Source organism: Magnolia sinica, chromosome 13, assembly GCF_029962835.1.
Source record: "Magnolia sinica isolate HGM2019 chromosome 13, MsV1, whole genome shotgun sequence".
NCBI lineage: Eukaryota > Viridiplantae > Streptophyta > Magnoliopsida > Magnoliales > Magnoliaceae > Magnolia > Magnolia sinica.
In genome coordinates this window covers 46,893,980-47,038,158 of record NC_080585.1, presented here as the reverse complement: position 1 = coordinate 47,038,158, position 144,179 = coordinate 46,893,980, and the positions used below count along the sequence as shown (strand labels likewise).

At 40.2% G+C, this 144,179-nt stretch overlaps 2 protein-coding genes and 4 long non-coding RNA genes across 6 annotated transcripts; 5 read left to right on the top strand and 1 right to left on the bottom strand.

Moving 5' to 3' along the window:
• The first annotated feature begins 10,385 nt into the window (after positions 1-10,385).
• On the top strand, positions 10,386-10,756 carry LOC131222298 (uncharacterized). Its single transcript, XR_009159989.1, has 3 exons — positions 10,386-10,451; positions 10,525-10,596; positions 10,685-10,756. It is a non-coding gene; the product is annotated as an uncharacterized LOC131222298 (long non-coding RNA).
• A 1,222-nt stretch (positions 10,757-11,978) lies between these two features.
• LOC131223725 (uncharacterized) lies at positions 11,979-14,802 on the top strand. The gene is made up of 2 exons (XR_009160652.1): positions 11,979-12,152; positions 14,426-14,802. It is a non-coding gene; the product is annotated as an uncharacterized LOC131223725 (long non-coding RNA).
• Positions 14,803-15,909: 1,107 nt separating this feature from the next.
• On the top strand, positions 15,910-17,046 carry LOC131223726 (uncharacterized). Its single transcript, XR_009160654.1, has 2 exons — positions 15,910-16,084; positions 16,976-17,046. It is a non-coding gene; the product is annotated as an uncharacterized LOC131223726 (long non-coding RNA).
• Positions 17,047-18,225: 1,179 nt separating this feature from the next.
• On the top strand, positions 18,226-19,854 carry LOC131223724 (uncharacterized). Its single transcript, XR_009160651.1, has 2 exons — positions 18,226-19,017; positions 19,541-19,854. It is a non-coding gene; the product is annotated as an uncharacterized LOC131223724 (long non-coding RNA).
• A 45,909-nt stretch (positions 19,855-65,763) lies between these two features.
• On the top strand, positions 65,764-84,028 carry LOC131223723 (probable dolichyl pyrophosphate Man9GlcNAc2 alpha-1,3-glucosyltransferase). Its single transcript, XM_058219207.1, has 6 exons — positions 65,764-66,184; positions 82,101-82,275; positions 82,397-82,504; positions 82,665-82,826; positions 83,132-83,384; positions 83,484-84,028. Exons 1-6 carry the CDS (start codon positions 65,799-65,801, stop codon positions 83,927-83,929), a joined length of 1,530 nt encoding a protein of 509 aa, XP_058075190.1. The 5' UTR covers positions 65,764-65,798; the 3' UTR covers positions 83,930-84,028.
• Positions 84,029-88,225: 4,197 nt separating this feature from the next.
• LOC131223721 (leucine-rich repeat receptor protein kinase HPCA1-like) lies at positions 88,226-99,289 on the bottom strand. The gene is made up of 19 exons (XM_058219206.1): positions 98,826-99,289; positions 94,421-94,544; positions 94,247-94,318; positions 93,150-93,224; positions 92,971-93,042; positions 92,723-92,884; positions 92,506-92,580; positions 92,350-92,421; positions 92,169-92,240; positions 91,956-92,024; positions 91,773-91,847; positions 91,590-91,661; positions 91,367-91,501; positions 90,782-91,257; positions 90,549-90,701; positions 90,309-90,448; positions 89,995-90,214; positions 89,668-89,903; positions 88,226-89,152 (listed from the first exon to the last, which is right to left on the bottom strand). The coding sequence occupies exons 1-19, from the start codon at positions 98,914-98,916 to the stop codon at positions 88,649-88,651; spliced, it is 2,895 nt and encodes a 964-aa protein (XP_058075189.1). The 5' UTR covers positions 98,917-99,289; the 3' UTR covers positions 88,226-88,648.
• Between the last annotated feature and the right edge of the window lie 44,890 nt (positions 99,290-144,179).

Sequence of the window (144,179 nt, the reverse complement as noted above, 5' to 3'; positions counted from 1 at the left end):
AATCACGGATGTGTACGAACCCGATCTCAGTGATCGTTTTGGGTAAATTTCACCAATTAGCGAAACTGGGAAACCTAAGCTTATCTCTACATTTTTCTCGCGCCTACCTTGGTCTAAATATGTCAGTGCGCATCATGTGACCATAACCCAGGTCTGGTTTAATCCAAATCATGCTCTGACACCAACTTGTAACACCGTGAAAATCGGGGGTCGAGTAGAAGTCCAACTCCCGAGTTCCAACGCATCACTTATGCAACATATTTGATGATGATCTGTATTAGTGCATAAAAAATGAATACGATTAAGCCAAATCAGCAAAACATAATCAAGGGACAGCTGTAATACGCAAGCGGAAGACTGACTTAAATATGTATAGCTTTATACATCAGTATAGGTCCCCAAAGTATGTATGCAATGCCAGGTCAATAATTACATGTATTGTTTCAAAATACAAAATGACAAAAATGTAATAGTCCACTACAAGTATAACCCTGAAGCCCCCCCCGATCAGAACGGTCTATGTAAACTCACCTGAATACTGCATATATGAGAAAGCATCATCATCGTCTGCGAAGTCTATCTCTGCCTCATCAGTCGTGTCTCCATCTGCAACTAAGACAGAGTCAGGTTGGTTAACATGGGAGTGAGTGATCAACTCAGTGGAACAATAAAGCAAAGGTTAACATGTTCTCAATTCAGTCAAGCAGTAATGATGAAACAATACAGTCAAACATCTCTAAATACTCTGATTAATGCAAGAATGGTATGTATAAATGATGCATGCCCTCGCCTGCACTCCCTCTGCGATCTTCATCTAATAGTTACGCATGTCAGTCACTTCCTCAATGCTCTGCCCAATGCTAAACGGCACATGCAGTGCGGTGCATAATCGTGATTACCAAGTTCTTATTAGTCCTTTTCATACAGCAGAATTGGGAAGCTAAAGTACCTCCCTTATATTAATTCCCAAATGATGATCCATTTTAGGGTCGTCAATCCTAGTAAATCTCATACGATGTTACGGTTCTAGGTCACTACAAAGGGCCCATCACCTTATCATTGTAGGCCTAGTTTGTACTCTTGTTGCTACGGAAAGGCTCGTCGCTTCTACATAGTCTTAGCGTACGCTCGAGGTCACTACAAAGGGCTCGTCACCTTATCAGTGTAGGCCGACAACTCGAATATAGTGTCCCATACCACCGTATTCGGCTCACAAGGTTGTGTTGCTCACTGGACACTACGGGGAGGCTCGTCACCCCAGCGTAGGCCGACAGCTCGACCACGGTATCCCATACCACCATGCCCGGTGTATGAATCTTAGCGGATCGAGGTACTAAGGTTAAAGGAGTTTTCACTGGTAAGTTTGATACCCTAGATTTAAGCAGTAGCGTCCATAAATGGTGAACATACATTGGGTTAATCGGGTTACTTGACGAGCTCGACTAGTACGAACGCACGTTGAGTTGATCAATATGAAGTGCATAAGCACTCTGTGTGGCCTAACCACTACCGACATTCCAAGTACGGCTCAAATTCATCAATCATGTCCTATGTGGCGAAACAACCTAAGCCACCTATTCAGTGCCTGTTACCGATTGCCTGGACTATTCCGTAGTCCCAAACACATTCAATCATAACAGATAATCATATAAAATAATCAGGGAAGTAATAGATCAACAATTCCAATCATACAAGCATGTGAGCATTTGATGGATTTCAACTTAAACATGAATTCACACAAATGCAATCCCTAAGTAAAACAGACAAAGAATATAAGTTACATGGAGGAAATCATACACATCGTTAAGGTAGCTGAGAATCTCATCTTAATGCCCATATAAAGTACAATTTACTACACACTTGTTCATTCAGACATTTCTACAAACACTTAGACTACATATTCTAACATACATGACGTATGTTGGTGATAACACATATTAGGGCAAATCCTTTCACTAAGGAATTGTCATGTATACCTCAACCATATGTCTACAATAGTTAATCATGGTAAACCTATCTCTAGATTCCATACTCATACAAAAATTTTAACAAACGCATGAATTGCACTACTTCGACATAGTTCATATGTACATGTAAGGCGAAACAAACAACACATTAGGCATGTAAAATGGCACCCATGTCAATAGTAAATCATTAGTCGACATTGAAAGCCTTGAAAATCATAACCTATACATTTATAGTCCGCACCTTACGCCGGTAAATGCGTAACAGATTCGTTTTAGACACTTGGCCTTTGTCAACGGCGGATTGGCAGCCTATAGCATGAATTAGGTTAGCTATTTCATAACTTACACTATCTGAAACCCTAAAATAGATTAGGTTTAGGTTTTCTTACCTAAGAACGGAATTGGAATCGCCTGTATAGCGATACAGGAAAGATGGTTCAGTGCGTGGAATAGCGGGATCGAATCCCAGGAAGAATTTCCAACTCTCACTCTCACTTTCTCTCTTTTTCCTTCCTTTTTCCTCTACTCTCTTTCTTAGGGTTTTAGAATTTGTATGGAATATGAGAGAGAGAGAGAGAGAGAGAGTTTAAGGCCCTTATATAGCCTAGAACTGATGGGAATGGCCCCGGGGCCAAGGTATACTTAGGTTATATCCAAAGGGCATCTGTTTCAGCCCATCGGAGCACTTCTGGTGGCCCCTTTTCCACGTGCGGTCGGACTTAAGCTCCCTGACATTGGATCTAGGTCAGGCTGAGTTTTCGTTCTGATTGGGTTTACAGATCAGCCGTGGCGAACCAGTTTCAGTTCAACAGTCACGGTTGCTCGATCAGGGCCACAAGTTCATGGCCATGCATGGGACATTTCCCCTAATTTGAGGGTGTATTTGGGTCTGAATCTGATGGTCTAAATTCTTATATTTGGTGCAAAAGCGACACGACTCAGATTACTTAAATTCAGATTTTATTTCTAAAGATATTCACGTTTCTCACACACTTTACTCCGGGCTCAAGTTGTGCATTTCTAGACACAATTAAGACTTGATTTTCGTAGTGGTTTTTAAGTCCAGTAATGTGGTCATAACTGTTTAGCTTTGCGGTTATCGGACTTTCGACGTGCGGCCCAGGTCCGATACGGAGTTTCGGTGTGCTCCCGAGAGCAACCAGGTTTAAGGATGGATTCTAGATTTCAGGGTAATGTAGCGTCAATGATACTGCACGGTTTGGGTCTTGCAGATCATATTTAAAGTGGTTAGTGCCAATTTTGCAGATAAACTAGTTTAGCACTCATTAATTCCCACTTAATTTCTAGAGGATTTGGTCCTGGGCGATTTCTGCCTAAGGTGGTACTCGGGTCTTTGTACAGATTTTTTCGAGACATTACACTTTCACCCCTAGGTAGCAAGACCCGTCATGATGTATCTATTGTATCTATATCGTCCATATGTTTTCCATATTAGCTTAGGTCATGAGCCCATAGATGAGGCCAATCAGACCCTCAAGTGGGTCACACCAAAGAAACAATGGTAACTTGATGTCTCCATTGGAACCTTCCTATGAACCACTATAAGGTTTAACTGCTATCCACACCCTTAGTGGGACGCACCGTGGACCCCAACCTGGTGCATGTATTGCATAATCAAGCTATCCCTCAACTTGACAGCCCATGATAGGCTGGCCCCACCCTAGTCCCCACCTTGATTCATGTATGTTACATCAACCACGTTCTTTCAGGCTAGCCCATCTATAGGGCATGTTTGAGATCCTAGTGGGCTGCCTTGTGGGCCTTGCTTTAGGGCATTATATTCTCCACCTTAGTGTCATTTAAGGGGGCCCACCACGATTGTTGGTGAACCCCACATATCGCGCCTTTCTAGGCTATTACGGGCATGTTTAGGTTGTAGTTAGAGGTTATAACTGACAACCATCTTGGACCCTTGATGTGCCCATATGGCTAGCTACGAGTGGACCTTTCAACTATAGGCTTACCTATGTAGGAGCATGTGTGGCCCATTAGGGATAGATTCGAGTGGATCCCATCTAGTCATATCCGTATTAGATTTGTGGGGCCCATAGTATTTTAATTGCAATCCAAATCGGTCGTGGGTCCTCTTCAACGAATGAATGATGTCCACACCATTGGTTGGCTTATTGTTCATGTTGTGGCTACCCATTAGGCCTGTCTGGATTTGTATGTACTGGTCTTGTCATGGGCTAACCTTGTGGTTTGTGTTGTATTGGCACCATTGTACCACCATTTGGGTTCCATATATAGCATGTATTGAGCCCATTATGGGCCCATGTTTGGTTGGTTGTGGGTTGCGCTCTTGGGCCTAACTTAGGGATATTGTAGGGGCCCCCTTTGATGTCTATCCTGGGCCTACCATGATTGTTTGTGGACCCTATGAAGGATGCCCTGACTGGATGCTGAGAGTAGTATTTTTTGGCCGCTTGTGTGCCAGCTTGTTAAGTGGGCACATTGGCTTGAAAGACCATTCAGCAGAGCCTTGTGGGCCTTGATGGACTTGTTTTCCAAGTGAGATCCACCCATTATGAATGATGAATTTCCCTTATCATGTGGGGGCGATATTTTACATCTGTGTTGCTACAATACTTCTTTGATAATTTATGTAGCATTAACTTAGTGATTTGTGCGATGTTTACACTTATGATTGCTATAATACTTCCTTTATATTGATATGGTGTTTTCTTTATATTGATGCGGCGTTATTTTATGTTAAATGTAGCATTGCTTTTATATTCGAGTTAACATTGCTTTATATTAATTTAGCCTTTATTTATGCTTGATATGGTATTACACACCTCATGCATAGTAGTTATGATCGTATGTTATCATATCTTATTCGCATCATGTGTGCATGGTTTGGATGATGGCTAATTTATGATTTTTGGCTTACCTATGCGTGGTAAGGCCGCATTGATGACTTTACAACTTAGGGCATTTTCAGGGGACCCATATGAGATGGGGCCACCTTGCATGTATGTATGGCTTGCATGACTCGAATGATGGACTTATGCATTCACAGAATTGCATGATGTATTTGCATCCACACCCTAGCGACATCAGGGTTGTGGCACCATATGATTATTGCAGTTGGTAGCTTGAGTATGGACATCGAAAATTTGGTTACATCTGCTAGAATGTAGGATGTCCCTGGATGAAAGTTCTTAAACCATGTGGGTCAACAAGATGCTCCAACGTTGAGACCTTGTGGATAACATGAGCTCCCGAGTGCCAAATACCAGTAGGCTACTTCTCCCACTATGTCGTGGTTGGTTAGAAGGGGGTGTGACCTTATCCACCCGGGTGAAGGGAGTTATAAGAAAGGTTGAGTTTGACTAGCTCATGAAATGGGTCCGCTATCAGTGAGTCGAGTGGGGATTGACATACTACTGATGAGACGAATAGTGAGGCCTCTTCCACTCATTGGGTCATATGTGCTATGAGGCGGTAGGCTAGTGTCAGATGTACTAGACCTTGATGATTCTAGATAGGAACCGTACCGAGATGTGGATTAGATATCATGATTGGAATGTTGCATTGCGTCATTAGAATATGACATTTTGGCCATATAAGTCTCTGCATTGCATAGCCTGGTTATGGCTGCTAGTATTTATGGACTTACCAGTTTGGCCCTCCATCATTCCGCTTACTTTAACAATTGTATGCTTGGCACATGCATTGTGCACATACGCACGCACTCTCTAAGCTTCGTAATAAGTTTACGCACGTTCGTTACGTGCATGTTATGCTAGACCGCAGCAGTATTATGACAGGAGCTTGTGCCTGACCTTTTGGAGTTTTATTTTATCATGTATTTCCCTTTCAGTAATGTACTCAAAGATTATATTAGTTGCTATGTGGTGATGATGTTTTGTGACTTGTGTACATTTGTGGTTATGCTCCTCTACAAAAAAAAAAAATTTATGCTAAAAATCCTCCTCGTAGGATCCCAAGATTGAAACTTGGCGCATGGGAGGTGGGAGCCGAAAATGGAGTACCGCGGAGGCTGTCGGTACCAGATTCGATGGCTGAAAATTTCGTAAGCCCAATTCCCAAGTTTGGGGCGTGACAAGCTTGGCATGCTTTATATAGGGAGGCAAATCCCTCTTGTATTAATACACATGCATGGTAAACATATGATAAATACATGGTAAACAAATATAACTCTCATCTTAAGGGTGTGAAGTAATAAGAAGAGGTTTTAGGGTTGGTGAGGGTACAAATAATATATGTATATGTGTCAAGGAGAGTGGATCCTACAAGTATAGTCTCCTTAATCTAAGTGCATGATTATATTATTTATTGCTTATGCCCACTTGTAAAAATGATTTCTTGATCAAAATGACCATGGCTAATTATATGAAAATCACAAGTATTCGTATAGGTGATGGTGCAACAATTATTGTACGCATGCGTTCATGTGAAATAGGGTATATTAATCGAGTGTGTACATGACATGATTGTGTAGGGCATACTAAAAGATTCTATATCCAATCATTATATCAAAATGAAACTTTTATTAATTTCAAGGTAAAAAATATAAGTGTATAACACTATGGGCCATGCTCAAATGTATGGTTATAATACATATGGATAATTTTATGATTTTACAGATGCTAAAATAATTTAAAAATCATGGTTTTGAAGATCTATTAGAATTATGAAATAAGAAGCTAGTATACTCTGATAGGGTCCACAAAACATACTAAAATTGATGGTTCAATAATTCTTAGCCCTAGATCCCAGCTTTTTATCCTTGTTTGAGTCAAGATTTTTATATGTTATTGTTGATAATGTGTCAAAGAATATAATAAACGATAGTCTATAGAAAGATCAAGTGGTTCAATGGAAAATTCTCAAGATCTTGATAATACGTCTGTTAAGATGATAATTTTAATGGTAGATTTGAAAATGAATCAATTACTAATCAATTTAGATTGTTTGGATCGATGATCCATGACTTGGATAAGTGATCCAATGGACGGATTGTCACAAATCCTGATTTAAATGGTCCAAATGACCCACCTGATGATTAGTTATAATTAAATAATTAAAAAAATATTTAACCCTCAAAATTGCTAGTATATTACTCCCGCCAACCTTGCATTAACATCATCCTCCTCTTTTAACAGCTACATTCCTCTCTCTCTCTTAGTACTGACTTGGGATTACTAGCTTTATTAGAGGTACCCAAGATCGGGCATTTTCAGTTAACATATCAAAGTAATCCCAAGTCTCTTCAGGATTCTTGCTCATAAATTCATTGTTACACACTCTATGAATTAGTGCATGTTTAATCTTAAGCCGTTATAGAAAAAGCTAATCACCCGCCAAAACTTGTAGCCATGATGTGGGCAAGTGAGAAGTAGGTCCTTGAACCATTCCCAACATTGAAAGAATGGTTCATTTTCCTTTTGAGAGAAATTCATTATATCGTGCCTCAATGTGTTGGTTTCATAAACCGGAAAGAACTTTTAAGGAACTCTCGGATCATCTCGCCCCATGTCCCGATCGATCTAGGCAAAAGTAATGGAGCATGATTCAGCTCTCCTTTAAAGAAAATGGGAATAATTTGAGTCTAATAACATCTTGGGGGATATTGTTGTAATGCAGGGTTGTGGCAATCTCGTCGAACTCTTTCAAGCGCAAATATGAACTCTCAGAGTCAAATCCATAAAACTTAGGGAGTAATTAGATAACTCTCAATTTAACATTCACATTTCACTCAAAAAGGCACGTTTGTTCTCATTGGTTGTAGATAATCATGTAAAGTTCTAACCGGTGGAACATGGTGTACTTCATTCTCATCACGTATTGTCCTAGACGGCGGTGTGTTTCGCATAGAATTCTCATTAAAATTTCTCTCAATTTTAGTTATATTTCTGGATGATGTTTCAGGAGAACTTAGATGTTTTCTCACACAGTGATGGATTGATGGACAATCCGTTAACTATCCTCCTTCGCTTAGAAGTATCGAAGTATGGTCCCGGACCCACTTGGGCATGACCCACACATAAAATCCTAATTCTAAACCTAAATACTACAACAAAATAAAAAAAATCTACAACAATTTAGAAACAAGTAAAAAGAGAGTAGAACAATGTTACTAGAAGAGAAGAACTTTGATTAAAGTGAAATCCTAAAAAATAGAAACATCCCGATGTTAGTAATGTTAAGAAATTAAAACAAACCCTAAAAATTATGAAAACCCTAAAATAAACAAAACCCTAGGTTAGAAATTTCAAGAAAATGAGACCCTAACATAAAAATAGAAATTAAACCTAGAGGAAAAAAAAAAAACTAAACCTAAAACCTATTGTATTCGCACCACTCCCCGGCAGCGACACCAAAAACATGTTCACCAACCTTAAGTGTAGGGTCATGTGTAGCAATAACTCAGTGAGACCGAGGTCGATCCACAAGGAATGTGAGAACACAACTACAGCTAGTCCACAAAAAAGGTCTAAGAAGTAAGAATTCCGGTGAATAACTAAGGGTAAAAACAATAATTAAAACCAACTAAGGATCCAGGGATCCACTTTTAGCAATCACAACGGTTAGACCATTGATTCATCTTTTATAACTTAATTACAATCGAATTCCAATTCATTCTAATCTTTCCAATTAAACTGTTAAAACATAAACAAACATGCAACAAGATATGATATTAATTGAACAATTCTCTCATGAACCACATGGATATCGATTGTGGGGAATTCAAAGTATCTACTGTGCCCGGAGTGTACGATAAATCAAATAACCGTACAGATTGATTCATTTTCTAAATAAGCTAAGTAATTGCACTTCAAAGCATCCAATGTATTTGGAGATTCACAACAGATCCATAAATAAACAATTTAAAAGCTTTAAAATAAAATTCAACCCAAATTCAATTAAATAATCATTATTCAAATCTCAAGTATGAATCAAATGAACTAAAACATTGCAATAAACTAGAAGTTTCACCTTCTTAGCCTTAGCTAAGAGATTAGCTATACATAGCCACCTCTAAAAATAGAAAACAGAAAATGAAACTAAGAAAAGAATAAGAATTCAGAGAAGGATCACTCCGACAAAGCTCCGCCCTTGCCCTAGCTCTCCTCCAACCTACGAAGGTGATTTTATATCTAAAGAACCCTTCTTTATATAGAAAATTCACCCATCAAACTTGGAATTATGCAATTGCATAATAAACTTACACAATTTCTCGGTCGACTGTGAGAAGGCTCGGTCGACCGAACACTGTCTTGCACAAGGCCGTTTCATGAAGCAAGTCACGGTTGATCGTGAAATTCCACGATTGACAGTGAAGGTCTCTTCGGCAATTTATCGAAAGTCAGGGTTGACCATGGAATTTTATGGTTGACCCTAGAAATCTAGGACTTGTTTTTTTTAGCCTTGTAGTTTTAGGATTTCATTTTCTTGGCCCTGAAATTTTAAGATTTGTTATTCTTAATTTCTTCACTTATTTTCAAGCATCATTCGAATTCCTCTTAATCGCCTTTGGTTCACATGTTTGAATATTCTTGATTATCACCATTTGAGCTTTCAAATCTTCCATTACTCCACTCTTGATCATCTTTGGGCTTTAAATCCCCACCTTTAACTTGAATTCTCATGTACCTTTTAATCTTTCATGGATATGGAAAACACATTTAATTAGCTCAATTTATCATGAATTTGCATGGGAAAGCATTACAAAATAGGAGTTACATATGTAATATTTATCACTCAACAATACCTTCACATGTATTGTGGAACACACGATCAACAACCTAACCTCTGAGATAATGCCATTAAGATATACTAGAACATCTAACCGATTGATCCTGCTTAACCTTCTCATCGCAAGTAATTAAATATATGTAGACTCTAGAAATGAATCAAATCCTCCATCAGTGCGGCCCACAGGAATGTTGGATTCACTTCATTCTTAGACCCACGACTTTAAAAGACCTAAGCTGCATAATGGACGGTTCAGATCCTCTATGAACATCCTAAATGGGGCCCATCAAGCCATATATTTTTAAAAAAGAAAAGAAAAGAGAGAAATATATAAATAGAGTAGCCAACTGCTAATCTGCAGCTTTGACCACACTTGACCCGAGCCCCCCGTCCTCTTCTTCCTTTCAGTTCGAACCCACGGACGACTGCACCTATGGCATTGCACCCGATTATCATGATGGGACCCATAGCCCGATCCAATCCAAACCGTTCATCAGATTCGGACCTTTAAAGAACCCGCACCTGTAGATGTCTGCTAATCAGAACACTTTGGTGTGACCCACTCGAACGTTAGATCTGCCCCATTTCCTTTTTCTATTCTTCTTCTTGTCCATTATTTTTTCTTCATGTTTTATGTTCACAATGGGGGTGTGATTTGTTGAATTCATACAGCGACATGAGCAATAACAATCTCGGAAACTCAATACCTTATCAACTTCCTCCAAACCTCCAACGACTGTAAGTTACACGAATGAAAATTTCTCACAACAATGTAAGATTTGGTGGTGACAGTTAAATATCTCATCTGCAGAAATCTGGCTGGGAATAGCTTCAATGGAGGCCTCCCTAATTCGATTTCCCAGATGACTTCTCTCAAATACCTGTAAGTTTGGCACCTTTTTTGTTTAATTCTGTTATGAATTTATATCGGAAACCTGAGAATTAAGCGGTGGTATTGGTGGTGAGTGTAGAAACGTGAGTCGCAATCAACTTCAGGTCGAATTGGGTGGCCAATTTGGTGGACAACTAACTGATCTCTCAACATTGTGAGTTAGTTCTCTCTTCTCATTAAAATAGCAACAATTCTTAGCTGCTTTAGCATCATGGGAAAATGTTTTCTCATTATTCTACTGTTGACAATGAGCGAAATTGCTTTCACCTTGCATGATGGGTTGATGGTTTTCATCATGGTTTTTAGACTCGGAGTCTCAGATTGACTCTTTTCATTTCGAGTTGGGTTGTGATGTGCCTGAATCGGGGTTATTATTATTATTTGTTGGAGCGAGAAACTTCTATGATAAAAGAATTAAAGATCTGAGGGTGAGTTGAATTGTAGACTGTAGCCACAAACGATAAAAGGTGCAAGAGAGGGAATGAAGCCTGCTAGAAATATTGACTAATGTCACTATTCTTTAGGGTTCCTTTGTTTTATTGAAATTGGTTTCAGGTTACTGAAATAAGTATTTCTGATTTTCCATCTTTGCTATTCAACCCTCTGAGGTATGTATCGCATGCTCCCAAGAATTCTATATGATCATGACTAGATGTCATACAACACTCCCCATTTATATACATTTCTTTACCTACCATGTAGAGAATTATTCCTGGTTGTATATGTACAGTTGTTTCAGTTGTATCTTAGTCCAATTCTTCCCAAAATGCCCCCTCTTATATATCTTTTTTTTTTTTCTTTTTTTTTTTGTGTCACAGTGCTCCAATGTGGGCCATGTTACATGGTCAGATTCCAATATATGCTGTTGCGGGGCCCGGTGGCATGATCAACATGTGATAATCCTTTGTTAGTTTTTCTAAACCGTGGTTCAAGTTCACCACCTGAAATCCCCTTCCATATTTGTAGAAGTCTATAATTCAGCAACCTGGAATAATGCAAATTGGTTAATTTTCTTTCCATTTTATTACTTTCTATGCCTATGTTGAAAGATATACTTCAATGTGACCCTGTTTGACCCTGTTTTGTAGGTACTTGAAGCTGAAAAACAGTGTCAGCATGCTACCCTCTCTCAAGAAGAAAAATGCTGTTGCGATTTAGGTACCATTCACTACAACAAAAATGGGTAAAACCGGCACTTTGGGTGCACCATGCAGCGGCGCTATTTAAGAGCGGGCTCACGGATGTTTCTATATAAGAATAAAAACAACAGGCGATTTCCATTTCGCTCCCGACTCTCTCTCTCTCTCTCACGACGACTCTCTCTCTCCCTCTCCCGACTCTCTCTCTCTCTCTCTACCTCTTCCGATGACTCTCTCTCTCTCTCTCTCTCTCTCTCTCTCTCTCTCTCTCTCCCAACTCTCAGCTTCTTCCTACCCCCGACTCTCTCTCTCTCGCGCGACTCTCAGCTTCTGCCTACCCCCGACTCTCTCTCTCTCTCACGCGCGAGCTGCCATTAATTTCAGGGCTTAGATGAAGATCTGAAACAGGTAAGAGTCTAGATTTCATCAATTTCAACCTTAGTGATTTCTTAATTAGGGATTTACAATGTTGAAACCCTAATTAGGGATTTACTATGTTGAAACCCTAATTAGGGATTTTCTATGTGGAAACCCTAATTCAATGTTAAAACCCTAATTAGGGATTTTTCTATGTTGTTTGATGCGAATACATAGAAACGATTTGTTGTGTGATACAGTTCTGATTTGTTCGATACTTCGATTTGCAATTTTTCGATCTGAATTCTGTTGGATTTCGTGACGGGTGGAGTGTTTTCTGCACTCGATTATGTAGTCAGAATTTTAAGGTGTCTATTTATTTATTTTATTTTTATAAATACTCGGTTTAGATTTCCGTTATTTCTGCTGTGTTTGATTCCGATCCGATTAGGTTCTTATCTGATGCTTCAAGGATTTCAGGGAAGAGTTATCAGTTTGAATTCTACTGGTTTTTTCATTTGGGACTTTATGCTTTGGATTTTGCCATGGAAGGTGGCAGTGATCCGGAAGGGAGTCAGTTTCTGAGGTTTCTCTTTTCTCCATTTTCAATTTTTTTTTCATTTGAGAATGCTGAATTGTGTCAATCTCTATGGAAAGAACCGCAGTTTTAGATTTTGAAGTTGTCAGTTATTTGAAAGATCCTTAACCACTCAACAGGGCTATGTCTGTGAAGAATTATGTATATATCTGTCTGGTGTTTCAGCTGAACATCTATTGTCCCATTGATGTGAGTGGCTCTAGTCTGCCATCTGTTTCTTGGGTCGATTGACATATTGGTTGAAAAGAGGTTCCTTTCATCTTTGGTGGTTAGAGCTGATTGGCTTGTGTTAAACAGGATACCCACTGTATTTTTGGATTCCTGTTTTTTGTTTACTATTTTGAGTTTCTGTTATATTCTCTTAGCTTTCGGGCATAATATTCTCCTGTTCTGATTTCTTTCTCATGAAATCTAGGCGAATTCTTCCTTCAAATTATCTCTGCAGATGATCACTTCTTGCTTAATTGCATCTCTCCATAAAATTCATTATATGTAAAAATAAAAAGTAAAGTAAAGAAGAAGAAGAGATTTTGGTGTTCTGACATGTATTACATCCTGATTCATCCAGTCTGTATGCGGGACCCATGGTTCAGTGATCCAGACCGTTGATCTAATGTGCCCCACCCTTCAAGAGTATTCCTGATCGGGGCAAACCCCTACCCTTCAATCATTGGCCTTTTTTTTAGACTGTTGCTGCATTTTTTCCCTTAACCATCTATTTGTGGGCTGCTGATTGGAAGAGTATAGTCTTCCAGTTGGATACTTTTGGAGCATCCCCTTCATTGGTGGACCCATCAGATCGGTGCTCCAAATCAGTGAAGCAGGGCCTGCTTGCATATATTGGGTTATATATTGCATAATAGGTGCCTTAGATTATATGAATTGTTCGCCTCATTTTATGCCCTTATGGTTAACATTCGTTATTATTAGTCGTAACAACTGTCTCTGCAGGCTCAAAAGATCCTATTACTTATGATTGCTAAATGAGCAACAATTGCTGTCTCTGCAGACCTAAAAGATCCTATTCTTTGTTTTGGTTTTTCTCTTTTCTTATCAAAGGGAAGGTTTAGCTGTAGAAGAGGACAGTGGAAATTGCTGATTTTTTTTTTTTTTTTTTTTAATTTTTTTAAAATCTGATTTTGTTATGCGTTAGGCTTGTGACTGTTCCTGAGAAATGGGGTCCTTTGTTTGTTTGGATCTTTGTTGTCGATTAGGTTTATGAGTACAGCAGAGTTTCTATATATATGAGTTCGAAAAGCCTCTAATCAGTTGAATTTCAGTGAGTTATTCCTAATGTAAGTGTGAAATTTGAATAATTTCCTTTAATTCATGAATCGGGATTGGATTGGAATTGTATGGCAGTGATGTATGTCTCTGGTTTCTTTTTATTTAAGTTTAGGTCGTGGTGATTATTAATTTCCATTTTGGCATGAGAAGGGTGACTGAGCTAAATTTATACAAGTTTATGTGAGAGAACAGTGATATCAAAAGCTGAGTATTCTTATATGGATGTGATTTGCTAAAGACTATCTATCAACAAATAAATATCAATTTTCTGTATTATGAACGGTTTCGTACAAATAATGTTATGGTTTCAGTTCAATAGGCTTGCTATTGTTTTTACTGCAACTACATCATTTGGTTGGTAAGAAAATTATAGTCCAGTAATTGTGATTAGTGCATCATAGAGGACTCAAATCTGCTTTTTTATTTTATTTTTCCTTAGGTGCTTGACAAACAGGATTGTGAAACTGTGCATATCCTAGCCAAGTGGCACAAGGCTTAGCAACTGCAACAGTTCTTGCCACTGCAGCAGTGAATGGATTGGCATTAATCATGTATTTTATTTTATGTGAGAGCAAAGATTTTCTTAGGTTCTTGCACCGGATAGGTGCAGCTGCAGGAAAGAGTTGGAATGTTATAACATAGCATTGGCCATTGTTTGTCTGGGTTGTGTGAAACTGAGATTGTGAATTAGTCAGCATGGCTCCTGGGACTGGGAGTAGCATTTGCAAGGAAGTCCTTGAATCTCAAGCTGCAGATCATGAGTTATCCATTGCAAGTGATGAATTGGAAAAATTCCAGCTAACTAAGCCTACTATTGCTCCTAGCATTAAAGGAGGTGTGTCTTCCACTAATGGTGTGAATGAGCTTCTTAAGTGATTCACTCGTATAATCGCCTTTTAGAACATTACTATTAATACATTTGTGAGTATTTTCTCTACTAGCACAAATTCAGTTTAGTTATCATCTAGTGCATGCACATATTTTTTTTATAATCATTTTAGTGTATACAACCTGGCTTCTTGTATACAAAACAGATTTTTTTTTTTTTATAATCAACAGTTTACTGCGCCAGTTGCATTGTTCAGTTTGCTGATTCAGTTTCTAACAGTTTACTGTGCCATTTGCACACGAGCCATGTCCACTAGTGCTGGGTGACAGTTGCATTGCCTTAGCATGTAAGCATTGGCTTTCTTTTGTGTTGCTTATTGTTTTTGTAACTTAATATCCAATTGTAATTTTGGAATGATAACAATCTATAATTTGTAGCTGAATTGGGCTTTCTTTGGAATTCTGATTTCATTTGGAATTTTAATTTCATTGTTGTATTTTTCATTCAGATGAGTTTGTAGGTCCCACATGTAAAGTATTATACATATCCATGGATGTGCTATATTTTTCATTATTGAATAATTCAGATGGGGATCTGCCAAGCTTCAGCATGGATCTGCCATATATTTTTCAGTATAAATTTGTATAGCTTTTGTAAATGTTGTACTCTTGTCATTATTCAATAATTCAGATGAGGATCTCCCTTCCAGTACAACTTAAGTTGTTTTTCTCCTTTGCAGGTCTTTGCATCCGTTCAGGCAGAACAAACCAGTTAATCTCCTCATATTGCAGATTGCAAATGATGATCCATGGAAACAACAATAAGTCAGGCCTCCATGAACTAAATACTTATTCTCCCATTTTCCAAGTTACTTTAAATTAAAAGAAAGAAAGAAAAGAAGATGCTTTTCCATTGCTTGAATGCTTAAATTATCATCCAATCACTGTCTTACTTGGCTTCCTCTTCAATGAAGGTTCTGACATGAGTCTTGGACTTCTGTTTATCTGAATGCAGTAAACAGAAAATACATGAGTCTTGGACTTCTGTTTATCTGAATGAGTCTTGGACTAATGAAAATTTATTCTTTCAATGTGTTTCATTCTTTAATTTTCATTTTATAGTCCATTTGGTTGGTTATTTGTTCCAATGCAAACCAGTAATATGCAGAATTCCACTTGTCATTTTGTTTTTTGCAGATGCCAAAGTGCTTCATTGTTGTATGAATCATCAAGTATCCAGTGCTAGATACTAATATCTTAGTTATGTCAGGTATGTAAGGCACATATGTATGAGATCCAAACCATTCATCTTTTATACCTGTGGATACTCCATATGTCCAAAATCATAAAATCCAAATGATCCAGAGCCAAGCCACTATTTTATAGGCTTTTCTTTTTTTGCTTTTTTTGTTGAATGTGAGTTCTTTATGAATTGTTCCTATTCTAAGCCCATGGATGACCTGTTTCCTAAAAGTTTTTCCAACCACATGATTTAGGGACAGCTTGGATAGAAATTTCAGTAAAAAGAAATGTGAAAATGTGCTGGGCTTTGCAATGCTAACTTGGCTCCTCCTTTTTTAAATGCAGATTTTGTAGATTTCTAAAATCACGCCCTACTTTATCTGATTGGTAACCTTCAAACAGATAGTGAAAAGGAATATTTTGCACCTAATTCAATGAGAGAATATTACTAGAACCTACCATTTTCTATAGTGAAATTCCAACAAATATACATTCTAGGATCTTTTTTCTATCATGTTTTATATTACATTCTTCAACTCAAGTTATGTGCCATGCAATTTTGATTGGATTAAAACATGGAATCCAGTTGATCAGCCAAGCATAAGGAAAAGAATCCTAAAATGGGTTTTTGGAAAAATTGAAATCAGAGATTCACTAGCTAAAAATAAGTAAAATTAACTGAATTTCTAGAGTTTAAAAAGGTATACAAAAAATTAAACAATATTTTTGTGAATTCAAATTCCTCCTATTTGAAGTAACCTTGGATTCAAGTATGGCTTAAACTGAAATTCCTTCAATGCAAAAGAAAAGAAGAAGAAAGAAGAAGAAGAAGAAACTTTCTCTACATTCTACATTTCATTTTTTTGATATTCAGTTGTAGTAAACTGAAATTCCTGCAGATTTGTATACTTGATGCAAGGATCAGGCAGAACCTTGCTGCCATGCAGCAGTTGGAACATGAGCTTGGGGCCATGTCTTCCTTTGATTATAGGCAAGTTTTTATCAACTCAATTTTTCACTTTTTCATTGGTTTGTCTGGAGATTCAGTTTTTGAACCTTGTTTCTTTATCTATGCGAAGAAAGGCGTGGGTTTTCATTTACCCCAACAATATATGAGGTAATGCTTTGATATTTTGGAATGGTTTTCTTTGATTTTTTTTTTTTTTAAATATTAGAGTGTAATTAAATTGAGAGTTGTTGTAGATGCCAATAGATTCTCAACTTTCTATATCTGTTCCTTTACTTCTATTATTGTGATCATTATGTAGAAGATTCTTGCTTAGATTCTCAACACATCTTAGATACCATCCACTTTCATCCATGTCACCTAAAGCAGATCATAGAATTGTAATTAATGAACCAGATTCACCACTGATATTGGTCACGTGTACACTTGAATGTCACCAGTGAAGGGTGCATATGGATGGACGGGTGTGGATAAAACACATGCGTCAATGTAGGGCCAATAGATGTAATGGAATTCAAGTTGCAACATTTGTTGCCTTGATAGTTTTTGACTTTTTAAGGATAGGATCGAATGATTGATTATTTTCCATGCTTCAATTTGTTGAATACTACTTTTTGACTCTTTTTTTTTTTTTTTAAATTTCTTCTTGTGTAGGATTTTAATCAATTGTGCCTGAATTTAGGCATACAAGCACTTCAGCCTTTTGATGCCACTCGTGCTATGGGTAGACCATATAGAGGATTTGTTTTTATTTATTTATTCGAGACCATTTTTAATTTATTGTAATATAAATGTTATATTTTTTTTATTATAAAGTAATATAAATTTTATTTAATATTCAGTTTTAATTGTATTGTATCATTTTTTATGTTTCAAATATTAAAAAAATGCAGGGTTTTCAATTGAATTATATATATTAAAAAATATTATTGGCTTACTGGAGCATTTCAAATCTATTCAAAGACTTAACCGGCGCTTTCTAAATCTATGCCGGCGCTTCTCTGAAAGATACAGCACTACCAAAAGCGTCGCAAAGATGGCGCCGAAAACGGGTACACAATTAGCGGCGCTCAGACAAGCGCCGCAAAAGTGTACTGGCGCCGCAACACCTTGTAGCGACACCCCCATTTATCGGCGCTTTGTGGGTTTTTAGCAGCGCTTAAAAGCGCCGCTAAAGGTTCTTCTTCTTGTAATGTTTGGTTAAAATCAGTAGTTGGTTCCCTTGTAGCCTAAAAAAAAAACATGACTAAGTACAGTTTAGCACTGAAAATTTAAATTGAGAACATGTTATTTTGTTGATATTCTCGTTTCTTTTTCATAGAGGAGCTTCAGAGAAATTTGTTATTACCAACTTAGAAATAGATAGCAGAGATAAATTATCCTTCTCATCTCCAGGTCAATTTGTTTCTTAAATCAAAAGCTTCTTCAGCATTTGATAAGGATCCTTATGTGGTGGTTTTATTAAGAAAACATAATTCATTTGCAGCTAAAACATTTATATGCTGAGTGTAAATTAGAATCCCTCATCAGGTACCTGTAGTATTCAAGCATTTAAACTTGACCTTTTTCAATGATGGATGGTGTAGTTATTTGCAAAATTATATCTGTATATTTGATTGTTTGTTTTTCATTTCCAATCAATTACTTTCACAATGAAGAATTTTAGGTAAATCTTTAGCTATACAAGATGTTTTATCTATGACTTCTTTTCAAATGCAGACGGATTATATAGCTGAAGAAGTTGAACGTCAGAAATCTACTAGTGATATGGCATGATTAGCTTGGCAGGAATTTGTGAAGGCAGTGATAGTGTATCAACAGAAAGTCAATAGCTCAGCATGTGCAGCAAATAGACTAAAGCTGGATCAAGAAATGGAGAAGAAGAGGAAGATATTATCCAAAGTTTCTCAATTGCGAGAGACGTGTATGCATATGGGCTTGAAATGCTCCAATCTAAGGAGTCAGATCTCGAGGCAGAAGCTGAATTCCGGGAGGTATTACCATTAGACATTCATTTGCGGAATTATACTTTGGGACACCCAAAAACATGCTGTGGATTTAGCTTATCACCATCCAGTGAGGATTGGATTTGAATCAAAGTAGGCCCCACTTTCTTTGACTTTGTTAGGATCAAGTGCCACTTCACATCGTGGTCAGATCCTTGATTGGAGGCATTAGTATTAAATGGATACACATACATGAACTATCTGTTGTGAAACACACTCATTGGGAGTTTTCTGAACGTGAGTCTTCTTATCACCATCCCACCAACATATGGTGGCAATGGAAGTGGGCCCCACTTGCTTGCTTTGGACTCTTAAGGTATGGGTATGTAAAGTGGAATCCACTTCAAATCATGGTCATGTTTGAGATTGTGGTCTGGCGTTTTATCGATGAGCGTAAGATGTTTCACCATTCGCGTTTCTTAGCAGATGGTTTCACATATAAAAAAACATATAGTGCATAGGCATAACTACCATGGATCTCATTTCTGAATTATTTCCTTTTTTGTTTTAGGTTGCAGTCGAACACGACATTGAGCGTGCAACAAGAAAATAGACTGAAGCAGATGGATGCGATGGTGAGAAACGTTTGTTCGTATTTAGAGGGAAATGTTAGCAAAGACTGAGGTGGGAGAAATCAGAAAATGCCTATAGGATAGTTATCTGATCTGCTCTCAAGATCTGCAGCACAAGGCAGCTCTCAAACTTGCGTAGAAAGCAACAGGAAGCAGAACTTGATGCTTAGTGTTATTTGTGTCTTTTTTGTTAGCTTAAATAGACGGTTAATTATCTTGTTAGTATTGTATTTTTATGCTTAGTGTTATTTGTCCCTGTAGTATTTTGAAAACCTTAAATAGATTGTTAACTGCTCCATTGGTATTGTGTTTTTATGATTGTTTTTAAAAAAATATTTACAAAAATAAACATTTTTAACCACAGTTTATAACTGAACTAAATAAAAAATTTAGCCTCGGTTTTGCTTCAGTTATCCAAATTGAGGCCACAACCCTTGTGGCTAAAGGCTTTAGCCTCGGTTGTTAAGAACCGAGGTTAAAAATAGATTTAGCTTCGGTTGAAGGCAACTGAGGTTAAAATTTTGATTTAGCCTCATTTCGAGAAAATTGAAGCTAAAAAGGTTCTTTTAGCCTCACTCGAAGAACCGAGGCTATAAAAGTCATTTTAGCCTCGGTTGCTAAAACTGAGGCTAAAGCCTTTAGCCGAGGCGGTTCGCAAAACTGAGGCTAAAGCTAAAGCCCCCTTTTCTTGTAGTGAGAGCTGATGGATGACATGGATTCCTTATCAACCATCTTAGTGGACCCCACCTATCAACTAACATCGTGTACAACATCCGCATTTGGTAGTTTTGTGCCCTATCTTCTGTTTATGTTTGTTACAGCAACATGAAAAGTTGGTGTGAATCTCAACCATTAAAACTACCGCTAGTGTTATACATCCTATGTCTCTCAGTCTTTTAGCACTCTTGTGAAGCTAATGACCAATCAGAAAGGAGCCCCAGCATGTTGTTCTTTCATGTTTTCGAGTACAACAACCACAACACCATCCTTTTGAACCCATTAGGAAAAACAATATGAACCATTGATCTAATGTTTCCTTAAGCTCCCTTACACCCATCCACACTATATATCCATATAGATCATAATCGAGAAATAATCACTGGAGTAAGATCTGCCATTAACACTCGACCCTCTACTCTGACAGAACCCACCACCATCCGATTGTTGTAAAACTTCATTTTTAATATTAAAATCATCATGAGAGGCCTGTTGGGATTTGTGCTGCGGAATCACATAGATTTGGATCTAGGATAGCAATCCAAGAGCACCAAGTAAACACAAGAGAACATAAAGATTTAACATGGAAAACCCTTTCGGGAAAAAACCACGGCACAAAGCAACAGATTTTCACTATGAAAATAGAAATTACAAAGAGAGAGAACTTACCCGACCTCGAATCTCACCTTTGCTACACCCTTTGAAAACCTTATAACCTTTTTGGAAACCCTTGTAATACATTTAGGAAGTCTTAAAATAGCCCTAAGGACCCTTATTTATAGTTTATAAAACTCTTCTTTCACATTGACTTTTTAATAGTCTAGAAACCGCCTCAAATTTACGCAGTCCGTGCGCAGTCTGCGTAACCTTCAACTAGTCGAAGTAGAGTTTCGACCAGTCGAAGGGACCTTCGACTAGTCGAGCCAGTCCCTCGACTGGTCAAGGATCTCAGACTCCAAGATTGGAGACATCTATTTAACAACAATCTCCACCATGTCTTCAATCTTTAACCGTGTAGTTTCTACTTCTTCTCTTATCTCTATATCACATCATAGCTTCAATCAACGCTCCTCATGCACACTCCGTCCTTCTTTTATGCCATCACTAAGCCCAGAGAAGTTACATAGAATTTGAACTTCTCTGTAGAAATGACCTTGATGAGCATATCTGCTAGATTCACGCTTGTGTGAATCTTCTCTGGTATTACGCATCTTTCCTCAAGTACCTGTCAGATAAATTGGTGACGAACATCAATGTGTTTAGTGTGAGAATGATAAACGGAATTTTTAGCCAAATTTATAGCTCTTTCATTGTCATAATTAACCGACACGGCTTCAAGTCCCAACTAACTTATCATGCCTCTCAACCAAACACCTTCCTTAAACGCTTCTATCACTGTCATATACTATGCTTCGGTCTTGAAAAGAGCCACCATGGACTGAAGCTTCAACATCTAATTAATTACTCCACTTGCTAGTATAAACGAGTATCCTGAAGTAGACTTTCTAGAATCTATACTGCCTGCATAGTCTGAATCCACATACCCTACCAATTTTGTTCCTATCTTCTCAAAAGCTAAGACATAGTCTTTTGTACCTCGAATGTATCGAAATAGCCATTTCATCGCTTTCCAATGTTACTTGTCGGGTTTTAACATATATCTGCTCATAACACCGATTGCCTGTGAAATATCTGGTCACGTACAAACCATGACATGCATTAAACTGTCAACCGCATTCAAATAAGGCACGTGAGACATAATCTGCTTTTCCTCATTTGATTTAGGACATTATTATAAGGAAAGCTTGAAGTAAGCCGCGTGGGAAACAGTCACTGGCTTTGCCTAATCCATCCCATATTTGATCAATACCTTTTCAAGGTATTCTGCCTGTGATAATCAAAGCTTGCTCTTCTTCCTATCTCTATGAATATCTATACCGAGAACCCTCTTTGCAGCCCCTAGATCTTTCATGTCGAATGTGTCTGATAACTGAGTCTTCAGTATGTTGATTTCAGACATATAATGACTGGAGATAAACGTATCATCAACATATGGTAGTAAGATGATAAATTTGCCATCACTCAGTGTCTTGTAATAGACATAGTGATCGTATTCACTCCGAGTACATTTTTGACTCAACATGAAAGAATTAAATTTTTTATACCATTGTCTAAGCGATTGTTTCAGGCCGTACAACGACCTCATTAACCTGCAAACTTTTTTCTCTGCCCCTTTAACTTCGTAACCCTCTGGTTGCTTCATATGGATCTACTCTTCTAACTCCCTATGCAGGAATGCAATCTTAATATCCATTTGTTCTAGCTCGAGATCGTATTGGGCAACCAATGCCAACGCGAATTTGATAGACACTTGCTTAACCACGGCACAAATATCTCTGTGAAGTCGATTCCTTCTCTCTGAGCATAACCCTTTACTACCAATCTCGTTTTGTATTTATCTTGTTTCCTTTTGAATAACCACTTACATCCGATCGCTTTTCGGCCCACTGCAAGCTCCACCAGTTCCCATGTGTAGTTTTTGTGCAACGAGTCCATCTCATCATCCGTAGCCACTTTTCACTTTTCTGTATCAAGCTCATCAAGAGCCTCCTAAATAGTTGACGGGTCCCCCTCATCTGTAATGAGGGCATATACAATATTAGAGTCGTCCCTGTATTTTGCCGGTAACCTGCGATTACGCGATGGGTTCCTTCTCACAGATGGCTACTCCACCTGATCTTATACCTCTGTCTGTATATCTATCTCTGCCTGAGTATCATCTATGCCAATTTGGATGTCTATGATTAACCTTTCTGGTTCCTCTTATTCCTCTTGATCATTCTTGTGGAATAAAGAACTTTCATCGAATCTGACGTCACGGCTAGTGATGACCTTACGTGTGACCTAGTTGAATAACCTATAACCTTTCACACCAATACCATAGCTAATAAAAATATACTTTTTAGCTCTATAGTTTAGCTTGTCTCTCTCAACTGACGTCAACTGACATTACATGAGAGTAGCTTTACAACTAAATATACACAAATCTTAGTAGTCAACCTTATAATCACTCCATACTTCCTTTAGAATTTTACATTCAATTATCATAGAAGGAGACCGGTTCACCAAATAATAAACTGTGTTAACGGCCTTAGTCCATAGGTCCTTACCCAATACAGCATTACTTAACATGCATCTGGCCCTCTCCAAGAGAGTTTAATTCATTTGCTCAGCCACACTATTTTATTCGAGCGTGAGGTGCACTGTGTTATGCCTAATGATCCCTTCATCCTTGCAATATTCATTAACTCAATGGAAGTGAATTCTCCACCATCGTTAATCCCTAAAACCTTTATTTTCCACCCTAACTATTTTTCCACCATTGTCTTCCATTATTTGAATATGGTGAAAATTTTAGATTTACGTTTCATGAAGTAAACCCAAACTTTCTTGGAGTAGTCATCAAATAATGAAACAAACCATGACAACCCCCTAATAGAAACGTCTGGCGATGGCCCCCATACTTCAGAATGCACATAATCAAGCACTCCCTTACATATATGCTTTTCAGTTTTAAAAGATAATCTAAATTATTTACCACATATATAATGCTCGCATATATCTAAATCAGAATTTTTAAAAGCTGGAATCAAACAATGATTAGATAGTACCTTCATGTCTCACTCTCTCATGTGGCCCAAACAAGCATACCACATACGTAGAGACGTGGAATCTACAATAGTTGCTGCCGCTCTACCTGCTGAAGTGCTCCCGATCAACCTATAAAGATTTTCATACCTTTGCGCTCTCATAATCACGAGTGCTCTTTTTGAAACTTTAAGAACACCATCAATACCAGTGAATTTGCACCCTTCAGCCTTGAGTGCACCAAGAGTAATCAGACTTTTCTTCATATCAGGAATGTGCCTGACATTAGTCAGGGTACGCTCCATCCCATCAAACATTTTGATGCTAGCTCACCGTACCAATAGCCACAACATTACAAGTGTTGTCATTGCCCATAAAAACCTGTCTACCATCGCATTCTCTGTAACTGGCGAACCAATTCCGATGAGGAGTCATGTGATATGACGCTCTTGTGTCGAAGATCCACTCATCTCCATGATTATCGTGCAAATGTTCGATTATGGACACAGACAGTACATCACCACTACCTTACCTTTTCATCAGATGTGATAACATTGGCCTCCCTGGAAGAAGTCGCTGAATTTTCTTTCTTTGCTTTAGGATTGGTACAATCCTTCTTCATGTGTCAGGACATCCCACAGTTCCATTACTTTAGTTTTCCTTTGCCCTTGCCCTTGGATTTGGATCTAGTTCTTAAAAATTTTGTACATCGCTCAGAATTCCTGCCTCTCGTAATCAGTGTATCGGAAGATGTCTTCATGTCGCCGTTTAGCTTTCTCATGGCTTCCCTTGAAGGGCTGAGACAACTACGTAAACACTCAAGGTTTTGTTTATGGTGCACATTGTGTCCTTTAATGACTTATATGATGCCCAAAGAGAATTTAGTAACATACATTCTTGTTCCTCATCTTTGATCACTTCCTCCATATTGAGCAATTTGTAAACTAATTTATTAAAGTTACTGATGTGGACCTCCAGATCTCCACCATCTGCCATCTTGAAGTTATACCACTGTCGCTTCAAGTGTAGGTGATTTTCAAAGGATTTTTTCACATAAATATCCTCTAACTTCGCCCATAAACTAGCTACAGTTTTCTCCCTCAAAACATTATAGAGAACCTCATTCGTGAGACATAAATAAATTGAGGATAAGGCCTTCTTTTCAAGGGTACTCCATTCACCATCAGTCATACTAGACTTTCTCGCCTCAAGAGCACCTCCTCGCCATGGTTGGTTAAGGAGTTGATCATCTTGACCTTCCATAACTCAAAGTTATTTTTCCCCGAGTACTTCTCAATATCATACCTAGTACTTCCCATTATTGCTAATCCTACAGACTCAGATCTGTGCCCCAACGATTTTTCTGATACCACTTATTGGGATTTGTGCTGCAGAATTACACAGATATGGATCTAAGATATCAATCCAAGAGCACCAAGCAAACATAAGAGAATACAAAGATTTAACGTGAAAAATCCTTTCAAGAAAAAACCACGGCACAAAGCGACAAATCTTCATTATGAAAATAGAAATTACAAAAAGAGAGAAGACTTATCCAATTCGAACAACCTCAAATCTCACCCTCACTACATTCTTTGAAAACCCTGTAACCCTTTCAAAAAACCTTGAAATACCTTTAGGAAGCCATATAATCGCCCTAAGGACCCTATTTATAGTTTAGGAAACTCTTCTTTTACACTAACTTTGGAATAGTCCAGAAACCGCCTTAAATTTACACAGTCCGCGCGCAGTCTGCATAACCTTCAACTAGTCGAGCCAGTCCCTCGACTGGTCGAGGATCTCAAACCCAAAGATTGGAGACATCTGTTTAACAACAAGGCCCACTTGGATTCTATGTGGTCAATGGTTTATAAGACTATATGCGGAATTGCAAGGACCGTGTAAGGCTCGTATCCTAGTTCGTACCGTTCCGTAGGCTTCCGCGGTCCTCCCGACCGAATTCCGACAACCCTCAACCTGAAATCGGTACTTGCGCACAATCCTAAATTGCAGCCCGTAGATCTAAGTCGGCTCGACTCAAAACTTGTACCCTAGAAACTGCGCCATCACCATAGTTCCAACGCCGCGTCTCGCACGCTGATCCGATATATAGGCCAGAAGATATGGGCCCGCATTCATTTCAAGGAAAACGCCATGCGTTGTGAATTTTGAGAGAATCTCTACAACCCATCACATCAATCAATCAAGTACGCACCAATCACAAGTCAAGTATACCACCCATACCCCATGCTACCTCACCCTATCACAAGTACAAGCACCCATTCCTTCTTTTCCCCAAGTCAACTCTCTCTCTCCCCACCCATTCCTCTTTTACATAAGTTTTTACCAAACCCATACCTTTCCATCCACATTCCTTACAGCACCCATTCCACAATTCCTTATCAATTCATCATCTCTCTCTCTCTCTCTCTCTCTCTCTCTCTCATTCTCTAACAATTCTCCAACTCCCAAGAGAAAGCACCCAACATCCAAGCTTTCCCAAAGCCAAGTATGGCCCACTTTCCTACCCTCTCATCTCCCATCTCAACCCTCCATTCTCCATCAACCTCCAACAAGATCAAAAACAAGGAGTATTGGAGTCCAAGGAGCTAAAGAAGAAGGCCGATAGGTGGGTGATCCACCGTTGATTCCCATTTTAGGGCCCACGTATGTTGGGACCCATTTTGATGTATGTGTGTGATCAAAGAGGGGCCCATAGTGGCGGGGTCCCTCCACTACCCTCTCTCTCTCTCTCTCTCTCTCTCTCTCTCTTCTTTTAGGTGGTGATGATGATGTGAGTGGCCCACATATGGCATATGTATTATATCCATACCGTCTACTTTAGGATGTATGGACCCCATCGTGATGAATGGATTAGATCCACACCGTCCATTAGTGGGCCATGTGTATATGGGGCCACCTCGGTGTATGTGGCTAGTGGGCCACATGTACTTGGACCCCACGTTGATGAATGTAGTACAACTATTCATGGGACGTGCTGGAGTGTAAAGCACAGTAGTCCTTAAAAAAAAGAATATATAACATACATATACTATAATATATATAGTTATATATGTGATATATATATATATATATATATATATATATATATATATATATTATATGTGATGGTGGGCCCCACGTGGGAACTCACCTTTGCATCCCTTGAATAAGGGTCGTCCGTTACTGGACGGCCAGCAGCGCTGGCTACTGTGACGTTGGTAAATAAATAAATAAATTAATTAAATAATATTTCTATATATTTCATGGTGGGCCACACCACGTGGCCCCACCCTGATGGATATGTTGAATATCCACCGTTCATCTGGGTGGCCCACCGTGATATATGTGTTTCATCGTCCATTGATTTCAATCTGGACAAGATTGGAGAATCCCACCGTGATGCATGTTTTGCAATCCACGCCGTCCATTTAATTGGTGGGTCACACGTATGTGGTCCCCATCATGAGATAAGTGTTATATCCCTACCGTCCATCTAATTGGCACGATGGCCAGTTAACCCAACCAGTAGCTATTGATGTTGTATTTGGTCAGCAATTCCGTGGGGCCCACTGATGCATGTGTTGCTTCCAAACCGTCCACCCCATTTAATGAGCTTGTCTCAAGGCTTGAGATTAAAAAAAATGAAGCAGATTCAATTCTATGGTGGGCCACGTATGTGGACCCCACCTTGATATATATGATTCATCCAAACCATCCATCCAATTGGTGAGCTCGTCCTAGGGGCTTGAGAAGAAAAATAAGACAGATCTAGTATCAAGTGGACCACACTGCAGAAACAGTGGGATTGAATGTCTACCATTGAAACCCTTTGGGTTACAATAGCTTTGGACCAACATGATATTTGTTTACCCTCTTTGTGACCTTATGAACAAACTGGATGGAAAATAAATGCTATGGTGGGCCCACTGGAATTTCATCAGTAGAAACCATTATCACCACTGTTATTTGTGGTTTGGTCCAGATGATCTTTTAATATGATTCATTTTTTTTTGATAATACTCTAAAATGATCTCTAAAAATAGATGAATGGTGTATTTGATACGACCCATTGATTTGGCCCATTCGATACGGCCCATTTCATACAACCCATCTGATTTGGCCCATTTGATATGGCCCAGTTGATATAATTGGGGCCCATTTGGTGAGGTCCGATGTAATATACTTGGGGCTCATTTGATAAGGCCCAATGTAATATATGAGGCCCTTATAAGAGGCCCAACTCGTTGTATTTGTAGAGGCCCAACATGATGTATTGCGACCCATTTGAGTAAGGCCCAATACGATGCATATGTAGCCCATGAGCGAGGCCCATCATGATGTATAAAAGGCCTTTGTGTAAGGCCGTGGGCCCACTATACGTTTGGCCCTATGTGGGCCACTCCTTGGGAGCAATGTTGGTTAAATGTCCACATTGATGGGCAGTGATGGTTAAATATCCACATTGTGACCTTCCCCTAGGCCTGGATAGGCCCATTCTGATCATTCTTTAGTGGGTTAACCCAAATGATTAGGCCCCATTGATATTGTTTAATCCATCATCGGCCATCCATCTATGGATCCCGCCTTGTGTCGAGGCCGATTATCACTGCCAATTATCGATACCGGCTATTGCTGCCGATTATGAGTTTGTGATAACATAACATCATAATATATGCCCATATGCATCATCTACATGTTTGTTATGAGATGTGATTGGCCATTGCATACGCCATAATGCAGGCGGTTTATGAGACTCCCTAATAGGCTAACTTATCCCACATAAGCGCACAGTATGCACAAGATTGATGCATGATTGGATGCGTGACTCATGTACCTTGCATTTGTGTGATTGATATTACTGTATGTCCTAGCGACATCAGGGCCATAACCTCCATAGGCACATCGTGGATGACCAAATTGGATACCAGAAATACTGTTTCTAGCATCAGGACACTATAGATGTCACTGGGTAAAAATTTCTAAACCCGATGGTACCAGAGGATGACTCCAACATTGAGATCGAGTGGATACATGAGCGCGCGAGGGCCGTATACCAGTAGGCCATGTCTCTCACTATATCGTAGTCGATTGGAAATGGGTATGACCTTACCCGCCTGAGTGAGGGGGCAATAACTAGGTTGAGTTTGACCAGCTTGAGGAATGGGTTCGCTATCAATAAGCTGAGTTCGATATTGGCAGGTGAATAGTAAGGTCTCTTCCACTTACCTAGTTGTGTGCTCGGATAGGGGCGGCAAGCTGGCTGGAGTGTACTAAACTCCGATGATTATCCAGCGTGGGAACTATAATGATATTTGATGCTCTAGCGATGAGTTGCATTAACATGTGGATTCAGATAAAGACTGGTGTGTTTGAGTTACATCTCGTATCACATGGCCTTGGTATGGCCAACATCATTCACTCCTTACATCGTATGGCCTTGATATGGTCAATAGGTTCATGCCTTGCATCGCATAGCCTTGGTATGGCTGATTGCATTCATGGACTCATTAGTCTGATTCCGCTTTACTCTGATATTGCATTCTGAGCACGCTCGTATTGCGCACACACTTACACCACCCTCTAAGCTTCTTATAAGCTTATGCACAATTGATACGTACAGGTGACGACAAGACGCAGCCGTAGCTTAGTCACAGCAGGAGCGTACAGTTAAGCTTCAGGAGTTTTCATTATTATCATTATCTTGTATTTCCCTTCATACACATTGTACCTCAAAGTTTTTTATCATAGTGGATTTTGTGATGGTGTTCTTGTGGTTATTGTTCATGAGTTATGTTTACAGTTATGCTCATTACGAATCAAAATCATGTTAAAAATCCTTCTTTTAGAATCCCAGGATTGAAACCTGGTGTATGGGTGCCGGGAGCCTATAATGGGGTACTATGGAGGCTGTCGGCACCGGATTCAGCGATTAAAAATTTTGTGAGCCCGGTTTCCGAGTTTGGGGCGTGACAGACCGTGCTATGCATTGGATATGATGAGATAAAGAAAAAATGAATCTATCAAGCCTTAAACTCGGAAACCGGGCTCACAAAATTCCCGATCGCCAAATCCGGCGCTGACAGCTTCTATAGTACCCCATTCTCAGCTCCTAGCACCCATATACCAGGTTCCAATCCTGGGATCCTATAAGGAGGATTTAGATCATAAAAATTTTCTTTTATAAGAAGCATAACCACAAGCATAACCCACAATAACAATAAGAAACATCACCACATATTTACTATAATAAAAAAAACTTTGAGTATAATGCATAAAGGAAAATACAATGTCAACATCAAAGGCTCCAAAAGACAGCAGCACGCTCTAATCTCAATACTATTGCGGCATCCTAACGTCATCTGCACGCAACGATCGTGCATAAGCTTATAGAAAGCTTAGAGGGTGGTGTAAGTGTGGGCGTAAGGTAAGTGCTAAGTATGTAATATTAGAGTAATGCGGAAACATGCTGGTAAGTCCATGAATGCTATCAGTCGTACCAAAGCTATACGATGTAAGGCCTACATGGCCAAATGTCATATGCGAGATGCAACTTAAGCATACCATTCCTCATCTGAATCCACATAATAGTACAACTCATCTCTGGAAAATCACTAGGTCTAGTTCACTCTACGTCAGCTTGCCGCCTCATCTAAGCGCACAACTGGGTAAGTGAAAAAGACATCACTATTTGCCTACCAATATCTACCCGGCTCGTCGATAGCAGACCCATTCCTCAAGCTGGTCATACTCAGTTTAACATTGCCCCCTCACTCGGGCTGGTAAGGTCACACCTCCTTCCAACCAACCATGACCCACTGGAAGATGCGGCCTATTGGTATACGGCCCTCGTGTGCTCATGCATCTACTCGGTCTCGACGTTGGAGCATTCTCTTGGTACTATAAGGGTTTAAGAACTTTCACTCAGGGACATCTATGGCGCCCCATACCTCGAACCAAAACATTTTCGATGTCCAATCCTGCCATCCACAATATGCCTGTGGAGGCTACGGCCCTGATGTCGCTAGGGCGAATAGTGATCATATCATACATTGCAAGATGCATGAGTCATACTATCTAGTCATGCATCAATCTTGTGCGTACTGCGCACTCATGTGGGGTAACTCCGTCTATCAGGGAGTCCCATAAATAACCTGCCCACTGGCATATGTTATGATCAATCACTCCTCATAACAAGCAAACAAATGATGCGTATGGGCATGTATCATAATGCTATGCTAACACATACTCAGTGCGTATACTAACATATTCATAATCGATAATTGGCCTATATATAAGGCGGGGTCCATAAGGACAACATATCTAATCCATAACAAGAAGATCGATCCTCAATAGTGGATATTCCAAATCTGATACCACAGATCCTTCCATCTACGGTGATGATGTACTCTCCACATATCAAGGATGGGCCTAGATAGCCTACTCATAGCAAGAATGGGCCTAGATGGCCTACTCATATTAAGAATGAGCTTAAGAACAAGGAGTGGGCTTCCTCGCTCGTTCCATCACGTAACAATTTGGGCTTCCTAAGGGCCCAATAAGCACAAGGTGGGCTTAATGGCTTAGACAAATCTACAAGACATGGTGGGAGTACCATCAATAATGGGGGCCCAACAGTTTTGGGTTTAGCTCAATATGGATAGATGGTTCATACTAATTCCAATGGGGCCCAAATATTTGAGTTAGCCCACTAAAGGAAGATGAGAATGAGCTTAACAATGGGCCTTAGGGAGTTTACAATGTGGACATTTAACCATCATTGCTCTCAAGATAATGGGCTTAACAACGGGCTCTAGGGAAGTTTACAATATAGACATTTAACCACCATTGTTCGCAAGGTGTGGCCTGCTTAGAACCCATCCTACAATGGGGTCCATGGTCTTTATACTAACTAGGAAAATGGATGGGCATCATAAGCATCATCACAATGGGCCTCACACAAGGGCCTCACATACACCACATTGGGCCTCACACAAGGGCCTCACATACATCACATTGGGCCTCACACAAGGGCCTCACATACATCACATTGGGCCTCACACACATCACATTGGGCCACACACAAGGGCCTCACATACATCATATTGGGCCTCATCACATGGGCCTCATACACAACACAATGGGCCTCACACAAGGGCCTCACATACATCACATTGGGCCTCACACAAGGGCCTCATATACATCACATTGGGCCTTACATGAGGGCCTCACATACATCATATTGGGCCTCATCACATGGGCCTCATACACATCACAATGGGCCTCACACAAGGGCCTCATATACATCACATTGGGCCTCATCACATGGGCCTCATACACATCACAATTGGGCCTCATGAAATAGCCGATGATCTAGGCACAATTGGAGGATGGTGTGTGTAACACATACATCAGAGTGGGCCTTATGGGGTAGCCCATGATCCAGTAAATTAAACGTACAGCATGAATAACATATACATCAAGGTGGGCCTCACAGGTCAGCCTTATGGTCTAGAAAAATAGATGGACAGTGTGCTTACAACACACACATCAAGGTAGGCCTTATGCATCACAAAATGGGCTCCACCAACTGGACAGGGAGGACAGCAACATGGACCGTCTTGCTGAATGGTCATCCCATTGCTGCTGGCCCTATTGGGCGTTAAACAGATGGACGGTCTGGATTAAACACTTTCATCAAGGTGGTCCCATGTCCAGAGATGGACGGCGTGGAGATAAAACACTTACATCATGTGGGTCCCACGTCCACGTAGCTGGACAGCGTGCATAGAACACATACACCATGGTGTGTCCAGCACCATCCCACACTGGATGGTGTGGACAACACATACATCACGTTAGGTCCCACCATCCAGGGTCTGGACGGTGCGGATGCAATACATAAATCATGGTGGGGTCCACGTCCTAGTAATGGACGGCATGGATAAAACACTTCAATCTTTTAGGTCCCACCGTCCGACAAGGCATATACATCACAACAGGCCCCATGTCCTGGGACTGGATGGCCTGGATAAAACACTTACATCTCGTGGGTCCACGTGGTGGCCTACCAGCTCTAATATAAGCTGATATTTTGTGTTCTCTTCCATCCAGGTTTGTCCAGACGGACAGGCATGTAGGGTCCGCCGGACGCTGGGCCAGTGAACGGCCTAGATGAAACACATAATACATGGTGGGGTCCATGGTTGCTAGACGTGGCAATGATGAACGGCAAGGATATAAAATGCACACATCATGGTGGTGTCCATACGGTGGGCCACACGTCCGTAGACCAAGCTGATATTTGGGTTTTTCCCATCCAAACAGGCCCGTGAGGCCGCTGGACATCCAACAACATGGACAGCAAGGACGTCTAGCAAATCAGGATGGCTGGACATAGTACACACATCAGAGAGAGAGAGAGAGAGAGAGAGAGAGAGAGAGAGAGTGAGAAGATCGACTAAAAGGGAGGGGACTCCGCCACTATGAGCCCCTCCAAACAAATCCAAACCTTACATCATGGGCTCCATGCATGCATGGGCCTTACATCTAAAAATCTGAGGTGGGGATACCATCCCCACCATGAAATTAGGGTCTAGATTACCCATCAAAGCCATGGATTTAAATAAATCATCATGATGGAGTCCATGGAGAATGGCCCTATCATGGCTCATGCATGCAACAAGGTTGGGTTATTGGCCACACCCAAGGGGGTTAAGTAGGATCTCCACCATTGATTGGTGGGTCTTACATGCCCCTACGCAAGAATATCAAAGATCTAAGGAAGAAAAATGGAAGACCTAGTCCTAGAAATGGCACCCACCTCAAATATCTTCCTCCTTCTTCCACCTCTAAGTTCTAGAGCTCTAAGAGAAAGGTTTTAATGGTTGAGATAGGCTTGGGATGGTTAGATTGGGAGAGATCAAGCTAGAAAGTGGCTGGAAATGGAGATGGGTTTTGGCTCTCCAAGGTGGGACGTCCAAGCTCTTGCAATGGAGGAAGTGAGAGAGAATGGGAGGGAGAGAGGGATGTAGCAGGTAATCATGAGGGTGTAAGAAGGCATGGCTTAAGTCATGATGACTTGTAAGAGATGTGAAAGAGGCATGAGGCTAGCAATCATAGCTTGTAAGAAGCATGGGTGGCTAGAGCTAGGGTGATGTCATCCTAGCTTAGGTAGGCTAGGGTGATGTCACCATTATGATTGGTTGCTAGGGAATCTACTTGGACACCTAGGGTCCTGCAACATGAGATCAGCCGGGATAATGCACGGGCCGGATCTCTCGATCTAAGCGTCGCATTGTCGCACAAGCCATAGCGTTGGAACTACAGCGACGGCGCTATCATAATGGCATAGGTCTCGGGTTGAGTCGGCTCGGGTTCACAAGGTGCGAGTTAAGGTCGTGCGCAAATACTATCTACAGGTCACGGGTCGTCAGAATTCGACCAGGAGGATCGCGTGGTCCTAAGGAATGGAATGGTACTAGGACACAGGCCTAATAGTATACATAGCATACCTGATTAAGATGCCATTGTTAGAGAAGCTGTGATGGGGTTGAAACTTCTGTCGGTGGTGTTAAATTGGGGACCCGGCCCTGATTTATAATGCAGAGGGCAAGGGGGTTTGAAACCCATCAAAACTCCTCTCCCTAAAGGCTCCACACAAATTTGTAATCCTAGTTCTATCAAGATACTATGTGTGTAACAAAGTAGTAGCACACTAACTCTTACACGAATTCTGGATGTATCACAACTTAGTGAGGCCCAGTGGTATACCCGATTAGATTATCCAATCCCTGGGATAATCCAGACCGTTGATCAATAAGGCCCACCTTATAGAATTCTTACATTCTCCCACTTGGGCCACATTAATCAATGTCAATGAATTAATCTTTTGAAAATCTATTTTTTGATTTTGAGAAAACATTCAAATGGTTTACCAATTACATTGTTAGATAATACAGGTAGCGCTATGATAATCTGGTCCATTAAGACTGTCAGTATCGGATCGCGGTAGTTATCACAACATTTATCTAAGTGAAGTGAAACTAAGCGCGGTCAAAAATATTAATAGTCTTGACGATATATATTTAGAACTAGGAAGTGTTGTATAAGGATTACACACGTAATGTGATGATATGTGCCTATCCTTAAGATGTCCTGAAGCTTTTCAAATGTCTCCAACGAGACATGATTATAGTCCTACTTACTCAAGAATTTGCGCATACTTAAAAAGAAGCAAAAATTAATTTTATATCAGAATCATCAAATAACTTTATAAAATAAAATCTCTTAAATGTTTGTGAAAATAAAATATTCTCAACTCCCACTAACTGAAAACATCTTTAAGATCAATGACTCTCAGGGATGTTACATTTTCCCGAAATGGCTTGATAGGGAGTCATTTACTGAGCGGATCTACAATCATCTGCTTAGTACCGATGAACTCCACAGACACTTGACGATTCTAAACTCTTTCCTTTATAACAAGGTACTTGATGTCGATGTACCTCGACCTTGATGAATGCTTGTTGTTACTAGAGAAGGAAATTGCAGCTGAATTATCGTAAAATATTCTCAATGGTTTTGGGATATGCTCCAATACACGCAAACCAGAGAAGAAGTGTTGTAACCATAATACCTAATTACATGTTTCATGACACACAATGAATTCAGCTTCCATGGTGGATGAGGCTGTAGCAGACTGTTTTACGTTTTTCTAAGACATAGCTCCTCTAACCATCATGAATATATAGCCTGAGGTGGACTTTTTAATGTCAATGCTGTCTGTAAAATCTGCGTCTGAGTATCTAATTAACTCCAGATGATCAGATCTTCTGTATGTGAGTCTAAAGTCTTTTGTTTTCTGTAGATACCGCGACACTTTCTTTGCAACTATCCAATGTTGCATTCCTGGATTGGACAGGTATTGCTCAACATTCCAACAATAAACGCAATGTCCGGTCACGTACAGACTTGATCATACATAATGCTCCCTACTACTGATGCATATGGAAGTTCCTTTATTCGATTCTTTTCCAAATCATTTTTGGGACACCGGAATTGGCCAAATTTATCACCCTTTACAATGGGTGACTGTCCAGGAGCACAATTTTGTATGCCATACCTTTCAAGTATCCTAATAATTTAGACGCTTTATGACAAGTTAAACAGTCCACAAGATCTGTCATCACAAATCTCAAAGCCAATGACATAAGAGGATTCACCAAGGCCTTCATTTCAAATCTTTGAGATAAGAATTTCTTGGTATCGCTCAATATCCTCATGTCACTGCTAGCTAACAGAATGTCATCAACATACAAAATCATCATAATGAACTTACTCCCACTAATTTTAATGTAGATACATTCATCTGTAATGTTTTCTAAAAAGTCATATGAGGAAATTACTTCATGAAACTTTAGGTACCACTGTCGTGAAGCATGTTTCAACCCATAGATGAATTTCTTTAGTTTACAAACCAAACGTTCTGAGCCATGGGCTACAAAACCTTCAGGTTGTAACATATATACATTCTCATTTAAATTTTCATTGAGAAATACTGTCTTTACATCTATCTGATGTAACTCTAAATCCATATGAGCTATAAGAGTCATTATGATCCTGAATGAGTCTTTCTTAGATACTGGTGAAAAAGTCTCTTTAAAGTTAATGCCCTCACGCTGGTTATAACCCTTGGCAACAAGTCTGACTTTATATATTTCGACATTACCCTTGGAGTCCCGCTTGGTTTTAAATATCCATTTACAACCAATCAGCCTTATTCCAGAGGATAATTCAATAAGATCCATGGATTTGAGCTCATCTTTCATGGCATCAAACTAATGAGAAGGAACAACACTTTGTTTGACTTGTGCAAAGGATTTATGATAATTTTCTATCCCAATGTCAAATTTGTGCTCCTGTAAGTATACGATGTAGTCATCTTGATTTACAGGCCTTCTCTTTCTTTCAGATCTTCTCAATGGTTCAGCTTGTTGGGTGTGATTTTGATTATCCTCATTAGTGGGTTGTACATGAGGTTCAACGTAGTGTTCCGCAGTGATTGTAGGGTCGACTGCAACATTTATATCCATGTCATTTTAAGTGACTATGACCGAAGTCACGGTCTTTTCTTCCTTAAATACAAAGTTTTTGATGTTTGTGCTCCCACTATTTTCAGTGTCCTAAATAAATCTGTTATTCACAGTCTCAACAATCTTGATAGAGTGAGAAAGACAGTAGAATCAATAGCCTTTTGACCTTTTTGGATATCCAATAAAAAACAGCTTATGGTTCTAAGATCGAGCTTCCTTTCATACAGGTTATAAATTTTTGGCCTCATCAGGACATCCCCAAACATTTAGATATCAAAGACTTAGTTTTCTCCCATTCCTCAGTTAAAAAGGGGTTTTGCTTATTGCTTTGTTGAAGACCCTATTAAGGATGTGAACTGCGGTTTTGATCGCATCACCCCATAGAATTCTGGCAATGTCGAATTACTCACCATGCTTTGCACCATATCCATAAGGGTGTGATTACGCCTTTTAGCCACCCCATTCTGCTTTGAAGTACCAAGCATAGTGTACTGGGCGAAAATGCTACAATCTTATAGGTATCTAACGAATGACCCTGGATTGCGACCTGATTTGTCATATCTACCATAGTATTCACTACCACAGTCAGATCTGATAACTTTAATCCTTTTATCGAGTTGATTTTCAACTTCGGCCTCATAGATTTTAAAAGCATCCAAGGCATCTGAGTTTTCACTAATAAGATAAAAGTGCCCAAAATGAGAATAGTCATTTATGAAAGTAATAAAATATTTATATCCAGTTCAGGATGCCATAGGTAATGGTCCACAAATGTCCGTATGTATTACCTCTAAGAGTCTTACACTCCTTGTTGTACCTTTCTTTCTGATTCTAGTTTGTTTTCCTTTTATGCAATCAATACACACTTTATAGTCAGAGAAGTCTAGAGAATGAAGAATCCTTTCTAGCATAAGCCTGTCCAATCTCTCACGAGATACATGACACAATTGTCTGTGCCACAACATGGAGGAACTCTTACAGTCTAGTCTACGTTTAGATCCTGTTTTATTTCCATACAAGTCATTAACATTATAGACGTGTGAGGCAATCAAGTCCAACTGGTATTGGTTTTTCACCATAAAGCCTGTGCCAATTTTAATCGAATTAAAGTAAATATTGAATCCTTTATTCTCAAATTGGAATAAATATCCCAATTTATCCAAATGAGAAATAGAGACTAGATTGCGCCTTATAGAAGGCACACAAAATGTATTTACCAATTCCAATAAATAACTAGACTCTAACTTAAGCCTATAAACTCCAATTACCTCTACGTCGACTTTACCACCATTACCTATGTATACTGAGTGCTCTGCATCAATTGGTAGCCTGGTCTGTAGTAAGTCCGGCATAAAAGTAGATATATTAGTAGTTCCCGAATCTATCTACCAAGAATTCACTGATACATCAGTTAGATTAGATTTAAAACAGACTAGAACAGAATTATTACCCTTCTTTACAAGCTATCGCTTATACTTTACGCAGTCTTTTTTTTATGGACCGACTTCTTGCAAAAGAAGCAATTATTACCTATAGCTCGCTTGCAGCTCAATCCATTCCCAGGTCGGTTTTCAACTGGAGGACCGTGAGGTCCTGAGGATCTTTCATTAGAACCATGTTTGTCACGCCCCAAACTCAAAAACTGAGCTCACAAAATTCTCGATTGCCGAATCTGATGCCAACAGCCTCAATAGTACTCCATTCTTAGCTCTCAGCATGCACACGTCAGGTTCTGATCTTGAGATCTTACAAGGAGGATTTTCCAACGTACATTTGTCTCATAAGAAGCATAACCATAAGTTTACCCAAATCACAAAGGCAACATCATCATCACATATCTACTAATACAAACATTTGAATACAATGCTGAAAGGAAAATACATATATTGAAAATCAAAGCTCCAAAAGTTAGTTGCACGCTCCAAACTCGACACTGCTGCAACCTAATGCCACCTGCACGCATCTATCGTACATAAGCTTATAGAAAGCTTAAAGGGTGGTATAAGTATGTGCACAAGATAAGTGCCAAGTATTCAATACAATGCCTTAATCATACAATATCGGAATTACTAGCAAGATCATGAATCATACGATATCAGAGTAATCGGAAATACTGCAAGTCTATAAATCATATAATATCAGAGTACGCAATATAGATCAGTTATGCAAATGAGGAGTCATAGAGAGTCAAACGTCAGATGTTAAGGATACAATGTAATATGTAAATCTTGCTCAGTCTGTGTAGGCCATATAAGTGTAAAAATATACTAACCCAAAATGTCACATGCCTGCAGATGTAATGTAATATGTGATGCGAATGAAATGACCAAGCTGGAGTGTGAAGTCAGGGTGATAGTACAAAGTATCGCAGGCTATGGAGTCCACCACAAGGGACTTCTATCCAAACCAGTCCCATATCTAAATTCAGATATATAGTTAGACTTAACGTGGTAAACTCCTAATCTCAGGTTAGTCGTGCGCCCCAACCGAAATCCTAGCCATTGCGAAGGTACACAGACCAAATAGTTGCACACCACCAGCCCGAGTGGATAGTGAATGAATGAGTATGCAACTTCTGCTCAATAAGTACACATATCAGTACTGTACATCTCTGGGATCATCATCGGGGTCTAGTACACTCCAAACTGGCTACCGCCCCTACATACCGTGTAGCCCAGCGAGTGAAAAAGACCTTACTACCCGCCTGCCAGCAGTATACCAATGCCTACCTAGCTCGTCGATAGCGGACCCATTAAGAGCTGGTCAGACTCAGCTTAGCTATGCCTACTCCCTTAGGCGAGTAAGGCCACACCCCCTCCCAACCGACCACGACACAGTGGGAGACGAGGCCTCGTGATATTCGGCACTCGGGTGTTCATATATCCACTCGGTCTCGACGTTGGGCGTCCTCTGGTACCAAGAGGGTTTAGAGATTTTCACCCAGGGCCATCTATGGTAGCTCGATGCTAATAACAGATTTTCAGTGTCCCATATGGCCATCCATGATATGCCTGTGGAGGCTACGGCCCTGATGTCGCTAGGGCATACAGTAATCACAATACACAATGCAAGGTGCATGAGTCATACATTCCAGTCATGCATCAATCCTGCGCATACCATGCGCTCATGTGAGATAATCTCCGTCTATCTGAGAGTCTCATAACAACCTGCCCAATGTCATATGCAATGGTCAACCACATCTCATAACAAACATGTAGATGATGCGTATGGGCATGTATCATAATGTTATACTGTCACATACTCATAATCGATATTAGTAACCGGCATCAATAATCGACCACGACAACGTGAACATTTAACCAACATTGCCCCCAAGGAATGACCCACATAGAGCCTAACATATAGTGGACCCATGGCCTCACACGAGGGCCAAAAATACAACACCATGGGCCTTACTTAAGAGCTTAATACACATCACGATGGGCCTTTCATATAGGGCCTAACATACATCACAATGGGCTCCATAGCCTGGCCCGCAAATGCACCACAATGGGCCTCATACAATCATAATGGGCCGCGTTTGATGGGCCTAATACACATCACATGGGCTGCATCACATGGGCCAATATACATCGGATGGGCCATGTCCAATGTGCCCCGGATACATCACAATGGGCCACAACCCATAGACCCCAAGCACATCGCAATGGGCCTCTCACACGAGTCCATTATGCATCACATCAAGGTGGGCCTCAATGATGGCCATAAATACGTCACATTGGGCCTCATATACATCAAGTGGGCCGCATCACATGGGCCACGTATACATCACAATGGGCCTCTAACACGGGCCTAATATGCATCACAAAGGGCCACATCCCATGAGCCTTATATATATTACATTAGGCCTCGACAATCGGAAATGACCTCGATAATCAGAATTGACCTCAACAAATGGAATTGGCCTCATCAAACGGAATCGGCCTCGACAAACGAAATCGGCCTCAACAATGGAATCAGCCTCGACAAATGGAATCAGCCTCGACCAAACAGAATCAGCCTCAACAATGGAATCGGCCTCGACAAATGGAATCAACCTCGACCAAATGGAATTAGCCTTAACAAACAGAATCGGCCTTGTCAAATGGAATTGGCCTTAACAATGGAATCGGTCTCGACAAACGGAATCGGCCTCATCAAATGGAATCTACCTCAATAATCGGCACCAATGATTGATAATTGGTACCGATAATTGGCACCGACAATCAGCATCGATAATTGGCATCGACAATCAGCATCGATAATCGGCACCGATAATCAACATGTAAACAAGGCAGGGTCCATAGAGAAACAACGGATCAATCATAATATAAGAATCGGCCCTCGGCCGGGGTTATATCAAATCCGATAACACGAAACCATCCGTTTGTGGCGAATAGGGCCCACTTATCTGGGTTAACCCATAAGAGAATTATGAGAATGGGCCTAACAAGGCCTAAGGGAAGGTCACAATGTGAACATCCAACCATCATTACCCATCAATGTGGACATTTAACCAACATTGCTCCCAAGGAGTGGCCTTCATAGGGCCAAACATATAGTGGGTAACAATTCAAATAGGTGGGCCTCAAATATCCAACAAGTGGGCCTCAAATATACATCATAAGTGGGCCTTGCACCTGCAGCAAGTGGGCCGACTCATCATAGCTAGGCCTACCAGCGGTCCAGCCAAAGAACGGCTTAGATAACATACACATCACGGTGAGTCGCTTCAATGGGCTACACCAACGGGCCTCATATACAACAAGTGGGCTGCATCAATGGGCCGCACCAACGGGCCTCATATACAACATGTCGGGCCACACTATTGCTAAAAATGAATCCTATCGCAAGATCATCTGGACTATACTACAAATAGTAGTGGAGATAATGATTTCTACTGTTGAAATTCCATAGGGCCTACCATCACGTTTCTTTCCCATCCAGTCTGTTTATAAGGTCACAAAGCCCTAAATTAAGTGGGAAAAATAAATTTCATACTTATCCAGAACTTTTATACTCCCAAAAGGGGTTCAATGGTGGGCGTTCAATCCCCACTAGTCTTTGCAGTGTGGTCCACCTGATCAATGGCTAGACTTCATGCACCCATCACGGTGTGGCCCACCGTGATGTATTTTGAGATCCAACCTATTCAAAAGTTAACATAGTGATAGATGAAGTGAAAACAAATATCAGTTTAATTGGAAACTACTGTGGCCCTTAGAAATTTGAACTGTGGATGTCATTGTCCTCACTACTGCAATGATGGGGTCCACTTGAACTTTGAATCTGACTCATCCTACCTCTCAAACCATAAAATGATATCTCAAAATGGTTGGATGGTATGGATACAACACATGCATCATAGTGGGTCCCATAGATGGACGGCGTGGATGAAACAAGTGGGACCCACAGATATACATAATATATGTATATAATATATAAATATATAATATTAAATTAACGTCCAGGCACTGGACGGCCTGGATGAATGCACACATCAAGGCGTAGCCTACATGTGGGGTAGGTCCCACCGTCCAAGTAATGGACGGTGAGGGTAAGACCCGTACATCACGGTGGTCCACAGCTGGACGGTGTGCGTCCAAAACATACATCATGGTGGAGTACATAGCACCGTCCAACACTGTCCAGCTGGACGGCATAGGTGAGGTACATACAACAGGGTGGGTTTCCACCGATGGACGAACGGCTGGGATGTGCTAGACATGAAGCACATACATTGTAGTGGGGTCCACGCCATGTAGACAATGGACAGGGTCGATAAACTATACATGCCACAAGGTGGGTCCCACCTGTATGAACGATGCAGATATTAAATACTTCCAGGTGGGTACCACCGTCCCTGATGAACGGATGGATGTTGATCACATATAGCAAGGTGGGGCCATGTCCACTAGATGGATGGCAGGGATATAACATACACCTCATGTAGGGCCCACACACGAACAGTGTACCCTACATGGCACTGTCCAGATGGACGGTGCTGATGTAGAATACATGCAATAAAGGTGGGTCCCACGTGGGGCTCACCAGATATAATGAAATATATATTATATTATATAATATATAATATAATGTAATATATACTATATTATATAATATATAATATATAATACTTATATGGTCCAGGGCCCAGGCCTATGGCCCTTTTCAACCTGGGTTGACGGTGAGGGTTCAACACATCCCTCATGTGAAACCATGATCTGGATGGTCCAGATGACCCATGCACGTCATGGTGTGGGTCTACGGATGGCATGGACCTAAAATACATACTTCATGGTGGGCCTTAACAAGGAAAAAGAGCTTTGTTGATGAAAAAAGGATGGCTAGGTAAGGTTGTGTGCTTGACTTTAATTGATGGATTGACGTGACGTTTACGGTAGAGATTCCTTTGAGAATTGTAATGCACGGTGTTTTCTCGAACTGAAACGCGGGCCCACATCTCCTGGCCCGGGTATTGCCTTGGCACGCGAGATGCGACATCGGAACCGTAGCAGCGACGCGGCTGTAAGGGTACAAGTTTCAAGTCGAGCCGACTCTGATATACTGGACATGACTCAGGATCATGCGCAAATGCTGAATACAGGTCGCGGGTTGTCGAAATTTGACCGGGAGGACCGCTGAAGCCTACGGAACTGTACGGTATAGGATATGGGTCTCACAATGTTTCCTTTTTCTGTTTCCATTATGTCCAAGTATATGTCCTAAGGTTACAAGATTAATATTCTGACTGTTTTCAAAGGAATTTGACGGTTCAAAATTTTCTAGAGTAATCTCCAAATGTAAGCATCTTAGGACTGTCTATATGGCATCTATTCGTTGAACATAATCAGACCTGTTTAGGATGGTAACTTGATGCGTTTAAGTTGAAATTTTAACTGGTTGCAAAATATACTCACATTAGTTGATTGTTTTTTTGCATAAAACAATTCATGAATAAAAACAAATATCAGGCAAACTTATTAATTCAATTAATTGGTGCTTTCAATTAAACTATCCAAGATGAAGATGGGCCCAAACATCTAATCCTACCGAGAGTCAGTTACATTATCATTACTCCTCTTGTGGGAGGTAGCGATAATATGTAAGTGACCCTCCTGAGCATGAAGCTAAGCGATGTTAATTATGTAAATTTGAAACACTCAACACCTGTGAGTAGGATGAGTCTTTCAACTTAAATTACTAGCATTATTTACTTCACCCCATTCATGCCCCTGCCAAATTGTGATCGTTTGTGTTTTCATCACAGTTCGCATTGGACATAAATGAAACTGCGTGCAATTCATAAACCGAATCCCAATATTACAAGTCTGAACCCATAAAAAATTTTCTCGCTGTAGTGGCTAACACAATCAAATCCAATGTCACAAATACAGACTTAAAGTTGCGATTATAATCTTGCCCTCAACGGATTATCTATTAATAAGTTTGATTTGGCTTACAAATGAGGATGGTATGGATTATTGGGAAAAATGAGGAGCCTTAAAGAGAAATAGACGGTTAGGTTTCACCTTCCTCAATCCAACGGTATATATCAGCTCCAAAAGATGGGTAATGGGCCCACAATTAAGCCAAACTAGACTCTGTATGATCTGGATATCATCAATGAGTATTATAAGTTTAGCCCTTAATATTCACACGATAGACATTTTACATGGAACGATTCAGGCGGATGGTTAGATCCTAACATTAGTGTCCATAAAATGGACGATTTAGATCCAATACTTAAGATCCACATGATGAAAAGTCCATATTCCGTATTGTCCATCTAGTGAATGAGTCATATTATATGCTCTTTTTAAACTAAACAAATGGCTTAGATCTAAGAAACGAATCCCAAATTGATTCCAAAGGGAAGGCCCAAATACTAAATGGGTAATCAACATGCCTTCAAATTTAGGCCAAATTCAAATAGAATGGGCCTACAATAAGACCTTCATATGGCCAACCGCTAGACCTCAATATGGCTGAAAGTAACTGGAGTGTCGGCCATAAATATCAAACGAATGTGAATTTAATTAGTCCCAAAAAATAGAACCAACCTAGGTCCCGAGCACATGGCCTACTAATGTGGCCCATAAATGGAATCAAATGGCCCATGGGTCCATTAGATGGCTAGCACAATTAAGCGTTGGCCCGTTCATAAGCAATGTAGCAATATCAGAAGGGTCCGTATGAACAACGCAGCCAACCTGTGGCCCACAAGGATGGGCCACTAGATCATTCAGCCTATAAATGAGGTCCACATCTTAATCTAGAGTGGGACCATGCCCACTTGGTAGACTGGTAGGCAAGGCCCACAACCAAAATCATGAAAGGCCCAGCTGAAAAGGAGGTGTGTTGGGCGCTAGCCCTATAGCAAAAGTAAAACCACCCCTCTAATCGATGAACAGGAGTTGAGAAACCAAAACTCCTCTCACTAAAGGCTCCACACAAATTTGCAATCCTAGTTCTATCAAGACACTGTGTGTGTGACACAGTAGTAGCACACCACCCCTTACACGAATTCTGGATATATCACAACTTAGTGCGGCCCATTGGTATACCCGATCACATTATCCAACCCCTGGGATAATCCAGACCGTTGATCAATAAGGCTCACCTTATAGAATTCTTACATGGTTATCGGCAAAAAACCTCAATGATGTGTAAGACTTGAAAACCCGGAAACCAGTTGAAGCTTATCACATGCATACTATCACAGCATTGCTAACCCTTATGGTAACTCGACACAATATTGATTTTAAAACACCCCACTCATGCCCAGAACCCCTACCAAAACATCCAGAGAGAGAAAAACTTGCTAGGAATAAACGGAGAGAGCACAATATCGAGTAGTACTTTCATCTCACCATGTTAACTCGCCTCCATCAAGCCATCGGTTACTAAGTTGGAGCCCATCTTGAATTCACCTTGTAAGACCTCCGTAACAATCTCTAAGGTAGGTTGCTTTCCTCATAAACATATTTAACATAACTCATTATCTTTGCACTATTACCATTTTTAAATTGCAACGTGGCTCACTATGTTGGCTCAGTGAGCCAGGGTGTGGGTAATCTTCAAATATAGGTTCAAATATCTAAAGACCCAAAAAAAAAAGAAAAAAAGATCATCCTTGTCAACCCCAAGAAAGCTCAATCTATTTGAGTCATTACTCAACTAAGCGATACATTGTTATAGTTTTCGAAACACTAGATTAGATCGTAAGGGTTAGCTAATTTAAAGTGTAATTCAAGTAGTGATCAGACCCCATCAGTTCGATTGAAATCGTATCAAGTAGGTGATCCTCCCGTGTTTGTAAACTCCCTGTTGTATATGCAATTTGTGCTTAGTTACTTACCAAACTCATGATGGATATAATAGTTGTATTTTAATTTTTGCTTTAATATGGTAATGCTAGTATTGAAGGTAGATATTGTTCGGAGCAACCGAAGCAAACTCTGAATTCGAATTACACAACAAAAGATAAACCTAAACAAAATAGTCTAAATAATACATGATTTTACGTGGAGAAACCCTTATGAGAAAAAAAAATGGCATAAAGCGATAAGTAATCTATTACAAAAATAAAAATATAAGAGATAGATCAACTTATAGATGTGAAAATCTAAGTTTTCTCCCTTTAAAACCCTAGAAACAATTTAGCTCACCTTGTTCTCACTTTGTTATCTATCCTAATCTCATATTACACCCATATATATAGTGTTACACCTGGAATAAGAAACAAATCACGTAATTACATAAAACCACATGCATCATTGATCTAAGCATCAATTGATCAACATAATTAAGAAACCCTCGATAAATAAAGCCTCCATGTTCGATCAATCAAATACGCTCAAAAGTGTCTAGAGAGTTAACTTGAATTTTTTAAATTATCTTGATTACTCAAACCTCCAAGGTCGATCAATCGAACCTATCTAAAATTGTCCAGAGATCAATCTTTTTAATTTGGGGTTCGCTCAATTAATCAAGCAATTTGTTTGATCAGATAACAATCTCCACCATGGCTTCAATCATCATGATCCAAAGCTCCAAGCTCTCTCTAATTGTCTCCATCATAACTTCATTGTCGTCGCTCACACTCTGTCTTTGACAAACTTTTGCCAAGCCCAAAGAAGTAAAACAAAATCTGAACTTCTCTGCAAGAATACCTTCATAAACATATCTGCCAGATTCACACTCATGTGGATTTTCTCAAGAGTAACATCGTCTTCCTCAAGCACATATCAAATAAAATGATGATGAACATCAATATACTTAGTACGAGAATGATATACTAAATTCTTTGCCAAATTGATTGCACTTTCGCTGTCATAATTAACGGACACGACCTTCTGCTGAAGCCCAAGTTCATTCATCATTCATTTGAAGCAAACACCTTCCTTGAATGCCTTTGTCATTACTATATACTTAGCTTCAGTTGTAGAAAGAGCAACCACGGATTAAAGCTTTAACATGCAATGGATTACCCACTAGCATAAACTGTAAGTGCACTGTTTGTCAATTAATGTGAGTTGTGAGTCATCGAGTCCCGAGAGCCCCATGAAATGTTAAAGATTAAAGACTCGAAAATCATCGACATTTAAAGCATTGAACAGACTAGACATCTGCTACGCAATAAACTTGTTTAGCCATTTTCAAAGTAATTCAAGATCACATTAGAAAGTAGTAAGGAGAATTCTTTAATACCTTAAAGGTACATCATATTTCATACTTTGCTATTAAGGTTTAGGCCTGGGATTGTGAGGATACAGTGATGTTATTGGGGTAGTGACCTTAACAGGCATCAACCACTTTTGGATATGTTTTCTTGCTTAGTGGTGGAGTCATCACCTAGTGCGGTAAAAAGTAGTCATACATCGCACTATTCACAATGGAGTTGGAATGCATTGCTTGTACTGCAATAGTTCAAGAGGCCATGTGGTTAGGGTGTTTCCATATATGTCTTTAGGTTGTAGCACATGCCACAAACCCTATCTCTATTCAGTGTGATAGTGTGGCAGTGTTAGCATATGCCAAGAAACTCAAATATTACAATAGGTCAAAACACATTGACATTCAATATCACTATATAGGGGTGTACACGAACCAAGCTAGCTTGGTTTCCTCGCTCAACTCGACTCAAAAAAGATCGAATCAACTCAACTCGAACCTAAGTTTAAACCGAGTCGAACTGATTTTTGGAGCTCGAAAATGAGTTCGAGCCGAGTTCGACCTTGCCCCAACTCGACTGTCCAGCTTGAACTCGGCTCAACTCGGTTTGACTCGACTCAACTTAGTGTAGGGGTATATATACCCTTTTATAATTAAAAAACCCTACTACTCTAACCCATTTCCCTTGCCCACACGACCGGCGCCCCTAAACCCTAACCCCATTTCCCTTGTTGCCTGGCGCCTCTAATCTCTACTACTCCTTTTCCACCCTCTCTCTCTCATGTCTCTCCCTCCTCTTTGGCTCGCCCTATCTGGCACGCCCCTAATCTTCTTTTCGAGTTTTGATTTTCTAGACAATGGAGAGAGAGAGAGAGAGGTTGGTGGTGGTAGGATAAGGAAGGAGGAAAAAAGCAAAGAGGAGGGAAGAATCTGTGCTCCACTTGGAGGATAGAAGAGGAAAAGAGAATGGAAGTTGGTTCTGTGGTAGTACAAGGAGGTGATATATGATGATGCTTTGGTAGAGTTTAGTGGGCCATGCTTTTATTTACATCAACGATACACGTGGTTCCAACATACACAACTATATATATGCTGACACTTGCCATCTTTATTACCATCCATCCCTCTGTATCAGGTAGGATTCACAACATGGATGGGCGTCTGGCTCAAAATCTCAACTCATCAGATAGCCCACACATGTATAAAAACAATGAATGGTTCAAACAGGCTTACGAAGTGGACTGCCACATGTGCATGGTTGTTAGGCATGCTTGTGCATATGGGTGCGTGTGGAATGCAAAACTCTCCTTTTAGATGTTGAACTCTACTTTCTATTGAGTTATTTGATACTCTGGCTGAATGCTTGATACTATGGCAGTTACAAATGATACAGACATACAGTAGAGCACGCTCGGCTCGAACTCGACTCGAATGCTCGAAAGCTCGAAACTGGCTCAAACTCGGCTCGAATTGGTCCGATTGCTGACCAAGCCAAGCCAAGCTAGAGATGCTAGCTCGGTCACCGAGCCGAGCCAAGTTCGAGCTGGGTGTGCCTGGTGACCGAGCCGAGCCGAGCTGAGGCTAGCTCGACTTAGTTCTGCTCGATGTACACCCCTATCACTATATCAGTGACATGATAGCACATAAGGAGGTAGTCTTGTCTCACATATCAACAATTGCTATGATTGCAGATCCCTTGACTAAGCCGATAGATTGTAATGCTTTTTAATCTCATATTCAATATATGGGACTATATAGATTGTGATGAGCGCTTGTATGAGAATTATTTATTAATTTTTTGAGGATGAATAATTTTTCATTATGAATGTTTTGCTGATTATGTACACCATTCTTACACATAATTTTGTAATAAACTAGTTTACGTCAAAATAGGCATCAATTGGCTTTTCACATAGAGACCAATCTTATTACATTGGATACAAGCAAGATGACACATTATGTGATATTGTTTGTATCGAATGAAAATGTGCACATGCATACATAAAGACACATCTTAGAGATGTTAGCTTATTCATTATCGTTTTGGCTATGACTAAGAAGTAGCATGATTCATATGCAAAATATATGATCTATTTTAGCCAAATATGAATCTTTAAGTAAGGCGCCTTAGAGGACAGCTTGATCTAGAGAATCAGATCACTTATTATGTGTGAATGAAGTAAGACTTATGCATTGAATAAATAGAAGATGTATCCTCTTTAAGAGAAGATCAATCCAAACATGTATATCATACAACATGCACTTATCATCAAGGAGGTGTAGCAAGTGAATACAACTTTAGTTCCTTGTTGTGTGAACATATACCTCTGCTAGGAGACGGATGTTTGATGACTTGCTACTTCAACATGTTACCTATTACCATGATTGATTCGGTCTAAAGGGGCATTGTCTAGGTAAGCAGTCTAATCAAAGTCAAATAGCTTGTGAGCATGAAGAAGATTAATTTGATATCACATTTTCTTTAAGTAGGAATAATGTGGTGGATAGTTCAATGGCCAGCCAAACCTGGGGTTTAGACGATCACTATGAATGGGGTTGAGCATTGTTCTGAGCATCGGCTGGTGAGAGTTGGAAAATGCTTGATCCAATGTAGTCAAATATGTCTAGGTAGCCATATGACTTTATACTCATTTTTTCTTTGAGAGTTATCATTATTGGTTAGATGGGATTTGATATGACACTCTCATAAAGAGATGTTTCATTTCATTAGTCACACAATATGTTTCTCTATATAAGTGAGTCTCAGTAACATGTTTTGTTTCCAAGGCAAGAATAGTGGAGGTTGTGGCCCATTTCATACAAGTGGGAGATGTTGGATATGTACAATGCAGATCAACATAATGGTCATGATGCATCCTCATAGGCCCCAATGGATACCAAGCAATCGAGGTTATCATGCACGCATATGGCCTGATGAAATTCTCTTGGCATGAGTTCAAGAGCACCATGAATAGGCAACAATGACATGACTTCAATGGAGGACATACCATGTATGCATAGCTATTTATGTGGCTTCTTGATGGTCCTTCAATGGAGGGCATGGCCATTTATATGGGTTTCTTAATGGTCCTTCATTGGAGGCATTACTATGCATTACTATACATGCATAGCCATTAATGTTGCTTCTTGATGGTCCTTCATTGGAAGAGTTACCATGCACTCCATTCATGCATAGCCATTTATGTGGATTTATGGTGGTTCATTCATAAACCATGCATGAAAATACCTATAAAAGACAAATGGTATAAGAGAAAGAATACAACTTTATGAACAAGTTGTAGAGAATCTCGGAGAATTCTCTTATGTTCTTAGTGAATATAGTGCTCATGGTTGGTTGAGACTATCCTAAACCTCATTTTCTTTCCCATTCTTCCTTCCTATCCATAGAGAATCCATTTAGCACCATCGATAGCTAGTGAGATTTGGACGGTGAAATTACAATAAGAGTTTGATTATTGGTGATTATAACCGTGCAACTATAATTTAAAGACATTATCTCCAAGATATAAGGCTTGTACTTTGATCAACTACTACTCAAACTGCTTCCACAAACTAAGTCTTTGGATCGTTGAAGATAACAAAAACCTAATAGATAATCTTCGACCAAAGATCATAGTAAGGACATCAGTGATGAAGAAGGAAGGGTTAGACAACCTTCTCCACTCATACTGAGATGTGGGGTCTCTAGTGGAGATCCGGCTTTACGGAAGCACCTTAATTTGAATTGAAACAAACAAGAGAAAATGAAAATCCAAGCAAACACATGATTTTTAAGTGGAAAACCCTTGTAGGAAAAAATCACGGCACAAAGCGACGATCAATATACTATTCAGAGAAGATTACATGGATGGAGAGAAATTACATCCAAAAGCCTAGCTCTCTTTCTCTCTTGACAGCTTTAAAAATAAATAAATAAATAAATAAATCGTAACTCACTCTTAACCCCAACATAATTAACCCTAAAAGTCACAATTTCACAAGAAAATTTTCAAAAATAACCCTCCAAGGGTCCACTAACACTCAGGCCTTATTAGCATGTGAAACATGGGTCATATGGGCTTAGAAAAGTAAATAGACCCAACAGTGATTTTGGAGTCAGAAGTTTAACAATCTTCATGTAAATAGTAAAATCACTTCCTTGCCTTACCAATCTTCTTCTAAGCATCACCATCATCGATTCGTGTACACTCCGTCTCTATTCCTTTTTTCCCAAGCCCGAAGAAGTCAAGCAAAACTTGAACTTCTCCAAAGGAACGACCTTTGTAAGCATGTCCACTGGATTCTCACCGGTGTAAATATTGTCAAGAGTAACATATTATTCTTCTAGCATCTACCAGATAAAGTGACGATGAACATCAATGTTCTTAGTCTAGGAGTGATTACCAAGTTCTTCTCCAAATTAATCGCACTCTCGCTATCACAATGCACAAGCACAACTTCTCATTGAAGCCCTAACTCATTCATCATCCATTTCAACCAAACAACTTCCATGAATGCCTCCATCACTACCATGTATTCATCTTCAGTAGTGAAAAGTGCAATCACAGACTGAAGCTTAGACATCCAACTGATAGCTCCACCAGCTAGCATAAACAAGTAATTAGAAGTAGACCATCTATTGTCCACATTCATTGCATAATTTGAATAAACAAATCCTACGAGTCTTTCATCTAAATTTTTGAAACACAAGACGTAGTCCATCATACCTCATATATACTGAAGTAACCATTTCATCACTTCCTAATGTTGCTTGCTAAGGTTTGACATGTATCTGCTCACAACACTAACTATATATGAAATATCCAGTCTCGTACAAACCATGACATAAATAAGACTGTCAACTAAGCCTTAAGAAGGCACACGAGACATATACTGCTTCTTTTAAATTACGTGGAATAAACTACCACAACGCGTGTGGTGTTCACAAACCAAGTGCAGGGTCGCAATGTAGCAATAACTTTATGAAAACGAGGTCAAATCTATAGGGAATGGGGAATGCGCCATAGAACTAATCTAAGTCTAACTTAATTGTCTATGTTTTTAATTCAGCAATTTATAAAAAAAGTTTTAATTAATAAACATAAAAGACTAAGAATTTAGAAATCCACCTATAGCAATCTCAATATTTAATTTACTTGATTCAATGATAACTCGATTGGAATCGGAGTTTTATCTTATCCAATTGGATGATGGAGAAGTTAAAATAGAATCTAAACTTTTCATTAGTTTAATTCCTAAATATTTGTCTAATCATAATGATTGCAAGGAATTCAATCATCCACCATGCCCAAGAGACGATGGTGAATAATGAGATTTTACAAATCACAATTTTAAAGCTAATAAGATTATAATATGAAAAGCTTTCACAGCATCTACTGTAATTTTAGTCACAATAAATCATAAAAAATTAGAAATATACCTTTATTCAAACTAAAGTTTAATGGAAGTTCAATATAAACTTGAATTAAAGCAAATTAATATCAAAATAAACTACAGGTTTCATCCCTTAGCATTAGCTAAGAGATTAGCCTGAGAAGACTAACATCCTAAAAGAGAAACAAAAAGATCTACTAGAACCGTTAAGAAATTAAAGTGGAAGAACATTGTCAGCATTCCACCTAGGCCTTCTCTCCATTTTCAAACCCTAGAAGATGATTTAGAATAGCCTGGGGATTCCTTTAAATAGTTTTGCGACTCAAACTTTCGCACCACCTTGGAAAAATCTGCAAACCGCCTCAAATTTATACACTGCGTAAAATTTGCATAACGACTTCAATATCATCGAACAGCCTTCGATGTCATCGAACATGAAGTCTTAAGTTGAATCAGATTCAGAAGACGCGCCTTTTCGCACTGCATAACTCTTTATGTCATCGAACATATCATTGATGTCATTAAAGGGTGTTCAAGTGATCAAGAAAGTATCCAGATTGTTCCAACAAATTGCTCCAGAAATTTTCATAATTCTCGATGTCATTGAACTACCTTCGATGTCATTGAGCACTTACTTCGATGTCATCGACTGGTGGTTGATGTCATCGCAAAATGTTTCCAATTCGTCCAGCAACGAAACTCAATTTTCATAAATTCTCAATGTCATCGACCCTATGTTCGATGTCATCGAACCCTACTTCGATGTCATTGACCAGTGGTTGATGACCTAGATAGTGAAGTTCAGTTCTCTGAATTTCTGCACTTTGCACTTTCGACTTCCTTCCTTCTCCATTTGGTTTCCTTGAATCTTGAGACCTTGAAATCTTCAATCTTGGTCTCCAAAGATCCATCCCTTGTCTTGGTGATTCTTGAGCATTAAATTTATGCTTTTAACATTCTTTTTATTCCAAGCTCTCATATTCACCTTGCAAGACAACCATGCATAAATATACCAATTAAGCATTATCATGTTCATAATACCGAGATATAAACAAGGAGAAATATACAATATTTGACACTCAACGTGCGGAAGCTTGACAGAGCTATAGAATTATGGCTATGTCCTAGAGGGGGGAGATTAGGAACACTTTTAAATTCTTTACCTAATTATTACAATTTAAAAATTAAAACTAATAAGGTAAATTAACACTAATGCTTCCAAGCCAAAGTGTGTTTAATCACATAAACTACAAATGATGCAACAATTAAGAAACTATTCTATAAATCAAGATAATGATCTTGTGTGGGGGATGCGTTAGCAATTCAACTCCTACCATAATTTAATCATACACACATATAATTTAACAAATTAAGTTCACAAGCATAATTAGAAATGTGCTTAGTTGATAATCTCAAACGCAAGCATACATAGTGGTTTGGTTTCCCTACTCCACTCCTAGTGGATCACTCTCCTCGAGTATACTAGTATTCACTATTGGAGGTTTTTGATCAAGTTTACCTCTAAAATTTACAATGAATTCTCATAAGCTAATAAAAAACCTATATGTATACTCCCATGTCGGAGGAATACATTTTCACCCATGTCAGTGGCTTCCACAGAGACTAAGTTGGTTTTCTATCAACTAACCAACAATCACTAACGGTCATAATCCAATGACCTATATTTTTCTCCTCCCACAAGTTTCAACGGAGACTAACACGTACGCACCTATGCCCAGTATTGTCAGTCCTAATCCAAGGCCCTACGTACACTCCCGCCAGAGGCTCCCCAAAAAGAGTAACACGTACATACCTATGTCCAGTGAATTCGGCCTTATACAAGAGCTTAGATCCTACACAAGAACTTATTCGAGTTTGGATTACAAACTCTATAATTAATCCTATATAAGAAAAGAGTATGAATGGGCTCTATAATTGACACTAACTTTGTCGAATTGAGCCCAGTTGATGTGTCTTTCTTGGGTTGCTTGATCGATGCTCTCACATGCTTTAATCAACTCCCGATGTGCTCCTCAATCGATGACATTGATGCTTCAGCTCTTACGATCATTTGCCTTGTATGTGATGTGCTAATAAGGTGGTGAAATCTCTTATAACTAATGGATAGTCGATTTCTTAGGAGATTCACCTAGATAAGTGTTCTATAAGATTTAGACAAAAATTTGACTATAAGTTTAAGTGTCTAATCTTTAAAACATGGAGGAGATCAAGTTCATATAAAACAAGCTTGGAATGCTCATTCAAATGATAAATAATAAGATATATGACTTATATTTCTTTGATTTAGAGGCTTAAGATGGGAGATATGAGTGTGGAATCACCTAGGCCTCTATTACATGAAAAACCCATTAGAATACCAGTTGAGTGTCAAATATTGCATATTTTCCTTATTTATATCTTGGTTTTATGAACATAATAATGCTTAATGGATATATTTTATATATGTTTATATTGTGAGGTGAGTCTAAGAGCTTGGATTGAAAATAATGTTAAAAGCATGGATTTGATGCTCAAGAATCACCAAGGCAAGAGATGAATCTTAAAAGAGTAAGATTAAAGATTTCAAGACCCCAAGATTCAAGAAAACCAAGTAGAGAAAGAAGAAAGTAGGAAGTACAAAGTGCAGAAATTCACAGAACATGAGCTTTCATGTCATCGAAGGTTGTTAGATGACATCGAAGCCAGTCTTCGATAACATCAAACACTGCTAAATGACATCAAAGAATTACATGAAAGTTGAGTTTAGTTGCTGGACAAATTGAATAAATTCCTCGATGACATCGAAGGCTGTTCGATGACATCGAAGCGTAACACATATTTTATGCGGACTGCGTAAATTTGAGGCAGTTTTGCAAAATTAGACAGACAAGGCTATAAATATAGGTTTCCCAAAAAGTTCTAAAGATATTTAGGGTTTTAAGGAGTAGAACGAAAGGGTGGAGAAGTCTCCCAAGAGTTTTTATTCCTTATTTATTTTTAATACTTTCTTTTAAGGTTTTAGATCCAATCATGTCTATGGTTGGCTAAATCTCTTAGTTATGGCTAAGAGGTGAAGCTTGTGGCGTGTTTGGATGATTTTCTTGCTTTGATTCTTGTTATTGATGAACCTCATTGATTTCTAGTTTGGTATTAAAGGAATAATTTCATATTTCTATGATTTATTGTGACTCAAATTACAATAAATGCTGTGATAGCTTTGGATATCTTCTTTTCCTGTTTTGAGATTGTGAGATTGGTAAATCCTGTTGTTCACCATCGTCTCCTGGGCATGGTAGGGTGATGGAATCTCTTCTAATCATCATAATTCTCCTCCATTGAGAATTAGGTCAAGGAAAGTTCAGATTTGATTTAATTGTTTTATCTTCCAATTGGATAGGATAGGACTCCAATTCCAATTATGTTCTTTGAATCAAGTAAGGTAGCATCCTGATAGCTACAAGTGGATCCTTGACACCCTAGTTCTCATCTTTAAATTCACAAGTTTTAATCAATCCCATTCACAATTACTCTCTTTTATTCCAGAATTCAGATTTAGATCTTCTTCTAATTCTAGTTCTAATTCTTTTCAGAATGCGTACAAGTTTAGTCCCTATGGATTCGACCTTGGTCTTATTGAGTTATTACTACATCGCGACCCTACACTTGGGGTTGTGAACAATACCTAAATATCGAGTGCCCATTTATACGAAATCAAGTTCAAACGATCATTAAATGGGCAGAAGCAACTAGCCTCGATCGATCAATTAAGTTTTGTTGATTTATCGATTAAGTTTCATCGATTGATTAATTAAGTTTCATCGATCGATCAAACGTCGTTGATTGATCAAGCTAGGCCGAAATAGTCCAGTGAACTCTCTGGACTGTGTTTGGCCATGTTCGATCAATCGAGCCTGATAATTCGAGAGTGTTCGAGGATGTGCTCGATCGATCGATCGAACTCACTATGAGTTTACTAGTTTGGGTATTTGTTTACCAGCAACTCGGGACCTTTAAAGCCAATCTAAACATGATCTAATAAGGCTTCTAAGGCTGTGGGATGATTAAACATGGTTTTCCTATGAAGGTTAGGATCATTTAAATGTTATATTATTTTGAGTCTAAGGTTAGGGTCACCAACGCACCTCATTTACCCGTTCTTCACTCCTTGATGCTCCATGTCCTCTTGTGTATTTGATTTTCAACTTCTAAGGGCTCAACCAACTCCTTAACACATGAACTCACGTGATTGAAAATTAAGGTGTACAAATAAGTGCACTATCAATCTCTCCCTTTATCAATTATGTAATAAAAACCTAACATAAACATTGTCGTGTTCCATACCAATGACAAACAAAAACAACTAAAAATAATACATGTCAATTACAAATAATTTATAACTCGAATACAAAAAAGATATGTAGATTAGCATTGCTCCCCCATAATTGGTCCCCCTATCTTCATCAATTCCTTATAACAATAAACAAATCTATTTTGGTGGGACTTAATCTTTCTCCTACTTTTTATCAGTATTTGACAAAGAGATAATTCCAAAAATATACCAATCATGCGCAGAAAAATAAAAAGCTCTATAAATCATATATTTATTATTAAGGACATACTAAGAAGAGAATATGGTGCATATAACATTAAACACAAAACATACTTATTATGGTCATTTATAGAGATATACCATTAGAAATATTAATGGCCAATAACAGTTTAGCAATAAACATGTGATCTTTAAAATTAAGCACTTTAAAGCTAAACTAAAAAAAAAAAAAAAGAATGATGCTATAATCCTCGAATTTACCTATTAATCACAATATAAGGCTTTAATCCTTAAATTTAATTATTAAGCCCATAGGGACCTTCTAAGGTCACTTATCTAAGGTGTTATGATCTCCCAAGTCTCTAAGGAGGGACACTATGATGGAGCTTGTTCAAATTTGTAAGTGGTCAATATCTTCATCAATAGAGGAGTCTCTTGAATCGAATTCAGATTCCTCTATATCATCCTATATTGCTGCCACAATCTTGTATTTATATCTTACTTTGCTATTGTATTTGAAGGCAATATATCCATAAACCTCACAATTATAACAATGGAAAACTCTAGGTTGTTTAACAGGTTTACTTATACACTTCTTAACCATTTTTCTCTTCTTATTATAAATCTTCCATTTACTAAACTCGAGGAATTTCTTAAGTTTTCTAGACAATTCTTTTTCTTAATCCTCATCATCACTATCACATTTATATTCAACAATCTTTTGCCTATGTGAAGTTTTAAAGACTAGTTTCTTCTTATTAGATGGGGTGTTAAAATGTAGTTCATATATTTGTAAGGAATCTAAGAGTTTTTCAACTTTCATCACATTTATGTTTCTACACTTTTTTACTGAGGTTACTTTAGAAGTGAACCTATCTAAAATGGATTTAAGTATTTCTTACATATACATCATTTCCGGAGCCTCTCAACTAAACCCCATATGGAGTTGAAAATATCATTCAATTTGAAATAAAACTCCATAAATGTTTCAGACTCTTCCATTTAAATATTTTCAAATTTGATAATTAAAAGCTAAAGCTTCGATCTTATTATTACACTAGTTCCCTTGTGGGTGGTTTCCAATGTGTCCCGCGTTTCCTTTCCCGTTTCACAGGTACAAATACGTTTAAATTCGTAGGGAGAAACTACACAGTAAATATCATTTAAGAGCTTTGGCATCATAGGTATATAGAGTTTTCTTATCCGCACTCCATTGGATTGGTCTTTAAGAGTGTTAATGGTTTTACCATCAACCATGACTTGTTCAAAGGGCATAGTTCATCCTTGTTCAATAATTGTCCAAACCATATAGTCAATGGATCTTATAAATGCCTTTATTATAGCCTTTTAATAGGTGTAGTTAAACTCATAAAAAAAAGCGATTGTGTGATAGCACACCCCTTATGGGCAAACATAATTCAAAAGCTCATTTTCATATCTTACTCTAGACGATTAAGTCCTTGAAGAGTAGCACTCTCAAATACCAATTGAAATTGCGTGGAATAGACTACTACAACGCGTGCGAAAGCTTGACGGAGCTATAAGCTTATAGCGAGGTCTTATAGGATGGGGGATTAGGAACACATTTAAATTATTTACCTAATTAATATAATTTAATAATTAAAAGTAATAAAGAAAATTAACACCAAGGCTTCCAAGTCAAAGTGGGTCCAATCACAAACTACAAAAGATGCAACAATTAAGCAACTAGTGTATACATCAAGATAGTGATTTTGTATATAAGATGTGTTATCTATTTAACTCCTAGCATACATCTAATCATACATACATATAATTTAGTAAATGAAGTTCACAAGCATAATTAGAAATGTGCTCGATTGACAATCCCAAATACAAGCACGTATTGTGGTTCGATTTTCCTACTCCACTCCTAATGGACACACTCTCCTCGAGTGTACCAGTATTCAATATCAGGAGTTTTAAATCAGGTTCACCTCTAACCTTTATAATGGTTTCTCTTAACTCAACCAAAGACCTACACGTATACTCTCGTGTTGGAGGAACACATTTCCACCCATGTTGGTGGCTTTTATGGAGACTAAGTTAGTTTTTTATCGGCTAACCAACAACCACTAACGGTCTTAATCCAAGGACCTACGTTTTACTCCCGCTGAAGGCTCTCACGGAGACTAACACGTACACACACATGCTCGATGTTTGCGGTCTTAATCCAAGGCCTTACATACACTTCTGCCGAAGGCTTCTGGAGGAGAGTGTAAGGCCCACCCCCATAGCATATAATATTGTCCACTTTACTGAAGCTCACGGGTTTAAAACGAGTCATGTCTGTTAAAGGAGGAACCCAACTTATAGCCACCACAACTTCAGACAACTCTTCCAATGTGGGACAAAGTTTCACCTCCACTGTGTGTACAATAGCTTATTAACCATTGATAGCTCGCCTAGGCCCCGCCCACATCAGTGTCCGCCCACGTATGCTCGCCCACATGTGACTACACAGTGACGTGGTGTCACAATATCCCCCACCAAGGGCAGAGCCGTCCTCGGCTCTGATACCACTTGTAAGGCTCACCCTCACAGCACATGATATTGTCTGCTTTGCTGAAGCTCACGGCTTTAAAACACGTCATGTTTGTTAAGGGAGAAACCCAACTTATAGCCATCACAACTTTGGACAACTCTTCCGATGTGGGACAAAGTTTCACCTTCACTGTGGGTACAGTAGCCTGTCAGCACAGTAACCTGCCAACCATTGGTAGCTCGCATAGGCCTGCTAGGCCCTGCCTACATCAGTGTCCGCCCACGTATGCCCGCCCACATATGACCACACAGTGGCGGGGCGTTACAAGAGTATCATGTACACACCCGTGTCCGGTGAATTATAACTTATACAAGAGTTTAGGTCCTACATAACAATCTATTCGAGTTTGGGTAACAAAATCTACACCTAATCCCATACAAGGAAAGAGTGTACGAATGAACTCTATAATTAACAATTACTTATCAAATTGAGCCTCGTTGATGCACCTTGTTTGGGTTGCTTAATTGATACTCTCTCATGCTTCAATCAGCTCCCCTTGTACTCTCCCGATCGATAACGTCAATGCTTCAACTCCTATGATCATTCACCTTACTTGTGATGTGTCAATGAGGTGACCAAGGTAGAGGTGACCAAGGTAATGGAGGTGGTGGAATCTTATACAACTAATGGATAGTTGATTCAACTAGATAAGTGTTCTAGAGGATTTAAATAGGGATTTGGCTATGAGTTTAGTATCTAATATATAAAATATGGAGGAGATTAAGTTGATCTTCAAAGCAAGCTTGTAATGGTCATTTAAGTGATAAATCATAAGGAAGATGACCTAGATTTTTTTAGTTTAGAGGCTTAAGATGGGGGATATGAGTGGGGAATCACCTAGGCTTTTATTACACGTAAAATTCATTGGAATACCCAAATGCCAAATGCCCATTTATAAGAAATCAAGTTCAAACGGTCATAAAACAGTAAAAAATGACTAGCCTCGATCGATCAAGGTAGGCCAAAATAGTTCAATGATCTTGCTGGACTGTTTTGGCTATGTTCAATCGTTTGAGCCTGATTGCTCGAGATCAAGGATGTGCTCGATCGATCTATCGAACTCACCTTGAGTTTGCTAGTTTAGGCAGTTTAATTACTAACAATTCAAGACCTCTAAAGCCAATTTAAACATGATGTAGTAAGGCTTATAAGGCTATGGGGTGACCATACAAGATTTTCCTATTAAGGTTTAGATCATCTAGAGATTATGTTATTTTGGGTCTAAGGTTAGGGTCACCAAGGCACCTTATTTACCCGTTCTTCACTCCGTAATGCTCCATTGCTCTATTGTCTTTGGTTTTAAGCTTTCAAGGGCTCAATCGACTCCCTGACACATTGACTCATGTGATTGACAAACAAAGTGCATTAATAAGTACATGGACATTTTCTTTGTCTGATGTAACACTTAATTATCAAGAAAGCCGAAAGTGAGTAGCGTGGGGAGTGCTAACTGGTTTCACCTTTTTCAGTCTGAACTTGATTAGAACTTTCTTAAGATACTTTTTCAGGAGATAACCATAGCCATCTCCTCTTCTTGCCCCTATGTGTATCAATGTCAATAATCCTCTTTGTAAACCCTAGATCTTTTATTTCAAATGTCATGGATAACTGAGCCTTCAACATGTTAATTTCAGACATGCTATGGTTGACAATAAGCATATTATCAACATATGACACGAGAATGGTGAATTCCATGTCACTTAGTGCTCTAAAATAAATTCAATGATCGAATTCACTTTTAATAGAACTCTAGGTCAATATGAAAGAATTAAACTTCTTATATCACTGCCTAGGCGATTGTTTTAAATCGTATAATGACCGCTTCAACTTGCAAACATGATCCTTCTTTCCCTACACGTCGAACTCTTTTGGTTGCTTCATGTAAATTTGTTATTCTAATTTTCCATATAAAAAGTAGTTTTAACATCTAACTATTCTAATTCTAAATTGTATTGAGCAACTAGAGCTAATACAAAACTGATAGATACCAACTTTACCACTAGCATGAAACCCTTAATAAAGTCTATTCATACAGTCTGAGCATACTCATTCACTACCAATCTAGTCTTGTATTTAACTAGTTTCTTCCGAAATATCCACTTACACCCCATCGCCTTTCTCCCAACAGGCAGCTCAACTAGCTCTTATGTTTGATTTTTATATAGAGAATCCATCTCTTTATACATAGTTACCATTCACTTTTATGCATCTTTATCTTTTAAAGCTTCTTGAAAAGTAGATGGATCTCATTCATCTATAATGAGAGAAAATACAACATGAGAGTCATCCTTATATCTCAATGGTAACCTATGATTCATCAGTGGATTTCTCCTGATAAGTGGTGGCTTCACTTATTTCAGTACCTGAAACTGCAGCCAAATTTCTCATGCATCTCACCCTTATCTAATTATACATTAACAACTGACTTTTCCATTTCCTTTTGATCATCTTCTTCGAAATAAGGAACCCTTATCAAATTTGACGTCCCAACTAATAATGATATTCCGCGAAGCACAGTCTAACAACCTGCACCCTTTTACCCCATCACCATAACCAACAAAGGTATATTTTTTTGCTCTTTGGTATAGCTTATCTCTCTCTCTCTCTCTCAACATATGGTAGATGAGAGTAAACATTACAATAAAAAAATCCTTAAACATAAGTAATAAACTACATAACCACTTTATACTTCATTAGGAATTTTACAATAAATAGCTGTAGAGGAACACTTATTCACCAGATAACAAGTTGTAAAAACAGCTTTAGCCCAAAGCTCTTTGCTCAACCTAAAATTGATCAATATACTCCGAGCCTTTTTCAAAAGAGTTCAATTCATACTTTCCGCCACACTATTCTACTCTGCCGTACGCCTTACTGTGTTGTGTCTGACTATTCCCTGAATTTTTCAATACTTTCTATTCTGTCTATTTTTCAACCATCGTTTTCCACATCTTGAAAGTGGCAAACACGTCAGATTTATGTTTCAAAATATAAACCCAAACTTTACTAGAAAAGTCGTACGTAAATGTGACAAAGTAAGATGATTCTCTTTTATAAATAATGGGTGATGGTCTCACACATTAAAATGCATGTAATCAAGATGCCATTTATTGACATGTTTTCTAATTTTAAAACGCAGTCTCGACTGTTTTCAACATATGCAATATTCACATACATCCAAATCAAAACTGTTAATGCTAGAATTAACTTATAATAAAAAAGTACCTTCATACCTTGCTCGCTTATGTGGCCTAGGTGCGCATGCCAAAAAAGTGTTGACATGGAATCAACTATAGACATTGCAACTCCACTAGATATAGTAATTTCGATCAACTGGTAAAAATTACCACTCTACTATGCCTTTGTTACTATAACATCTCATTTTGAAACTTTTAGTACACCATCATAACATGCGAACTTACAACCAATTGCATTTACAACTCCTAGAGAGGTTGGATTCTTCTTCAAGTTCGGAATGTGCCTTATATTTGCTAGGGTACACTCCACCCCATCAAACATCCTGATGCAAACCAAACCTATTCTAATCATCTTACAGGCATGATCACTGCCCCATAATAACCATGCCACTATTATACTGCTATATGTGGTAAAACAACTCCGATGAGGACATATGGTATAATGCCCCTATATCTAAGATTAATTATTGATAGAAATTTTTAATATTGGTCACCGACAATACATCACAACCATCTGAGCCTTCACCATATTTAATTGAATCAGCTTCATTCGTAAAATTATCCAACTTCTCATCTTTTCAGGCTTTGGAAAACTGATAGTCCTTTTTAAAATGTCTCATCCTCTAATAATTCCAACACTTCAACTTTCCTTTACCTCTTAACTTAGATTTATATTGCAATTTTTTCTTCTCTCACTCGGACAATCTTCTTGGAGTAAACAACGCATCCGCAGAGGTACCTTCACCGCCGCTCTACTATTGCAACTACTTCGACTGAAGGGTTACTATAACGGTCTCGATGTTCAAAGTATATTTATTATGACAAAGAGTATCAATCAGATATTCGAACGACTTGAGAAGATATGTTAACAAAATTAGAGTTGTCTTCCTCCTCGATCTTCACCTTAACACTTGTCAACTCGCAAACCAATTTGTTGAGCGTGTTAATATGTTCAGATAGATCCGATCCTTCCGTCGTTTTTAGAATATATAACTACCTCTTTAAAAATAAACAATTGGTGATGGATTTCGTCATATAAATACTCTCCAACTTTGCCCATAAACTTGTGCTAGTCGTCTCATCTATAACATTGTAAATGACTTCATTAGCTAAACACAATTAAATTGTACTAATTGCCTTTAATCAAATTTATCACAATCTTCTTCCTTCATATATTTCGAATGATATGCCTTTTCCAGAACTGCATGCTACATCCTTTACTAATCTGAAAGGGCTTTCATTTTCAATCTTCACAATTCAAAATTATTTTTATCCATGAATTTGTCTATTTCAAATCTTACATTCGATTCACTTGACACTATATTTCAAATCCAAACTAACAAACCAACCTAGCTTTGATACAATTTCTTGGAGATCTAGTCAAGCATCTTACCATAGATTGAAACAAGAAAAATAAAAATAAAAATGAAAATGAAAATGAAAATCCAATCAAACAAATATAAAACATGCATTTTTCAAGTGGAAATTGCTAGAAATGAAAACCTAAATAGGGTTTTCTATACTAACATGGGTAAACAGTTGGGTTGATTCAATTCCCACCGTTTCTTGTGGTGTGGTCCACTTAAGTCCTGCATCGGCCTCTTATATGGGTAAACGGTTGGCTTGTTTGTGTTTTCAAAGCCAGTATAAATACAATGAAAATAAGCAATTATTATGGTTTATCGTGTTTGAAAATTTATATATATTTGTGCAATTAAAACTATTTCAAAAAAGGTAATTTTAATTTTTGAATTGTGCGGTAATGTATATAATATATTTGTTCAGTCCATCTATTTTACTACAATATTTTGAAGCATAAGACAAAAAGTGAAGTAAATACAACACTCAGGTGGCCCACATCAAAAGAAATAGTGGCCCCACAAATTTTTTAACGGTAAGTATTCGATTCACTTTTTCATATAGTGTGGTTTACTTGAATTTTGTATATACTCATTTTTTTGCTCATACTATAAATTCAAATGGCATAATGGATGAACGGTGTGGATAAGCGAGATGCATCATAGTGGGACCCATATATATTTTGTAATGTTTTTGATTTCCGTGTATAAAAAAGTAAGTAGCCAAATTAGGTATGTTGTAAATATATGAGGAAACAATTATTGAAATTTACTCTTTTACCTCGTATTTGCCAGTTCACTCGAATATCAAACGCGGCCTAAAATGAGCCGAAAAAGTGGAAAGACGGCAAGGACAAAACGCATAAATCATGGTGGGGCCACGGAGCTTTTCCAATCACCTAGCTTGGTGATGTTGGGGCACCACCCAATCTTCCCGTGAGTTAAAACCCCTTTGTGTTGAGAGACAGAGAGAGACAGATTGGTACTGTCGAAGCTGGAGATGGGGATGGAAGAAGAGAAAGGCAAGGAGAAGAAGAAATGGGGAAGTAGAAATGGGGTGTGGCCCATCTCCATCATCGCCATCATCATCGTCTGCCTCTTCGGATTCTTGATCCGGGTGCTCGTCTCCCTCCATCCATACTCGGGCGCGGGACATCCTCCCATGTACGGAGACTACGAGGCCCAGCGGCATTGGATGGAGGTAACCCTCAATACCCCGCCCAAGGACTGGTATCGAAACTCCTCCGCCAACGATCTCTCGTACTGGGGCCTCGACTACCCGCCGCTCACTGCCTATCAGAGCTACGCCCATTCCCTCCTCCTCCATTCCTTCCATCCTCCATCCGTCGCTCTCTTCGCCTCCCGCGGCCACGAATCTCCTCTCGGGTCTGCTCTCTCTCTCTCTCTCTCTCTCTCTCTCTCTCTCTCTCTCCACATACATACATATATACATGCGTACATACATCCATGAATTCGTTTTGCATCTATCACCGCTGCCCACTGGGACCCACACGCCGAATGGCCCCATGATCGGAGCCGTCAATGCTGTGGACTCTATGCTCTACGGGACAACCCAAGAAATTTAGCTGAACAGATGGTTGTGGTTGTCACTTTTTGTAGATGAATTTAGGATAGTGAAAACAATATATTTTCAATGGCTCAAATTCTTCTGTAACAATCAAAAGGCTAGGATCATCACTGAAGCTTGATTGTGTGACAAATTGACAATGGTCTATTTGTGGTAGTAAAAAGTATATGGATGGTTAGAATCGTCAGACCATTTTATCATGTCGGCCCTAGCTGGTGGGGATGCATGCTAGATCCTGAATCGCAGCAGGGGCAAAATGAACTCTACATCTGTCCATCCATACATGCATACACATACTGACATACATATGTCCAATCTGCTCTGTTAAAGTCGGTTCCAGCCAACTTATGAAGTCCTGACATAATGGTCATAACAATGGGATGGCGGGCCAGGTCCATTATGAGCTGCTAATCGCCAGCATAACAGTCTTTTACTTATTTGAATTGGGAGTTACTTACCCAGATATTGGCCAAAGTGTTCGTGGGACTCTCTCTCTCTCTCTCTCTCTCTCTCTCTCTCTCTCTCTCTATATATATATATATATATATATATATATATATAACACATGAATAACAAGTTTGTTGTACCTTACCTAATGTTTGTTGCCATATAAGAGCCTCAGCCTCTATGCATGAATCATCACGAGATATGCTATGGATCACTAGCTGGGGGTGGGCAGACGATTTGTGATCGAGTGAGGCGTCACTTATAAAGGTACATGTTTCATAGGGAATGAGCGAATGGTAGAGGGATGCAAGTGACTTGAGGGTCAAGGGATGGAGTTAGGCAGGAAGTAACACACCAGTGCCTTTGTGAGTTCCCAGGTCTCACATGTGGGATAGAGCATGGGTGTTAGAGCAGCCTCAAAACTGATGATGAGTTGTTTGGATGCAGTGGGTAGATAATCGTGGGGAAAGTTGACAGCGTTCTACAGGCCTTGAGGAGATTGGTGAACTGCTCGGAATTCCAGGCCCCGTCGGTTTATAGTTATGCGCTTTGCGTCTTAGAGAAGAACATAGAGGGAAGGAAGCGTTGCTAGGTGGTTGGGCCAGGAATCTAGATCGAGCAGATGACTGAAGTTGGGGGAAAATTGTCAGGCTCCATATGTGCATAGAAGTGTGAATAAGTCCCAAGAGTCTTCAGGAGATAATATATATGTGTTTTAGATTTGCCAAAGCGCCGCCATGGCAGTTAAAAAAACCTTTGTGCAATATTCCACAAAAGGAGTCTGGGGGAGGTAGTGATTGATTGGCTTCCCCATACGTGTGAATTTGTAGCATGTGTTAATGACCCATACTGTCCAGTAGAAGATGCGTCCAGGCCTCCCCTGAAATATTGCGACCATTGAATCTTTAGGTGGGCGATAGCGGTGAGATGAATATGAACTGTCAATCAACTTCCAAAGCTCATGCCTATTTACAAAATATAGATCCATTTGGCACCCAAACGGCCCCTTAAATAATATATAATTGCATAATAATACTATATGTTTATTTAATTTACTATTAAATGTCGTTATAATTTTTTTTATGAAGGGTAATGGAAATTTATTAAAGGCCCACTAGCAAACTGCTAGCAAGAAAAGAATACGAGGGAGAAGCTTCAAAGGTAACAAAAAAGAGAAAGCAGACTTCACCCAATTAGAACTATACAGAAGGGAACTCAACTGAACCAGAACTATTATGGAAATATCGCCTATTTCTCTCTGCCCAGATGGCCCACCAAATTACCAGAAGGGTCAAATGCCAAATAGCCCTTCCCTTGCTTCCCTTGCTTCTTGTGCCTCCCCCATGCCATGCCCATAAAAGGTCCCTAACATTGCTTTGCGTGATCCACGATATATTGAAAATAGAAAGGAAACAAGTCCACACCTTGTATGTGAAGGTGCAAAACATGAAGAGATGATCGATACACTCTGCCGCTTGTGTGCATAAGGAGCATATATTTGTGATAAGCATGGATATCTTTTGCAAATTATTTGATTAAGTTTAATTATTAAGTAGATCAATGATGTAGCAATATGGAGGCCGTTGTAATCAGGATGTGCCAAATCGGTTACGTAACGACATATATTGTTACGTGTTATGAGGTTGAAATGGGGTGGCCTTGAAAAAGCAAACTGTAACGGCCGTTACGGAGCCGTAACAGTTGATACAGACCATAACGGCCATTACCTTGTATCAGTGCTTTCAGAAAAAAGAAAAAAATTTGAAAAAAAATCCAAAAAAAAAAAAAAAAAAAGAACTTACCTTCTTCGTTACTTCTTCTTCTTCTTCTTTTTTTACTGCGGCTGTGGCTGTGGTTGTGACTGCACATGCTGTTGCTACAGCTATGGCTATGGTTGTGGCTGCCAATGTTGTTGAATCACATATGTCATACATAAGCACATAGGCTGCCCACTCTAATAACATAAATGCAAAAAGTGTCTCTTACTCCGAGCATTTCAAATTTTATATATATATATATATATATATATATATATATATATATATATATATATATATATATATATATATATAGGGAAAATTTCAAAAAAAATGTAAATTTTTTTCTAAGTTAATAGATAACAATTTTACATATTTAAAATACATTTAAGAGAAAAAATCGATTAAACAATGAATTAAACATCAAATCATCGACATTCAACAATATTGTTAACCATAAGTAACAACAAAATCAACAAGCTATTAATTTATTATTGTAGAATATCAACAAGCTATATTCCTTGAAACTTAAAAGTGCTTGAATCTTGATCTTCCAACTTCCAAGAGAGAGGCAATGTAGGAGAGAGAGAGAGAGAGAGAGAGAGAGAGAGAGAGAGAGAGAGAGAGAGAGAGAGAGAGAGAGAGAGATAACTTGGAACTAGGAAATATGAGAGAGAGAGAGACCACTTGCAATTAAGAAATGTAAGAGAAGAAGAGAGTAAGAGAGTTTTGGAGTGAGAATATTGCAAATGGAGGAGATTTGGAAGCCTTTTTTACAGGCAAAATGTTGTTGTTGTTGTTTTTTTTTTTAAAAAAAAAAAAAATTATTTATAAAAAACAAATAAAATAAAAAAATTAATTTGCCATGGCCAATATGCAATCGCATACATTGCATATGCGATCGCATATGCCACATGCGATCACATGTGCGCCATGATCGCATATGCGATTTGCATATGGATATGCGCATATACGATCGCACATGACAACGCTGGTGGCTACGGATCCTCATCTGCTTCCGCTTCTTCTTCTTTTGGCTGCGATGCCCTCTCTCTCTCTCTCTCTCTCTCTTTTTCCCTTCTTTCATTCTCTCTCTCTCTCTCTCTCTCTCTCTCTCTGTCCCCTCTTTCAACAAGAGGAGGCTACGTGGCTGTTTCACGGCCATGTTTTTTTAAAAAAAATTAATACTTTGGTGGTATTTCATGCTAAATGCACACACTGTTTTGTGAGACCCACCTTGATGTTTGTGTTGTATATCCATGTCGTCTATCAGTTTTTCCAGCTAGTTTTAGGGCATGATTCCTAAAATGAAGCAGATCCAAATCTCAAGTGACCACATGGATTGAATTTCCACCGTTAAAAACTTCTTGGGGACTACAGGTTTGCATCAAGCTGCAATTTGTGTTTTCCCTTTCATCCAGGTCCATTGGACCTTATCAACATGTTGGTTGGCAAATAAACATTACATTGGACCTTGGCAAGTTTTAATGGTGGGTGTTCTACGACCACCTTTTCATGTGGTGTGGTCCACTTGATGTGTGCACCTGCTTCATTTTTGGGACCATGCCATAAAATGAGATGGCAAAACAGATGTTCAACATCGATATACAACACATACATTGAGGTGGGCCCTATGCTCACGGCCTCACCCACACAAATTGCCTAGACGCAATTGTTACTGTATGGTGCTATCTGGGCCCCATCATGATGTATGGGTTTTATCCACGCCGTCCATCCGTTTTGCTAGATCATTTTTTGGCATGAGCTAAAAAAGGAGGCTGGTGGACCACATCACAGGAAACAGTAGTGATTGAACACCAAACATTAAAAACTTCTTGGGGGCCACAAAAGTTTTGGATCAAGTTGAGATTTGTGTTTTCCCTTCATCCAAGTCTATACATGTAATCAACAGGTTGGATGGCCAAAAAATATTACAGTGGACCATAGGAAGTTTTTAATAGCGGACATTTAATCACTGTTATTTCTTATTGTGTGGTCCACTTGAGATTTGAATCTGCCTCATTTTTAAGACCATGCCTTAAAATGAGTTAGCAAAACAGATCGACGACATTAACATACAACACATACATCAAGGTGGGCTCCACGCTCGGGGCCTCACCCACTAGTGGTCGACTCGAGATTGTATGGAGATGTTAGTTACCATATGCTCTCTTCGATACAACTTTGTCACCAAAGAGTGGACCGTTACACTACCGTAAACATGTTAAAAATTATAAATGAATGCATATTTGGAATATTTAGATTTTTCTAGATTTAATGAATATATATATATATATATATATTAGATTTTTTTGACCAAACAAAATTCTGACCGATATTGGGGGCGTAATGGCCATTACTCCCCCGCATTGGCCGTTACACTGTTACACCGTATAAGTAACGGTGGGCACCGTTATGCCCACCGTTACCTCAATGGGACACCTTGGTTGTAATGACACAATGGGGGTACCCGGTCCTATCATAATTCCATTGTAGAGACTATGATATTTGTAGAAACATAAGAAGGCAAGGCTTGCTACTATATTGGTAGACAGGGTATGTTTCAACATTGAGGTCTTGGGTTCGAATCCATACTTGCCTATGAAAAAAGAAGAAGAAGAAGAAGAGAGAAATGGAGAAGTAAGGAAATTTTTTTTTTTTTTTTCCAGCCATCTTCACATTGTAATTTGTAATTCCATGATGTGGCCATTTGGATGCTTGATGAGATGATCGGGATCATTCATCTAGCGTGCCCTTTTGTTGATGGGTGAATTTATTAAACTGTCTCTTGGTGGGTGAATTTATGAAAGTCTCACTTGGTGAATATCCTAACCACCTTATTTTCCCTGTTGATCATGTTGTGCAATTCATTTTGTCTTTATTAGTTACGGGCTCCCGCACCTTCTGAAGAAGTTGCTTTCAGCCATTTGAAAGCTATTAATTGGACGTATGGGATTATCCAACCAATGTGATCTCTTCATAGTTATTGGATGTGTTCATGCAGCTAGATGGCTGCTTTCGTCAATTGGCCAGGCATGGCAATGTGAAGTCGGCCTCCACAATGTGTTTGTGTCTGATAGAAATGAGCAAACCACATAAAGCCTCATGTGAAATGCCAAGGGAAAGCCGCATGGCATCTCCCTTTAGCTGTCTGATGGAGAGTTCACGATTCACTTGATCCTAGTCCTCCAGTTGGGGTGTATTGCAATCAAGCACATGTTTTTTTTTTTTTTTTTTGAAAAGTAACAATTTTATTAGAGAGGCCGCATGACGTGAAAAAGAATACAAAGCAAGAGGAAAAAAGAAAACAACCCAAAAATTACATCCCCAAAAAGGCAATTAGTATGCAAACGTCCAATTACTTTATGCCAGCAGCCCATTCAAACACCCAATACATAACTTTACGCATGATAGTGTCGCTAGACGTCGACTTGTTTTTGAAGAAACATCTATTCCTTTCTCCCCATATAGCTTAAAGGCATGCCATTGCTGCTAACCTCCAAGCTGCTTTTCCTTCCTTCGCAACACCACTTTCATGCCATGATGCTAAGAAGGAAGGCATGGATGAAGGCATGACCCAAGAAATGTTGAGTGTCGTTAGGATGTAATCCCACACCTTTCTTACAAAAGGGCAATGAATGAATAAATGAATGATCCACATATTTTGCATCCCGCCTACACATGATGCATATGTTCGAGAGGATCATTTCTTTTTAAATAAGATTGTCCACTGTAAGGACCTTGTTCCTTCCCAACAACCAAACAAAGGCCGCCACTTTTGGAGGTGCACCATACTTCGAGAAATAAAAATTATGAGATGAGAGGTAAGGAGGCATGGTGAGGAGCCTGTAGAAGGCCAACTGAGAATCTGCCTGAGCTATGTCCTTTCCAAGGACTAGGGAACAAGCCTGGTATATTAGGGTCTGTAGGAGGGCTAGTGGGTGCAGTATCGGGTCCATCATAAGAAATCAGGTCCTCTATGTTGAATGTGGAACTAATGCCTATGTCAGATGAGATATCCACCACATATGCATTAGTGCCCATTCTTTGCAAAATTTTATAGGGACCTGCGCTATAGGCATGTCACTTTTTGATGGTTCTCTAGGGAAACTACTCTGGTCATATGCGAACCATGAGAATTTTATACTTGTCGTTACTTTCATTAATCCTTCTTTTGATCTCAATGTGCAAATCATGGATATGCTGTGCAAATGCAGATGTTGACTCAAATGGCCTATGTGAGATGGACATGGGATGTGATCTATAGGCATGGTATCCCAAATCGGTTACGTATCGGCCGTAACGACCGATACGTAATGGTAACGGTGGGACCCGTTACGCAATACGGGGTCGAAACGGCCGTTACGGAATTCTGTGACTGTAACGGCTATTACCGGGCCGTTACGAGCCATAACGGCCGTTACGGACCCGTAACGGCTGTTACGGGCCTTGAAAATAAAAAACAAAAAACAAAAAACAAAAAAAAAAAAACTTACCTTTTTTTCCTTTCTTTTCTTCTTCTTCTTCTCTTTCTTCTTCTTCTTCTCGAGTAGCTGCGGCTGCGCCCTGCTGCGGCTGCGGCTGCGGCTGCAGCTTCTTCCTGTTCTTCTTCTTCTTCTTCCTCTCTCTCTCACTCTCTCTCTCTCTCTCTCAATCTCTTCTTTCCCCCTTTCCCTCTTTTTTTCTTTTCTCTTCTTTCCCTCTTTTTTTCTTTTCATTTCCCTCTCTCCATTTTTTTTTTTTTTAAATTTGCAGCAGCTAGCTGCTGACTGCTGTAGGTACGTGTCACGCAAAGACGAGCGCTGACACTCCTCGAGCTCCGAGTTGTACGAACGGTTCAAAGGAGATCAAAGTTATATGGGCTCCACAGTGATGTATTTATTACATCTACACCGTTCATCTATTTTCAGAGATCATTTTAGAGCACCACCCAAAAAATGAGTTATATCCAGAGATCATTTGGACCACACCAAAAATAGCAACAGAGATAATGATTTTCACGGTTAAATAATTCGTAGGCGCACGGTAACGTTTATTTTCCATCCAATCTGATCAGACCCGAGTGGGCCCCACTATGATGTATATATTTTATCCATATCATCCATCCATTTTGCCACGTCATTTTAGGTCAAGATTAAAAAAATTAGTAATATCCAAATCTCAGGTGGACCACACCATAGGAAATAGTGGTTATAGAATGCTCACCATTAAAAATTTCTTAAAGTCCACTGTATGTTTATTTTCAATCTAACCTGTTAATTGGGTCACATTGACGTGGATGAAGGAAAAACACACATGTCAGCTTGATCTAAAACTTTTCTAGCCCCCAATAAATTTTTAACGGTGAACGTTTAATTATTGTTGTTTTTTATGGTGCAATCCATCTGAGCTTTGGATGTGCCTCATTTTTGGGCTCATGCCCTAAAATTATTTGGCAAAATGGATGGACGGTGTGGATATAACACATTCATCACGGGTGGGGCCCAAAAAACTTTGACACGTGTGCTGCACTTTACATCCGAGTCCCTCCTAATTCAAGCCTTAAAAAATTGTACACGAGACATATATTAACTTAAAATTTGACAATTAAATTATGGACTGCAATTGTAACTCACAATGCCAAAATCAAATTATTTGAATAGTTTTAATTGTTAATTTGTGAACTTTTATTTTTTAAAATAGGGCCTTTTGATTTATTTTATTTTTTTATGATTCACTATCCAATAAATGTCCACCAATTTATAAGTGGGATAATGACAATAAATGGCAAGAATTTGAGGCTGATTTGGAGAATAGATTGGTCCTCCAAGTCAGCCCCAAATTGGCAACGGCATCTACCTGAATTTAATTTCATTTTTTTAAAGAACTATTGGGAGAAATGATATCAAGTTGTTAAGTATATAAATTGCATATTTAAAAAATTAAATATATGAATTTTGTAGTTAAATTCAAGTTACCTGGTTAAAAAATTAATCAGACAGTCTGATACAACTTCTCACCAAAGAGTGGACCGTTACACCACCATAAACATGTTCCAATTTATAAATGAATGCATATTTGGAATGCTTAAAATATTCCGGATTTAATCCATATTTTTTCATATTTTTTTGGCAAAAAAAAAAAAAATTGCGCCGTTATGGGTCGTTACGCCCTCGTATCGCCGTTACGCCCCCGTATTCGTATCGGTTTCGGATGGCACCGTTACGCCAACCGATACCAATATGGGACACCTTGTCTATAGGCTTCCTAGGTTTGTACACATGCAAGACTTCAAATGGACTCATACCTATGGACTTATTTATTGAACTGTTGTATGCAAACTCTGTAATAGGTAAAATTCCGTCCCAAGTCCTTGTATGATCTCCCACTAAATAACATAGCAGGTTTCCTAGGCTTCTATTGACTATTTCTGTCTACCTCGGTTTAAGTATGGTAAGCTTAAGAGAATGGAAGTCTCGTGCCTATCATATGCCAAAGTGTTTTCCAAAAGTAAATCATGAAGCGCACATCCCTGTTAGACAATATAATCTTCGACAAACCATGCAAATGAACCACCTCAAAAAAATAAAAAAAATAAAAAAAATAAAAAAAATCTTAGCTACGTTAGAGGTGCATGATGTTTTTTAACATGACAGAAAGTTGGCAATTTTAGAAAAACAGTCCACCACGACAAAGATGGAGTCGTGTTTCTTGATAGTCTTGGAAAGTCCAAGCATGAAATCCATGCTAACGTCCTGCCACGGAGCGTGAGGTACTGGCAAAGGCGTGTATAACCCCATGTTTTGCCTTCTCTGCTTTGCCAGTTGACAAGTCTTGCATTGCCCAATAATTTTGGCTACATCTCTCTTGAGGTTTGGCTAGTAAAATTTGTCATCCACAAAGGCAATAGTCCTGTCCCTCCCAAAATGATCAACTACCCCTCTGGAATGAAGCTCCTAAACTGGAAAATCCCAGAGAGGGGTATGAGGGATGTAGAGTTTGTCACCTTTGAATAGGAAATCGTCAACAATAACAAACCCACGATCATTCCTCATTTGATCACCTAATAATGACGTACACTTCTCCAAAATCTGGGTATGACGGATAGTCTTCTTTCAAACGCTCGAACCCAATAACCTCAATATTCATGGATTGGAGTAGCATCGCCCTGCAGCTAAGGGCATTGGTTGGTTTATTTTCAACTCTGGCCTTGTGCTTCAATACAAATGAATACTCTTAAAGAAATTGGACCCACTTGGCATGCCTTGGGTTCAACTTTTTCTGAGAGTTTTGATATCTCAAGGCCTCATGGTTAGAAAATAAAATGAATTCTTGTGGTAGAAGATAACGATGCCAATGATGCAAAGACCGCACAACCGCGTAAAATTCCTTGTCATAGGTAGAGTACTGTTGCTTGGCTTCATTCAACTTCTCATTAAAATAAGCAACCAGGTGTCCCTCTTGAGTAAGAACTACACTTATACCAACCCCTGAAACATCACACGCAACTTCAAAGACTTCAAAAAAGTTAGGAAGGCGCATGACGGGAGCCTCTATCATCTTGCCCTTAATCTCCTTAAAAGCTTCGGAGGCCGCCTTAGTCCATTTTAACTCCTATTTTTTTTTTTGCTTTATGCAATCTGTGATGTGAGCCACAATGAAACTAAACCCTCTAATGAATCGCCTATAAAAGGTGGCTAGGCCGCAAAAGCTGCGCACCTTATGAATGTTTTGCGGTTCAGGTCATCTCACTATGGCCTTGACTTTCTTGAGGTCTGCAGACATGCCCTTGAATGACATGACAAACCTTAAGAAGATGACTCTATTTGACATGAACGTACACTTCTTTAGGTTCGCAAATAACTTCTCTGCTCTAAGGATCCTGCAAGCATGCCTCAAGTGGTGGAGATGCTGCTCCTAAGTGGTACTATAAATAAGAATTTCATCAAAATATACCACTATGAACTTCCCAATGAAGGGTCTTAACACCTGGGTCATCACCCTCGTAAACGTAGTCGGAGCGTTAGTCAAACCAAAAGGCATGACTAACCACTCGTAAAGCTCATCCTTCGTCTTGAAGGCAACTTTCCATTCATCTCCTAGGCGAATACATATTTGGTGGTACCAACTCTTGAGGTCGATCTTTGAAAAGATCGTGACACCGACTATCATATCTAACATGTTGTTAACACGCGGTATGAGAAACCAATACTTGACCATGATCTTGTTGATGTCGCGACTGTCCACACACATGCGCCATGTGCCATCTTTCTTAAGTGTGAGAAGGGCAGGCATAACGCATGGACTCATACTTTCCTAAATGAAACATTTTCTGAGGAACTCGTCTACTTGCTTCTTTAACTCCACATGTTCCGTATGATTCATCCGATAGTTAGGAAGGTTTAGTAGAGTCAACCTAAGGACCAAATCTATGGCATGTTGTATGTCTCTCATGGGTGGGAGTTTGTCTGACAAATCATAAGGAAAACATCTCTAAACTCTTCGAAAACCGGACTCACCTCACGTGGTAACTCTAACGGTCTAACCTCTACGAGGGCATTCACCGCTGAGCCTTAGTCTCTTTCTCAAACTCATTAGCATTTATGATATGTAGAGGCTTATGGTGGGACTTCCTTGACATTGTAGGATCTCTTTTCTTAACGCCCTCCTTTTCCGAGTTGCTCTTGGGTGGAAGAGGGACCAACTTGATCTTCTTGCCCTCATGTATGAATGAACAAGTATTCGAGTGGTCAAATACTGTCACATCATGATCGAACAACCAAGGTCTACCTAAGATGACATGGCCTACATCGCCTACATCCATGGGCGACACATTGCACTAAAGCGTGTCCTTATAAGATCTAGACTCAATAGCAACCTAACACTGCCGAGAAACCAGAAGAGAAGTCTTATCTATCGAAGAAACTCTATAGTGCTCAGGATGAGGGCTAGCTTTCAACCCTAAGCGATTTAGGGTGCTAGTGGAGATCACATTTGAACAACTTCCACTGTCTATGATCATTTTCTAGTTTTTCTCTCCACACTTGGTGTAAATATAGAAAATTGTACTCCTGCATCAATCATCATTATCCTTAGCCTGTGCTAGGGCATATTTGACAACTGCAAGTGGCATGGTCTCATATTCCTCCACTTCTTCAATAGTAGCATCTTTAACAGGCTTGTGCACTCTCTCTTCACACTTGCCCTATTCTTCATCACCCGCCTCTTCAATGACAAGTGCTTTACTACGCTTTTTTGTGGGGCAATGGTGCACAAAATGGTCGTATCCTTGGCACTTGAAATATTGGGTGTGCTCATTAGCCATAGCACTTGTACGAGCTATCCATTTTCCATTGGCATCTCTAAGACTGGTTTACGTACCGGTGAGGGCCTTGGTTTGATTACCAATAAGAGCAGGCCTAGTATTCATTGCAAGCCACCTCATGATCTGGGGTTTAATGTACTGCTTTAGTCCTTGCACCATCTAATAGGCATGCTCCAAGGTGCTTAACATTGTGAGGAATGAGCTCACTCTAAAGCTCAGATCAGAGGCTTGTCCTAAATGGAGATAAGGTCATGAATGGTTAAATCGCATCATATACTCGTCAAACTTAGTGATTTAATCTGTCACGGGCATTGTTCCTTGCCTTAGGGATTGCCACTGATCCAAGAGTTTCTAGCGGTAGGAAAGCGAAATGTACTTTTCCCTCAAGACCTCTTTCATCTCGACCCAGTGTGCTACTGGCTCTTCTCCATGCCTTCCCATGGTGCGTTTCACGTTAAGTCCAAAACAAATTCGCCTGACCCACAAACTTTATCTTGGCGAATCTAACCCGGTGTAATGCAGGGCCATTTCACACCGAGCTTGAGTAGGGTAGCCTGTGAGATGCGGGGACACACTCGGGGTGGGCTGCCCATGTGATTTGGGGCCCACGAGCGCACCAGGGGGGGGGGGGGTTCGGCCGAGGTCCTAACCCATGAGATGTGGGGCCTGGGTTATGAGATAAAGGGATTAATTCACCATACTCCAACAGTTCGAGCTTTTAGAATAAGTGGTTAATTGTCCCGCATCAAATTGGTATCAGAGCAGGAGGTCTCGTGTTCGAAACTCCTCACCGGGGGTGATTAATGCAGGGGCATTTCACACCGGGCTCGAGTGGGGTAGCTCGTGGGATGCATGGACACACTCGGGGTGGGCGACCCATGTGATTTGGGGCCCATGAGCCCATGAGGGGGGTTCGGCTGAGGTCCTAACCCATGAGATGTGGGGCCTAGGCTATGACATAAAGGGATTAATTCGCCATACTCTAACAGTTCAAGCTTTTAGAGCAAGTGGTGCATTGTCTTGCATTATGGTGTTGGTCAAACATGTCATACCACTCGAAGTAGTCCATTTCTACTAGCCAGTCTAGAAAATTTTTGGAGTCCAAGCGACCATCAAAACTAGGAGTGTCAACCTTAACTCTCGTCATCACCCCATACTCAGGATCATATTGATCTTGGAACTCTCTGCGGGGTGGCTGGGCACGCACCCCTCCACAGCCTACTCCACCTCACACGTCCCCTAACAAGCTCTTCCCTTGCATACCCACCTTCAACTTGTTCCTCAGCTTGAGAATGGCAATCTTCCACAATGTTGGGGTTAGCTTGATGGGACACTTTCAATTGAGCTAAGCATTGGTTAATTGCAGTCAGTTGGGTGGCAGTGGTTTGATTGTGATTCTCAATGTTTGTGAGGCAATGGTTGATATTCTCAATAGCCTCGACGAGCTGTTTCATGTTCATTGTGGGAGAGACCAAAGCCACAACCTGTGTGAGTGTGCATACACTAAGAACTCTACTAGACGCCACCCTAAGGACTTCTAGACAAGGGCGGGGATTATGTGATGACAAAAGATAACTTCTATAACTAGACACTACCACATGATGAACCTACACTCTATATATGATGAATTTAGAGGCTCTAACCCAATGGACAGCCCTAGGACACTTCTAATGATGCAAAAACTGAAAATCCAGCAACCAGGGACTTTAAAATTCACCAAATCTGGAATTTCCAGCAATATGGGAATTTTAAAATACCAAGTTAGAAAAATTTTCAGCAACTTATCTATGCTTACATGCACTACAATAAGTTAGAAATTTCATCAAACACCTATCCAATGCTAGACCTAGGGCTGTTTGTTAAATATGAGATCCAAAGTCTGAATTTAAAGTTTGAATCTGAAGTCGGAAAACTAGTAGTGAATCTAGAACAACCTGTTTGTTAACTAACATTTGAAATATTTGAAATATGCTAGTTTGACACATTTGTGCATGTGAAACAATCGTGATTGAATCCCTACCTTTAAAAACTTCATGGATTCCACAGTAATGTTTATTTGCTATCCAACCTGTTGATATGCTAGGTGGGGCCCACCGTGCTGTTAGTGAGAAATCCACCCATCCATCCGTTTTTGTGAGCTTATTTTAGGATACATGACCAAAAATGAGGCGGATCCAAAACTCAAGTGGGCCACATGAGAGGGAAAATTGGAGAAGGAAATGCCTATCGTCGAAACCTTCCTTGGCTCCACCTTGATGTTTATATGCCATCCAAACCGTTTATAAGGTCATGAACATTGGGATGAAGTGAAAAGACAAAATACTTGGGCTGATACAAAACTTTTGTGGCCATACTAATGTTTGAACTGTGGTCACCAAATCTCTACTATTTCCTCCCGTGTGGCCCACTTGAGTTTTGGATCCACTTCATTTTTTGTATCATGGTCTAAAATGAGCTTGCAAAATGTATGAACGGGGTGGATTTCGCACAAACATCACGGTGGACCCCACCTAGCATCCAGTCCAAGAAGTTCCTACAAAAGGGTTTGACAGAAAATCCACGACCGCCTAAATCCGGGAGTGGATTAGCTGAGACCCCTGATCAAATGACGTGGGTGGGACCCTGATTGTGGGGCTCACAGTGATGTGTGTAGCTTAAATCCACACCGTCCAACCATTTTGAAAGTTCATTTTTGGGCATTGTCCCAAAAATGAAGCTGAAATTTTTTTTAGGCAAACCACACCATAGGAATTAGTCGGATTTAATCCTCACCATTAGAAACTTCATGGATTCCACTGAAATGATTATTTGCCATCCAACTTGTTGATAAGGTCACAAATAACTAGATAAAGAGACAACACAAATATCATCTTGATCCTTTAGTTGGAGGATTTTTAGAAAAAGAAAATAACCATAAAAAAATTTGGTTGACTTTTTTCATAATCATTTATGCTCATCATCACCATTATCATATAAGCCTTATTCCAACTAATTGGGTCGGCTACATCAATCCTTTCCACCATGCCACTTTACCAAGGGCCACAACTTCAGTTAGACCATAGGTTTTCAAGTCTTTTTTGACTACCTCCATCCATGTCCTTTTGGTCCTTACCCTTGCCCTTTTATAGCATTGAACTTGTACCTACTCACTCCTAACATGTTATTGTCTCTGAACAAATCATTAGGATTGTCTAATTTTGTGTGATTTTTTAGCTCTTCTCCATATGAGATGGGGCTCCCATGTATACACAAATCCAATCACTAACAAAAAACTAGGATGTATGTGTTTAACTTAAGGTGTTCCATATCTGTTACGATACGGTCATAAAGGCCGATAAATATAGGTAACGACCATGACCGTTACATGATACGGGGATGAAATGCGGCAATTGGTTTTTTGGAACCGTATTGGCCGTTATGAGGCATAACGACCGTTAACCTCGTAATGGTTGAAAAAAGACCAATTTTTCTATTTAAATAAAACTTTTTCATCATTTTCCCACTTTTCTCATTCCAAAAACCTTCCTAGATTATTCTACAACAGATTTTGACTACTCTTATTATAGTTTTTAGGATTAAAATTGTAGATTGAAGCGATTTGGATGAATAGAAGCTCATAGTGCCATTTTAAAAAAGTGGTGTTTATGCCTTTTTTTTTTTAAAAAAAATTTAAATTATTATTATTATTTTTTATAAATAATTTCTAGTTCTAAAACTTGATTGTAATGTGTAAATATTAGAGACAACCATGTTCATAAATTCACTAGGCAGCCAGATACAACACTCTCACCAAAGAGTGGATTGTTACAATACCATAAACATGTTGAAAGCAAAAAATGAATATATATTTAGAATATTTACATTATTCTATATTTTTTAAATATTGTTCAGAATTTTTCAGGCGAAAATAATAACTCAACCATTATGGGGGTCGTAACGGTCGTTACATCCCTGTATCAGTAACGGTGGTAACCGTTACGTCCACCGTTACCAATACGGAATACCTTGGTACTCCACAGTCTATCTAGATTTCTTATATACATTGAAAAAAAGAAGACATTATCATATGTTAGTAAGCAATGTTCTTCGATATTGGTGGTGTTGGGTTAGATTCTAGGATTGCTCTTTCTAGTTTCTCTTGTATTTTGATGAAATTTGCATCATACCCAGTAAAGAAAGTTCATATATTTGGGTTTTGTTTTGCAGAAAACTTCTCATGAGGTGGACTGTACTGTCTTCAGACATATTCATATTCTTTCCTGCAGCTCTCTATTTTGTTGCTGTTTACTATGCTGGTCGCAGTGAGAAAGACAGTGTGTGGCAGCTTGCCATGATCCTTCTCAACCCGGGTCTGATCCTAATTGATCACGGTCATTTTCAGGTGAGGATTCAAACTCGGTCAAAACTTGCTATGATATATTCTTCTGCCTTTTTCAAAGGCAGATTGGTAGTGTTTATGGATGAGAGTATTTGTAGTTCTTCTCTTGTTTGTTCTTTCTCAGTACAATTGCATCAGCTTGGGCTTAACACTCGCAGCTGTTGCTGCCATCCTCTCTAAGCATGAGTTGGTAGCTTCTGTCCTTTTTAGTCTTGCACTCAACCACAAACAGGTTAGTGGCTTCTTCTTCTTCTTCTTTTCTCCATTTCCACTCTTTCAGTGCATTACTTCTTCATTTTGGTTTTTCTGTGCAATCTTGTGGTTGCAACATGGATGTTGTATTCACTGTGCTTCCCAATAGCGAGGTTTTATGGATGTTTTATTTCTTGCAGATGAGTGCGTATTTTGCACCTGCTTTTTTCAGCCATCTTCTAGGGAAATGCCTTAGACGTCAGAATCCACTTCTGGAGGTGATGAAACTGGGCTTTGTGGTTTTGGTAACTTTTGCAGTTATTTGGTATCCATATCTATATTCGATGGAAGCTGTGATGGAGGTAGAGATGCTGCTAGTTTTTTTTTTTCCTTTACTTTTTTTTCCCCAAAGTTTGTTATTATTATTATTTCAATTTTCCCTCCCATCCTTGATTAATGGAAACCCATGAATCTTGGGTGACAAAAGCTTGATTACAAGCACATGGCACCAACTGAAGTTGTGGTGTTGGTTGTGACAATCTTCCACCTGGACCCTCCCATTTTGGAATCTTGCAGTCTTGGACATCTAATTATACCTTTTACCGATGCACCCACATCCTTTCCAGCTGAAGCTTCCTTCCACTTCTAGTAACTAAGGATATTGCAGGTTCTCTCCCGCCTTGCTCCCTTTGAGAGAGGAATATACGAGGACTATGTGGCTAACTTCTGGTGCAGCACGTCAATTCTCATAAAATGGAAGAGACTGTTCACAACACAATCGTTAAAGGTTCTGAGCTTTGGTGCCACCGTTTCAGCAGTTCTACCTGCAATGATTCAGCAAATAAGGGATCCAAGCAATCATGGTTTCCTCTATGCATTGCTGAATAGTTCGTTTGCATTCTATCTATTCTCATTTCAAGGTGCATCTCTCATCCTTCACCTTTTATGAAAATTAGACTGTTATTTTGCACATCAAATAGTCTTTAACACTTCTTTTTTGCTTGTGGGAAATATTACAGTTCATGAGAAGTCTATTCTATTGCCCCTTTTACCTGCAAGCCTTCTAGCACTGGAAGAGCCTCTTCTTTTCAGGTGGTTGACGCACTATGCATTGTTCTCAATGTTTCCTCTTCTTTGTCGTGACCATCTGATCATACCGTATGCAGCTCTATTTGTTCTCTTTTTTCTCACTTACTATATGCCTTATGTAAGACACAACATGAGAGGAATGGATTCTCCTGCCATGCGGAAAGCATTGATGACATTGGCTCTTGTGTGTTCTCTTATTCTTCATCTCACTTACTTGACTTTGCAGCCTCCAGAAAAATATCCTTTCCTCTTTGAGGCCTTACTTATGATTCTTTGCTTCTCTCAGTTTGTAATCATTACCGTTTATTCCAACTTGAAGCAATGGAAGTTGTTCGACCATTTAACTCAAATGGAAAGGGAGAAAAAGGTTCTTTGATATTCTAAGGAAAGCATCATTTTGTTATTGTTGTTCTCCAACTGTTTATCCAATACTTTTTGTTAATGCATGCCAGTGAGCCATTTCCATTAAACTGAAGTTGTCTTCTATTCATATTGATGGTAATGTTGTTACACCATATACCTGAATTGGGGTAGGCTCATTTAGTTCATTTTCCAATTTTCCCAAGTCGCAGTTCGTGGTTGCCTAGTTTGATCACTAGTATGATGATCTCAATCATGGGGCTCAAGATTATCAGATGTTCATGTGACACATTAGTGGGGAAAACCGGGCTGTATGCTAAGTTAGCATACAGCCGGTTACAGGTGATCACTAATTCAGGGTCTGGATTGTGATCACTAATTCAGGGTCTGGATTACTCTGATAGTTGACAGCCCTTTTATAAAATGGTGGTGGCTCTTGAATTGTACGCATAAGTTGTAACACAGTTGTATGGTGATTCTCATTGTCCAAATTTTGTGGTCCATGGTATATGGAGTGGATCTAGAAATTTGAATGATCATTAAAATATGATTTTGCTTGTGGAATTTGGACCTCTAATCATTTAATGTTAACTGTCAACTAATGACCTTTGAGTAGACTAGTGATGATAAGGCCAGATAGCATTTCAATTGCCATTTAGGACAAAACACACAATATTTAATTTTGCAACCAATGCTGTCTCAAATCCCATGTTTCTTTTCCCCATATCTTGCAAAAGCTTGCTATGTAACTGATGTCAACAAAATGGAAATGACATCAAATTTTCAGTGGAAATGCAAAAAAAAAAATAAAAATAAATAAAAATAAATAAAATCCAAACTATGATTTATTTATTTATTTATTTTTTGTTTTTTCCATCCATTTTGGACCTATCTGCTGGTGATCTTGGCCAAATGATTTCACATATTAGATGGGTTTCTCTCCATGCTGCAGTTCTACAGGAATTGGGAACTTTGGCTGAGAGGCTGAGGGTTCCTCTTGTCCAGCGAGGTTCACTCTAGGACTTTATTTTTTTTTAATTTTTTTTAATTTTTTTTTAAAATTTTTATAGCCCTTTGATGAATTTTGACCTTTTCCTCGTATTTTTATAGTTTTATCTCATTAATAATCATCATCATCATCTTAGCCTTTCTACTAATATTTTGGATTGACTTAAAATGGAAAGTTATATACATTGACCTTCTTTTACCTGAGCTCTTGGAACCAGCCAAGCCAGAGTTTTTCTTTGACAATAACACCCAGCAGGGTCCCGCCCAGTATTTGACCCCCCAACTCCAACTATTACAGGCATGCGGTGAAGACTGAGCAAGGAAGGTCATGGAGGTTAATTGCCAAGCAAACCACTAAGCATGAAGGCAATTACATGTCCTGCCATAGGACCAGAAGTGGACAGGACATGCTCTAGTTAGATGGTTGCATCATGGAATAGCATGGAGCCTGTACCAAAAACACCGGTCATATGGCAACACAATCATGCCCAACAATGCACTTTAGCCTAGCTATTGGTATAATCTGGAAAACGGAAATTCGCAAACAGCTTAGGTCTCTAGAATGCAATGCTGAACAAATTTTTTTATGAACAATAGTGTTTCTCGTTGATGGACATTTTCTTTAGTTGAATTCCATTTGATGTTGAGTTGAGGTTTTCTTAAGCTATTACATTTGATGAGGGCTTCAGGTGGCATTTATCTCTAGGAACAAGAGGAATAATGAGAATTTGGAAGTGGATGGAGCAAGGAAATTCTCCTGCATACCATTCTTCCCTATCTTCACTTTGGAATGAGGGAGCTCTCTCTGTTTCCTTTGGGAGATTGTTCCGCTTAGGGTGGAAGTATTTTGTTTGACAGTGTCAACTAACAAGATTTGCAACTTGGATCATTTGCAACATTGAGAATATACGCCTTCAATTTTTTGTCCATGTCTAAGAGCGTAGAGGAATTAGTAGTGACTTGTTTATTCATTGTTTGTGGCTAGGGAGATTTGAGGTTCTTTCCTAAAATCTCTACGGTTGGGGTTTCCGAGGTACTCTGACTGATAATATCGAGGATTAGGGAAGGGATCTGTTACAAGATAGTTCTAAAATCCTCTCAAAAGATGCGTTTGTTTGCTTTGACATGTCTTATTTTCCAACAAAGGAATAACCAGATCTTCAATAATGTGGTGTCTCATTTGGAGAGATCTGGGTTGGGAATCCACTGTGATACACTTGAATATGCTTGGTGTAGCATGTTGGACACAATACAAACCCATACTGTATTGGATACTCAGAGGATACTTGTAGCCTGTGTTTCCACTGAATCCTACATAAGTTTAGGGAGTCATCGAGAGAATCGTATGAGGGCTTAACTCTAGAAGATTAGAGAGTTTTCCAAACCAAAACCACAGGAAAAGAAAGATATTAAAACTTGGAAGAAGGGAACTCAGAAGAGAAACATGGAGAAAGAATCTAAATCTTGGAAGGAGGTGAACATAGAAGAGATGCATGGATTATTTCTACAAGAGGTGCACTCTACCGGTGTCTGTACCATTGTAAGCTTACGGTGATATCCGGAAGATGTGAGGTCTTTGTGATGTCTTAACACTATCCAACTCATCCATGGGATGTGTCACCTCAAGTTGTCCGAAGGGCCCATAGCTCAGCCCGATCCAAAACTCAGGTAGGCCATAGAAAAGGGAACAAGTTAGGAGGGTACACCCACCCTTTATTTTCACCAGGCCCACTTGAGCGCGAAACCATTTGATTTTTGGCCTGATCCTTCACCCAGAACAGAAGAGGGGCCTAAACAGCCTAGATTATATGTACACAACATGGCGGGCTCCCCATGCAAATCAACAGAGGGTGTTGACTCTCGCCTTGTTCACTGTGCTGTTGCTTGCCTGATTTTTGGGTGAAGCTGATTTTTGTATCCTTTAGACAAATTAAAGTGACTTGTCTGATGGACAGGTTGGATTCCGTGAACGCATCACGTGAAACCCACATCTGCCCGGTATTACCATAGCTTATAATGGTATTGGTACGTCTTGATTGTGTGCCCCCTTTTTTACAAATGACCGTGATTGGTTTGGCCATCTCAGAATGTTTAATATGTGCTGCCTTCATTTGCTCCAGCTTCTCTGTTTCCCTAAATGCTATGAATTTTTGTGCTCAAGTGTAGGGCTTTGAAGAATTTTCTGCCTAAATAGTCTCAGTTGCCATTGTGTTGGCAGACTTCCTAGCCAGCCTAGGCCATGGTTCTTCCCACTGCAAAGAGCAACACTCAAGGTGGAAGAAGTTGAACCATCTCTTGTGCAGTAGAAGAAGAAGCTTAAACTTGACAATGATATCCCATCGGATGGTGAAAGATACCAACTGTTAACATGACATGGGAAACCCTGGAAATATCAACAGAAGGTTGGAGAAGAAGATAGGCCCTGTCCTACCCAACCGGATAAGCATTCCTTCTTGAATTTTAATTTTATCTCCCCTGGAGATAATTCAGTTTGTCGTTGTAACCATTCAAGTCACTCTTACAGGCACTGGTAACTTTTACATACGGACCCATCTTTCCTGCCAATGTATCATGTGTATAGGATATATGGGCCATGTAAAAGCTGGGTCACACCATGAAGATTACCTGCCATAAAAATCATGCCAGTTGACTCATTATATATGCCCCACCTGTATGTTGAGTCAGACCATCCACTGGCGAATGTTTTTTGACAGTGTGACACACCCGATGAGTTGACCAGCTTGATTTCTTCAAGTTTATATTTCATGGTGAGAGCCACCTTTTGCATGTCTTAGATCATCAACATCATCTAAGCCTTATTCCAACTAATTGGGGTTGGCTACATGAATCCTGTTCCACCATTCCACTTTATCAAGGACATGAATCCTTTTGCATGTCTTGGATGTTCTCCACAAATGACATGGCAGGAAAGGAATGGATGTGGAAGTTCATCCTAAAGTGCCTGTATTATGTTGAAGTTCGCATACAGTGCCTGTATGTAAATATATCTCATTAAAAAAAAAAATGTGTCCTTTGAATTGATATTTTCCCCTACATCAGCCCAATGAAACTATTACACATTTGAGATGAAAGAAGCACCTAAAAATTATATTGGGCTTGTCGTAGTGGGTGCTAAAAAGGTTCTCCGCATCCTTGCATCAAAAGGGCATGGAGCAGCTACCTTGAAGAAACATTTCTGTAGGACCCAAAGAAAGGATTTTTGAAGTGACTAGGCACCCAAATACCAATAACAAGAGTTGGTTTAAATTTCAGATTAACAGGTTAATGCATGAGATTTGTCAGAAAATTTGAAAGTTGAAAATAAACATTGATTATTGTGGAAGGAAACACGTTGCAATAGAAAATACAAGAATGACATCCTTGTGGAACTAAAAAATGTTAAATATCCTAGTAAACTACTCGTGGTTGTTGACGTGTTCTAAGTTGGTGCAATGAAGCCTTTGTAAGGAAACTGCATTAAAGCATCAACTCTGCTGTTGGGATTTTCCTTTCACTATCCTGATGGGGTGGGGCATACTGGATTAGGGAGGAGAAAATGGAATTGAGTTCCATTTGAGAGAAACAATTCAGATTCACAGGCACAAGTACAATACCATTTGATGGTTGCGCAGGTTTCATTCTGCGATAGGACTTCTTTCAACACATACAGAAACAAATATAATAGATGGGTAGTAAGCAAAATATAATAGAAGGATGAAAAATTTTGCTACTTGGGTTCGACTTTGGCTGAGAATGTGTACCCACCACTGTAATCGAAAGCATCGCTATTTTCATCCTTTTTTGGTAGAGTTTCATTATAAGGATGGCGCAGAGCGCCCTTCATGGACCCAAAGTCTGTGGCGGATGAAGACGCAGAAGTTGAGTTTGTGTTCAGCCCATCATTCTGCAATATGGTCTCGATTTCCTTCACCACCTCGCTCATTGTTGGACGGTCTGCAGCTGATTCTTCAACGCATTGCATGGCCAACTCCACAAACCTCCCAAAACCAACGAGATTGGTTGCATACCGAATGGAAGGATCCATTATCTCATTCAGGCCATAGTGTTCTTCATTTTTATCCATTGCCATCCGGACCTCCCGAACAATATACTTGCCCTTCTCTATCGGTTGCTTTGCAGATATCAGCTCGAACATAACCACACCGAAGCTGTATACGTCGCTCTTATCTGTCAATTGTTGAGTCATATAATATTCGGGATCGAGATAACCCTGCAACAAGTTGGTCATAGGGATGATGATGAATTGGTCATAGATGTATGTAGAGTTAAAGAGGCATGCTTCTCTCACTCTCTCTGTGTGAAAACTAATTCGATTTCTTTGAAAACTCTATCTAGCAATGGTTTTGTTTTGAGTTTTGAAACCTAGATCCCTAGCTAGAGTTCTGTGTGAGTGTATAGTCAAAACACTCAATCAGGAACCCAGAAAACTGAATCGAGTTCCTTGAAATCTCTTAACTGGTAAAGGTTGTGTTTTGAGGTTTTAAACCAAGATCCCAAGCTTGAGTTCTATGTGAGAGAGGGGAATGCAGCAGGTGGAGTCCAGAATAAGAAATTGATCCAGAAATCTACATGCTAATTCGGATATTCTTTCTCTTCCCCAGAAAAATCAGCTTGGAGCTAAAACGTTGAGAATCTCATCACAGAAGGATCCGTGCAGAATGACAACTTAATGTGAACTCTCAGTAAAGAAGTTCAAGGTGCAACAAGTATAACAGAAATGCTTACCAATGTGCCCTTAACTTGGGTAGAAACATGTCCCTTTCCGCTATCTGATACTAGCTTTGACAGGCCGAAGTCTGCAACCTTGGCAGTCAGATTTTCATCCAAAAGAATATTAGTTGACTTGACGTCTCTATGTATTATGGGAGGATCAGCGAGCTCATGAAGATAAGCTAATCCTCTTGCTGATCCTAAAGCAATCCGAAGTCTCCTCTTCCAGTCCAGATGGATGCCACTTCTCCCTACAGTTGATAGTTGCAGCAACATGGCTGAATACCACAATGTGAGGATAAAGAAAAGCTGCTTGATCTGAAATGGGGTTTGAGAACTTACCAGACAAACTCCCTCTTAGTGTTCCATTTGGAACATATTCGTAGATTAGCATCTGTTCCCCATTCTCAAAACAGAAACCCACGAGACTGACAAGGTTCTTGTGATGAACCCTAGAAAGCAACTCAATTTCAGTCTTGAACTCGAGCCCACCCTGCATGGATCCTTGCTGTGCTCTTTTGATTGCCACAATTTGCCCACCCGGAAGCATACCTCGGTAAACCTAGAGAAAAAGAGGATAGTATGCACTAGATGAGATGCATGAAGAATGGATCCGGAAACTTTTGTGAACAATGACTTGCCACGGAATGGATCACCTTGCCATAACCTCCTGATCCAATCTCATTGCTTTCGGAGAAGTTGTTGGTGCCCTTTTTGAGTTCATCATAAGAAAACCATCTCGCACCTTTCAGTTGTGGTGCACCGCCGCTGTCTTTGCCGCTCGGACCCCAAGATGCTGTGACATGGCGAACAAGCACAGTTGAGAAGGTTCACAATTTCTTGCCGCTGTGTGCATTTTGCACTTAATATGGTTATTATCAGATTTTACACATTACCGAAAGGTTTGCTTAATTCTATGGCTCTTTCTGCCCGTTTCTTTTGCCGGAAGGCATATATCCCAACTCCCACAAGCACGACAACCAAAACAGCACAGCCAACAGCTATCCCGATAACTACGCCTGAACTCATCGAAGTCCCTCCACTTCCGGCTGAAACACTTTTATGTTTTCAATGAGTTGAAGAGAGGAATTATTCACATCTCTTTTGAAGAAAAGGAGGGAGTGCGTACCTGGGAAAGCATATGGAGATGCAATAAAAGAGTATGGTCCAAACTCATGGGGTGGTTTAAAAGTTTGGTTGGTAAGATCGAACCCGATCCTCTGAATCTCTGACCGGTTGAAATACTTTCCGGTGGATGGGAAGAGTTCCAAGTGCACCTGGAGATAGTCATGTATGTTGAAGAATGGCTTTTGAAGAGATACTGAACCTGGAGTTAGGTCGAGTTCTGTCCACAAGCGCCTTTCCAGTGACTGGAATGTGGTGCTGTTGGACAAGTCTCTGAAAAAAGGTGCTCTGAAGTACAGAGTTCCAGTGTATGGGTAGGCACAATAGCAACTCTGAGGGCTGAGCCTCTGATCGGGGGTACATGATGTGCTGCCACAGTTTGCCAAATTCGTTGAATAGGCTGTTGCTGATGATGTCTGGAGCCGGCAATAGTTATCATTGGAGGGCTGAGGGGGGGTACAGAACGGGTTCCCAAAAAGTCTGCAACCATTGATTGAGAAAGATCTCATATAGATGAGGAACTAGTTGTAGAACATGGTATGCTAAATCTCACATACAAAAAAGATAGCGCGTGAATATATGTTCTCACTCTAGATTTTTCGTAGAGCTGGGGTGCACCGTAAAGGAGGCAATTTGGTTGTTTTCCAAATCTACCAGTTGGAGTTGTGGGCTGATGCTTTCACCCATGTCCAAGGTGCCATTGAATGAGTTGTTCTTCAATTTCCTGTCACAAACTTACAATGACTAAATTGGCAAGATTGGACCAATTGGAATTGACTTGCCCACATCACCTTTGTGGCCAAAGTGCTTACACTTGCTGCAGTTGTGGAAAGCTGAACAGCTTTAGCGGGACTTGACCTTGAAGTGTTCCGTATTCCATGACTCTGGTCACCCATCATAAAAAAAAAGGGATTCTTGGGTGAGAATCGTGAGATGGATTAGTCTGAAGAATGCGGCGCATACAGAATTCCAAAACAGATACTTAGTAAACTCACAGAGTGGTAAGAGTCTGTATGTTTGAGAACCAGGTTGGAGCTTCTGATGCATCGAATGAATTGTTACTAAGGTCCCTGGAGAAAAAAAAAAAAATAATTAAGGCATTAGTGGAAGCAGCACAAGATACCATTAGAACTTTCGGGTGCATTCAATTTATTGGAGTTTCCATGCTGATGTCATACACATAATTGAGATAAGTCATTCCGGTAAGGTCAGGTACTGGCCCCGTCAGCTGATTGTTTGCTAAATGCCTGAAAGAGATAGGAAGGGGTCATGAAGGAACCTGATATTGTGATAATCATAGCTGATTGTGGTGGGGCTACTGTCAGTTCCAGTTTTGAAGAACTACTCAACAGTTCATTGTTTTTTTTTTTTTTTTTTGAAAGGTTACTCACAGTTCATTTATCTTTGTGAGGTTGTTAAGGTTTTCCGGGGTGGGACCATTTAGTGAATTCCTATCAAGCCGACTGTTGCAAAAGCAGTAATTACATATATAAAAGTTAGGTAAGTAGAAGTAGAAACAAAAATCTAGCAAGAGAAGAGGACAGATGAGTATATGGTTAGAGGGCCACTCACAGAACCTCAAGGGTTTGCACAAGCCCTAGTGTGGATGGGATCTCCCCAGTTAGTTGATTTCCATCAAATAGTCTGCCAGCAGAGAAGCACAAGCAGTTGGTAGAAGCAGGGTATTGTGAGAGAGAACAGTACTTCAGTTGGTAGGTATTTCCTTACATGTGTATCAGCACCATTTCGGAGCTAAAAAGCTCGGCTGGAATTTTACCCGATAGGTTGTTGTTGTTGAAATGGCTAGCAAGTACATAAATTGGAAAAACCGTTCATTCAATTGTATGCCATTGCCTTGCTTCCAAATGCTAATAAATTGACTTGCTAAATAAGACCCAGATGACAATCCCTTCTGAGATGGAAGCAGGGGACTTGAAGTACTCACAAGTGCTTTGCATGGAGAAGCTGGTCCAACCCGGGGGTGGTTGATGTTGAGACAGGGAGAGATCCAGTCAGCTGATTGTCTGCCAGGTCCAGCCAGTAAACATTGGAGAGCGTACCCAAAGAAGGAGGTATTCCACCAGTGAAGTTGTTTGAATTCAGAGCCCTGACAAGGAAGAGTCGTGATAGAAAATCAGATCTGTTGTAAACCGTTAATGACATGGAAGTAGAAAAGCTTGGTGTGCTACTTACAAGAATGAGAGTTCTTGTAGGTTTCCTAATTCCTCTGGGATGTTGCCAGTGAATCCGCAGCCAGCCAGGATCCTGACAGATAAAAAGAAATAGTGTTGAAGTTGAATTCATCTCTTTCATCTCTAATGCAATATGCATAGATGTGCAGATACTATTCACATGCTTTCTTTTGATCTTACAGGATGGTTAATTTCTTCAAGTCACCGATTGATGAAGAGACGGGTCCAGATAGGCCTGGATTGAAAGAAAGGTCCCTGTGTTGCAAAAAGATATGTTAACAGAGCAATGATCATATGAGTCTGTACTAGTTGAGTAGTGGGCCCCATGAGGACTGAAATTATAGAAAACAAGCTACTTAGATCACTTCTGCCTCTACTATTTAGAGGTGCATGTTATAATTCAAATGTTATTGAAAGTGTTCACCACTCAATTTGAATCATATCTGATAAAGTGACATTCATGGATCAGAAAATCAGTTGAAAAAATGGAATGGTGTAGGAGAATTTCATGATTGTCAATGGTGTCAAATTGTACCCACTACTTAGATCACTAGTCCTTCTATCATTTCAAGTTGCATGAAGTGTTGCTCAACTCTTTTGACAATTGTATCAAATTAAAGAAAACAAACTACTTAGATGATCTCATTTGAATTTGCGCAGATCTTACTATTTACAATTCAAATGCAATGAAAATTTATCTGCTACTTGGTTTTAATTGTATCTGATAAAAGGACATGCGTGGATTGAAAGATCCGTTGGGAAAAAAATTGAAATGTATTCTCATAGATTGGAAGGATGTGAAATTGAATTTCAAGTTGTGTGGTAGCATACTGAGATTTCTTTTCAACGTTTGATGGCTTATGCTGTACATGGTTAATTACCATATAGACACGTCCTATATTTCTCTACTATTTTCAGTACTTTTATCCTTTAAATTACAATTTGATTTGAAACAGGCCACTTATAATTTTGTAATGTGATTCCATTTCAAAACATTGAGCTCACTTCTGCTTTGGTGCCTCTTTACTGGAGAATCTTGTGGTTTTAGACACTATGGATCCTCACGTCTGCTTTGATGCCTCTTACTGGAGAAATCTTGTGGTTTTAGACACTATGGATCCTGATTTTTATTATTATTATTATTACTATTTATTTTTTATTTTTGTTGTTGTTGTTTTCATTTATTTGATGCTTTAGGTAATCAAGCAATTACCTCTGGTAATAGTAGTAGCAATATCACACAGCAAAATATGGAGAGAAGTGAAAACCCAACTCACAAGGATTGCAACTCGGTGAGTGTCCCAATGTCGCCGCCGAGACCACCTACAAGGCCCATGGTTGATAATCTCCTGAAAACATTGAATGGATGATCTTTCCTTATAAGGGGAAGAGGGGAATACACACAGCAAAACATCAATGAGTGATGGCAGATTAACAGAGCAAAGACTCACAATCCGGTCACCCTGTCATCGGTGCAAATGACTCCTTCCCACTTTGAATCACAGGGATCGTTTGATTTATCCCAACTTGGCGGCGTGTGCTGCCACACATTCCTCAGAGCACGTAGTGCAGCCACTGCATAATTTATCCATTTATTAGCCATTATCACTTTTATTATGGGACACCAGTATTTATACTTCACCCATTTGATTTGCTTATGCCCTTTGGGTCCCAAAATGACAAAGAAGAAGATCGGACCCCACGATCCGTTGGATCATTGCACCATCCAATTGTATGAACCAACAAACCGGACTGTGCAGCCCAATGGATTTGATGTTACATACTGCTAAATCTAACCATATGTTCCAGTTTCATAGGGAATACAATCACGCCCACTTAGCCCTACTGGGAATAAAATGTTCCTTTATCGGCAACAAATGGCCTGTTCGGCCATACATGTATGACCATCTTTCTTTGGTTTTTTAATTCTGTTTCCAGAATTTTCTTCTGTTACATGTTAGTAGCTCAGGCATTTAAGTTTAGAAACCATGTGAAACACTCCACATATGAGTAGTTCTGTAGAGATTTTATGATGATGTAATTGAATATAGATATTAAAACAGAACTTAGCGAAAATATATATCTAAAATGGTGGAGAGAATATCCACCCATATCTCTTGAATGCTATGTCACAAATCTAGGGGTTGGGCTATGGATACCAGTGTTTCTGGTCCTTCTGTAACAGCTTCAAAGTAGGCTAATTATGCAATTTCCGGGATTGACTGGTAGACATCAATTATAGAAATCGGATTGCGTACTGAGTTACTCAGTACTATAAGAGCGTACTGAGTAAACTCAGTTGGGCCCACCTTGAATGCATGTGGTCTATCTACACCGTCCATCCGTTTTGCCATCTAATTTAAGGGGTTGAGCCCAAAATTGAAGCATATCCAAAGATCAAGTGGATCATACCACAGGAAACAGTAGGGATAATGATTTCCACCTTTGAAACCTTTCTAGGCCCCACAATGATGTTTATTTGTCATCCAACCTTTCGTAAGATCATACAGACATGGACGAAGGGAAAACACAAATATAAGCTTGATTCAAAACTTCTGTGGCTCCTAAGAATTTTTCAATGGTAAATGTTCAATTCAACTTTATCATTTGGTGTGGTCCATTTAAACAGTATATGCTTCTTTCTTGGGGTCAGGCCCTAAAATTATCTGATAAAATTGATGAAGCAGAGAAGATCAGATACATAAATCATGGTGGACCTCACAGAGTTTACTCAGTACGCTAAGGGCTTGTTTGGCCGGACCGATCCCAAGGTATTAGGAGGGATGGGATCGCGGTATCCCAGGATATGTATGATGAGCCAAATAGACCTGGTGAACTTGTCCTGGGATATAAGCAATCCCATGGATCTTAAAACAATCCACTGACATCACCATCATTACCTTAAAATTGATCCCACCCCTTGGTTGGACGGATTGGAAGGTAAAATCCCGGGATATGCTGGGCGCGCCAAACAGACCCAGTGAACTTGTCCTGGGATATAGCAATCTCATGGATATTAAACCAATCCACTGACACCACCATCATTACCTTAAAATCCATCCCATCCCTCCTAATCCCATGGGATTTGCCCGGCCAAACAGGCCCTAACTGTAATTAGTTACTCACTACGCAATCTGCTTAGGTGGGGGACATATCACCCACAGCCAGCGGCCCCACCAGGCTGATTTTTGATGCAGTTGATCTTCATGGTGGGGCCTACTATTCGCATGGTATGGGTGTCCTACATGAGTGTCTTGTTGGTTGGAAAGGTAGGGCTGCATGACAAGTTAGCATGCATTCAGCTGTTTGGATATGTGCAGTGCTAATGTGGACGGTTGGAAAATGCCATTGGATTTACATTTTGAGAAGATAAGCCAGAAATTATTATTAACTGGCAATTACAACAGCAAGAACTGTTGTGTTTTTTAAAATAAAAAATAAATTTCAAAAATAAAAGTTATTTTTAAAAAGTAAATAAATATATTAATTATTTAAACTTTTCATAAATAGTGTGTATAGCCAGTCGGTAAGAGAAGGGGTTTTTGCTTATGCAACCAGGGTTCAAATCTCCTCGAGGACGGTGTGGCATGGGCTGTAGGGCGCTTTTTGGCGCTTTATTAAGCGCACTTAGCACACGGTTCAATTTTTTAGGCCATAGTACCCTGATGTTTTATTACCTTTTTTTTTTGGCTAATTGAGAGTAATTGTGACATGATTGTACATGTGGCACCTATCCCATGTGTCGCTTATGTGGATACAGTTTTTCTTGTTGGATAACTGCTCCTGTCTGAATGGGTACAGAAATAATTGCCATATGACATAGAGTCATGTCCTTTCATGGAAAGGCAATTATTTGCTGTGAATGGGTATGGATTTCTTGAAGAGGCTCTTTAGCACCTCTTCAGGAAGAAATCCATAACCCTTCAGTTGATATAAATCCTGGATACTATAATCCAGAAGTACAGACTCTTAATTCTTAACATTATATCGCCTTCTGTGCAATTACTCTTGATCTAATCTCTTACTGAGTTTTTTCTAAACGTCTTAAGGCATATCGGTATCAAAACTAGAGATCTGTTCAAACACTTAAATGTGCAAATTTTCGTATTGAAAATTGAATTAAGAGTTCATTGTATTCTGAAGACAATTTGCAGATTTCCTTTGTTTGTACTTGATGGAATTTTCAGAAAAAAGGCAGCAAATCTGTCTTGAGAAATCGACTATTCAAGTCGAGTCTTGAACCCGATAGATCTGATCGTTTTCTTCTATCCTCCGTGGTGTATTGGTTTTCTAACAAGAACAAAGGGGAAAAGAACAAAGAGCAAGGAAAAAACACAGAATACCCAAAACTACCAGCATATCATGTTGAAGCCAGGTCACAACCTGAAACTACAAGCATTACCAAAGTAGTCATCAGGATATTCAGTTTGTATGAGTGGGCCGAAGAATAAGTGATCTAGGCTATTAATTCAATGGGACCTGTTTTGGGTGGACCCCAAAAATCTCCTAAAATGGCCTGGCCATTGGATCGTTGTTTTTCCAGTTGGATGTGGGCCATGCTGTATTGGTTTCTTTCTTAACCATTTATTTGTAAGTCACCAATGAAAGTGTGAGGACTGCCCAAGCAAGGCATTTGAGCTGTGGTCCATCCCCCATGGGGCCCACAAGGTCAACCCTCTGGATCACTAGGCAGATGTCGATAGAATCTCTAACTGGCTACAATGGTAAGAAATCTAACAGTAATTTCCCGAGGAAAACACCCAACAGAAGAAGAAGAAGAAGAAGAAGAAGAAGAAGAAATCCTACATGATGTGAACTTAAATGAATTTTTAAGCGAAAGAAATTCTAGAGGTGGTCAGGGTTGCACTCCGAAATTGTTATTTAAAAACCTGATTGGCCCGCAATCAAAGGATATTTCGATCTGCCTAAAAATCTTGTTGTTTGTAAACACCACCAGTGAGTTAGTGGTCAAGATCTATATGTGCTCAATCTCTTTCCAACCTTCATTTACTTCTACTTTTGTTTCAATAAATTGTGTCACGTAGGATGGCAAACTAAAAAAATAAAATAAAAATGATAATAAATCTGTGATTCCCACTAAGGATTTTGTGATCCGTCAATCCATGAGTTTTGGGGTTTATGCTCTTTAGTAGAATTTACAAAAATCATGGATCATTTCGTGCGTATGGATACACTGAAGAGCTCTTTCTTTTCTTTCAAATGCAACACGAGGTAACTGAGTTTGCAATTCTTGGAAATTCTCCCTTTTTTGGAATGCAACAAGAGAAAACTGAGTTTGCAATTCTTGGAAATCCTATTAAGAGTATAAATCGAAATTCACAAATTATTTTCTCTACTCCAGAAACGGCCATGAGCCAATGCAACCGTTGGTCTTGAAATGGCTTTATGCTAGACAATTACTAATGGAGAATTTGGTAGAGAATAGCAGAACAGAACTCTCTCTCTCTCTCTCTCTCTCTCTCTCTCTCTCTCTCCGAAATGGCTTTAAGCTAGACAATTAGTATTGGAGAGATTGGGCAGAGATTAGCAGAACAAAACTCTCTCTCTCCCGAAATGGCCTTAAGCTAGACAATTACTAATGTAGAGATTGGGCATAGACTAGCAGAACAAAACTCTCTCTCTCTCTCTCTCTCTCTCTCTCTCTCTCCCCCAAACAAGTAACGTGGGTGGATTGATGTAAGATAGAAAGTCTCACTCTCAAACCCAAAGAGAGAGAGATGAGAAGAAGGGTGAAAGGAAAGGAAGAAGACGTATTTTTTTATTTATTTTTCATGTCTTTCCATAGAGAAGAGAAACTAATTCAAGTAGAACAGAGGAGAAGCATCTCTACGTTACCATCTCGACCGTCTGTATTGCTTGAGACCCCATAAAGGGCCGGCGCAGCAACCAGCAACACCAACAGCAATGTCCATGGCATCGCCGCCATGGCCGGAAGGAGAGAGACTCGTTGAAGAGAAGGCTGTGAACCGACGATGGAAGTTGGAGGAGAAGCTCACGACCGTCAGATTAATCCCTCAAAAAGCGGCAGTTTGTTAGCAGATTGAGTGTAAAGCAACCTCCATTTTCACATCCTAATGATAGATGGATCCACCAACAGCATGGCTACTATGTATGCATTATGGTACGTATGATGTGTTGTTTAAAAGTGTTCAAAAGTCTCCTTCTTGTCGGTGCCTGTGCCTTGGCTTCTAAGACAATCCAAACCAGTGGTATCAATGGGCCATCATCATCATCATTATCATACTGACATTCATCATGACCATATGATCATGTTCTCACTCTTTCTCATGTTAATGAGGAAGAATGCAATTTTATCTGATTGGATTTTTGTTTGTTTGTCCGTTTACTCGGCCCACGGTATTAGGTAATAAAGATGTTGAATTCCATTTCTGCCGGATTTGAATTTCTAAATTACTATTTTTAATAAGATTTTAATATAATAAAAATGCTCACGTTCAACTCTTGTATTCACACCCTTTGGTCGATTTTTCGGAACATCAGGTCAGTTCATGAGGTGGGCCTTGCCATAAATATCAATTGGGGAGAAAATGTAGTTAATTGTCTCATTGGGTAGCCCACATCCATACATTGGTCCAGATTTAGATCATCAGCTGTCCATTCGTTTTAATAGTGTAGCTCACATGATAAGTGGGAAGCACTGATTTTTTCTACAAGTGATCTTTATTGTGTGGTCCACAGTTTGTACGGTTCAGATGCTCCACGAAGGTGACAAGTTGGCAGGAAGGAAGGTGTTGTATGTGAAATTTACATACAGGGCGCTCTATGTGGACATTGCTCGCTTACTTCAACGCGACTGGCAACATGGTGGTTGGTTGAGGGACCCAGCTCTGTCTCTCTTTCAACCAAGACCAACCACAAGCAAGTGGATAGACGGGCTGTACTCTTTATGAGAGTGGACCACCATCTTAAAAATGGTGGTTACTTTTCAACTGTAGTCATGGCTTTGTTTTACATCAATCCAGGCCCTTAAAACATTGACCCATTTGTGGGTGGAACATGACCCACAAACTAAACTGAGAAGATAATAGTAACTACCTGATCTGTTTCCTTGTAATCTGAACCACTCACTGTTTAACTTTTAACCATCCGTTTGATAGCCATCAATTGGATGGTTGGGCTTTCTCGATCGGTATGATTTCATAAATATGGTCCATTTACCGTATGCCCAAAATTTCGATAATCTGGAGAGACGTACATTGGTGCCACAAGAGAGGAGGATGTGTGACCATCATTTCCAAAACGGTGGTGAACTATCATAGGAGTCTCAACGGTGTGACCGTGTCTTCGAAGTACAGTTCAATGTCATTAAGAGAAGTGATCCAGTGCTCTCAGAGCAATACAAGTCAGAGTACTCCTAGTCGTATCGAATCGTATAGACAGTCTAATCGACTGATCTTAACTGTCCGTTATCTTTAGAAAGCATTCTATAGGCCACCACTTAAAAAACGCTATGATCGGATGGTGAAATCCATCGTATTAGTTCTTATTTGTTTGTAGCCATCCTTTTTCCAAGACATGGATAGGATGGTTATACTAACCTAAAAAAAACTATCCTTACAAATCATAAGTAATCCATGATTTAACCTAATATCTTGTTGGATCAGATTGTCAATTGGATTTATTTTTATGTAAATGAAATTGACCGTCCATATTAAATACCATTAATCTTATGGGTAATATTTCTCGGATCGTTGTGATGTTTGCATGATAGCCAGGAACCGTGCGCTGGACCTAATGAACAGTCTAGATCAATGGATTACATCGTTTTAAGTGTCTTAATGAGCACGCACCGCAATCTACAAGTGCTGTGAATGGACTGGAACATTTCTATCCAAAAAATAATGAATAGGAAATTTGGTGGAGTATAAAACACCCAAAGTAATTTTTTCTGCCATTGGTGTATCTCAACACGTTTGATCATGATCTTTTTGACCATGATGAGATGTGGACCACACTCCCCATCATCACACCAGATGCGATCCACCTGCCAGTTCGCAATAATGACTGATGCTAATCCAGAGATGCAGCTTCAAACGTCCATGCCAGGATGGCCCATCTGGGCCATTCATAAGGTGGTCCCACGTTGCATACAGAAAAAAATCTCACTCATTAGAAAATGCTTCTAATGAGTGAATGTCCGATTAACGGTGGAGCCAGCAGGACGGCTGGTTCAGATCATTACTCACATCCCACATGCGTATATGCCTCAAGATCAATGGGCCCACTTCATCTACAGTGTATTGGTTATGATTGCAACGAAGAACTTTGGTTATACAATGCTAACCATCCAATCTATGGCTCTGAAAGAAAAGGCAGAAATCATCAGATTGATTTCATCTTTGCATCATGGCCCATCTGATGGATATGTCAAATAAACAGACAGTCTCGATCAATGATTGGAGTGTCCCAATTGGCACTTTGAATATGAGGAAACAATGCTAATGTGTACGTTTATGTATGCTAATGAGTTGTACCATAATTGAATAAAATCAGAAAGAAAGAGTCCAAGCGCGTAATCGGCAGATTCTATGTCGTTTTCTGGTTGTAGTATATACGAAAGTTTGCTAAACTCACGCGAGTGTGAGAGGCCAACCTATACAAGCGCATGCACACGTGCCAATATAGATATACACGTGCCTGATCAGTGCTTTCTGTTAATGGGTTTAATATTTTGGGTCGTTTGGCCTAAAAGTAATGGGTTTTAAGTCCTCAGCTAGGTCGGAGTATACAAAACAAATGGACGGTTGTAAATAAGTATTTAACTGTCAGTTTATTTTGCAATTTGTGGCTCACATATTGAGTGAAAATCTTGAAATTTAAGTAACTAGACTCAATAATTTTGAAAATATAGATGGACAGATCAGATCTCACAAGGGTAAGCCATCATAACACATATGACTGAGCGTGAAAGAGCAGTGTTCGGGCATAAGTTGGCTTAACAAAGGTATGAGCATAGATATATTCAAACATGATTTACTTGTATGCCTCTCATGCAATTTTTAAGCAATTCCTTCGTGGTCGTGTATCATTGATTCAACTTTGACTGAGTATCCGACGTTTTTCTTTTGAAACAATCTTTCTTCTTCGTACCCTTTTCTTTTTATTTTATTACCTCTCAAGTCTCCTCTAAAATGAGGGGAAGTCGGCGACATGATAATGTTAGTTTGCACTGTTTAAAATATGGTGGTGACTTTTCTAACACACATGGCATTGCTCTTTGGCACCAATCTCTGGCCCAACTATGGATGGATCATAACGGATGAATTTGACTGAGAGGATAACATCAACCATTCCATTTTTTACTTTTGAATTTAGATCACTTACTATTTTACTTTTAACCATCTGTTTGGTGGACATAAATTGGATGGTCAGAATAATTTGCTTGATTGGTGTGATTTTAGAGTTGTGCTTCATCTACAATGGAAACTATAATTTGAATGGTCTAGATATCTGTTGGTTAGTACGACATGCGAGATGGATGATCACCAGCAATTTTAAATGGTTCAGAACTAAGATGGGAGGAGAATCTATGTGGCCTCTGGCGATGACTCCGGAGTAAGTCCAGGGGACTTGGAAATTCCTGTATTTGGAAGCTGTGTGGGGCCTACAAAGATGTCTGTAACAAATCCATTTGTCCATCAGTTTTCAAGAGCATAATAGGACTGGAATCTAAAAATCAGCCAGATCCAAAACTCATGTGGGCCACACCACACGAACCCGTGGGAACGGAAATTTCCATAGTTGAAACTTTCTTGGAGCCGATCATGATGTTTATATGCTATCCAAACCGTTCATAGGGTTATTACCACTCATATAAACTGTAGGAACACATTTTTATATTGATTCAAAACTCCCATGTGTAATTGTGGGCGTTGGATCCCCAACGTTTCGTGTACTGTGATCTACAGGAGTTTTGGATCTGACCATTTTATATTTCTGTTTTATTGTTGTCTGTGAAATTTGGAATCGGATTGCCTTGCCCGGGCTGTGCGGGGGCCCACAGAGATGTTGTCCCTGAGAAATCCACTCCATCCATCTACTTTGAAATACTACTGTCATGGGAGAATTTGAGCCGACCTTAATTGGGGTAAGCACAGTTCGACCAGTTGACTGACCGCATCAGGGAAAAGGGATGGCCGAGCAAGAATAGCAGACACGTAATCAAGTACGCGCTATATTACTCTGTTTAAGTTCTTTTGTAGAGCTTTCACGTCAGTTGGAACCCAGAAGAAGTCATTACACATATCTTCCCAGTTGGAACCCAGAAGAAGTCATTACACACATCGTCCACCGACCCCGAATAGGTGCTCATCAACAGCGTGACTAAACCGTCACAGGAAGGACTCGGATAATAAGGTGGGCTCGGACGGAGATATGCCCTACAATCACGCTTGAGGCTTAACTCCAATAATGCACGTATGGGAGCAATACCTGGCACACGATCTTAGCGTAACTGACAACTTCAGCGCATACGTTATTCATGCTAAATGGCGTAGCTTATGCCGAGAATGATGGACATGGTCGTTCTGTATAAATAGGTGACTCATTGGCATAAACAAGTACACAACATCTCTCACCCAAGAACCATACTACTTAGACCCAGATTCCTAGCTTGACTTTGGCATCGAAGGGTCTCTTGCTCTAGCCAGGGTCTCCTTTGTCTTCCTCTTTTGTAGGCATATAGGGCTCGACACGAGTGCTTGGAGCTCGGAGGGGATGAGTTAGATTTTTGCATTAACATTTTGGCACCGTCTGTGGGAAAGCGGACAAAAAATCGCTTTTACTACACCGAGAGAAAATGACAAGAGGAAAGAAGAAAATGCATACACCAATTGTCCTTGTTGATCCCGAGCCATCCAGGGCGTGGAACTCAACTTCTGGACTGTAAATAGAGTTTGCGCCAATGGAACCTACTCAGCGATCCAAGAATTGAGGGGGTAGATACCAAGCATTGCAGCACCAAATGGAGGTGCTGGTCAGTGAGGTCAGCCAGATGAGGCAGCAGATGAACAGGCAGCATCCACCTCCGGACTAGGAGATAAATACTTCGATAGTTGCAGAATGTTAAACCCCAACAATGTCTCGAGATGCCTCGCGAGGGGCATCTACTCGGGTCCCTATGCGGCCACGAGAGCCATCGAATCGAGCCCTAACGCATGTCTCTGAGACATCGGCACTGGCACCGACCAACCTCTGCCACGAATTGGAACGGAGAAGACATGAAAGGACTCCCAAACATGACAAGGTTCAGGAAGCAGTGGCTCAGAACAAATATCCCTGGGAAACTCAGCTCGAAGAATTACCAGGCCAGATCGACACAATGCGTCGAACGTACCAAATTCAAGTTCCAATCGCCGTGGACGTAATGATGGAGGAAACCAAACCCTCGTTCACTAGAGAAATAATGAACGCGGTGATGCCACCAAGGTTCCGAATACCCCCCATCATGCCCTACTCGGGCTCTAGGGATCCTACCGAGCACATGAAATCCTACCGTTCATATATGGAGCTCCAATCAACCTTCGGACCCATCATGTGCCGAGCATTCTCGATAATGTTTACTGAAGCCGCGCGAAGCTGGTATCGGCAACTGAAGCCAAGGTCTATCAGCTCGTTCGCGGAGCTAAGGCATTCCTCACTCAGTTCATAGTGGGGAAGCAGGGCAGGAAACCCTCCGCACATCTGCTCACCATCAAACAGAAAGATGAGGAGGCTCTGAAGGACTACATCCTTCGATTAAACGAAGAAGCAATGCAAGTCAATGACTACTTGGATAAGATGGCTCTGATTGCGATAATCTCTGATCTCAAGGAAGAAAAGTTCCTATTTTCAATAGGGAAAAACCCTCCAACCTTGATGGGAGCCTTTATGAACCGAGCAAAGAAATATTCAAACGCCAAGGACTTCTTTAGCTCTCGAAAAGGGACTCATCATACAGGAATCTCTTCCAGAAACAAAAAGTGCAAGGATGCCCCTTTCCGGCAGAATACGAACAAGAAGAGGACAGATGAGGACGGATCCCGTGGCCAAAGACCGAGTAAGAAACCTGAGAGTCGATTCAGCACGTACACACTTCTCAACACATCACCAGAGTAGATCCTCTTGGATATTCGGGACAAGAGGCTATTGCACTGGTTGAGCTGCATGAAGACAGAAGCGGGTTAGCAAGACAAGCGCAGATATCGTCGCTTTCATCGCGACCATGGGAATGACACTAGCGATTATATCAACTTGAAGGAGGAGATCAAGACCTTCATCCGCAAGGGTCACTTATGTCAGTACGTAAAAGAAGAAAGACAGGCTTGTAAGGACGAGCAGCCGAGCAGAGCTACGAACGATGGTATTGAGATCCGGACGATATACGGAGGTCTGTCTGGAGGTGGCGACTCAAACCAAGCCCGAAAAGCTCATGCTCCGAGCACCGATCTCGAGCACTACATCCACTTGGTTGACAGGTCGAGAAAGGAGCTTCGACTGAGCCCTTGCAGTCCTACGTTTATAGAGGATGATGCACGTAAAATTCAGCATCCTCATGACGATACCTTGGTGGTCACGATGAAGATAGCCAATCGTAAGGTGTATCGCATCCTGGTCGATACTGGGAGCTCAGTCGACATCATGTACTCCGAGGCGTTCGACAAGATGGGCATTGACAGGTCACGCTTCCGACCCGTTCAGACCCCATTGCACAGCTTCACAGGCGACAAAGTTATCTCAGAAGGGGCGATCTCTCTCCCGGTCACAGTAAGAGAAGGACAGAACTAAGTCACCCTATTGGTGGACTTTCTGGTGATAAATATACCGTCGACACACAATGTTATCCTAGGATGACCATCTCTTAACGCCATGAGGGCGGTGGTATCCACATACCATTTGATGATGAAGTTTTCTGTGACTGGAGGGACCGGTTACCTCAGAGGAGATCAGAGGGAGGTTCGACGCTATTACACCATAGCAGTTAGAAAGGGCTCGGAAAGACAAGCCCTCGCAGTCGACATGCTCGACCCCAGAGAAGATCCTTTAGAGAGGAATTCCTCCATAGAGGATCTCTTGACTATCCCGCTCGATGATACCGGCCCGGCCAGAACGGTCTAGCTCAGATCCTCATTAATCGCTGATCAACAAAAATAGATGTCACGCCCTAAACCCGAAAAATCGGGCTCACAAAATTTTTGATTTCCGAATCTGGTGCCGACAGCCTCCGCAGTACCTCATTCTCGGCTCCCAGCGTCCATACGCAAGATTCCGATCCTGGGATTCTACAAGGAGGATTTTTCAATATATATTTAACTCATAATAAGCATAACCACAAGTTTACTTAACTCACAAAGACAACATCATCATCACATATCCACCAATATAAACATTTGAATACAGTGCTAAAAGGAAAATACATATATTAAAAAAATCAAAGCTCCAAAAGACCGCTGCACGCTCCATGCTCAACGCTACTGCAACCTAACGCCACCTGCATGCATCTATCATGCATAAGCTTATAGAAAGCTTAGAGGGTTGTGTAAGTGTGTGCATAAGATAAGTGCCAAGTATTTAATACAATGCCATAATCATACACTATCAGAAATACTGGCAAGATCATGAATCATACTATATCAGAGTAAGTGAAAATACTGACAAGTCCATGAGTCATATAATATTAGAGTACACAATATAAATCAGTAATGCAAATGAGGAGTCAAAAAGAGCCATATATCAAATGCTAAGGATTCAATGTAATATGCAATTCCTGATAAGTTCACGAATATCGTCAGCCATATCTAGGCCATGCAGAAACATAGTAACCCAAAATGCTATATGGCATGAATGTAATGCAATATGCGGTGCGAATGGAATGCCCATGCTGGAGTGTGAAGTCGGGATGATAGTATGTAGTATCGCTGGCTACAGGATCTACCACAATGGACTTCTATCCAAACCAATCCCATACCTAAATTTGGATAGTTAGACTCAATGTGGTAAACTCCTGATCTCAGGTTAGTCACGCGACCCAACCGAAATCCTGACCATTGCGAAGGTACACGTAATAGATAGTTGCGCACCACTAGTCCGAGTGGATAGTGAATGGATGAATGAATGAGTATGCAACTCCTACTCAATAAGTCCATGTATCAGTACTGTACATCTCTGGGATCATCACTGGGGTCTAGTACACTCTACGTTAGCTTGTTGCTCCATTAAGCGCACAATACAACTGGGTAAGTGGAAGAGACCTCACTACCCACCTATCAATATCGGCCCGGCTTGTCGATAGCAGACCCATTTAGGAGTTGGTCAGACTCAGCTTAACTATGCCTACTCCCTCATGCGGGTAAGGCTACACCCCCTCCCAACTGACCACGATAAGTGGGAGATGCGGGCTACTGGTATACGGCCTTCATGCACTCATATATATCCACTCGGTCTCGACATTGGGCATCCTCTGGTACCAAGAGGGTTTAGAGATTTTCACCCAGGGCCATTTATGGCGGCCCGATGCTAGTAACAGATTTTCGGTGTCCTATTTGACCATCCACGATATGCCTGTGGAGGCTACAGCCCTGATGTCGCTGGGGCGTACAATAATTACAACACACAATGCAAGATGCATGAGTCATATAATCCAATCATGCATTAATCCTGTGCATAGCGTGTGCTCATGTGAGACAATCTCTGCCTATCAGAGAGTCTCATAACAACTGCCTAATGACATATGCAATGGTCAACCATATCTCATAACAAACATGCAGATGATGCATATGGGCATGCATCATAATGCTATGATGTCACATACTCAAAATCGGCATCGATAATCGGAATTGGCCTCGACAATCGGAATCGCCCTCGACAATTAGAATCGGCCTCAATAATCAGAATCGACAATCGGAATTGGCATCGATAATCGGAATCGGTCTCGACAATTAGAATCGACCTCGACAATCGGAATCGGCCTAACAAATGGCTTAAGGGAAGGTCACAATGTGGACATTTAACCATCATCGCTCATCAATGTAGACATTTAACCAACATTTCTCCCAAGGAGTGGCCCTTATAGGGCCAGCCATATAGTGGGCCCATGGCCTCACACAAGGACTTATATACATCACCATGGGCCTCACTTAAGGGCCACATATGCATCACGTTGGGCCACAATACATGGGCTGAAAAATACATCTCATTGGGCCTTACCAAATGGGTCAAAAATACATCACAATGGGCCTCATAATCTTCAAGTGGGCCACATCAACGGGCCGCTCCAATAGGCCTCATATAAAACAAATGGGCCACATCATATGGGTTATAAACACATCACATCAAGCCTTGCCCATGGGCCTCGAATACATCACAATGGGCCAGAACCCATGGTCTTCAAATACACAATAGGTGGGCCCTACACATGGGCCTAATATACATAACAGGTGGGCCCTGCACCCGGGCCTCATACACATCAAGTGGGTTGCATTAATGGGCCGCACTAATGGGCCTCATAAATGGGCTACAAATATATCAAGATAGGCCTCATGGATGGGTCACAAGTATATCAAAGTGGACCTCTCGAATGAGCCACAAAATACACCAAAGTGGGCCTGATGAATGGGCCACAAAATACATCAAAGTGGGCCTCATGTGGGAGCTTGAATTACATCTAAAATCATTTCAGTAGTGGTAGGTGCAACATGTGTATCACTGTACACAATCATTCCATGGGGCACATGGCCCACTAATGATGCTTAGCACTGTCCAAACATTGTCCATGTAAATCAACACCTTCCAAACATTGTCTATGTAAATCAGCACCATCCAGACGTTGTCCAGCACCGTCCAAACATTGTGGACGGTGTGGATATGGAACATACATCGAGGTGGGGTCCACAACACCGTCCAAAGGTGGTCTAGCACCGTCCAGACACTTTGGATGGTGTGAATATAATACATACACCATGGGTGGGGTCCACGTATGTGGCCCACCAGATATTTGAATCTGCTTCATCTTTGTGTCTCAAGCCTAAAGAAGAGCTCACTAATGGGTAGACGGTTTGGATGCAACACATACATCACGTGGGAGGTGGGTCCCACCCGTCCATCCATCTGGACGCTGTGGATTTGACCCATACATCACGGTGGAGTCCACACCGATGGACGGTGTGGAATACAATACACACATCAATGGGCCCCACAGAGCTTGATGACGTCACTAGCAGCCATATAGTTGGTGTGCGGTACCTCTGTCAACCTGTCCAGCAGGTGGGTCCCACATGAGGCCACCACACATGTATATATATAATATAATATAATATAATATAATATTTATTATTGTTTATGAAGGAGGTCCAGCGTCCAAACCTTGGACGCTGGACGGTGTGTATAAAACACATACTACATGTGGGATCCCACCATCTAGACAAGTGGACGGTGTGTATAAGAGGTGGGTCCACACACCACATCACATGCATCACGTGGTAGCTCTCAGATTGTAGCAGTTGTAAGCTGCTAGACCGTCGCCCAGTAGTCCAAATGGACGGTGTTGATATAACACATACCTCATGATCAGCACCCACATCGACTATCCAGATGGATGGTGCACATACATACATCACAGAAGGGCCTGCACAACACCATCCAGATAGACGGTGCAGATGGCACACACACATCATGGAGGGGCCCCACGTGGCAGGTGGGCGGTATAGGTAAAACACATACCTCATACAGGGCCCACAGAATTTGGGGACATCAATACAATAGCCATCTTGCTCCTGTAAGATGGATGGACGGTGTGGCTACATACATCAGGTGGAGTCCGACCTTGGATGGACGGTATAGATTAGGTGGGTCCACTAAAAGAGGAGAGAGAGAGAGAGAGAGAGAGAGAGAGAGAGAGAGAGAGAGAGAGAGAGAGAGAGAGAGACGATGGAGATGGGAGGGACCCCGCCATTATGGGTCCCTCAAAATACAATGTATACATCAAGTGGGTCACATTACAAGTGGGCCCTAAATCAAAAACCAAGATGATGAACACCCACCATTGGATCTTGGACTCCTCCTTCCACCGATGCGTTTTAGAGCTCTAAGGGATGCATTTCAACGGTTGAGATTGGTTTTGGAGGGTGGGGATGGGAGATAGGAAGTGGGCCACACAATGCTCCCTCATGGAGCTTGCTTGGACGTGGGTTGCTTGGAGAATGAGAGAGAGAGGTGATGGGAGAGAGGGATGGTGAGTAATGGATGGGTGTACTTGGTTGTAAGAGAGAGAGTTGACTTTGGGGAGGGTGGTTGTACTTGGAGATAGGTGTTGTACTTGACATTTGATTGATGGATTGATGTGATGTGTCATAGAGATTCTCTCGGTATTTGTAACGCACGACATTTTCCTCGAACTGAACATGGGCTCACATCTCCTGACCCGGGTATCGCCTCAGCGTGTAATATGCAACGTCGGAACTGTGGCGATGACGCAGTTGCAAGGGTATAAGTTTTGAGTTGAGTCGACTCTGATATATGGGACACGACTCAGGATCGCACGCAAACGTTGATAACAGATTGCGAGTCGTCGAAATTCGATTGGGAGGACCGCGGAGGCATACGGAACGATTCGGGCTAGGATACGGGTCTCACAACTCTCCCCTCCTAATAAAAATTTTATCATTGAATTGTAAAACAGACAAGGGAAGAAAAAGCATCATCAAGTATATAAGTTAAGGCACAATCAATCTACCAAAGGATGAAGTAGCGATCTCTAATCTCAACCTTGCTCTTCCAAGATGTCTCCTCTACAAAATGGTGACCCTTACTGAACCTCAGATCCTGGTTTAGAAACGATTAAAACGGGAATGCTATACAGCCTCATAATCTCAACGGTAGGGAGCTATGTTAGAAAATCTCTAAGTCATTTAAACTCAGGGATCTAATCATTCTAAGTTCTTAACAATCAAAGAGTGCAGGATAGCTATCAGCAGATATGTGATGTTATCCTCAGGTATTCTCAAGTTATACTCTGATACCAACTTCTGTCACACCCCAAACCTGAAAATCGATCTTATAAAATTTTCGATTACCGAATTCGGTGCCGAGAGCCTCCATAGTACCCCATTCTCAGCTCCTAGTGTCCATACGCCAGATTTCGATCCTGGGATCCTATAAGGAGAATTTTTTAATGTACATTTAACTTGTAATAAGCATAACCACAAGTTTATCTAAATCACAAAGACAACATCATTATCACATATCTACCAATATAAACATTTGAATATAGTGCTGAAAGGAAAATACATATATATTTTTTTAAAAAATTAAAGCTCTGGAAGACCGCTACATGCTCCATGCTCCATGCTCAATGCTGCTGCAACTTAACGCCACCTGCATGCATCTATTGTGCATAAGCTTATAAAAAGCTTAGAGGGTGGTGTAAGTGTGTGCATAAGATAAGTGCCAACTATTTAATAAAATGTTATAATCATACACTATCAGAAATACTGGCAAGATCATGAATCATACTAATCAGAGTAAGCGAAAATACTGACAAGTTCATGAGTCATACAATATCAGAGTACGCAATAAAGATCAGCTGTGCAAATGAGGAGTCATAAAGAACCATATATTAGATGCCAAGGATTCAATGCAATATACAATTCCTGATGAGTTCACGAATATCGTCAGCCGTTTTTAGGCCATACAGAAACATAGTAACCCAAAATGTCATATGCCACGGATGTAATGTAATATACGGTGCGAATGGAATGCCTATGGTAGAGTGTGAAGTCGGGATGATAGTATGTAGTATTGCAGGCTACAGGATCTATCACAGGGGATCCAAACCAGTCCCATACCTAATTTGGATAGTCAGACTCAATGTGGTAAACTCCTGATCTCAGGTTAGTCGCGCGCCCCAACCGAAATCTTGACCATTGTGAAGGTACATGTAACAAATATTTGTACACCACCAGCCCAAGTGGATAGTGAATGGATGAATGAATGAATATGCAACTCCTGCTCAATAAGTCCATGTATTAGTATTGTACATCTCTAGGATCATCACCGGGGTCTAATACACTCTATTCTAGCTTCCCGCCCCATCAAGCGCACAATACAACTGGGTAAGTGGAAGAGACCTCACTACCCGCTTACCAATATCGGCCCGGCTCATCGATAACGGACCCATTTAGGAGCTGGTCAAACTCAGCATAGCTATACCTACTCCCTCAGGCGACTAAGGCCATACCTCCTCCCAACCGACTACGGCACAGTGGGAGACGCGGCCTACTGGTATACGGTCCTCATGCATTCATATATATCCACTTGGTCTCGACGTTGGGGCATCCTTTCGTACCAAGAGGGTTTAGAGATTTTCACCCAAGGCCATCTATGGCATCCCGATGCTTTTAACAGATTTTTGGTGTCCCATCTAACCATCCATGATATGCCTGTGGAGGCTACGACCCTGATGTCGCTAAGGTGTACAGTAATCACAACACACAATGCAAGATGCATGAGTCATACAATCCAGTCATGCATCAATCCTGTGTATACCGTATGCTCATGTGAGATAATCTTTGCCTATTAGGGAGTCTCATAACAACATACCCATTGACATATACAATGGTCAACTACATCTCATAACAAACATGCAAATGATGCGTATGGGCATGTATCATGATGCCATGTTGTCACATACTCATAATTAGCATCGATAATCGGAATCGGCCTCGACAATCGGAATCGGCTTCAACAATCAGAATTGGCTTCAATAATCAGCCTCGACAATCGGAATCAGCCTCATCAATTAGAATTGGCTTTGACAATTAGAATCGGCCTAATAAATGGCCTAAGGGAAGTCACAATATGGACATTTAACCATCATCGCTCATCAATGTGGACATTTAACCAACATTTCTCCCAAGGAGTGGCCCTTATAGGGCCAGCTATATAGTAGGCCCATGGCCTCACACAAGGACCTATATACATCACCATGGGCCTCACTCAAGGGCCACATATGCATCACGTTGGGCCACAATACATGGGTCAAAAAATACATCTCATTGGGCCTTACCAAATGGGCCAGAAATACATCACAATGGGCCTCATAATCGTCAAGTGGGCCGCATCAATGGGCCACTCCAATGGGCTCATATAAAACAAATGGGCCACATCATATGGGTCATAAACACTTCACATCAGGCCTTGCCCATGGACCTCGAATACATCACAATGGGCCACAACCCATGGGCTGTAAATACACAATAGGTGGGCCCTACACATGGGCTAATATACATCACAGGTGGGCCCTGCACCTGGGCCTAATACACATTAAGTGGGCTGCATCAATGGGCCGCACTAATGGGCCATACAAATGGGCTACAAATATATCAAGATGGGCCTCATAGATGGGCCACAAGTAAATCAAAGTGGACCTCCCAAAGTGGGCCACAAAATACACCAAAGTGGGCCTGATGAATGGGCCACAAAATACATCAAAGTGGGCCTCAAGTGGGAGCTTGAATTACATCTAAAATCATTTTAGTAGTTGCAGGTGCAACATGTGTATCACTGTACACAATCATTCCATGGGGCACATGACCCACTAATGATGATCAGCACTGTCCAAACATTGTCATGTAAATCAACACCATCCAAACATTGTCTATGTAAATCAGCACCATCCAGACGCTGTCCAGCACCGTCCAAACATTGTGGATGATGTGGATATGGAACATACATCGAGGTGGGGTCCACAAAACCGTCCAAAGGTGGTCCAGCACCATCCAAACACTCTGGACGGTGTGAATATAATACATACACCATGGGTGGGGTCCACATACGTGGCCCACCAAATATATGAATCTGCTTCATCTTTGTGTCTCAAGCTTAAAGAAGAGCTCACCAATGGGTGGACGGTTTGGATGCAACACATACATCACATGGGAGGTGGGTCTCACCCGTCCAACCATCTGTACGCTATGGATTTGACCCATAAATCACAGTGGAGTCCACACTAATGGATGGTGTGGAATACAATACACACATCAGTGGGCCCCACAGAGCTTGATGATGTCACTAGCAGCCATATAGCTGGTGTGCAGTACCTCTACCAACCTGTCCAACAGGTGGGTCCCACATGGGGCCACCACACACATGTATGTATATATATAATATAATGTAATATAATATAATATAATATTTATTATTGTTTATGAAGGAGGTCCAGCGTCCAAACCTTAGACGCTGGACGGTGTGTATAAAACACATACTACATGTGGGATCCCACCATTTGGAGAAGTGAAAGGTGTGTATAAGAGGTGGGTCCACACACCACATCATATGCATCATGTGGTAGCTCTTGGATTGTAGCAGCTATAAGCTGCTAGAGTGCTGCCCAGTAGTCTAGATGGACGGTGTTAATATGACACATACCTCATGATTAGCACCCACATCCACCATCTAGATGGACGGTGCACGTACATACATCATAGAAGGGCCTGCACAGCACCGTCTAGATGGATGGTGCAGATGGCACACAAACATCATGGAGGGGCGCCATGTGGCAGGTGGGCGGTATAGGTAAAACACATACCTCATGCAGGGCTTACAGAATTTGGTGACATCAATACAGTAGCCATCTTGCTGCTGTAAGATGGATGGATGGTGTGGCTACATACATCAGGTGGAGTCCCACCTTGGATGGACGGTACAGATTAGGTGGGTCCATCAAAAGGGGATAGAGAGAGAGAGAGAGAGAGAGAGAGAGAGAGAGAACAGTGGAGATGGGAGGGACCCCGCCACTATGGGTCCCTCAAAATATAATGTATACATCAAGTGGGTCACATTACAAGTGGGCCCTAAATCAAAACCCAAGATGATGAACACCCACCATTGGATCTTGGACTCCTCCTTCCACCGATGCATTTTAGAGCTCTAAGGGATGCATTTCAATGGTTGAGATTGGTTTTGGAGGGTGGGGATGGGAGATAGGAAGTGGGCCACACAAAGCTCCCTCATGGAGCTTGCTTGGACATGGGTTGCTTGGAGAATGAGAGAGAGAGGTGATGGGAGAGAGGGATGGTGAGTGATGGATGGGTGTACTTGGTTGTAAGAGAGAGAGTTGACTTTGGGGAGGGTGGTTGTACTTAGGGATGGGTGTTATACTTGACATTTGATTGATGGATTGATGTGATGTGTCGTAAAGATTTCCTCGGTATTTGCAACGCGCGGCATTTTCTTCGAACTGAACGCGGGCCCACATCTCCTGGCCCGGGTATCGCCTTGGCATGTAAATAGCGCGGTCGCAAGGGTACAAGTTTCGAGTTGAACCGGCTTTGATATACAAGACACAACTCAGGATCACGCGTAAATATCGATAACAGATCACGAGTCACCGGAATTCGACCGGGAAGACCACGGAGGCATATGGAACGGTACAGACTAGGATACAGGTCTCATAAGTTTCCTGCGATTGGAGGGACCAGTTACCTCATTGGAGATCAGAGGGAGGCTCAACACTGTTACACCATAACAGTTAGAAAGGGCTCGAAAAAATAAGCCCTTGCAGTCGACATGCTCATCCCCAGAAAAGATCCTTTAGAGTGGAATTCCTCCATAGAGGATCTTAACTATCCCGCTTGATGATACCGACCTAACCAGAACAGTCCAGCTCGGATCGTCATTAACCGCTGATCAACAAAAATAGATGTTGGAGTTCCTATGGTGGCATCGGGATGTTTTCGCCTGGTCTCATCATGACATGCCAGGTATTGCTTCTGAGGTGATGGTCCATAGGCTAAATGTGGACCTAGAGCACGAGCAAGTCAAACAGAAGATTAAAGCCTTCAAGCCCAAGAGATATGCCCCAATTGTTGACGAGGTTACTAAGCTCTTCGACGTAGGTTTCATAGAGGAAGTTTATTATCCTGACTGGATTGCAAACGTTGTGATCATAAAAAAAGACAACAAAAAATAAAGAGTCTGCGAGACTACTCGGATTTGAACAATGCCTATCCTAAGGATAGCTTTCCCCTTCCCAGGATCGACTAGTTGGTCAATAGCACAGCCGGTCACGAGCTCCTCACTTTCATGGATACGTACTCTGGTTATAATCAGATCACGGAGCATCCTCCAGACAAGCAAAAGACAACGTTCGTCACAAACAAGGGACTTTATAATTATCAAGTAATGCTCTTCAGTCTAAAGAATGCGGGTCCTATATATCAGAGGCTAGTAAACAAGATGTTCTCCTAACAAATTGGTTGAACTATGGAGGTTTACGTCGACGACATGCTTGAAAAGAATATAAGGGCAGCTGACCATCTATTAGACCTTAGGGAAACCTTTTCTATCCTACGTGAGTATCAAATGAGGTTAAACCCCACCAAGTGTGCGTTTGGCGTGGGCTCTGGTAAATTCCTCAGCTTTCAAGTGAGCCAGAGAAGCATCAAAGCAAACCCTGACAAGATCAAAGCCCTCCTTGATATGAGCTCTCCTCGGACAACAAAGGAGATCCAATGTCTCACTAGAAGAGTCGTTGCACTTAGCTGGTTCATCTCCACGGCCACAGATAAGTGTCTCCCCTTATTCCAGTAGTTGAAGGGTCATAAGAAGGCGGAATCAACCTCGGATTGTGAGCAGACATTCCAACAGCTGAAGCACTATCTAGGGTCGCCCTCGTTGCTGTCCAAACTAGAGAATTCTCTCTTCCTTTACTTAACGATCTCATCATCATCTGTCAGTTTAACCCTTATCAGAGAGTCTGTAGGAAAACAACATCCCGTTTACTATACCAGCAAGGCGCTAGTTTCGGCCGAAACAAGATATCTGAGCATAGAGAAGATTGGCCTAGCTTTGGTCATATCAGCATGACGGCTACGCCCGTACTTCTAAGAATATTCGGTAATCGTCCGAACTGACCAACCCCTTCGGTAAGTGCTTCAGAAGCCCAAAGTATCTGGCGTCAGACCAAGTAGACCATAGAGCTCAACGAATTCGACATCGAATATCAGTCGAGGACAGCCATCAAGGGCCAAGCAGTGGCTGACTTCATAGTGGAGTTCACCTCTCAAAATAGTGAAGCCGAGACATTTGACTCGGATGCACTACCCTATACAGTATCAAACCTCATGACCCTTCGGATACCTCCACCCGCCGACAATATTAGAATGGAATCAGAAGCTGTGAACAGATGGACCTTATTTGTGGACGGGTCATCGAATTTGAAGCGAGGCAGAGCAGGAGTTGTCCTAGTCGTGCCCGATTCGACAATGGTCAAATACGCTATAAGGCTCGGCTTCCGAGCCTTTAATAACGAAGTAGAGTACGAGGAGCTACTGGCTGGGCTCAGATTAGCAGTCTCCTTAGGAGTCCAATTTCTCGAGGTTCGATGTGATTCCCAACTCGTCGTAAACCAGGTACGGCAGAGTATGATGCTAAGGAGACCATGATGATAGCTTACCTGGGAGAGGTACAAAAGCTTATGGATAAATTCCAGAAATGCGTCATCAGTCAAATACGAAGGGCTGAAAATTCCTGGGTCGATGCCCTCATAAAGTTAGCCTCAGCAATTGAAGGGAGTATTTCGAGAATCATCTCGATGGAATTCCTGGATAAACCGAGCATCGATCGCACCATTGGGCCTTTGCCCCTGGGTAAGGGATAAATCAAGTATGCTATTGTAGTGGTGGATTATTTTACCAAATGGGTTGAGGCCGAACCTATTGTGAAAATCACTGAGTAGAAAATAATAAATTTTATTTGGAAGAACATTACCTGTCGATTCGGCATCCCACACACCATAGTGTCAGACAACGGGAAGCAGTTTGACAAAGATAGGTTCAGGACCATGTGTTAAAGGCTCGACATCATCAACACTTACTCATCACCTCAGCACCCCCAATCCAATGGTCAAGTGGAGGCTGTGAACAAAATCATCAAGAATCACCTCAAAACTAAGTTAGAGAAGGGCAAGAGTAATTGGGCCGAGGAACTCTTATTCGTTTTGTGAGCATATAGAACTACAGCTCGATCAGCTACAGGAGAGACCCCGTTCTCCCTCTCTTACAGCGCGGAGGCCATCATTCCCGTTGAGATAGGACTTCCCACAGCTCGGGTGCGAACCTACCAAGACGAGCAGAACACTGAGCAGATTACGACAAGACTTAACCTGCTCAATAAGTCGCTCGCTTCTACAATTCCAGAGTCAAAACGAGACGTTTTCGACGGAGAGACCTAGTCCTTCGTCATGTGTTCCATAACACAATGGAACCCGAAGTAGGGTCCTTGGGCCCTAACTGGGAGGGACCCTATCGAGTAGTTGACTCAGCTAAACTCGGATCCTATCGCCTTGAGGACCTGGAGGGACGAGCTCTACCACATCCCTGGAATGCTGAGCATATGAAAATCTACTATTCTTAAGGAAATCAATGTAAGAGCCGAGACTACTTGTTATAATGGCATTTTGAATAAAAGATGTAATCTTCTACATAATGCTGAGTTGTTCTACGTGGTCCACATGGGACTTCCCTCACAAGGGAGAAGATATCGATGATGGGTCGACCACTTACAAAAGTGATCGCCTCGTTAAGCGAGCTAGCTACGAAGGACCATTTCTCATGTGCAAAGATGGAACCCTTTGACGAGCTGACTCTTAAAGAAGAGGTCAGCTCGTCACTCGACAATTCACACAAGCATAATCCACGCAATCAATGACAACCAAGTTCACAAAAAAATCTACAAGTATAACATCCAAAATAGCACTAAGGGGCAATAATATTCAGTTATAAAAAGATAAAAAGAAATAGAATTAGAGGCGGCTTAACCGGCCTGTGGGGGATCGACACTGGGGGGCTGGTCATCTGGAGGAGGATCTTTGGTGCTTAGGGCCTCGAGGTTGAGGTCTGGATAAAGTCCTTTAATGTCCTCTATGCAGGCATTATAGCCATAATAGTAGACCTTCTCAGCCTCGGCCTCCCTTTCTGTCGAAGTCTTAAAGGCCTCGACAGTAGTAGTGGCCATCGAAGCGGCTGAGGCCTTAAGCTCGGCACACTGAACAGCAAGAGCCTTCTCTGCATCAGTGATAGCATCAAGCATCCTCCACTGTAGCTAGGAAGGCTCTCACCTTCGTCAGCTTGGCATCAGTAGAATCCAGATGAGACTGGAGCTCGTTGACTTCCCCCTGGAACACCAGTTCCCTCACCCTTAGCAATAAGGCCCTGAGCTCCTCTCGCTCCTCGGCCGCTGCCTTTAGGAGCGAATCCACCTCGACCTTCTCTCCTCGAAGGACCTTTACCTCCCCCCAAAGAGCCTCGATCTCCTCATCTTTCCTGTTTATCTCCTGTAGCCTTTCACGGGTCGATAGGAACATGGTCAGTGCCTGCATGGTAGAAAAAATGAAAGATATGTCAAAAATAGGGAAAGAAAAATGCGGCTAAGGGAGGAGGTTACCTTATAGAAGACCGAGGCGATCTCGTTGATGAAGGATTCGTGGCATTGTGTGAGAAGCTCAGTTATCTCCACCTCGGGAGCATGCTTCGCTGCCCAACCGACTAGTTGAGACATGTGAAAGCTAGGGGGAACTGCCCAGCCTCAGGGAGAGGCGCAGACCCCACGACCTCGCCGATACCGCTGGCATCGGAAGCCTGATGCTCCGCCATAGGCTCACCCCCATCCCTAGGTGGAGAATTAGCTCCCCCGACCGAGCGTTCAACCTTGCTGGGAACAAGGACGATGTCCTCATCACCTGTCAGAGCCACCCCTCTGGGCTTAGAAGAGGATGGGATGGCGATGACATCTTCCCTGACTGCCTCACTCTCCGCTTCGAGTTAGACTAGGGGGCGGTCAAGGGCAATTTAGGGGCGGGGGCAGGGGCAACTGCGATCCTAAGCTCAACAGCAATGGCTGGATCAACTTTGACCCGAGGAGTCTCCTTTCTCTGGACAGTGACCTTCACTCGAGGCTCAGAGTGTAACATCTCCTGGAGACGAGGAGGTTTCATCTTCCTTAACCCCAACGCCTTACCCATACTTGCATAAAACAACTCAGTTAAAGAAGGTGGCTTTTGTGAAAACTCACGAACCATGCATTGATACATACCTAAAGCGAATAGGGTGGGTTTGAATCTGTAAAATTTGAACTGAAAGAGGTCATCCGGATTGATGACGTGGTGCCAGACGCGTTGCTTGGCATTAAGCAATCGCGCCCTGGTGACCTGGGCCCGATGAAGGGAGGAGAGCTCGGGAACGCCCCTCGGATAATCTGCTAAAGAATAGTTAAGGTCAGATGAGAACAATACAATGCAAAAGTCAATGACGGAACAGACACTTCAAGAAATCCGACCTGGAGTAGAAAATTTGGTGGGGACCTTGACCCACAAACCACTAAGCTCGGCCAGGGCGCCTCCCACTCTCTCAAGGCCCAAAACCATTTGTTCTTCCAATCCTTATTGGAAGTGGGGAGCATAGCGACGAGGCCAAAACCCTGCTGAGACCTCGTCGAGAAATAATACCAGCATGGCTCATGGTGGTGCTTGGCTTAATAGATGGCCATGAACTCGTCAGGCGTCAACTCTTAATTCTTAGGCCGATGCCAGATCAGGTAGGATGATACCAGTGTCCTCCAAGCATTGGGGACGAGCTGGTCCAGAGCCAACTTCAGACGTATGGTCATGGTGCGCACGAAGGGGTGGACCGAAAATTGGAGCCCATACTGGAGGGCATAGATGAAGATTGCAACATCACCTTCAGCTGGGTCCCTAGGGGCATCCAGAGGAACTGGAGCTCAGATATGCACTAAGCTCAGAATCTGGTAGTTCACTTGAATCTCATCCAACTAAGATTCTACTAAGACCGAGCCTCCAAGGACAAGCTCGGCAGGTCGGCCGCCCGACGGTCCAGCAACTTCCCTTCCCATCAGATCCCGAGGTGTTCTTTTGGAACCCTTAGAACAAGCACTGGCTTTAGTGCCTTTATCTTTTCTGGCACGAGGTTAGAGGGGTATCACTTCTAGTGGGCCTTTCGAAGCCTTGCGCCTAGAGTCTGCACTCTCTGTCTTTGAATCTTCCTTAAATGCATATACTTCACAAGCTCCACCTGACCCATTCGACATCGTAGAATGAACATAAAAGGAGAAAATGAGAGAAAAAGGGGACCGTAAAGAGAAAGAACTGACCAAAAATTGCCTACTCTAGGGATTTGCTAGCAGAAAGCGTCTTCCAAGAGAAATAGAGGAGAGATTCAAATGAAGGGGAGGAATTGCCTTTTATAATCTCAATCAGCCGATTGTAATGATGGAAAATAGTTGTACTCGAAGCTTAAATGCCACAGATCCGAACCTTACGTGGTATGTGGCAGTACACCATTGGTTTGAATTCACGTCCACTAAGCCATGTGTTATTCGCATTTAATGGGAGTTAATGTGCTGATGTCTTCTCATCTCCTGAAGTCCACGCGGTAGCTCATCGTGCACTTCAATGATTTGAATCCTTAACCATCGCCACGTGTTCACTAGCTACAGGCTTAAAATCGAAAAGCTGCCTCCGTAGTACGATGCCTCAATAACGGAGAATCATGATTATGATTATCTACCTCGATTCTGCTGAGTCCTCATCGTGAAGGGCGCGATGTACCATCTCCCCACACATTTACTCGCTGAGTCCGAGCTCGAACTCAAAGAGTAGTGGGCTTCTATTATGGGAGGATTTGAGCTGACCCTAATTGGGGTAAGCACGACTTGGCCAGTTGAGCGACGAGATCAGGGAAAAGGGATGGCCGAGAAAGACAAGCCGACACATAATCGAGAACGAGCTATATTACTCTGTCCAAGTTCTTTTGTAGAGCTTTCATGTCAGCCTGAAACCCAGAAGAAGTCATTACACACCTCATCCACCGACCCCGAATAGGTGCTCATCAACAGCATGGATAAATCGTTATAGGAAGGACTCGGATAATAAGGTTGGCTCGGACGGAGATATGCCTTACAATCACACTCGAGGTTTAACTCCAGTAACGCATGTATGGAGCAATACCTGATGCACGATCTCAGGGTAACTGCCAACTTCAGCGCATTCGTCGTTCATGCTAAATGGTGTAGGTTATGACGAGAATGATGGACACAATCGTTCTATTCAAAAGATATAAATAGGTGATTCATTTGCATAGATAGGTACTGGACATCTCTCACCCAAGAACTCTATCTACACTACTTAGACCCAGATTCCTAGCCTAACTTTGGCATCGGAGGGTCCCCTTCTCTAGCCAGGGTCTCCTTTGTCTTCTTCCTGTGTAGGCATATAGGGCTCGGCACGAGAGCTTGGAGCTTGGAGGGGGTAAGCCAGATTTCTGCATCAACAACTATAATTAGACAAGAGTCTAAAAATCTGTGGATCCAAAACTCAGGTGGGCATGGAAATGTCCACCGTTGAAACCTTTCTGCAGCTGATTACGATGTTTATATTATAATCACTTAGATAAACCGTAGGCACAGATATATCCTGATATAAAATTTTTGTTACCCTTAGTTGTTCAATCCCTACTATTTTGTGTAATACGGCTCACCTGAGTTTTGGATTCACCTAATTTTTAGATCCCTGCCCTACTGTGGTCTTTCAAAATAGATGGATGGAGTAGAATTGTCACAGAAATTTATGGGCCCCACACAACCCCGATGTTTATCCCCATTATCAACATTTCATGTGGGAACTAATCAAGAGTGAGTTACGCGAAATTTGGATGGATCCGTGTGGTGTATTTGAAGATCTGTGGGGGTATACGAAGAGAATTCTACGGTGGTATAGCTAGAATGTATCGAGAAGTGCCACAACATTCGTTGAAGTGATCGATGGAGGAGTAATCATATAGAAACGGTTACACGACAGATAGCAAGAATAGGGGCAAGGAAGGCCATGTAGTATTGAATAGTTATAGCAACCATTAGAACATGGAAATGATATGGATGGCTAGGGTAAGGCTATAAACAATGGAGGAATTCAGCAAGAAAAAAGAGTCTTATACTTACCCAATCAAACTCAAATATATCTTTCGATTATCCTTTCAATTATTCGTCATTCACATTCCTTAGTGTGATCACTCTACATTTTTGCAAATCATTTTCCTTTCCTAGTGTAATCATTTGCTTTTCGTCTGCTGCTTACATTCCATAGTGTATCTATAGCATTAATCAAGTAGCTGGTAATCTTACCTTTAATTTGGGTCTACGCTCATATGCTAGATTCAATTCCTCATCCAGGAAGGTGTTTTGTGGCCATTCTTTGCGACCGACTGTAAGGATTCCTTTCCTATTTTTCTCTTATCTGTACTGAAAAGTCCTTTCATATGGAAGGCAAATGTGCAACCCATCACCAGAGGATGAACCCTACCCTCTAAATATCGCATGATCCCTATTTATACATTGAACGAGTGGTTGAACTGGCGGTCAATCCCATTCGATATTGGTCATATACTATGCATCTGCCTATCTCAATACTTGGGGTCATAGTTGTTCTTTGAATTGAGCCACAAATTCAATTCTAACATGCTCGCATTCACCACGTGACCAAACTTTCAAAAATAACGAGAAACATGTTTTTGACACGCCCGGTGGGATACTATCTCTAACTTACAGCCATAACCTTGCCAATCAGAATTATGAATAGAATGAGCAATTGAATCGCTGGGGTCGAACCCTCCACACCAACCACACCACATCCAACTGAGGATGTGTCGGTTCAAGCGGCCCCAAAAACATTGAATATGAACAATAGCCTGACCCTTAGTACCTGGAACTAAGAAGGGGTGTCTACTTCTTTGACCGTTTCTCCAGTAGAGATAACGGTTGCACTCCGTGATGTAGAGGTGAGTATCCAACATGTTTAGGAATGAGGAAGGGCTCAAGTCGAGCAATTCCGTATTCAAACCTAGAACACTAATAGATACATGGCTACCTAGACCGAGGCCATGCATCGATTGATGGCGATGGTGGTTGAACGAGCGCTAATGGCAACACAGTATAATGCTGAGGGAAGTTCTATCGGCAATGTGATCCAACCACCATATATGCTTCCTCCCTAGAGAAATCCACCACTAATTTTAATTCAGGAGATATGGAATACTCCACCACCTGCTGAATTTAGACGACCAGATCAAGAGGCTAGTAATTTCGTTCCTGAAATTAGGAATCAGGGTTTACCGGGAGGATATAACCTCTAACAATTTCCTAGGAATCCATTGTTCTAAGAGGGTCTAAGTTGGTTAGGTCCCGATCCACCACTAGTAGTTGAACCTCAGCGAGTGGATCGTGATCAAATCATGCAAATGGTCTAGGAAGTTGTAAGCCAAGTACTAGGTTATAATACTATTCCGGTCTACCAAAAGCCTTATCATGAGTGGATTGATTGGTAACATTCATTGTCATGGAATTATCGATCAAATTATGACCTATTTTTAGGTGATCCCAACCAATCGACCATTGAGCACGTTGGTCGATTCACTATGCAGTGTGACGAGTTAGTGAACGATGACTATTACAAATTGCAATTATTTAGTCATTCTCTAACATCCATGTCTTTCACGTGCTATTATAATCTATTGCCAAATTCAATTTATACTTGGCAAGAAATGGAAGAAAAATTCCATACTCAGTTTTTATCTAAGAATAGGGAAATAACCATGGTTGATCTTACCCCTTTCTGACAGCTACTAGGAGAAACTTGTGAGAGCTATAGTGTTATCTGGTTTAAAATGGCAAAAAGCCAATATAAGGTTATTATGACCAAAGCTGAATTTGTGTAGCTTGTACAAGAAGGGCTAGAGTACAAACTTCATAAGAAGTTCATTGGGACAGAGTTCATGAACATGTATGACCTGACTAGGAAGGTCTCTAGGTACGAAGAATTCCTATAAGAAGGTGCTAGGCAAAAGAACTCATCAATTGGGAAATATTACCATGACCTAAATTACGAAGTCACGATTGCCGAAGTGGTAACTAAAAATCCACTATATGTTTAGCATTGGTGAAGGCAGAATCGACTGCACCGATTGCATGAAAGGCCTAAAAACTTTACACTTTTAATATCAGATGGGCTGATGAGATATTCAAATTTCTATTGGTCAAAAAGTTTATGAAGTTTCCCATAAATTATAAGATACCTTCGGTTAACGAATTATAAAAAATGGAATACTGTAAATGGCATGGAAATTGTTTCTATTCAACAAGTAAATATGTTGTATTCAGGAACATGGTCAAAGATAATGTCCACCACTGGCTGTTGAATTCCCTGAGAAGGCGAGGAGGCGATGTTGATCGATAAAAATCCGTTCCTGCCCAATCTCAAATTCAATATGGTTATGAAAAATCTAAGAAGGGTTAATCAACCATGAATAAAGGTTGATCTTGGCCCAACCAGTCAAAAAAGCGCATTGCAACGACGAGGGCAAGGGCAATGTCGGCCTTCCATTCAGTCACCACTAGACCATACACAATCCGACAAGATGGTCAAGGCTCACAATTGTGCAAACAATGTGCCATAAAGATCATTTTGGGATGGGAAGATCCTCCTCAACTAAGGTCGCAAGGCCGATACATGGCTTAGAGGACTGAAGGTAGCAGTCGGCATTAGCCACAGGGGGCGCCTTCACCCCTTAGTCATTATTCCCAGGGCTAGATGTTAAATCAAAGGATTGTTAAACCTCTAGCAACTCAGAAGGGGGTCTGGAAGTGGGTCATGCATCCTAAATTCCTGACAGTACTGGAAGCATTGACTCAAACTAAAAAACTCCGTTGGAAGAGGCGTAAAGCATACATGAGGAGAGAGTCAGCAAAGGCCAAGGACGTACCCCAATCAAAAGCAATACAATCGTGACCATTTTGGAGAATCCCTTTGTCTAGGGAATGAGTAGCCATTAACACGGTCAAAGCGGTTCTACCTCTTGTGTCATGTGAACAAGATGTCAAAATTTTCAACCAATCTTGTGGATCAATAGGTCCAAAAGAAAAGGATGATTATAATAATCTTTCTGATTATCTCAGTGATGAATGTTTCCCAAGGGATGAGTGGCTGGTGAATGAACTAGTATCAATCGTCGAAGTATTACATGTGATCTCACTTATGACCACATCGTCCAACATTGTGGCCAACGAGAGTGTTGAGTATATTTAAAATCCCAATATACAAGAGTGCTCAGAAACATTAAGGGGGTAATGTCCGAGTTTAGAGATTGTGTTTGGGATATTGCCACCCATCATGTTCCATTGTAATATGGTATTTACTTTGCCTTATAGTTTCTAGGCTAAATCGGCCTAGCCAAGTAAGATGGTGGGCGATGTGGAAGAGTTCAGCCATCCCGTGGTGATACAACATGCTTTTTTTTTCATCAGAAGAAACAATTAAAGGGAAACCTGGATTGAATGAAACACCGTATGTGAATACAATTACGGTGGAATCAGGAGCCATGTTGTAAAGGGTAGTCATAGAAAGACCCACTCATGGCATGATGCAGCATCTTAAGCCATTGTATATAACTTTCAAAATTATATCCACATGACAAGGAACCCTAATACCATCAATCGATGACCTATATTCAAAATTGTAGAAAGATCCAACCCGTTTGGTGCGAGATTCATCTAGTTATATACGGTTATACGGAGTTTGACCTTTCAAGTTGAGTCGAGTTCAAAGTTAGTTGATTCTGTGAACAACCCACATAAGAGCCAAGATCTCTTTAGATCATTGCATCAAGTAAGTGATCCTCCCATGTTTTGTAAACTCCCTATTTACATATGCCATTTATGCTTAGTCACATACCGAATTCATGATGAATACAATTGTTTGTATTTCGATTATTGTTTTAATATGTTTATGCTTGTATTAAAATTAGATTTGTGCCTTTGAAATTTTCATATCTTAACATGATTAATTCTTATATTGAACCCATATTTGTGCCATTGAATTCATCATATGTTAGCATAGAATGTTGATTACATCCTACTCGCATGTATGCATCTATTCATGAAGATTTGCAACATGTTGTTACGACATTTTCTTTATAGTATAACATCAGTGGGTGTGTCAGAAAATGAATTGAACTCATAATCATTGTGCTTTACCTTGGGCTAATCCCTAAAATGGTTTGCATGGGTGCTCTGCCCTGGGTCATTCCCAAAACGATGTTCATATGGGTGATCTGTCCGGACTCTCTAAAATGTTAAATGCACCCTGGGATCCAAAATGTTTATCATGGCACTCTGTCTTGGGTTAACCCTTAAAATGGTTGCACAGGTGCTTTGCCTTGGGTCATTTCTAAATGGATGGTCACATAATATTTTGTACTATCTATTATGTAAAAGGCCTCAAATTATATTGCTATAAATTTCTTGTCGTTTAATTCTAAGTTATTTCATATGGCATGATACTTAGCTATTTACTGTTATATTTTATTTAACATTATAATTGTGAATTTTACTCTTTTTATATGTGAATTTAGAATTTTCAAAGCTTAGGTGTGAAGTAACCCTATGAGCCGTCGAGCTCACCATTTCTGAATGTTTTAAGTATAGGATTGGAATATTATGAGGGTGTAGGTTACTATTATTAGCTCTTTGATGTATTGAGCGTAATTGGTTCTCTATAATAGTCTTTTCATATTTTAGGATTAGTTTGAATTCCTTGTTTTAATTAATGTAATGAGAACTTCAAAATTGATTTGTAGTCATTTACGATTAAATTAATACTTGAGGTTAATGTGGTGGAAGATTATGGACCATTTATATTAATACATGATTTAGATTTATTTTGTAATATGTGTAATGGAACGTGCATGTTTGTTAAAAATAATGATATACTTGTTGCGCAGCACACCAACAACGCTGTGAGCCTAGATCTAATCTCAAGTCTCACCCACAAACGATAAACAAGAAGAAATATAAACTAGAAACAGATCAAAGTAATCTAAACAAACCACAAGACAAGATATACATGGAAAAATCCCAAACTAGGATAAAAAACCACGGATGCAAACTTCCACTATGAAGAATAACGAAGATTACAAGGCTATATACTAACCTCTCCCTTGGAAGTACAGAGAAAATCCCTTGCTCACACCTTAGAAATATTTTTCAATATTCACCTTAACCCTAGAATAGCCCTGGGACCCTAATTTATAGTTTTGGCAACTTCCCTTTCGCATCCTTGCGAAAGGCGACACAGAAATCCGTAATCCGTATCAGATTTGGAAACGAATCTGCGTAACCACAACCGGTCGAGCAGAATGCACGATCGGTCGAGCGGACCCCACGACCGGTCGTGCATGGCTCATGACCGGTCGAGCACCTCGGACCTAAAAACTGATGCTCGTTGGAGTTTAAGTCGTGCCAATTTACAACTGGTCATGACCGGTAGAGTGGGCTCTAAGACCGGTCGAGTAGGGGCGACGACCGGTCGTGCATGGCCCCAGATGTGGCTCCACTTCTCAATCTCCCAATTGGAGACACATCACCATAAACCTTTATCTTCTTCATCCGGAGTGCACCACCTCCCTGTCTTTAAGCTTGAAGACCAATCAAAGCTGAACAGATCTTCAGCTTCTCCCGTGTGACCGCCTTGGTTAGCATATCCGTAGGATTCTCACTTGTATGAATCTTCTCTAGAGCAATCGATCCATCTTCCAGTAACGAACGTATGAAGTGATATCCGATGGCAATATACTTGGTCCTTGAATGAAAGGCTAAATTCTTAGCCAAGTATATTGTACTCTAACTGTCATTGTATAGCTTGCAATCTGCTTGCTTCTTAACCAACTCCTCCATAAAACCTTGCATCCACACCATCTCCTTGCATGCTTATGTAGCCGCAACATATTCTGCTTCTGTCGTATTGATAGATACTATCTTCTGTAACTGAGAGACCCAACTGACTGCAGCACTACCCAGAGAAAAAACATAACCTGTAGTGCTTCTTTTGCAGTCGATTTATCCTGTCAAATCTGAATCCACATAGCCTTGTAGCTTGATTTTCGTTCCACCATAGTACAGCCCTACATCCTTAGTACCTACCAGGTATCTAAGGATCCACTTCACAGCTTCCCAATGTTCCTTCCCGAGGTTATTCATGAACCTGCTAACAACTTCCACTGCTTGAGTAATGTATGGCCTCATGCTCGCCATAGTATACATGAGACTCCTAATAGCTAACGCGTATAGTAATTTAGCCATGTAGTCCCGTTCCTCTTGTGTCTTTGCACCTTGCTCCTTAGATAGCTTAAAGTGGTTGGTTAAAGTAGTGCTAACCGGCTTAGCACCTCCCATATTGAATCGATCAAGTACCTTAGCTATGTACTCTGCCTGTGACAAAACTAATTTCTTATTTTCCTTGTCACACTTTTTTCTCATGCCTAGGATTTATTTTGCAGCTCCTAAATCCTTTATAGCAAATTCTCTAGACAGTTGTCTTTTGAGATCTGAGATGTTTTTCATGCTTGAACCAGGCATAAGCATATCATCAACGTACAGAAGAAGGATAATGTACGACTTATCAAACTTCTTCAAATAACAACAATGGTCTGCATGACATCTCCTAAAATCATTTCCTGATATGAAACTGTCAAACTTCTTATACAACTACCTCGGGGCCTGCTTCAGGCCATATAGACTCTTTTTCAGTCTGCACACCTTGTTCTCCTTTTCTGGTGCCACGTATCCTGTCGGCTGATGCATATATATCTCTTCTTTAAGGTCCCCATGAAGAAAGGCTGTCTTAACATCTAGCTACTCTAGATGTAAGTCCTCCGTAGCCACTATACTTAAGACCATGAGAATCATAGACATTTTCACTACCGGTGAAAATATTTCAGTGAAATCGATACCTGCCTTTTGTTGAAACCCTTTCACAAACAATCTAGCCTTGTACCATTTCGAACCATCATACTCCTCTTTAAGTCTGTAAACCCACTTGTTATGAAGAGCTTTCTTACCCTTGGGTAGAGTTACTAGCTCTCATGTATGATTGGACTCAAGAGAGTCCATCTCCTCATCCATGATCTGCTCCCACTTAACCCGTGTATCTGACTGTAATGCTTCTTCAAAACACTCTGATTCACCATTATCTGTCAGCAGTAGATAATGTAAGGAGGGTGAGTATCGGACCGTGGATCTCTTCTCTCGAGTAGACCTCCTCACAACCGGTGTATGCAGCTCTGCCTCATAATGCTTATGTGTATGATCATCCTGTGGCACTGCAACACCCGTGTCCTGTAACTCTTCCAACTCTACGAATTCTTTCTCTTTGGCCTTATTTTTCTACACATTGTCCTTATGCATTACTTTTTCATTGAAGATTACGTTTTTGCTTCTGATGATTTTTCTGTTTTCCACATCCCAAAACCTATAGCCAAAATCATATTGCCCGTAGCCTATAAACGTGCACCTCTTGGACTTCGCATTCAGCTTGTTTCTGTGCTCTGCATCAATGTGAACATATGAAGTGCAACCGAACACTCTGAGATGTGAAAGGTTCACTTCTTTCTCAGTCCACATTTCTTCTGGTAGCCCACTATCCAATGGTGTTGAGGGACTTCTATTGATGAGATATGTAGTAGTATTCACAGCATTTGTCCAAAGTTCTTGGACAACCCTGCATGTAACCTCATGCTCCTGACGCGCTCAAGGATGGTCCTGTTAATGCGCTCGGCCACACCATTCTGCTGCGGTGTCCTTGGAATCATTTTCTGATGTTTGATTCCATTTGCTGCACAATACTCCTCAAATCTCTTATCACAGTACTCTCCCCCATTATCAGATCTGAGACATTTTACTGTTTTACCTATCTCATTTTCTACCATAACTTTCCACTTCTTAAATACATCAAACATATCAAATTTATATTTTAAGAAATAGACCCACAGTTTTCTACTAGCATCATCTATAAAGGAAACAACATAACATGAGCCACCAAGAGAAAATACCTGTGCCGGTCCCCACTCATCAGTGTGTACAAGCTCCAACAGATGCATCTTTGAAGTGCGTCTCGTCTTCTTGAAAGTTACCTTCTTCTGCTTACTATACACGCAGTCCTCATAGAATTCTAAGTCAATAGACTTCAGTCCTGGTAGCTTCCCTTTTGACAATAACACTTTCATCCCTTTCTCACTCATATGTCCCAACCTCATTCACTCCAGTTGATGCGACTGCGAGTGAACTATACGATCCTGAAGTCACGTACAAAGTAGCTTCTTTCTTACCTCGAGATATCACCAAGGCACCTTTTGTAATCTTCCAAGAATCACTGGTGAATGTCGTCACATAACCGGTATCGGGCAACTGCCCCACTGAGATCAGATTTCTTCTCAAACTCGGTACATGTCTGACATCCTTCAATTTCAACGTCGTTCCATCTTTCTGATTTATATGAATGTCTTCCTTTCCAACAATACTGCACGGCTCATCATCACCTAGGTAGACTTTTCCAAAGTTACCTAACACATAATCACGCAAAATTTCCTTACATGAAGTGGCATGAAACGAAGCACCCGAGTCTATGACCCAAGACTCATTCCTCGCATCAAGAGACAAGATCAATGCCTCTGTGTCACTCTCCTCAGATAGATTCACTGAATCCTTCCCACCTTGAGAGCTTCCTTCTTGTTTCTTGAGCGCCCTACAATCACTTTTCATGTGCCCCTTCTTGCTGCAATGTCAACACCCGTCTTTGTCTTTCGGTCCCTTGGACTTCTTCCTCCACTTAGAACGCCAGTGTTTATTGCCTCATTTGTTCAGCGATCTTCCTCTTTCTTCAACGTTTAGAGCATTCTCTGAATCCCCTGAAATTCCTGATGCATTTCTTTTAGATTCTTCGCTAAGAATTAGACCAGCCACATCATTAAATTTCAGCTTTGTCGACACTGAAGAATTGCTCACAGCAATCACCAAACCATCCCAACTATCTGGCAAACTGGATAAGGTCAATAACGCCCTGACCTCATCCTCAAAAATAATGCCAACGGATTCCAACTGGCTCGTGACTATATTGAACTCGTTTAGATGTTCAGCTACACTCTTACCATCTGACATCTTCATGTTGAATAGCTGCTTCATAAGATGAACCTTATTGGATGATGAGGGCTTTTCATACATGGTAGCTAGGGCTTCTATTAATTCTTTTGTAGTTTTCATCTTGGATATGTTGAAGGCGGCGCTCTTAGACAAAGAGAGTCAGATTATTCCTAAAGCCTTCCTATCCAGTAAAAACCATTCATCATCTGTCACCTTTTCTAATTTCTTCTCTTTTCCTCCTAGAGGAATATAGAGGTCCTTCTGATATAGATAATCCTCCATCTGCATCTTCCAGAAGGCAAAGTTTGAACCATCAAACTTCTCAATTCTAGTTTTCCCTTCTTCCGTCATCGCTCCCAATAGAACTAAAAACCAATAGCTTTGATACCAGTTGTTGCACAGCACGCCAACAACGCAGTGAGCCTAGATCCAATCTCAAGTCTTACTCACAAACGATAAATAAGAAGAAATATAAATTAGAAATAGATTACAGTAATCCAAACAAACCACAAGAAAAGATATACGTGGAAAAACCCCAAAGTAGGGTAAAAAACCACGGATGCAAACTTTCACTATGAAGAATAACGAAGATTACAAGGCTATATACTAACTTCTCCCTTGGAAATATAGAGAAAATCCCTTGCCCACACCTTAGAAATATTTTTCAATATTCACCTTAACCCTAGAATAGCCCTAACCCCAATTTCTAGTTTTGGCAACTTCCCTTTCGTACCCTTGTGAAAGATGACACAGAAATCTGCAATCCGCATTAGATTCGGAAACGAATCTCCGTAACCATGACCGGTCGAGCGGACCCCACGACCGGTCGTGCATGGCCCACGACCGGTAGAGCACCTCAGACCCAAAAACTGATGCTCGTTGGAGTTCGAGTCGTGCTAGTCTACGACTGGTCACGACCAGTCGAGCGGGCTCCACAACTGGTCAAGAAGGGGCCACGACCAGTCGTGTGCGGCCCCAGATATGGCTCCACTTCTCAACAATACTTTTGTAAAATAAATGGAAACATTTAATTTCCAAGGACCTAGGATTTGGGTTTCAAATATCCTATTCAGGTACCCGAATTTTGGGGTGTGACAAAACTACATAGACACAGACATTCAAATACTCACAATATTATCAAGAATTTGTAATGAGTCTTCATAGTCTTTTAGGAATAATCTATAAAAGAACACCCGTGATAATATTTTAGGGAATGACCAATGGAAGAACATAACATGGTAATCTTTTTGGGAATGACCCTGGGCAGAGCACCACGTGATAATGTTTTAGGAAATAATTCAGGGCAGAGCACCCATGTGTGCTAATCTTTTAGGGAATTACCCAGGGCAGAGCACCCATGATAATCATTTAGGAGTGACCCTAGAGCACCCATGTGTGCTAATCATTTAAGGAATTACTCAAGACATAGAACTTGTGATAATCATTTAGAGAAGAGCACTTGTGTTACGATTCAAATGATATTCTACATGAAACACACTCGAATGGCTCTACCACGAGTTTAATAAGTAAAGAGATAGTGACACTCACATCCATTTCATATAATGACACATTCATGAATGAATTCGACATGTTAATGAATTGGAATCGAAGAACTTATGGAAATCAAGTGATATGATGACACCACATGTTAAATTTAATTGAAATCAATGCATTTACAACATTAGGAGAGAGAATAATAATGCATACATCTACATCATCATGTGAGTAAACATTAACACATGTATACACAATTGAGACCAATGCATTTACAACAACAAATGAAAAACTGCAATATTAACATTGTGTATGGCATTGATGTGCGACTTACAAGTCGGGAAAGATCACCTACCTATTTTGAGTGTGAGATAAATTAAAGAGATCACTAGAATATACGTAAAACTCTATGGTTTATCGAAATCTCCAACTTGGCTTGAGTCGGTTGGGCTCAATACAAACTAGGTACAACTTAGTGACATTTACCAATAATCTGATGTAGGTTCTACGTGAAATAAAAAATACATGATGAATATATTTCTCATACACTAGTGTTTCTGGTCCTTTGGACTTATTTTCGAAAGATACGCAACACGTTGGCTATATTTACAGATCTTATGAATATACTTGATGGTTTTATATATATATATATATATATATATATATATATATATATATATATATATATATATATATTAAATTAACTGGTAGGTCGAAAATCTTACCTTAGAAGTGATACGGAGGGACCTTCCAGAGTCTCAAGATCGACCCGAACTCGGTGAACAGAGACTAGGATTGATGAAGTCTAATGCAACTCGGTGAGTCAATCTTAGTGTCTTCTTGGAGCTCTCTCCCTGATCTCTCACTTTTTCTCTTCTCAATTTATTTTCTATTTTCTCCTGATCTCTTCTCTATGTGAAGATTTATAGGATCTCTTAGCTCCTCATGGTTCCAGAGTTCGTGTGGGAGAGCAAGTTTTACATAGATTCGATGATTGTTTCAACTTGGATTCCTACTCTATCCGACCATAGACTTTTGATTGGGATATGAGTAATCGTATGAGCATTATATGGTCCACTTAGGGGTTGGTTTGAATTTAGATTGAATTCATAAGGGTTTAATGGTTGGCGTTGTTAGTTGGAGGAGGAGGTCGAGTGTTAATTGCAGATTGGAATCGGGGAGGTTTTTTCTTCATTCTACTTTTAATGGAGGGTTTGAATTAGTTGTAGGGAGTTTATGGGTACACATTTTTGAAGGTTCAGATCTATTTGATGGATGGGTTTAAGACTCGAAGGGTGCAGTTTTCACATGCACAAGCTTCTAGAATTGGAGAGGCATGATGGAGAAGGGTAGCTATTTTTTTGGCTATGAAGTAGTGGAAGTTGTTGGAGAGACTAGAGCTATTAGTTTTGGAGGTTTTTTGGAGGATTAGACGGTTGAAATCAATAGGAGGTGCTTCCCACGGATTGCCAAGTGCAGCTTTGCTGTTAGCGTAGAAACGAGGAAAGTTTCCGATTCAATTAGCTTCTAGCTTGCTGAAGATGATAGTTGGGGCCCACAGTGATGATTTAATGCAATCCAATTATTCTATCAAGCTTTTAAAATCAAATTACGATGAGAATTGAAGAATGAGGCTGATCAAAGCTCAAGTTGGGCCGCACCATGAGGTCTCCAGTATCGACGACTACTGTTGGAAATTCCTTTAAAATTCAGTTATGATGTATCACTCAGATCAAGTGGCGGGTCCCACTATGATGGAAAGTTCACGCGTCCAGATAGGTTCGTTGAGTTGCGCATGAGGGAGAAGTAAGCAGGAGACGAGTTGAGACTCCTTACAGTTGCGGTCTGCAACACTGACTACACTGATTTGGATTTATTTTTAATTCATTATATATATATATATATATATATATATATATATATATATATATATATATATATATATATAATGATGGGGTCTATGGACCCCACTTGTGATAGTTGGAAGGGGCATCCAAGACGTTCATATGGAACAATAGGCCAACCTAGCACATGGGCCCAAAAATGAAGTAGATCTGATGCTCGAGTGAAGGGTTTTGATTAGGTTTCTGTCTATTTACAAATATATAAGGGTTCAGGTGGAAATCAGATGGGTGGATAATCTAATATGTCTACGAGGAGTATATGAAATAGTTTGGATTAATGATAACATGTCCAACGATTCATGTAGAGACGCTTGTGTGGAGGTGTACTTGTGTACGTACTTGTGCGTGAAAGTTTCAGGCTATTACATTCTACATTCCTCAACAAAAATTTCATTCTCAAAACTTGGGTACCTTAGATGGAAATAGATACATATAATTTTTTCAAATTTCTTCTTCTCGCTCCCATGATGCCTTTTCCTTATTGTAATAACTCCCCTGCACCTTTACAAGCAGTATGTCTTTATCCAAAGCACTGGTCCTTAAAATCGAGTATGTGTACTAGTTGTTCCTCGTAGGTAATGTCTTCTTGGATCTTTAGCAACTCACACTCGATATGTGAGAAACGTCTGACTCATACTTATGAAACATGCAAACATAGAATACGTTGTGGATGTTAGACAATTGTGGTGGTGAGGCCAACCTGTAAGCTACAACACCTATGCTTTGTAGAATTTCAAAGGGTCCGATGTAGTGAAGCACGAGTTTGTCTTTATTCCTAAAATGTATTACTCCTTTCATCAGCGATACTTTCAAGAATATTTGGTCTCCAACATAAAACTCCTAATCCCTACGTCGTTTATCAATATAGCTTTTCTGCTGACTCTGAGCGGCACGTAATCATTCCTGGATGATAGTGATCTTCTCAGATGTTTCTTAAATGAGCTTTGGTCTTAGCAGTTTCCTTTCTCTTACCTTGGTCCAATAGTTTGGCATTTGCATGGTCTTCCATGTAAGGATTCAAATGGTGCCATACCGATGTTGTCTTGGTAGCTATTGTAGTAGGCAAACTCCACTAATAGCATATGATTGTCCTATTTGACCTTGAAATCTAGGATGCAACTATGTAGCATGTCTTTTAGGATTTGATCCATCCTCTCTGTTTGCCCATGCATTTGCGGGTGAAATGTTGTACTATAGTTGAGTGGTGTTCCCAAGGCTTCTTGTAAACTTGTTTAAAAACGCAACTTACACCTAGGATCTCGATCGAAGATGAGGAATACAGGGATGCCGTGAATTTTTCATATTTTAGATTGATCTTCAATCGATTGACACATTAAGTTCGATCGATCGAAAGTGCGCCAAAGTATCTAGAGAGTTTTCTGTCTTATAATCGAATTAAGTTCAATTGATCGAATGAGTCACTCAATTGATCGAAGCTAGCCATTATAGAACCGTTGGAGATTTTTCTCTATAAATTTAGCAACTGGATCTTTGTGAAATTAATGATTTTAAGTGATTTAGAAGCCCGAGTGTGTCCTAATACTTCTCAACATTCCTAAACTATCAACCAAAGAGATCCTTGCCTTCTTCATTGTGATTAATCACTCTAATGAGAATTTTAAGCTCCATTTGATAAAGAACAAGATATCTTGTATTATCTAGAGTTTAGATACCACACTCATATGTAAATCCTTGTCTAAACACCCTTTAGAATGCCCATCTAGGTGAATCTCCATTTGGAACCAACTATCCCATAGTTGTAGGAGATTCAAACTCTCTCCCATTAGCTTGGCAGCCTCATTGGAGCATCAACTGCAAGGTATCCGATTCAAGGAAGCAGAAGAAGACAGTCTTCAAAGATCGAATGAACACATGAGAAGCAGTTTCAAGAAGTGAAGAAGAATATCAAGAAAGATGCTACAACGAGAGGCTCAATCCAACAAGTTGATTGTTAATTTTAGAGTTAATTATATACTCTTTCCTTATGTTTGACCCAAACTCGATCAAATCCTTGTGTAGGCATCCAACTGGAGTGTATGTTTATTAAGTCCTTGTGTAGGCCTCCAATAGAAGTGTACGTTTGTCAATTCATTGTGAGTTGTATAAGTGTTTGTGGGAGCCTATAATAGGAGTGTACATTTATAAAGGTTAGGGGTGAACCTATTTAAAACTCTTAAGATAGTAAAATCCTGTACACTCGAGGAGAGTGCATCCGCCAGGAGTGGAGTAGGCAAGTAGCCTAACCACTATATATTCTTTTGTTTGCGATTGTGATTTGAGCATATTATTATATTTATATATGTGAGTTGAATAGTTTAATTCTTATGAATACATAATTAGCTTGTATGTTAGGCATTTGATTGACAGCATATGCACACACAAGATATTTATCTCACATAAACTAGTTTCTTAACTAGTTGATTTTTTTAGTATATGTACTTGCACCTACTTGGCATGGAAGCCTAAGTGTTAATTGATTTTATTTTGTGCATAATTTTTTAGTAGTCCTATTCAACCCCCTCTAGGACTTAACCGTAATTCTAAACTCTGCTAAGCTTCTGCGTGCCATGGTTGACAATCCACGCAATTTCAAGGGTTGTTGGAAAAAGTAATAGTGTTCCACTAGATAAAGTGATAGGGTTGTCGAACAAAGTAACAGGTTCTATTAGATAAGTTGACGGGGTTGCTGAACAAAGTGATGTAGTTATAATAGAAAAAGTGAGGAGATTCTACTAGACAAAGTAACGGAGTTATTGTACAAAGTGATGAGGTTCCACTAGACAAAGAGACTGGGTTGTAGGATAAAGTGACATACTTCTACTAGACAAAGTGATGGGCTTTTACTAGATAAAGTGATGGGGTTACTGGACAGTGATGGGGTTTCACTCGATAAAGTAACAGGGTTACTAGACAAAGTGATGGAGTTCCACTAGACAAAGTGATGGAGTTCCACTAGACAAAGAGATGGAATTGGTGGACAAAGTGACGGGGTTACACTAGACAAAGTGATGGGCTTGCTAGACAAATTAATGGGGTTCCACTTGAAAAAATTATGAGTTGCTAAATAAAGTGACCTAGTTCCAGTAGACAGTGATAGGTTACACTAGACAAAGTGACAGGGTTGCTAGACAAATTAATGGGGTTCCACTTGACAAAATTATGAGTTGCTGAATAAAGTGACCTAGTTCTAGTAGACAAGGACGAGGTTGCTGCACAAATTGACTGGATTTCACTACATAAAGTGATGACTTACCAGACAGTTACCAGTTCCAATGGACAAAGTGATGGGATTCATTAGATAAAGTGACGGAGTTATCTAACATGTGATGGGGTTTCACTAAACAAAGTGGCGGGGTTGTCAAACAAAATGAAGGAGTTTCACTAGACAAAATGATGGGGTCAAATGATACAAAGTAATGAGGTTTCAATAGACAAAGTGATGGGGTTTCCAAATAAAATGAAGGAGTTGTTAGATATTTTGAAGTGGATTTTATATTAGACGTAGATTGCCTGTGACACTGTATCACACGCAGTTCCTCCGCTTATAAGTTAATGGGGCTCATCGTGATATTTGTGAGAAATCCATCCCATCCATCCATGTTTGGAAAAGCAGATGGTAGGGTGATTTCTCATAAACATCATGGTAGGTTGAACCTAACCTCTAAGTGCAGAAACTTCTTGCAACACCACGCCGCTGGCAATTCATGTCCATTTTCTATCAATTTCATTGTGGATCTTATAAATTTCAAAGGTGGACGTCTCTCTCCCAAATATTTTCTTTGGTGTGGCCCTCATGAAGCATGTATTAGGCTGAATTTTTTTTTGGGCGTAAACATTTACACATCTAATGGTTAGAGTAGATTTTACATGCACATCTGGTTGGCCTCCGCCAAAAATCCAATCCCCCATCCTCCTCCAATTGTACAAAGTTTATTTAGAAAAAAAAATATATTGTATAGGATGTGACTCTTGATTTTAACAGGGCCCACCGTGATGTTTATGTAAGATCCACTATGAACGTTGGCTATTAATCCCATATTAGGCCTAGAGATAAAAGGTCATGTCCATTGTGATTCTAGTCGGTCACACCAAAGGAAATAGTTAAGAGAGAGACTTCCACCCTTGATTTTAAATGATACTTACATGAAATCTACTCTAACCACTAGATTACACAAGAAAAAATAAGCACGTGGCAAAAAAAAATCATACCTATACATGAATCACTTGGGCCACACTAACTAATGGAAACAATTTGGAAGTCGAGCATTGCCCTATACACTTTTCCAATCATGTGGTTAACTTGAATCATAGATGGAACTGATTTTTGGGCCCATGGCATAACATGGGGTGATGCACCTAGTGATCTGGGTTGATTTTACACAAAATATCACACTGGGGCCCACCTGAGCCACCAACCATTTGCTCATACAAGCATCTTTGACCAAAGTGACTCAGATTGCATAGGGTAGCACACACCACCAATTGCAGTACTATGTGCTATTAGAAATACTCAATTGGGTCCACCACGATGTATGTGTTTTATCCATACCATTCACCCATTTTTACAAATCATTTTAGTGCATGAGCAGAAAATTGAGGTAGATCCAAATCTTAAGTAGACCACAATATAGGAAATAGTAATGAATGGACACCCACCATTAAAAACATCTTGGGGATTGCAAATATCATGCCCTGAATTTCAAAGGTTGAATACGTACTTGATCCCTGATATCCTGGGTGTGAACTTAAAAGGCACAAGAGAGATTCCTCGTATGTCCACGTAGATAGGTTAATATTCAACCATGATCAATAATCAGAGTAGCTTTTAATAAGCAGTATCAAAAGTTAAGCAAAAATAACTAAATCCAGAAATGTAGGGCTAATATCCAAAAGGTATAAATCTAAAAGTAGTGTTTGCTCAGAAGTGGATTATACAAATCACAATATATTCAACATGAATAGGATACACAATCACCTAAAAGGGATAAAGCAAAAGTCTATTAGGGCGCCCCAAAAGCACCACCATCTGGTCCTAGTCCTGAGTCATCTGCAAATGTCAAATGAAAAGGTATGAGGAGCTAACATAGTGATAAAATATCTCCAAGATTTTATTCAAGACATTTTAGTTATAAACAGGTTCACTATAAATATATATTCATAATTGTACTATTCTTAAGCATGTTATCTTTCATGCACATATACTAAGTATGTTGCATCTAGCATACAAATACTAAGTATTTTACATTTAAACATGTTAATGAAAGGACAATATAAAAAATATTTTCCTAAATTTAATTGATTAAATGCATGTATGTTATGATACGAAAAATGTCATTGTCACCGTTAAAAGTTAACACTGATAGGCTTGTCACCAACATTTCTCGTGAAAATAATAAGAAAATGTAACAGTAATATGGGTTGTCACCAACATTACATACAAAAATATGCATGTCATGATATACATGCTTGCTTTAATCAAGCCTTTATGAATCTGTTTACATATAACCATACTGGAGAAGCTAGAATACCGTAATTATATTACGAGTCAATTAAATCGGTTCAGTGGCTCATCGCTAATGTTCCTTAATCCAATTTAGGATTCGTCTCCCAATATCAATTTTAAATAATAAACTCCAAATGTATAGACACAATGCCCAAGATATCAAATCAACATGGTAAGGGTTGTCACTCAAATTTAATAAGAGAGTGGATGTGCGATGGCTTTATGTGAAGACCTCAAGGCGACATAACACATGAATTAAAAGAATTACGTACACGAAAAATGGTGTGCCATGTTTAGGGAATCATGTACATCGATAATGTGCATCACTAACCAAATCTAAGGATTTACACATCAACCAAGAGGGACACTACTATGAGCACCTAATGTACAAGGCTCATCACATTGATTAATACTCACGGGTTACTATGGAGGGCTCGTCACCCAACATAGGCCAACATCTTGGACACGGTGTCCCATACCACCATCACCGGCCCATGAGACATGTAAGATTGAATTACACTAATGGTTATAATTGAAGCTTCAATTTAATGAAAATTATGATATCCTAGATTCAATAAGGTGTTATACAATAATCAAATATATAAATGAATAACTCTGCATTAGATTGATTTGATCAATCATAGGAAACTCCAACGAAACCGATATTGGGTGTAAAATAACCCATGTAGTTCCAACTATTGTCGGTTATCCGTGTTCCACCTCGGTCGACCTAACCAGCCTGTAATGGCCAATCAAAGGTAGGTAGTCTACTTATTCAATAGTTTTCAGAGTTTAATCCATAGTAATACATACATACATACATACATACATACATATATATATAACATACATACATACATACATACATACATATATATATATATATATATATATATATATATAGTAATACATACATACATACATACATACATACATATATATATAACATTATTAAGATGGTTATAAGCACAAAACAATCTAATACAATACCATGATTGGTTAATTAGACATATGGACAAACACTTAATCAACAACTCAATATAATTCATATAATTTCAACATAACAGTAGCACAGAGAGGTTCTAATACCAAGATTCCATGATATTCAAACATTTCATTAAGTATGTTATCTACTCAATAGAAATTAACATTTGAATTATGATAATGGAGTAATTTTAGCATTACACATACAACAACATTCAATCACCTAAAATACTGTGAAGAAGCTTGAGGGTAAATTTTCACGTTAAAGTCAAAAACCCTCAACTCGGATGTAGCCCTACTGTCAAAATTTTGAAAAAAACACTTCAAACCTAAATTAAAGTACAAACTTATAGTTAATGACTTGGATTTAATCCTAATTAAACATTAGACAACATATTTGGGCTTACCTAGCTCGATTAGAACGATGTCTCAACCCAATTCAATGAATCAGGGCCCGGAATTGGCATATAATTAAAACCCAAATCGAGCTATGGTCAAACACAACTCCCGTGAGATAGGGGACCGCCCCAATCGACAATTAAGACCCACAAAACCTAAAGTTATGGTTCCGAAAAATGAAAGATTTTGAAAGTTTTATAGCGCTAACGACTTAAACAATCTAAGAAATCGGGAAAAATCTCTCAAAGCATGGTCAGGGACCTCTTACTTAGAGAAAGAAAGATGGATCCGGATGAAAATCGACGTGCTTTGAGACGCATGACCCCCAAATGTGAGAAGAGCCACCCAATATGTAGGGATTTCCTTTCCTGTCCAATAACAATCTCTCTTGATCTGTCCTCCTCTCTCTCCCTCTCTCTTTCTCTTTCTCTCTTTCTCTTCTTCTAGGGAAAATTCGTATGAGAGGAGAGGTTGCCCTAGAAGGGGGTATTTATAGTCTCAAATGGATGTTTATTGCTCTTGGGAGTCAATCTAAGGGTAGTTAACCCTATGATAAGTTGATTTTAGCTTTTGGGACCTACTATGGAGTGCACAGGCCAATCTATGCCATGAAATGATTGCCCCAAGTGGTAATTTATGCAAGGCTATGATCGCCCTGTAATTTGGACACGCCGATCAATGGATATGATTAAGAGATCTGTTCGACGGTTGCTGATCGTCTATCGAGGTCGCGACTATAGGGATGTTCGTAGAATGGTAATTAAGGTTAATGTCCTTAGTTTAATCATGAACTAATAGTTTGAAAGCCTCAATATCAGATAAGTTCGGATGTGTACACTTAGCTTATCTTTCGGTAACTTTTAGAAAATTTCATACATCTCATGTACTCGCTTGCGGCTCCAAGTTAAATGATTTAGTGTGCAGTCTTTGCTATCCGTTCCATGAGTGACGTCAAGCACGCTAAGATAGGCGTCTTTCTATAGCTTCGAGTTCAGTGGCCCATTAACGAGTGATCTAGAGCTTGTTTGGTTAATCTGATCATTTCTAGAATGATTTGAATAACAAGATTTTTTTTTTTTTTTTTTTATGCATAATAGGTAGGGCCTGGATTATTTAGGTACATTTTTTGGCCTTCACGAGATTAGTAGAAATAGTGATTTCGCCCTATTTATCCTAAATCATCGATTCTAAGGTTGTGATGCAAGTTTATCCAATTCGAAAGATGCACATAGAATAACCATGATCGATCTAACCCGTTAGTTATGTAAATTTTAGGTAGGTCTTCATTCTACTTTAGTTATTTTGATTTAATCGACGGTTGATTCAATAGATCTTGGTCCTTGATTTATGGATCACATGTTTAGGCCCAAGATTTAGGTGATCAGGTGTATTCATTAGCTTCCTACATGTATCTAATCATATTTTTACGGTTCATTGAATAATAAAACCTATGTAGTTGTTAGGATCAAGTATTAAATATCACCAAACGATGAAATAAAATAATCCCAATGAAAAAAATTCAAAGATTTTTGAAATCGAAGTTGACGAAAATCCAAAGCATTAAAAGTTTTAGATCAAGCTAATATTCGTAATTTCTCTTCATCCATGTATCTGTGATATTATCAACAAATTGGATGACATTATTAACAGGTTGGATGGCAAATAAACATTATAGCAGGCTTGGGAAGTTTTTAATAGTGGTTGTTCCATAGAGTGGGCACATGTGATATATAAATGATTTTAAATTAAACCAATTAAAATTCGAAACTTACTGCTGTTAAGTTACAGTCCAGAAATTGCATTGGTCCAACAACCTCAACCTTTGATTCATGGACACTGGTTTTTTCAATTAGGACCATTGCATATTGTTCATTTTTA

Coding starts and splice junctions, on each gene's coding strand:
- LOC131223721 (XM_058219206.1), bottom strand. CDS start 98,916: ATGGCGGCGATGCCATGGACATTGCTGTTGGTGTTGCTGGTTGCTGCG. Junction 92,581..92,722: donor CTTCTCCATGCAAAGCACTT/GTGAGTACTTCA, acceptor TGTACTTGCTAG/CCATTTCAACAACAACAACC. Junction 92,241..92,349: donor GTGCAAACCCTTGAGGTTCT/GTGAGTGGCCCT, acceptor CTTTTGCAACAG/TCGGCTTGATAGGAATTCAC.
- LOC131223723 (XM_058219207.1), top strand. CDS start 65,799: ATGGGGATGGAAGAAGAGAAAGGCAAGGAGAAGAAGAAATGGGGAAGT. Junction 82,276..82,396: donor TTGATCACGGTCATTTTCAG/GTGAGGATTCAA, acceptor GTTCTTTCTCAG/TACAATTGCATCAGCTTGGG. Junction 82,827..83,131: donor CGATGGAAGCTGTGATGGAG/GTAGAGATGCTG, acceptor AGGATATTGCAG/GTTCTCTCCCGCCTTGCTCC.